Below are 144,179 nucleotides of genomic sequence, written 5' to 3'. Positions count from 1 at the left end.
CAGCTTCTTTCCAACTGTGAAACTGCTAAACGGATCCTGACCCGGATCTGGACCGTACCTTCCAAATATCCAGACCTGACTTGCACTACCTTATTTTCCCTTTTCTATTTTATAATTATGATTTATTTTTGTAATTTTTTTATTGAAGTTCATCATCAAACAAAGATTTCCATAGGATGTATTTCAGACATTGTACAAATATATCATATAATCATATATATCACAAATCTCCACAAAGTATTTATCTGAGGTATACACTTATAGAAAAGAGTGGAAAGAAAAGCAAGCAAAAGGAAAAAACTATGTACAAGTAGGGAGTGATCTTTTTTTTTGCAACATATTCATTGATTTGTGAGAATAAAATCAGGCCTATGAGGCATTATGTAGTTAAACCATTTTTCCCAGTATGAATCAAATTGTTCCAGCTTATGATTAACAGATGCTGTTATCTTCTCCATTTTGTAAATGTCCATTGTAATTTCCATCCATGCATTTAAAGTTGGGCTCTCCTGTGATAACCATTTCCTAGTAAGAGTCTTTTTACCAGCCACCAACAGTATATTCATTAAATACTTATCTCTTTTCAACCATTCTTGAAGTATATACCCAAAATATATGGTCTTACTCTCCAAGGGTATTTCACATTTAAAGATGTCTTGTAGGGCATTGTGTATCCCCTTCCAATAGCCTTTGATAACAGAGCAGTCCCAAAAAATATGATAATGATTTGCATTTTGATTTCCACAATTTCTCCAGCAAATAGGGAGGTTACTATCATAATGGGATTTCTGAGAGGGTGTAATAAAGTATCTTATCAAGTTTTTCCATCCAAACTCCCTCCACTTCTGTGAACTGGTACACTTCCATTGATACCTCCATATTGTTGTCCATTCTTCCTCAGATATAATTATCCCTCTTTCCTTCTCCCATTTTGTTTTAATATATAAAGTCGAATGTGTCTTAAAATTTGACAAACCCTTATACATGCTTGAAATGATTCTACTACCGTTATCTGAATTATATGCTTTTCTAAATAGCTTTATCAAGCATGTAACACGAGTGAATCTGCAGATGCTGGAAATAAATAAAAAATACAAAATGCTGGCAGAACTCAGCAGGCCAGACAGCATCTATGGGAGGAGGTAATAACGACGTTTCAGGCCGAAACCCTTCATCAGGAGTGAAGTAACATGGGATGGTCAAGGTGGGGATAAGAAGTGGGGGGAGGGATATAGTAGAGAGCTGGGAAGTGATAGGCTGGAGGGAAATGGGCTAGTGGGAAGGTGGAGAATTATGGGAGATAAAAGAGAAAGAAAGGTAGGGCTGGGGAGAGATTATAGTGAGTGGGGTAAAAGAGAGAGAAAGAGAACCAGACTAAAATAATAGATAGGGATGGGGGTAAGGGTGGGGGGCAGGGGTATCAACGTAGGTCAGTGAGTTGGATGTTCATGATGGCAGGAAGGAGGCTACCTAGGCGCGAGATAAGGTATTGCTCCATCGACCTGCGTGTGGCCTCATCTTGATGGTAGAGGAGGCCATGGACAGACATGTCAGAGTGGGAGTGGTCTGTGGAATTGAAGTGTGTGGCCACAGGGAGATCCCACCACTGCTGGAGGACCGAGCGCCGGTGTTCGGTGAAATGGTCTCCCAGTCTGTGGCGGGTCTCCCCAATGTACAAATGGCCACATCGGGAGCACCGGATACAGTATATCACCCCAGTTGACTCGCAGGTGAAGTGGTGCCTCACCTGAAAGGACTGTCTGGGGCCTGGGATGTTGGTGAGGGAAGAAGTGTGGGGGCAGGTGTAGCACTTCTTCCGTTTGCAGGGATGAGTGCCCGGAGGGAGGTCCGTGGGGAGGGATGGGAAGGATGAATGGACAAGGGACTCCTGATGAAGGGTTTTGGCCTGAAACATCGTTATTACCTCCTCCCATAGATGCTGTCTGGCCCGCTGAGTTCTGCCAGCATTTTGTGTTTTTTATCAAGCATGTACTTGCCTTGGTTACATTTTTAAGCATCTTTTTAAAGTATTGTCACATCTCTAAATACCGATAAAAATCTTGTTTTTCTAATAAGTTTTTCTCTTTAAGCATTTCAAAACTGAACAGTGTTCCTTCTTTCATTATGTTGCAAAGAACTGTTATTCCTTTAGCTATCCAGTCCTTAAATCTAACATCCAGTTTATTTGGTGTAAAATCTGAGTCATATGCACATTATTTAAGAATTGCAATATCTTCCTCTAGATTATATTCTTTTATAGTAGTTTTCCATATTTTAAGAGTCAATTTCACCCATGGGTTATCAATAGTATTTATGTACCTTTGCAGGTTGTTATCAGCCAAAATTGCTTGTATGGGGATGGGAAGTACCCGCTCCTCAATGTTTTTCCATTGAGCGCCGTATGATGGGTTGCACCAACATATCACAGCTCTCAACTGTGCTGCAAAATAATAATCTCTAAGAGAAGGCAAGCCCCATCCCCCCTTTTCCTTTGCTAATTGCAAAGTTTTGAGACAAACTCTAGGCCTTTTACCTTGCCAAATATACCTTGATAACATTTTGTTCCATTCATTGAATTGATTTTGATTAATCTCTATTGGTAGGGTCTGAAAGGGATATAACAGCCTGGGCAGTATATTCATTTTAATAGACTCAGTCCTTGAACTGAGACTAAAAAAAAGGAATCAGGTTCCATCTTGCCATATTTTCCTTAATTTTTTATATAAAGGCTGATAATTGCATTCTGATAACTTTTTATCAGATATAAATATTGGCATATTTATGCCCAAATATTTGAAAGACTCTGTTTGCCATGCCCAGGAATATCTGCTTCCAATTTCTCTTGGTGGGCTATAGTTATATGAAAGTAATTGGGTTTTATCTATGTTGATCTTGTATCCTGATAATTGACCATATTGTTCAAAGGATTGCATCAATTTAGGTAAAGAGTATGTTGTTTGCCCTAGATAGATCAAAATGTCATCTGCGTAACAAGCCAATTTATGCTCTGGCCCTTTAATAGCAATTCCCCTGACATCTTCATTTTGTCTGATGTATTGAGCTAATGGTTCCAGATATAATGTGAAGAGTAGCAGTGACCATGTACATCCCTGTCTCGAACTCCTTTCCAGGGTAAGACTATTTGATAAATATCCATTGATTTTAATTCTAGCAGTAGGGTTGTCATATGGTGTCTATATAGTTTTAATAATTGTGTCTTGGAAACCAAATCTATGTAAAACTCTGTAAAGAAAATTCCAATTAACCAAATGAAATGCTTTTTCAGCATCCACGCTTATCACTATTGCTTCAATTTTATTTTTTTGTATATGATCCATAATGTGAAGTGTCCTTCGTATACAGTCTCGTGTTTGGCGTTGTCGTATAAAACCTGTCTGATCGTTACGTATCAGTATGAGTAGAAACTCCTCTAGTCGTTTGGCCATGATGGAGGTAAATAATCTATAATCTACATTAAGAATGGATATTGGTCTAAATGACCCGCATTCCATTCTATCCTTGCCTTCTTTCGGTATAGCTGAGATTATCGCTTCCTTCCAACTGGGTGGCATTTGTGCCTTTTTTAGAGCCCAGTTCAATGTGGGGAGTAAAACAGGAATTAACTCATTTTTAAATTCTTTGTACCACTCTGCCGTATACCCATCTGATCCTGGTGACTTGCTTAATTTAACCCTACTAATTGCAGCTTTTAATTCAACTTCAGTTATGTCAGCAGTCATCCTTCTACTTTGTTCTTCGCTTAAAGTGGGTAACTCTAGAGAATTCAGGAAGGTGTCAATTAGGGTTATGCTTCCCCCTGGAACTTTGGAATATAGAGTTTTGTAAAACACTTCAAAAGCTTCTTGAATTTCACTTAGCTTATTTTTTATCATTTTTGTTCTTGGATCCCTAATTCTATGAATTGTATTTTCTGCTATCTTTTTTTTCAGTTTCCACACCAATATTTTCAAAGACTTAGATCCACTTTTATAATGCTTCTGTTTCAGAAACATTAAATTTTTCTTGATTTCTTGCATAGCCAAACTATTAATTTCATTCCTATTTTTTTAAATTTCCTGTAATGTATCCTGTGCCAAATTCAATTTGTGATTTTCTCTAGTTCCTTCAGCCTATTTTGTAATTCCTCTAATGTTTTATTCCTTATTTTTTTCTTATATGAAGATATCACTATAATTTTCCATCTTAAGACCGCCTTCAGAGTATCCCATAGAATGGGAGGTGAAACCTCTCCATTATTATTGAATTCTAAGTAGAAACCAATTTCTTTTTTAATTTGTTCCTTAAAGTACAGATCATTGAGTAGACTTGAATTTAGTTTCCAAATAGTATTCTTTGGTTGTAGGTCAAAATCAACAGATAAATATATAAGTGCATGGTCACTTACATCTGTTGTCCCAATTCCACAGGTGTTTATTTTGTCTTTATCTTGTTACGAATGTGAAGCTACTCTGAGGGACCGAAGGGTACAAAGTCGCCCCCTCCTTTTTGAGAATCGCAAGATCGCTATTAATTCAGGTCTGGGACCCAGGAAATGAGAGAGAGAGACACTCAGAATACACAAGGTTTGGAATGTGTCCTGACCTCAGCGGAACAGAACCACTGATAACGGCCATTATCTCTTGGAGACAGAATTGTGTATTGAGCACTGTACTATTCATTGAAACCCCTCAGGGGACAACCAGAGTGGTCTGGTTGAGGGATTGCATCATCCCAACCTGATTGACATCTGAGACCCCATGAGTAAGGATAAAAGAGAGGTCTGAGGAACAACCCCTTTAGATGCACCAGGAGAAACGCTAGAAATCCCGTGACAGAAATTTGACTTCGGACAAAGTTTTATCTCTTGGATCAAATTGCTGTATTTGCGTCCTACTGCCTCTGTTTTAACTAATTTTCAGAAATCCCAGTTATTTAACCTCAAACGTGGCACCTGTCAGGGATGCCCTTTAAGTCCCTTTCTCTTTGATTTGGCTATAGAACCTTTGGCGATAGCATTTCGAAATTGTCCTGAATTGACCGGGATTTGGAGAAGGAGTGTTGAGCATAAAGTTTCTCTTTATGCTGATGACTTATTACTTTTTCTTTCAAATCCGTCTACATCCTTACCTCCAATGTTTTCATTTCTTGATCAGTTTAGCCAGTTCTCTGGCTATAAACTTAATTTAACTTAATTTAAGAGCGAACTTTTCCCAATTAATAAAGAAGAACGAGAATTAACATTTCATGATCTCCCTTTTAAAGTAGTGTATAATCAATTTACTTATCTTGGGATTCCAGTCACAAGGAAGTTTAAAGATATCTTTCATGAAAATTTTGCCAATCTTTCATATACCATAAAACAGAGTCTGTTACAATGGTCACCTCTATCTATGTCTTTGGTAGGTCATATTAATGTTGTTAAAATGTATGTTCTCCCTAAACTTTTAGATTTATTTCAATCAATCCCAATTTTTATTCCTAAATCTTTTTTTGATTCCTTATACTCTATTATTTTGTCATATCTGTGGAAGAATAAGCGCTCTAGAATTAATAAAGTCTATCTCCAAAAACCTAAAAAAGAGGGTGGCATGGCTTTACCTAACTTTTGTTTATATTATTGGGCAGCCAATATACGTTGTGCTACCTTTTGGTCTTTTTTCCATGGCCAACCCGAGTGCCCTAATTGGGTGGCAATGGAGTTGAGCTCCACTAAAGAATTATCTATCTCTGCACTTCTTGGCTCTGTACTCCCTAGTAGCTTGTCCAGATTAATTGTTAATCCTCTTGTTAGACACACTTTGCGTATATGGGCTCAGTTTAGGAAATTTTATGGTTTCCATGGTTTTTCCGTTTCTAGCCCTATCTTACATAATCACCTTTTTTTACCTACTACGTATGACTCAGCAGTCCATGATTGGTATAGGAAGGGCATTAGACATTTTGAAGATCTTTTTATTGATAATCGCTTCGCATCTTTTCAACAGCTCTCTGCTAAGTTCAATCTGCCCAATGCTCATTTTTTTTAGATATCTCCAAATTAGACACTTTATTGTTCCTTTAATTCCTAACTTCCCTGAAATGCCTGATAAAAATGTTATGAACTTATTTCTTTCCATTAATCCACTAGGTTAAGGTTTAATATCACTTATTCAAGATAAATTAAAATGGCATGGGAGCAGGATTTAAATACCTCCTTATCTGATGAGACTTGGGACTCGATTCTCAAATCGGTTAATTCAACCTCTCTTTGTGCTCGCCATTGCCTTTTACAGTTTAAGATTGTTCATAGAGCCCATATGTCTAAATCTAAATTATCTCAATTTTACCCTAACATTAGTCCGCTTTGTGATAAATGCAAAAGGGCCAAGGCCTCTCTCATTCATATGTACTGGTTTTGTCCTAGCTTGGAGAAATTTTGGAAAGATGTCTTCATAACGTTATCGTATATTCTGAATCACCACCTAGAACCAAACCCTTTAATTGCTTTGTTCGTTTTCTGGGGTGAGACAGATTTACGTCTGAGTTCGACTAAGTGTCGAATATTATCTTTTGCCTCTCTCCTAGCTAGATGTTTAATCCTCCTCAGATGGAGAGATGTTGCCCCGCCCACGCGTACTCAATGGCTTAATGATATTATGGCCTGCTTGGACCTTGAAAAAATTAATTATTCAGTTCTTAATTCGGATTTAAAGTTCCATAAGGTCTGGGGACCTTTTATTGAGTACTCTCATAACCTTCCTCTTAACTAAGGTCCCTTGCTTTCAGCTCCTTTTTCTTTTGGTAGTAGGCATTAATATCTTCTGTTGCTAAGTGTATTTACAGCTTTGGGGGTTTGATTGTCCTGATTTATATTCTCTATATTGTGTTGCGGTTGGTCTGGAGTTTTTTTTGTGTTGCGGGGCTTGGGGAGGATACTAATTTTACTTGTCTTCAATTTGGTGCTTTCTCAATTATCTTTCTTTGTATCAGATTGTTATTGTATGTTTATTTTTGCACTGTATCAATGTTCTTCATTTTGATCTGGGGTTTTTTTATCTGTAGCTATGTAGAAAATGTATTAAAAAACTAATAAAAAAAAAGAAATCCCGTGACAGCGTTTGATAGCGAAAGCCGGTGAGGGCTTGTGTGCGTCCTCCCTTGCCTGGGTGGCGGGCTCATCACGGAAGAACGGTTTAGCTAAAGGAGAGGTCACAATTGAACGGCCACGGCAACGAGACACCTGACAGATCGAAATCATAAAGGAAGGTTGGAACAAAACCCGTAGCGGTAACTGTTCCCATCCTATCTCTCCCTCTCTCTCTCCAACAATTGCAACACAGCGGTTCCCAATGGCTGCAGCCTGCATGAACTGAGTGAACTTTATATTTCCATCAGACAATACATTATCCCCTAGATAACGATAGAGCTTAATTCTTATTGATTATAATTATACCCGCACTTTTAGATTTAGTATTGATGACGTATATTATCTGTATATTTGCATTGATATTATTTTTGTGTATTTTTACTAATAAATACTGTTAAAATAGTATCATCAGACTTCAATGGATGTCTCTATCTTTGCTGGTAAGTGACCCAGTTAAAGGGTTCGTAACAAACTTTTCCAAAAGTTATGAAATAGTCTATTCTTGTATCTACAAAATGGGAAGCAGAATAATGAGTGTAATCCCTTCTGTCGGGGAGAAGGTCCCTCCATATATCAATTAAACCAACATCCTCAAAAAGTGTATTAACTTTCTTACGCAAGGATTTTGTTTCATAGGTTTTTCTATTGGAAGAGTCTAACTTTGGTTGTAATTGTAAATTTAAGTCTCCCCCACATATCAGGAGACATTTTGTTTCCACTACCATAATATCAGTAATTTTCTGAAAGAAACCAATATCACTTCCTGGGGGGTACATATATTTTCAATAGAGTAACTGAATTTCCATCTATATTCCCCCTTACCAGAATATATCTGCCCTCCTTATCTCCCATTTCGAATACTTTTTCAAAATTTAGTTTACTTGAGATAAGAATAGCAATTCCTCTCCTATGTCCTGATTTATATGAGGAGAGAAACAGATTAATGAAGCCCATTCTCTTTAGTTTTCTGTGCTCATTATCACTTAAGTGAGTTTCCTGTAAGTATTCTACATGGGCTTGTTCTTTTCTCACTTTGGATAGAATTCAATTACGTTTGATTGGATTTAATAGCCCATTGACATTAAAAGAAATGAATTTTACTTTGTCTTTAGCCATCTGTATTTATCTGTCAATGTATCATTGAAATTAGAATAAAACTTAATTGATCTATTCCCTGAACAAGTAAGAACCAAGAAATCCAAATAATAACAAAAAAGGCAACAAACGTGTGATTCCAAGGCTGAGGTCTCTAGTAGATGACCCTCGGTTGAGCTGGAGGAAATGTCTAGCCCCTCCTACCTGTGAGTTGAGGGCCCCCATTGCAGTATCCATAAAAGTCAGTGAACAAATCCATTACACAGAAAAGATTTTGCCGTGTACTCCTCCTATCTATAGAAATACACTCACACACACACACATATAAAATCCACATTATAAGTATTTCTCGAGATAGGTATATCACCGTCTATTTTTGCATCCGTTTAGCTTCTCAACATTTTTAAAGTTAGCCAAACCTTATGGCTCTTCTGGAGGGAGTGATGGTTGTCTTTGGAAAACTCCCAGTCTCTTCCTGATGTATTTCTCTCGCCCTCCTCCTGCCTCCTGCTTTCTTGATTCTCGCATTATTTCCCAAGCAGAGTGGGATAATTCCTCTGCCAGGCTTTCCCATGGTTTAATCATGCTGACAGGCAACCCTCTGGCCTTCATGTCTGTAGTCGCTTCTTCCACTGTCTGATACAGTTGGATCCCATCTTGATAAAACACTGGAAGTTTAGCAGACTACGGAGTTTGAAATCTAATCCTTTCTTGCTTTGGTATTCGCTTTACTTCAAAGTATTCTCTACGTTTCTACAGGACCACGGGGGGGGGGGTAATCTTGATCAAAATATATTAATTTACTATCTAAAAACACCCTCTTCTTACCCTAGCCCCTTCGTAGAATCTCCACCCTGGTACTGTATCGAAGGAATTTAATTATTATTGAGCGTGGCTTACCTACTCTGTCTCGGGTAGGCCGCGGAACGATTGCAAGATGCGCCCTCTCAATTTCCAGCTCCATAGTCAAGGGAAGCTCCAGCGCGTCCCGCAGCAACTTTCATACAAACGCCATCATCGACAGACGCTCTGTTCCTTTGGGAACATTGTATATCCTAATATTTTTCTGCCGTGATCTTCCCTCCAGGTCAAGCAATTTATTTTCTTGTTGATTTAATATTTTTATCATCTTAATTAGCATCTGTTCCACATTCTGCACGTGATCTTCCACCTTCTCAATTCAAGTCTCTGCCACTGCTATTTTTTGATTGACATTGGCAAGCTCTGACTTAATACCACATAGCTGCTGTTTGATATCTTTTTGGAACTCCTGTATCTCTTTCAAAATTTAGATCATATTTGCCACTTAGTCTGAACAAGGCCCATCGTCAGTCTTGCTAGCATGCGGTCGGGTAGGAGAGCCGCTCGCTGCACCCCTCTCATCCACAGGCCTTTTTTATTTCCATTCCTTTTCCCCATTCTTGCCCCTCTTGTCAGTTCAAATACTTCTGAAAAATCCTATATTTGATGGGTTAACGGGGCAAAATATGCGTTTTTCCGGAGGAGCTATTGACGTAAGCTGCCATTCGGGACGATGACATCACCGGAACCTCTAATTATGATCTATAACTTAAATTTTTATTATATTTACTTTGATTTGTACTTCAGGGAGCGCAAAGCACAGAATCAAATATCACTGTGATGGTTGTACACTCTAGTATCAATTGTTTGGTGACAATAAAGTAAAGTAAAGTAGTTCTTAAAGATGACCACTAGATGATGTTACTACCATTACAACACATCTTCATTTGGGTACCTCAACATCACTGGGTGTTTCAGCCTTTTATCACAAGACACCCTCAGCCAAGGCAGGCCCACCACATGCTGATCAGACCTGGGTGCGTGTCACATGGTTAGTCTCTTCCAGACAGAATCCCTTCTTTTCAGCCACAGCCAGTGACTGCTCATTTCGGGGGCATTAGCAAGTGCTTTAAGTGTACAAAGATACATACACTTTTTTGACCCAGTGGGAAATGGACGGATCAAGTTACACCTTCATTTTACATCCTATTTTCAACTTTACTCCAGATCAGAAGGGGTGTAAAACTTGCATTCAACCTGAGCCCAGCAGACTGGTTGGAAAAGAAAAGATTCCTCTTGATTTCATAACTTCCAGTCAAGGTGGGCTACCGAACGCGTGCGACAGCTCATGGGTAGTTAAGGAGTTAAGAAATCTGACTAAAAACATCACTAAACCACTTTTTCTGAAGTAAATTGAGTTAAATTATCGCCGCAGATAGTGAGATGGTGAGCGATGTCAAGGCGAATTTGAGGGTTGAGCCGAGATGCTGTGTTGCAGAATCAGTGCTGATGGAGTGAGCCATTCAGAGAGGAGGGATCGGGGCAGTGGAGTTCCGATGCCCGTACAACTGGCCCAGGTGCAAGGTTGGATTGCTCTTGGTGCCGAGAGACGTCGGGGCAGAGGATATTCAATGTTTGTACAACTGGCCTGGGTGCAAGGTTGGATCATTTGGGACCCTAAGCTGATTTGAAGAGCTTGAGAGCAGCTTTGGTCTGGATGGCAAGATCTGGGCCCGAAGTGAGTTGCTGGACAGTGTGGTCCTGGCCCTGACCTCTTCGCAGTAGATGGGTCCTAGTGCAAGGTATGATCCACTGTTTAGACAGTTTAAATACTGGCCCAGATCGGAGGCAAGAGCTGATTTCACTCGCACTCCACAGTGTTCACATCTCTCTCCTGGGCACTGGTGCCTTGTGTTGTTCTGTTGTTTGGTCAATTTAAACACTGGCCCAGATAGACTGAAAAGAAAGTGTATTGGGATCTGAGGCAAGAGCTGCTATCTCTCACTCTCCACAATGGTCACTCCTCTCTCCATGGCAGTGAGGCTATGAAGACTGCCCTGGCAGCTGTGCTCTGTGCGAACTAATACAAGTGAGGCTTTGGGCCTACTCTGGCTGCTCTAGGGTTTGCATCCGAGGACTCAATTTGGTCTGAAATGTTGTTGTCACTTCAATTGTTTGCACGATTTGTGCTTTTTATCCTCTCTCGTACATCGAGTGTTGGTCTTGTATTTTCTTTCTTTAATTGGGTTCTTTCAGATTTCTTGCTTTGTGGCTACCTATAAGCAAACATATTTCAAGGTTGTATAATTTTATACATTCTTTGATAATAAATGTACTTTGAATCTTTAACTATTTTCACTATTGATCACCCAGATGTTTCCTATCTGGACAGTTAGGTGTATATGAGTCCTTCCAGGTCTAGGTAAAAATGAGTATATTTACGGTCCAGTGTCAAACACAATGCAAGTCCAGTATTTCACTTCTTCTTAAAAGTTAGTTGTATTTGCCTTTGGGACATGGTAGAAAAGTAAATATACTTAGGGGATTGTAATTAATTTCACACCAGGATTTCACTATGTCCATAACAAACCATGTCGAAGAGCTTTTCTAGGTAGTGGTCCAGAAACATGGTGTGAAAAGCGGTGAAGAATTCAGGATTCCCAGACACAATGAAAGAGATTTTGCAGGAACTCCTCAGGATACTTTACCTTAAGTACAGAAGCCACTGGCAATTTCCTGCTTCTCCATGAAGTGTGCTGTGCAAATTTCACAAAGGCAGTCAATAAAGAATGAGTGGATTGACAAGAACCCCTACCTTTTCTGAACTATCCTCACTGTGAAAAGTATTAGAGAAGTCTTATCTTATATAAATAGTGTGCTCATACTGTTTCCATGCAGCGTCTCTGGCCCAGGGAAACCAGCTTGTGTCGACTATTGGAGACATAGGAGAGGCTGCAGATGCTGGAAATCTGGAGCAATGCACACAGAATGCTGGAGAACTCAGTGGGTCAGACAGTATCTGTAGAGGGAGATGAACAGTTGACACTTCAGACCAAAATCTTCCATCAGCATGGGAAAGGAAGAGAGCAGAAGCTAGAATAAACAGCTGCGGGAAGGGGAAGGAGCACAAGCTGATGGACGATCACCAGGAGAGATGATGGCCCTGGTGTGGCCTCTTCTATATCAATAAGGCAGGACACAGACTGGGTGCATCTTCAAGCACATTCACGCCATCTGCTGTAACAACCAGAATCCCCTAGCGGACAGCCATTTTAACTCTTCTTCCCATTCCCACAATGACGTTTCAGCCCATGACTTCCACTACTGCTAAACTAAAGCTAGCTGCAGAGCAGAGGAATAACACCTCATGTTCTGTCTTCCTAGTCTCCAACCAAAAGGCATCAATATTAATTTCTCTAACTTCCAGTAAACACTTCCCATTGTTCCCACCCCTCTTCTTTTGTTTTCCCTCATCCCTCTAGCCCCTTTACCCCTTCTTTTCCCCTCTCCTGCTCTCATGATCTGCCCATCACCCTTACCATTCTCCCTGTGGTTCAGCACATCCTTTAATCCATCATCTACCGCGTCCTGTCAGATTCTATTTTCATAGAACATAGAACAATACAGCACAGTACGGGCCCTTCAGCCCACAATGTTGTGCTGACCCTTAAACCCTGCCTCCCATATAACCCTCCCACCTTAAATTCCTCCATATACCTGTCTAGTAGTCTCTTAAATTTCACTAGTGTATCTGCCTCCACCACTGACTCAGGCAGTGCATTCCACACCCCAACCACTCTCTGAGTAAAAAACCTTCCTCTAATATCCCCCTTGAACTTTCCACCCCCTACCTTAAAGCCATGTCCTCATATATTGAGCAGTCATGCCCTGGGGAAGAGGCACTGGCCGTCCACTCTATCTATTCCTCTTAATATCTTGTATACCTCTATCATATCTCCTCTCATCCTCCTTCTCTCCAGAGAGTAAAGCCCTAGCTCCCTTAATCTCTGATCATAATCCATACTCTCTAAACCAGGCAGCATCCTGGTAAATCTCCTCTGTACCCTTTCCAATGCTTCCACATCCTTCCTATAGTGAGGCGACCAGAACTGGACACAGCTCTTTTTCTCTTCCACCTATCACCTCCCAACATCTCACATCATTCCCACAACCACCACCCCCCCCCCCACTGAACTCTCACCTGGATTCATCTGTCCCTTGTGCTTGTGCTTCTCCCCTTTCTACTACTTTTTTTTACTTTGGCTTCTGCCCTCTTTCTGTCCAGTCTTAATGAAGGGTCTCAACCTGAAATGTCAACTGCTCACTTCTCTCTATAAATGCTGCAAGTCCTGAGTTCCTTAAGCATTCTGTGTGTGTATTCTGTTAGTTATTGTTTCTTCAGACAGTATTTTCAGAATTCCATCAAGTAATTTTATTTTTTTAAGTTTTCGCAAGTTATTTCGGCTGCTCGCTTACATGGGTGTATCTCAATCACTCTCTGTGAAATATTTTTTGAAAAGAATAGATCATTCTCTTTTCTGAACAATAAGAGTAAATGCTGGAGGAACTCAGCAGGCCAGGCAGCATCTATGGAGAGGAGAGAAATAAGCAGTCGATGTTTCGGGCTGAGCCCCTTTATCGGGACCTGCTTTGCTATTTCTCAGGATCCTTCAATCTGATTTGCTGCTCGGTGAGCTTGATGACCTACTTTTGTGAGACACCAAACTCGCCACTGCAGCTGTGTAATTGTCAAGAAAAGAGGAATGAAGGGCTCATTGTAATGGAGCATTTTGTGCAAGTTTATTTAAGGCCAGAAGCAATTTCTGTGACTTCACAACACAGCATATTTGGTATTCTGGCCCGTTCCTCCAACTGAACAAAAATTAGAAATGTACTCCTTTCAAAAGTATTCCCTTTCCAGATTTTCCATAGTAATATGCCTGACAAACAACCGGGGAGGAATGGAGCCATAAAAAATATTTCATCAAGATTGTTTATCTGGAATCAGTGAAGGGAACATTACATTCCTGGCAAAAAAAAAGAAATAAAAAGTGAAAGTTCAAGGGATATTGAACAAACCAGGTAACACTTGGGGGGAAAGGACAAAAAGAGACTTTCACAGCTTACATGATGAAATTTCTTGACCCGAAGTTTTAGCTCATTATCTCACTCTCCTCAGACTCTGTCTACTCTGCTGGGAATTTCCTGCATTTGATTGAAAGCTTGGCAGTAATTGTGTGATGGCATACTTTCTGATCTCCTTTTAAATCACAATCATCTGGTAAATGGAATTAATTGTTTAAATAAACTATATCCTTTAACATTTCATATTTACTCTTAGCAAACTAATGGCACTGTATTTCCATCACATCTATAAATAATCTTTATCCAGGAGGTATGGGACATTTTCCTTTGAAATACCAATTCCTATTAGTAATTTCTCTAAGGCATTGCTGTGTACTTTTAAACAATACAAATGATCTACAGAGCACAGTTTAACAAGGTTGGTTTTGCAATTACCTGAATAGAATAAAAATGAGTAACAGCAAGGTTAATGATGGCTAAGTGTATTCATAAGTAACTCAAATGTTAAAGTTTAACTTAGTTAAAGATATCTATAATTTACAAAATAAAAATAATCATTACTACTGTGTATGGATTAACATCTTCATTAAAATAAAAAAAAGAACAATCTATCATACTAAAATAAAATACTATTTAGCATATTTTCCTTGAATAAATTCAGAATATAATAATAAAGTCCATTTTGCAAATACAATTAAAAGTGAGAATTATACGTTTAGACCATTTGCATCAAATAGTCTCATTACAGAGTGTGGAAGCTACAAAAATAGCTTTAATAGGCCTTTGAAAATGGACATCTAGTTTCCACATTTTAAAAGGCAATTAAGTTAAAATAAAGTGAACATTACAGAAATCTAGAGCTAATTAATTTGATTTCTGTGGTCCTTAATTTTTGTTATTATTCAAAACAATTTTTAAGTTCTTATATTTCGTTCAATACATCAGCCTTAATTTCTGATTAGAAATTCAATAAAATGAATATAATAGTGAATATATTAATGATTGACCTCTTGATATATTTCACACCTTCTGTCATGATTTAATAGGTTGTTTATTACAGTTGGATAAATTTTCAAGTTTTAATTCTGATCAACTCAAATCATTCTACTTTAGAAGCAAAGTAAATAAACTAGAAATAATTTTCATATCAGATTTGTTCTCTTTTCTGCCTCCGCCGCCCCCCCCCCACTAATGATCAATAGAGGCTATTCGAACCAGATAGTAAATCACCTCCAACAGTATTACTGTTGTTCCATAAGAGCTTGAACAGAGTATGTTGAATGATGATGTGCAGCGTGAAGTACTGACAAAGCAAAAATTCCCCTCTTACACGCCAAAATTTTGAGCTCTGCTAAGACTGCCCTTCTGTAAGTTAGAAGAGGTTATCTGATAGGATATCAGCAGGTTGTAATTATTGAAAGAAACATTCTCCTTCAGCTATTAAGTTAGAATCGATGTGGGTGATCTATGTCCTTTTTCATTTGGAACTCTGAAGACTGGGTAGCCCATGGGTACAATTGCCCTCCTTTATCATGGGAAAACATAGGTCAATGAACCAAGAATCTTCTTTGCATCTCAATTCATATGCAACTAAAAATACCTGAACCTTACTTACAAAACCACTAACAGTAGGTGTAAATTAGAGAGGAAAAACAGATAATGTCAGAATATAACATCATGTGTTTTATTCATATGTGGAGTTAAAGAATCCTATTGGTACATTGAGTTTTCTGAATGAAGTTTCTGGCTTGTATCCAGGAACTTCATTCCAACCTTTTAACTGTAAGAAAGTCAATTTAAATAATATATACGGTATATAATATAAAGTCATATATTAAAATCTTATTCAACTGACAAGATAACAATGAAAAGTTAAATCATGATCCATTTTGACCCATAAATTATAATCAATGTTGTTAAATATCAAAATATTCACAAACTCTATGAGAACTACTATAACATCAACAAAAAGATCTAATCATTAAAAATACAAATTAATATTCTAAGCCCATCATTAATTAAGTTGTAGGTTAAAAAAATCTCTAATGTAGAGCCAGACTTCTTGGTTATACAAGCCATATTACGATATAGAATTTCCCTGAAGCATCCATTTTGACTTCTCCCAAACTATGTTTCCAAACCTGCCCCTAACAGGTTTTTGTCAGGACGTTTACCATCACAAACATGGACTTCAGAACATTTTCTGCTATAAATTCTGGTCACAGCCATAGAATAAAATCCGTTATAACTTGTAACAGGATCCAGAAATAAGCTGCCTCCCTTGACGTTTTCAGACAATGATCTGGAATGTAATATTGACATGTGCAGTTCATGTCATCAAAATGAGATTGCATGCGATTCCTCCACAAACATGAACCCAATCTCCTTAATTTATTCTGCTTATTAAATTATCCGTTCTGCCTGTAGCAAAATGATTTTATTCTTAGCAGTAAGATCCTCAAAATCTAAAAAGACCATGAGGATGCAACTCAGGAGGAGTAGAATGTGGTTTGCATAAAATGCTGATTTGAGGCATTAACAGTGGAAAAAAAATACAGCAGCTGCATAATATAATGACTTTGAACAAACAAATGAAACAATTCAGCATTAATGAAGAAACAGAATGTCAGCAGAAGCTATTATAAAACTTGGGGAAAATTTGGAAAATTGGCAGAAGGAAGACAATGATGAAATGAAGTAATTGTGTATAACTGAATGCAGAGATGGACTCCTACCAAAAGCGTGTAGTGCTGTCTTCATGACCAAGGACAGAACAGTTCTCAGAGTAGACAGAAGAAACTCATCTTAAGCATCAAGAGGGCAAAGGCACCCGGCGCACAAAGAATTCAGGAACACTAGACCATTAACAAACCCCGGCTTATGTGGTTTGGCATCAAGGGCATTAGTGACTACATTAGGAAACTCAGCATTGACTGTATCAATAGCACCTCACTCTCTGATATTCCAAGCAACTTTTGTGTTTTCTAAGAGGTATGCAACACAATGCCAGGCATAAAAGCAATCCCCCACTGCCTCCTGCCAATGTTTGCAACAGCAGCTGGTGTGAGAGGCACTCTGCATAGAATCAACACCCGTAAGGTGGACAGGCTAGACAACTTTTCAGGCTGGTTACTCAGGGAGTGTGCACACTAGCTCACTGACGTCTTTGCGGACATCCTCAACACTTCGCTCATCCTGACTGCTGTTACCACATGCTTCAAATCAGCCACCATCATCCCTGTTCCAAAGAACTCTACACCTTCAGAACTAAACACATGTCACCTGGTGGCATTGACACCAATCATCATGAAGTGCTTTGAATGGCTGGAATCACAAATTCCATTTCTACTACAGTGGACACTCACCAACATGCTTACTGACAGAAACGCTCTCCATGTATCTGGGCCTGACACACCTGGAAAACAAGGACACTTATGTCAGAATGCTGTTTCTGGATTTCAGTTTGGCACTGTCCCTCAGACCTTGGTGAACAAACTCCTACTCCTTGGTCTAGATACACTGCTGTGCAACTGGGTGTTAAACTTCCTAGCAAACAGACCTCAGATAGTCAGGATGCACAACCACATTTCCCTCCCTATCATCCTCGACACAGCTATTCCCCCAGGGCTGTGTGCTGAGCCCATTGCTGGACACGTGACTACACGGTCAGACATCTAAGCAATCACATCGTTAAGTTCACCGATGACACGACAGGGGTGGGGCTCGTCGCCAATATTGACACGACCTACAGAGGGGAGGTGGAAGAGCTCAAAGCCTGGTGCCAGGCCAATAATCTCTTCCTCAATGTCAGCAAGACACAGGAGATGGTTATCAACATCAGGAGAGCTCGCATCACTCAGACCCCTCTTTACATTGACAGCATGGCAGTGGAAACTACAAGCAGTTTCAAACGCCTGGGAGTGCACATCACACACAACCTCTCATGGTCCCAGAACACATCCTACACAGTCTAGAAAGCTCACCAATGCCCCTACTTTCTGAGGAGGCTGAAGAGAGCTGGAATTTGCACATCTATACTCACATCACTCTACAGATGTGCAGTAGAGCGCATCCTAATAAGTTGTATCACTGCTTGGTACAGAAACTGCACTGTAGTGAACAGAAAGGCTCTAAAACATGTAGTGAAAACTGCCCAACACATCACTGGCACCAGCCTACCTGCCATCAAGGATATATATACAGAAAGGTGCCAGGAAAGGGCCAATAAGATCATGAAGGAATTCACCCCCTCTGCTCATGGACTTTGTCCCACTCCCATCAGGAAGGAGGTTATGCAGCATTCATGCCAGGAGCATCAGGTTCAAAAACAGTTACTTCCCCCAAGCAGTAAAACTGATCAATACCTCCACCGACTAACTCCACCACTACGGCATTATTTCCTGAAAGTTATTTCATGTACAGCCCAGCATCACTTTATGAATATAATCTATCTTATATATTAATATATTTTGTTTTCTACAGCGTTTGTATTTTTTATGCTGCAACAGATCTGGAGTAACAACTATTTCATTCTCCTTTACACTTGTATATTGGAAATGACATTAAACAGTCTCGAACCTTGAATCTTGATTGTTTTGATATTGAGGAGATCATCAAAAATCTATTGTGAAATGACTGCAGGATTTAAACGATCAGCCTTTTATGATTCTAGGACGCCACAATCAGTCAGGTGATTATAATTCAGACATAGTTTATTGGAGTAAATTAGGATGGTACTCATTATATGCTATATAGGTAGATATGTATATATATATATATATATATATATTACTTGTATGATGGAGAGGAAAGTGACCCATCAGATCACAAGCAATGCAAGTTAAGAAGGTCCCAGTAGTAATTTTTAAACTGAACTCTATTCCAGAGTCAATTTTCATGATGACATTCAGCAGCGCTCCATAATGGTTTTCTTAAGATTTCATCACCATAATTCATGCCCCCCACTCACCACCACAAACAACCCCTCATACCCATTCCCCACATTATTCACAATCTAAGGATTCTCCACTTTATCTTAACAATGCTTGGGTCGTGAGGGTCAGCATATTTCGAGTCCAGCTATCTGTCTGGTTTACCACGCAAGTAAGTTTGTGTGTGTGTGTGTGTGTGTGTGTGTGTGTGTGTGTGTGTTTTCTGATCTTTTTTGGCGATTGGGCATCTGAAATCTGGCGGAGCCCATCCCTCTTCAGGTTTTACGAGTTCAACTTGCTAGCTTGCTAGCACTCAACCCACGCACAGAAGGCACAGAGAGCGTGCAAGGGAGCCAGCCGGATTCAAACTTGGGACCTCTCACCCTGAAGTCCAGCTGATGCCACTGCACCATCTGAAATGTATGGGATTCCAAACAGTTTTGTAAGATAAAACACAAGACTGTAGATGCTGGAAATCCAGAGCAACACACACAAAATGCAGGTCTTGAAGAAGGATCTCAGCCTGGAATGGTATTCCTCACCACAGATACTGCCTGACTACCACAGACCTGCTGAGTTCCTCCAGTCTTTTCTGTAGCGTTGGTAGATAAAACTCATTTTCCTTTGCAAGATTGTACTTGAACTGATTGAGAGCTGAGTGCTGTTGATGCAGCAGAGGGTATATTCCATCACGGGGATTAAGTGATAATGTTGAAATTGAGCAGAGTCAGTCACTAATCCTGTGGTATAAGTGACGCAGGGGTGTGCAAATGCTTAAAACAGATTCTTAAAATGGAAAATGGCCTGTTCCCTATAATGGTGTAAGTTATTGTCATTTTCACAAAAAAAATCAAATTCTGTGCACTGATCTTGTTGTTGTTTATTTTATGTGTAAACAATTCCAAATTAACAATGGCAACAACAGTCAGGATGCTGAATGCATATTGCATTTAACCAAAAATATATCATTAAATCAGCAATACACAAATATGATTTTATAACTTCTGTGATAATTACTTTTGTTTTTCTATGAATCACATCAGTGAAGCATTTTAAAAAGTTAACATGTCAAAGCAGATGTCAAGATTATTTCAAACTTTGATTAAAGTTGGAGCTATGAAATTTGAAGCAATTTTCAGTACTACCAGGTGATTCTACAAGAACTGATATTTAATATTCAATAGGACACACTCCCATTTCATCAACCACTATTTCTATGAATTGACTATTTCACATATTATGATAAAAGTATATTAGCTGGTTTGTCCAAATATTGCTCCTTTATTATTGCTGTAATAAAATGCCAGTAAGTTTGACCAAAAGTCAGAAGGTTTAGAAATAGCACCTCCCCATTCATAAATCCCTCATGCAACTTATAAAACTGAAAACAAAAATCAAAACAAAACTGAAGGAGAAAGAAAAATAGAAAATGCTGGAGACACTCAACAGGTCAGGCAGCTTCTGCAGAAAGAGAAAAACAGAGTCAAGGTTTCAGGTTGATGAAATTGAGAAAACTAGTTAGTTTTAAAGTTGCGAGTAACATGGAGAGGATGGATATGACAAAAGAATGGTGATGGTGTCTCTTCATTGTAAAAACTGAAGTGTTTTCTCACATTCCCAGTCCTGACAAAAGGCCCTCAACTTGAAACTTTAATTCTGTTTCCCTTTCTACAGATCCAGTCTGACCAGCTGAGGAGTATTGGAGACATCTGCCTTTAATTCTAAAGCGGCAGACATTCTCACTAAGGAAGAATTCAATTAAGAAAGGCAGGAGAAGAATGTAAATAGTTAGCAAGGTTGCACAAAATAACTACCTGCATGAATTCCGTAAAATGGACAGCAACTCATAATAACACTTAACTCCATTATGTTCCCTTGGCTAATTGAAATTTTTAAAACTGCAGGTGATAAGAAGTCTGAAGTAAAAACATGAAGTGCTAGAAATACTTAGCAGATCCCAGTGCTAAGATCTACTGTGCATCACTGCAGATGTTGCTTGATCTGTTGAGTATCCCCTGTGTTTTCTGTTTTTATTTCTCTTTGCTTTTAGCCGACACAGCCAGGTCACTGACAGTCGATGAGGGTCTGGGAGCTAAAATCTCCCTGCTCTCTTAAACGATCAATGGGCTATGGAATGCCATTGTTTGTCATTGCTTTGAATTTCATAGCTTTATCCCTACCTCTCAGATAAAGTAATTTTTAAAGCATGGGCTCATTTGTTACTGTTGCACAAGTGCAGATCTATGGGTCAAAATAATTGAATAGTCACAACAGATCTCATGGAGAATGAGAGGCATGTTCAGAATGTTATGTTATGGGAATGTTCAGAATTATGAGAGGCATAGATAGTGACAGCCTTTTCCCCAGGGTAGGGAAACTAAAATCAGAGGGTATAGATTTAGGGTGAGGTGGGAAAGAATTAAAAGGGATCTGATGGGAACTATTTCACACAGAGGGTGGTGAGTATATGGAACAAGTGCCAGTGGAGTGGTTGAGGGAGCAGAATAGTATCATTCAAGAAGCACCTTTAGATGCGTATAATGAGGAATATGACTTAGAGAGATTTGTGCCGAATGCAGGGATTTGGTACTAGCTTGGTGGGAGCCACAGTTGGTATGTATCCTTTGTGTATTACTTTATGACTCTATGACCCAAACATTTTTCTTAAACAAAAGCTGAACTTATAGAAAAACAGACAAATAGAAAAGAAATCAACCTAATTAAACTGCATGTGCCTTAGACAAAAACAGATTGCTCATCTTAGCTTCATGTTCTGTTCTACTTCCAACATCATTAATTTCAGTAGAACTGAATTTCATAGCGAGAGTAAAATGCTGTGCTCCTACTCTGAAAACTATTTAGTCCATGTCCAGGCAGCCAGCTGAAATTTTTCCCTTCCAGATAACCACAGAGTGGAGGCTTTTCTGTAATTTTTGATATCTTGTCTCAAATTCTTCTGCAATATAACTCAGACATTTCTGAACTATAGTTTACAACTTCAAAACCTGTTTCACACCTTGGCAGTGCAATGCCAATTGTACAAGCACATTTTATGAAAGCAGATTGATTGAGTGAATGCAGTGGAATATCACAGCACTTATCTTAAAACACATAATATCAGATATAGGAAAGTGAGTGTTTGTGACATTAAATGGAAGGCATGGAACTTCTTGAAGGAAAATATGGGGAAACAAATCAGATAAGAACAAACAATATTACTTTAGCGAGGATAGCTGAATGCTATTAAACATTGAGATTAAACAGTGTTTACAAAATAACCAAGATGATTTTACTCATTGCAAATCAAGAAAAAAGATTTTTTTTAATCTTTTAAAGCAGATACCTGTAGTTTTTATGTTTTTTTGTAACTGTCCATCAGACGTCCTGTTAGTTCTCACTGCTTGCTTTTATCAGGAAACCATTAAAGGTGATATAGGTATCAAACCCATCACTGAAAATGGCATTCTCTCGATCTCCTTTGAACAAGCGAACCCAGACTTCATCATCGTGTTCCAGATCTATCATAACACTTTGACTTTGCATGATGCTGCGATCACTGGGTTGTGCATACAGGATAACAACCTCCTCGTCATTTTTCATGATGTGCATGTAGGTTTCTTTCTGATTCCAGGTGTGTACATTTAGGCTAAAGTGATAAACACCTGGGATGGAGCAATAAAACTTCCCAGTGAACATATTAAACTGATCATACAGATTGACATAGACAGTATCAAACACCAATATCTGATAGTAATTATTACTGTGTAGTTCCTTCTTTCGGCCCACTGAGAAAGCAGCATAGTATAATTTGCAAGGATCTCCAAACTTCCCTGCATTTCCCTTTGCACCCTTTAAACCCGCTGGCCCTGGCGGTCCGGGAATTCCAGTTCTTCCATTCTTTCCATAACTACCTCGCACCCCTCTTTCACCCTTATCACCTAAAAGAGAACAAAGCAGCATGTTAATAATCAGTTCATTGATGTTGATCTCCACCTTACTGAAGTCTTGTTTGCAAGTCTGATTGCTTGAATTAAAAGTTGTGTAAAATTCAAGCCCTTCGCTTTCCTTCACTTAAAACTTTGACGATCTTCTACAGACTCCAGCATTTACAGTTATTTGCTTTCAATTACTAGTATGGCTTCTTTTCCTGGCTGGCTACAATTCAGCAATGTAGAATGTAACAAAGCAGGGACCGCTACACAATTGGAACACCTGAGAAAAGCTATTGGAGCAATGCTTTCAAACCCAATTTAAAGCTGTATCTAGGCAATGAAGAGTTCAAAGAACTCAATTGCATTTTTGATCACAGCACACACAGGCAGACAACAGAAATGGGCTAAAATCCAAAAATAACTGAGGACAACAAATTCCAATTAAGAATCCACTAAAGACGTGATAAGTGCATACATCAGATCACATCTGTAGTGTCTCAGGTCATGTTATTTTGCAGCTTTCTCACTATAAAGCGCAAGGACTTTGAGCTCCAGGATTGAGGATATAATCTTTACTGACATACTAGCATATTACTGAGGTTTTAGAGCCGTTACCTTTTGAATGAGATTTTAAATCAAAATCCTCTCCTCCAGTGGTTTAATTGGAGGTCGGGACAGTTATGAGTCAACCATACCGGTGGCTCTGGGATCCCATAATGGTCTACCAGAAGGATGGCAGCTTTCCAATATATATATATACTATCATCTGCAACATTCTGGTAAACCAAATGGGTTTTTAAGATAACCCAATGAATCAAATCAGTATCTTTATGGTCACTGTTATTGAGGCTAGCTTGTTAAAACAAATCCATATTTATTTATTGCTTGTATTCCCCAGCTGCCATGGTAGGAATTAAGCTCATTTCTCTGGATCAAAGGTCCAGGCAGCCTGACAGTACTTCAGTAACAACCATTAATGAAACTCAATGTAGTCATTGTACCTTAAAAGCACCTCTCAACTCTTATATCCAAAATAGATGAAAATGATAACCTGGAAACATTCACATCAAATCATATGCCATGCCTACTTGGAGAAATAATGTAATTCACTCAAGATTAGTCCTCACTGACATTGTTATGCCAGACTTTGGGATCCCAAGAAGATCCACACCACAGTTTTCTCAGGGCAACTTGGAGAGAGAGAAAATAACTGCTTCAATTCATCAATTCAGTCCAATCATCAATTAAATCATCAAATCAATATTTTTATTTCAGAAAATGATTGAGTATGGCAAATCTCTGAAATTCTCTGCCCCAGAATGCTGTGTGGTTATATCATTGGGGTTATTTAAGGGAAGGTGTTTGAAAGAATGAATTGGTAGCTATGGTAGACTAGTACAGAAAAGGAAATGAAACAATAGCAGGTAGAAGGAAATGCAACTAATTTTATTGTTGTGATTTTTTTCCCTTCAAGGTCACTTTAAGGAGTTGGGAAAATTTCTGAAGCAACGCAGTTAAATCAAAATAATCCTCATGAATGTGGAGATATAAAACAGCTCAATAGGCATTCCATTTCTTTATAGCACAAGGATAAATTGGCTGAAGGTTGTGGAAACTAGATCAACTAGATCAACACACACAAAATGCTGGTTGAACTCTGCAGGCCAGGCAGCATCTAAGGAAAAGTGTACAGTATGGGCCTGGACTCTTTTCCTTAGATGCTGCCTGGCCTGATGAGTTCCTCCAGCATTTTGCATGTGTTGGTCAGATTTCCAGCATCTGCAGATTTTCTCTTGTTTGTGAGTCATCTAGATCAACTAAATTTCAGCCTGTAAAAAGAACGTAAATTCCTCCCAAATTCTGTTCCTCCTGCTCCTACTACTTTATGTTCTTTGACAGGTAAAGTAAAATACAGTGAACAATCTCCTTTATAACTTGAGGGAAACAGGGTTTGGAAGGGATTTACATTATTTTTACAAGCTGAAATTTAATTGATCTAGTTGAACTAGTTTCCACAACTATCAACCAATTATCCTTGTGTTATAAAGAACTGAAATGCCCATTATCATCTCTGATTTGAGATATTTTTTATCTGCTCATTCACGAAGATGGTTAAAGTTTATTTTGACTGAACTAGGTTGCGTCAGAAGTTTGCACAACTCCTTAAAGTGACCTTGACAGGAAAAAAAATCACAAAAGTAAAATTAATTACATTTCTTACTTCCTGCTATTGTTTCTTCAAGCTTTATTGGAAGGAGAAGAATTCTAAGAACTTTGCTAAGCACAAAGGCTAATATCTGTGCATGCTTATTATCCATATTTTACCATTTTCATCTTCAGCAATGCTACGTGAAAGAAGAAGGGTCTCCTTTCCTGCTTAAAAGTGAGCAAGTAAGTGAAGCTTAAGTGATCCAATTCTTTCCAATGATCAGACACAGGGCTTAAGCAACAGGCTGGAAATAAAACACTGAAATATGTAGCACTGGAAAAACACTTTCTGCCAACACGTATCAACTTCATAAAAGAAGCCTGGCACTTAAGTTAAAGTGCATTTCCCAACTCTTTGGGGGAAAAAAATGTTAAGTCTGAAAGAAAGTGAACACAACTGTCTGCCTTTTGAACTGTGAGAAATCAAAATCGCCTCTGATCCTGTGTGCCAATGAAATATAAAATAGCATCTAGGTCAATCGTTAAATATGAAACAATAAAACGGCAGATCAACATTGTGCTTCTTCAGACAAAATTGAGAAACATTTAGTAAAGAGTACTTTTTAACTTGTTTTTCTGGGTGGTTAATATTCTTGCGAAAAGGGGAAAGAAATTCACCTTGATTGGTTGCTCTAAATGCACAATATGCAGTAGATGCAACTGTGTTTTGTTCTGCTAAAACTGAGTTCTACTGCATTCAAAAATGAAATACAGCACAAAATGGAATACAGTACTGAATTTAAAACAGAGTATAATATGCTGCAATTACTTAATTGTGCATTTATTAAAACTTTCCTCAACCAAATAACTTCTTTATTCACTCATTGTTACAGCCAAAAAGCTGAATACTAATTCTACATTTCGCAAAACATTTAAATAAAGCCTCACAGAGTAGTGAACTAAACACTGGTGCAGCCCTCACCCTCAACCTCAATATCTTACTCTTTTTAATCTGACTGGCTTGGCACTTAAGTCAGCTCTTGGTGCCAGGCCCTGCCACTTCAATCCTGCCCAAAGTTTCATGAGAACAAGTTAGTCCTTATACAATTATGCCACTGTTTTACTTTCAGGATCTGGTCAAGAATCGAAAGTTGTACCTCTCTGGAGAGGCAGTACAAGTACTTTATTCCATTTGTTCTCTCCAGATGTATATTATTGATTGTCCAGAAAAGAGTCATATTTCTAAATTTGGATGCTAGCTTTCAGCCTGTATTTTTATTGGCAAGCTAAGCTAAAGAATAAGTGATGTAAGGGGAGACCCTGGCAAAAGTGAGGGTTGAGTTCATTTTTCACTTTCCAAATTATTTTGTAGCTGGTGCATTACTTCTGAAGCGTAAAAACACCTAGATGCTGAACGTCTGATGGAGGTGGTTTATGAAAGATTGGTCAGATACATTAAGTCTGTTTCTCTCTACGCGGACGCTGACTGTTCTGCTGAGTATCACCAGCAATTTCAGTTTCTCATTCAGGACTTTTGGAATGCTGTCACTACACTCTGTGACCTCTTCTTAGCTAACTCATATACCTAATAAAATCAGCACAGAGTGTATGTTTTGTGGATGTAGCCTATTGACTTCAAAGTTCAACATATTGTCCATTCAGAGATGCTGTTCTGTATATCACTGTTGTAACATGTGGTTATTTGAGTTTATTGTTTATTTATTTATCGAGCTACAGTGCAGAACAGGCCCTTCCAGCCTTTCGAGCCTCACCGCCAGGCAATCTCCTGATTTAATCCCAGCCTAATCACGGGACAATTTACAATGACTAATTAACCTACCAACCAGTACATCTTTGGACTGTGGGAGGAAACCGGAGCACCCAGAGGAAACCTGCACAGTTACAAGGAGAACGTACAAACTCTTTACAGGCGATAATTCAACCTGGGTCACCTAAACTGTAAAACATTGTGCTAACCACTACGCTGCCATGCTGCCTTTAAGTCTGCTTTGTCATTATTTCATTTTATCCTACTAAATACCTTTGTATCCCTTTCCCCCTTGGGCACCACAGAACTGCCACTCACTGGATACTTCCTGTCTCTCACACCATTCTCTGTAGACTCCAGAGGCTGTTGTGCATGAATCAGCAGTTGCTGAAATACTAAAATATCCCATCTGGCAAAACAATTATTCCACAGTCAAAGTCACTTAGATCACACTTCTTCTCAATTCTGATGTTCGGTCTGAACAACAGTTGAACATCTTGACTATGTCTAAATGCTTTAATGCATTGTGTTGCAACTACATAATTGACTAATTATACATTTACATTAACAAACAGGTGTACAGATGCACATAAGAAAGAACCAATGAGTGTATATCAAAGACAGTCCCAACAAAGAAAAAGGTGATAGGTTGGTTACTTTGCTAACTGTGCCAGGATATGTTGCCTACATTCTTTCTTCTTCTGCAAAGGAATACCATTTCCAGAGTACAACACAGAAATCAAATGTCATACCAGCATAAATTGTGTGCTGAAGACAGGAACTAGCCAAGCAGTTGCCAAGGTGTTTAAAACAAAACAGTTCCCCTCTGCTCCCTTTCTTTGAAACCCATATTAACCTGCCCTTTAGAGCAGAGAAGCTTCAACAAACTTGCAGTCTGAAGTACCCACTTGCTTCAATCAGGCATCAATCATACCAGAGCCCCAGAAGAGGATGGCAACGTGACTCAGTGGCTATTTGCCAATAGCAGCTGCAACCACCATGATGAAGTGCTTCAAGAGGTTGGTTTTGAAGCATTTCAGCACCTGCCTTTAGAGCAACCTGGGTCTGCTCCAATTGACCTACCATGACAACAGGTCAACAACAGACACCATTTCATTGGTTCTTCGCTCAGTTCTGGTACAGTTGGATCATGCATACATCAGGGTGTTCTTCATTGACTACAACTCAGCATCCAACCTCCTGAAACTCAATAAACTGGTCCTCAGTACCACACTCTACAACTTGCTCTTAGTTTCTTCACTGTCAGATAGTACCTGGAACTATCTTTTCCACAGTCACCACAGTACAGTAGTATCACAGGGATATGCATTTACGTCACTGCTGTGTTCACTTTATACTTAAGATTGTGTGGCTAAATACAGCCCCAAATTTCCTATTTTAGTTTATTGATGGCACTGCTGTTGTTGGCCGAGTCAACATATAGGAGAGCAATACAACTACAACCTCTCAGTCAACATCAGCAAAACAAAAGAGCTGGTTATCAATCACTGGAGGAAGAAAGCAGAGGTCCATAGCCAGTCCTCGTTAGGAGAACAGAGGTGGAGAGGGACAGTAGCCTTAAGTTCTTTGGTGTCAACATATCAGAAGATCTGTCCTGGGACTAGCACATTAGTGCCATCGCAAAAAAAGGCACAATAGCACCTCTACTTGCTTAGAAGTTTGTGTAGATTTGGCATGTCATTGAAAACTTTGACAAACTTCTAGAGATGCACAGTGGAGAGTATCCTTACTGACTGCATCACAGCCTAGTATGGAAACACCAGTTCCCAGGCATGGAAAAGACAGCAGGAAGTGGAGGATGCAGCCCAGTCCATCACAGGTGAAACCCTCCCCTCTACTGAGAACATTTACATGGAGCGCTGCAACAAGAAAGCAGCATCCACCATCAAAGACCCCCACATCCAGGCCACACTCTCCATGCTGTCTCCTTGCTCCTACCATCAGGCAGGAGGTACAGAAGCCGTAGGTCCAATCCACCAGGTTGAGGAACATCTATTACCCTACAACCATGAAGCTCCTAAACTGGTGTGGATAACTTCATTTTCCACTACTCTGAATTGATTCTATGACCTGCCGGCTCATTTACAACTTATGTTCTCTGCAACAAACACAAAATGCTGGTGGAACACAGCAAGTCAGGCAGCATCTATAGGGAGAAGTACAGTCGATTTTTCAGGTCGAGACTCTTCGTCAGGACTAACTGAAAGAAGAGATAGTAAGAAATTTGAAAGTGGAAGGGGGAGAGGGAGACTCGAAATGATAGGGGAAGACAGGAGGGGGAGGGATGAAGCTAGGAGCTGGGAAGTTGATTGGCAAAAGGGATACAAGGCTAGAGAAGGGGAAATATCATCGGACAAAAGGACTTGGAAGAAAGAAAGGGGGTGGGGAGCACCAGAGGAAGATGGAGAACAGGAAAGGAGTTATTGTCAGAGGAAAAGAGAGAAAAAAATTAGGGATGGGGTAAGAAGGGGAGGAGGGCCATTAACAGAAGTTAGAGAAATCAATGTTCTTCCTATAGATGCTGCCTGGCCTGCTATGTTCCACCAGCATTTTGTGTGTGTTGTTTGAATGTCCAGCATCTGCAGATTTTCTCGTGTTTGCATTCATGTTCTCTGTCTTATTTCAGTTGCACACTGGCATTTGTCAGTTTTTGTTTATGTGTAGTTTTTCATAAAATTCTATAGTACTTTTTTTCTGTAATGCCTGCAAGAAAATGAATCTTAAAGTAGTATATGTTAACACATACAGACCTTGACAATGAAAGTTTCTTGAACTTTTAACTGGGAAGCTGCAAGTGAAGCTTGACTTTAAATAATTTGATCAACTCCAGTATCAAAGGGGGGGGGGGGGGTCGATCGTTCTACCACAGCCTCCAGTTTGTCCAGTTTGACAGCTATAACAGAGCCAGCCTTTCTAGTCAGTTTAAATGAATCTGTTGGCATCACCCCTGTTCATAATGTTTTATGGGGATATCTGGTTCCTTGCGTAGAACATAGAACAGTTTAACATATAACAAGCCTTTCAAATCATGATATCAGTTCCGATATGATACAAATTCAAATTGTACATCAGTCGTTTATATCCATCCATGTTCTACCAGACTATGGCTGCCAATACAATCTTCTCTGCGGTGGTGTGCTGGGGCAATGGCATCAACAGGGGTGATGCCAACAGATTCATTTAAACTGACTAGAAAGGCTGGCTCTGTTATAGCTGTCAAACTGGACAAACTGGAGGCTGTGGTAGAACGATCAACACCCCCCCCAAAAATCCTCACAATTCTGGACAAACTTTCTCACCCTCTGCATGCCACCTTGGCTAAACAGAGGAGTACTTTCAGTAACAGACTATGACAACTGTAGTGCTCCAGAGAGTGCTTTATGAGGCTATTCTTACCCTCAGCCATCAGGCTCTATAAAGAGTCAACCTATAGCCGGGGAAGTGATTATGTAATCTTACACTTCTAAATCTTGTACATCTTATTTTTAAGGTAACTTATTTTTATCCTTTCTTACTTCTGTTCTAATATTTGTATATCTGTGCGCTTGTAAAGCTACAATGGCACTGTAATTTCCTTTGGGATCAATAAAGTATCTATCTCTCTATCTATCTCTCTTTACTACCTGTGCATGAGGCTGTCTAAATGCCTCCTAAAACTCACTCTCATATCTGGTTCCAATACTTCCCCTGGCAATGCATCCAGGCACTTAGTCCTGCCCCTGTAAAACAATATTCCCCTGCAAAGCTCCTTTAAACTTTTCCTTTCTTGCCTTAAAGCTACACGCACTAACGCTTAATGTTTTTCACACTGGGGAAAGAAAACTCTGACTACCTACACTGGCTCTGCTTCTCATAATTTTATATACTCCGTTTTTGTCACTCAGAGAAGATAATCCAAGTTTGTCCAACCTCCCCTTATGACGAATACTCTCTAATCCAGACAATATCCTGCTGACACAAGACGCTGGAATCTGGAGCAGCACAGAGGGTGATACGGTAGAATAAAAGTGTAATGCCTTACGACACCAATGATCGGGGTTCAATTCCTAATGCTGTCTGCACATTCTCCCTGTGATCATGTTGGTTTCCTCCGAGTGCTCTGGTTTCTTCCCACATTCCCAAATTAGGATTAGTAAATTGGGTCTGCTCCGTTAGTGCTGGAAACATGCTAACACTCCTAGCATATCCTCGGACTACACTGCTCATTGACGCGTTGATGCATTTCACTGTATGTTCCAATGTTTCAGGATAAAGCTATTCTTTCAAATCTTTTAAATGGTGGAGGAACTCAGGCAGCATCAATGCAGGCAAGTTTGCAATTGATATTTCTGGTCAAGTCCTTGTTGAACTTTTTCTGCCATTTCTCCAGAGCCTCACTGTAAAGCAGCAGCAAGAACTGCAGCAAGTATTCTGAATGTGGCCTAATCAAAGCCTCATACAGCTGCACCATGACTTCACTGTTTTTTTATACTCAAAGCCCCAACCAATGGCTGCAAGCGTCCCTTCTAGGGGTAGGGCTGGGAAGAAGAAAGTGCTTAGTCGAGGGTACAATAGTACGTTTTCTGGCTTTACAATGAAACATGATGACTTCCGGACAGAAGCTAACACCTCCTACGCTCCCCATCTCCCCCGAGACATGAAGCTCAACTCTTGCCTCAGGCACAATCATGACATGGGAATGCAGCCTTCGCATTTTCACAACCAATACAAGACACACTACAACTATAAGACTTCCCCTTGGCACTGACGTAAGCACTGAACTTTCAGTTTTACCTCCTACACCCTCTGTCATCATTACTGAACCCCAGACCCAAAAGCCCAACTCTCTCCCTATGTTATCATTTGCACTCTGGTCAGCCCTTCTACCAATCTACATCAAGCCCTCTATTTTCACTTAAATCCAAGCCAATTATTAAGTTTTCTTTAATCATTGTCAGTAAAGTTTGTAGAAGCCTCATGATTATTGTTGTTGCTGCTGTTCCTTTTTGTGCTCGGGGGTGGGGCTGAGTTGCTAGCCTGATGCTCAACCCAGCACGGATAGAAAGTGTGCAAGGAGCCAGCTGGATTCGAACTCGGGACCATTCGCCTCAAAGTTGGGTGCTGATGCCACTACACCACCGGCCGTCTCCATTAATATTGGGGCCTCTGAATATCAAGTAATACTAAATCAAATTATAATGAAATTAAAGTGCACAATTGAAGCTGTTAACTTGTCGTTTCTTTTCCATTTCAGACACAGATGAACAGTCTTAAATATTCAGCAATTCCTGCTCTATTTCAATCACTTCATTTTTGGCCAGAGATCAACCAGGAGGCTGTAAAAACTGTTTTTTTTTAGTACAACTGTCTGGTTCTTATTTCTTTCCTTAACTCCTGATTTTGCATTATCCATTTCATTTCCTTTTTTGGTAGTTCATTTTTCCATGTAACCTCCCATAAGCCCAGTTGACCTACTTAGGAACAGAAAACGAGCTGTTAATTCCACTTTGCCTACAGGATGGCTTCACTGTAATTCCTTCCTTCTACCCCAAGGCTGGAAGACTCAGTACACTGACATTCATGTGGGATTTTTAATCTTACCTTTGAGAATAGTAAGGTTGATCTGAGGAACTACTTCAAACTTCAGCGGTTCGCCATTAAGGTAACGGTAACGATGCCTGCGGTGTGTGGAAGAGTCGATACGATCACAACACTGGACGCAGTGGCCAGTGCTGGCTTCCGCTGCCTTGCTCAGTGGCTGATTTGCATCTGTTTGAGCGAAGTCATGCTTCGGTCTGTATGGACTTGCATAGGTGTCTTCTTCCCTTTGTTGATGTCCGGGCAGATGAGCATATGGGTGCCTACTTATGAATCCATCCACACACATTGGGAATGCACAAACTTCAATGATGAGGAAGAAAGTAAAAGGGAGATTCATGTTCAACCACCTATCATTAATAAACAAAAACAACTATGATTATATAAAGAAAATAGGAAAATTGAAAATAAACACTCAATTCAGTCTAGAAAAGGGGTCCCCAACCTGGGATCCACGGACCCCTTGCTTAATGGCATTGGTCCAGGGCATAAAACAGGTTTGGAACCCCTGGTCTAGAAGGAAAACAACAGATATTATATTCAATAGATAACAGAGGTGAGAGAGGTGGAACTGGGAGCTGGGGTGTATCTAGACACACACTTCATGACTTTGGATGATGTCAGGAATGACATTATACAGATGAGTAAGGAGGGACCTTTCTCATGGGCTGGATGGCCTACTATTGCATTTTGTTGCCGCTGGGATGGGAATGATTTTTGGTCAAAGGGTGCTGAAGGGATGGAGATGGAGTTCAAACCAGATAAGTGTGAAGTGGTTCATTTTGTTAGGTCAAATATGATGGCAGAATATAATATTAATGGTAAGACTCTTGGCAGTGTGGAGGATCAGAGGGATCTTGGGGTCCAAGTCCATAGGACACTCAAAGCTGCTACGCAGGTTGACTCTGTGGTTAAGAAGGCATACGGTGTATTGGCCTTCATCCATCATGGAATTGTATTTAGGAGCTGAGAGGTAATGTTGCAGCTACATAGGACCCTGGTCAGACCCCACTTGGAGTACTGTGCTCAATTCTGGTCACCTCACTACAGGAAGGATGTGGAAGCCATAGAAAGGGTGCAGAGGAGATTTACAAGGATGTTGCCTGGATTGGGGAGCATGCCTTATGAGAATAGGTTGAGTGAACTCAGCCTTTTCTCATTGGATGGCAGAGAATGCGAGGTGACCTGTTGGAGGTGTATAAGATAATGAGAGGCATTGATTGTGTGGATAGTCAGAGGCTTTTTTCCCAGGGCTGAAATAGCTAGCACATGAGGGCATATTTTTTAAGGTACTGGGGAGTAGGTACAGGGGAGATGTCAGGGATAAGTTTTTACACAGAGAATGGTGAGTGTGTGGAATGGGCTGCTGACAGCAGTGGTGGAGATGGAAACGAAAGAGTATTTTAAGAGACTCCTGGATGGATACATGGATCTTAGAAAAATACAGGGCGATGGGTAAACCTCGGTAGCTCTAAGGTAAAGACATGTTCAGCACAGCTTTGTGGGCTGAAGGGCCTGTATTGTGCTGTAGATTTTCTACGTTTCTATATTTTAAAATCAGGATGGTGTGTGACCTAAAGGGACACTCAAATGTGCCTGTGTCCTTGTCCATTTTTTGATGAAGGAAAGGCTTCAGAGAAAGATGGTAAGGACATGTTAATGATATTTGAAGTCGGAGATGACAATTCCTATAGTCACAGCCATACAGCAGTTCTCGCTTGATAAAGCTAATATGGAGCACAGGTATAGTTTAATTCACATTTTATCATGAATTAACCAGTTTCGGTTGAAAAAGCAGAAACAATAATACACAGTCACAGGATTGTGGAGTAAAAAATATGTCAGGAACATCACTCCTGTTCTTATCACCACAAGTTAATAGACAATAGACAATAGACAGTAGGTGCAGGAGTAGGCCATTCAGCCCTTCTAGACAGCACCACCATTCACTGTGATCATGGCTGATCATACACAATCAGTACCCCGTTCCTGCCCTGTCCCCATATCCCTTGACCCCACTATCTAAAAGAGCTCTATCTAACTCTCTCTTGAATGCATCCAGAGACTTGGCCTCCACTGCCTTCTGGGGCAGAGCATTCCACATATCCACCACTCTCTGGGTGAAAAAGTTTTTCCACATCTCTGTTCTAAATGGCCTACCCCTTATTCTTAAACTGTGGCCCCTAGTTCTGGACTCACCCATCAGCAGGAACATGCGTCCTGCCTCTAGCGTGTCCAATCCCTTAATAATCTTATATGTTTCAATCAGTTCCCCTCTCATCCTTATAAATTCCAGTGTATACAAGCCCAGTCACTCCAATCTTTCAACATATGACAGTCCCGCCATTCCGGGAATTAACCTTGTGAACCTACGCTGCACTCCCTCAATAGCAAGAATGTCCTTCCTCAAATTTGGAGACCAAAACTGCACACAATACTCCTGGTGGGGTCTCACCAGGGCCCTGTACAGCTGCAGAAGGACCTCTTTACTCCTATACTCAATTCCTCTTGTTATAAAGGCCAGCATGCCATTAGCTTTCTTCACTGCCTGCTGTACCTGCATGCTTGCTTTCATTGACTGATGTACAAGAACACCTAGATCTCGTTGTACTTCCCCTTTTCCTAACTTGACTCCATTTAGATAGTAATCTGCCTTCCTGTTCTTGCTACTAAAGTGGATAACCTCACATTTATCCACATTAAACTGCATCTGCCATACATTTGCCCACTCACCCAACCTGTCCGTCACCCTGCATTCTCATAACATCCTCCTGACATTTCACACTGCCACCCAGCTTTGTGTCATCAGCAAATTTGCTAATGTTACTTTTAATCCCTTCATCTAAATCATTAATGTATATTGTAAACAGCTGCAGTTCCAGCACCGAACCTTGCGGTACCCCACTGGTCACAGCCTGCCATTCCGAAAGGGACCCGTTAATCGCTACTCTTTGTTTCCTGTCAGCCAGCCAATTTTCAATCCATGTCAGTCCTCTGCCCCCAATACCATGTGCCCTAATTTTGCCCACTAATCTCCTATGTGGGACTTTATCAAAAGCTTTCTGAAAGTCCAAGTACACTACATCCACTGGATCTCCCTTGTCCATTTTCATAATTACATCCTCAAAAAACTCCAGAAGATTAGTCAGGCATGATTTTCCCTTCATAAATCCATGCTGACTCGGACTGATCCTTCCACTGCTATCCAAATGTGTCGTAATTTCCTCTTTTATAATTGACTCCAGCATCTTTCCCACCACTGACGTCAGACTAACCTGTCTATAATTCCCTGTTTTCTCTCTCCCTCCTTTCTTGAAAAGTGGGACAACATTAGCCACCTTCCAATCAGCAGGAACTGTTCCTGAATCTATAGAACATTGGAAAATGATTACCAATGTGTCCACGATTTCTAGAGCCACCTCTTTAAGTACCCTGGGATGCAGACCATCAGGTCCCGGGGACTTATCAGCCTTCAGACTCAACAGTCTATCCAACACCATTTCTTGCCTAATATAAATTTCCTTCAGTTCATCCTTTACCCTAGTTCCTTTGGCCACTGTTACATCTGGGAGATTGTTTGTGTCTTCCCTAGTGAAGACAGATCCAAAGTACATGTTCAACTCGTCTGCCATTTCCTTGTTCCCCATAATAAATTCACCTGTTTCTGTCTTCAATGGCCCAGTTTTGGTCTTAACTATTTTCTTGCTATACATATACCTAAAGAAGCTTTTACTATCCTCCTTTATATTCTTGGCTAGTTTACCTTCGTACCTCATTTTTTTTTTGGCATATTGCCTTTTTTATTATCTTCTGTTGCTCTTTAAAAGCTTCCCAGTCCCCTGGTTTCCCACTCATCTTTGCTATGTTATACTTCTCTTTTATTTTTATACTGCCCTTTACTTCCCTCATCAGCCACGGCTGCCCCTTACTCCCCTTAGAATCTTTCTTCCTCTTTGGAATGAACTAATGATGATGCACTAATGTGGAGAATTGGTGAAGGGAAAATTGGGCAGAACTGGGAAGCATCCACTTTTAAATGGTCCATTAGTACTCTTTGCCTAGAGCCACACTCAAAGTTCTCTCTGATGAGCAATCTGCAGGTGCCTGAAGCCCCTGGTAACTTTCCTTAACATGGCTGGAGAGGCAACTGGCAGGCCAAATTGATTTTATGATTAAAAATTCCACCTGTTGTATGCATGATGCCATTTTCCAGTATTGGTGTTCCTACAGGGAAAGAGATTTAATAACTTTATCATTGAAATGTGACAGTAGCATAAAAACCATGAGACAACTTGCTCATTATTATTCTCGCTGGAGAAACATTCACACAGTACTGGATTTTTGCTTAGGGAAAAAAGCAGGTAAATTATGATCATTTCAAGAGTTTGATTTTCTCTATATTTCATTCTGGGTCAGTATCATAAAGCTCATTTGGGACACATCACATACACATCTCTGTTATTGTTTATCAAAGTGATTTGATTCATTATTGGATTTATAGGCTTCCTTGTTTATTCCACAAGATCAACAACCACGGCCTCTATTCAAGGAAAAAGGAGAAGGTCCTCAGATTATCTTGGCATTGTCCCATTATTTTAGCCTACACCTGCTCCACTAAACTTATTCCTTTCTACCTTGACTCCATTCTTTCTTCTGCAGCTCAGCCCCTTCTTACTTATATCCATGATACCTCTGAAATCTACTAATCAACAGTTTTCCACTTCCCTGGTCCTAAGCAGCTCACATTTACCATGGGTGCACTCTACACCTCTGTCCTATGCCAGGATAATCTGAAGGCCCTTTATTTTTACTTCCAACATCACAATAAGACTAAACCCAGACTATCCATTCCAGGCAATATCCTGGTGAATCTCTTCTGCACTCTCTCTATTACCAGCACATCCTCTTGCAATGTGGTGAGCTGAACTGTACACCGAACCCTTAAGTGGATCTAATGATGTTTCGTTCAACTTCAACATGATGCCCCTACTCTTGTTCTCAATGCCTTGGCCCATGAAGGCGAGCATACCAAATGTTTTCTTTTCAGTGCCCTATCCACCTGTGTCACCAATTTTCAGGCAGCTCTGGACTTGCTCCCTAAGCTCCTCCTCTGTTCATCAATCCCCCAAGGTTCCTGCCTTATACTCCCTATGTTCTACCAGAATTTATTTCCCCTAAGTGCATTACTTCAAACTTTCTTGGATTAAATCCTCAGTCATGTGCCCACCAACTCCACCCTGAATAATCTATCAACCATATAAATTACTTTATAATACCGTAGGTGGCTGATCGGAAATTCATTCTCTTTGAGATGCAGGAGGAAACCATAGTTCCCAAGGTGAACCAGTGTAGTAAATACATGAAATACTGTAGGTCATTAACAGAGTACAGTGGATTAGTTGCCAGGTCTTCAAACTGGATTGATGGTGCAGTAACGGTGGAAAGGAGATCATTATAGAAATCAATCATTTGCAATATTTGTTTAGAATTAGAGTGGAGTATATGACGAGCAGGGCAAAAAAATTACAGCAAAAAATATTAGGGACCTCTAGCTGAGTTGAAAGCTAACTGCAAAAGACACACGGCAGTGAAGCAAAAACTTTTGTTTTCAAAGTTAATATAAACTGATTCCACAAGAGCCATAAACAATCATCCTGCAGAACCATATGGTCTGTGAGCAACAACCAAATGTCATTGTGAAGATGGCAGCCTCCAACTGTGAAAATTTTCATTATATTTACAACAGCATAAGGAAAAATGGATGGTGTAGGAGGGAACCAAGTCTGCTATGATAAATAAATTGTGGGTAAGCTTGTTTATTATTTTGGAGGAAATCCTTAGAAAAACATTCTTCACTAAGTTCTCTGACAGTGAATTTTAAAATAGAATTGCTGGTTAAAATTCTGTAGAAGATATAAACACAGGTTAGCAATATAATAGCTTGATTTGATGCTAGGTATGTTGTATGTTGCTTTAAAAATTGTTGACTCTGCTCTGACCAATTTCAACAGCAGTCAAACCCAGAGCCACTATTTCTGTGATGTGTTTGAATAGTGAATTCAAACACACACAGTTCAGAGGGAGGCTACAAATCCCCTCAGATACCCTGTCTAATGCACATACAGGTTGTATTAGCTGTGGCTCGGTGGGAACATTCTCATCTCAGTCAGAAGTAGAACTGCATGTTGTACCATTGTATCATTGGGCTAATGAACCATGGCACCTACTCATTGTTGTCAAAAGACTCAAGTGCTGGTCAAAGAGCCCGCCATTGCCTAGAGGCAATGCAACCTTAGCCTTCTAGAGAGGAGTACTGTATATACATATGTGTCAAATGTATTAATAAGGCTTTTAAATAGAATTGCTGGGCTTCATGCCTCATTAGAGTATCTCTAGCAAGATGGCACTGATAATATAGGGCAACATTTTGTGGACAGCTCACAGAACTACTGGATATACTTTCTCTGAACTACTATTTCTGCTATCTGCAGCCAGTGATTTTCCTTTTTTCTGGGAAGATTCCCTTTCATATTGCCTAAGAAACTATCACTAAATAATGCCTAGATTAGAGAGGCAGCGATTATTTCAAGAATATTTCCAGACGCTGCTGGAAGAATGAAGATGCTCGATTGTAACGTAGTCCATCATTTGCACTGGATATCCACAGACACAATCAGGCATTTGTCTCATTCCACACCACAGCTCTCCCATGAAATGTTCTAACCTCCTTCTGATCCTATCAAAAGGGCTGATATCTTTGTGCTCCTGCAAATTAATATCATTAACCAGCCCCAGGCCTCATGTGTAAATATAACAGAATAAAATGTAGATTTATCATCCTATAATCACAAATGCACTAGCCTTTTTTTAATTTGACAGGAATATGCACAGTGGGTTCTACAATTAATTTTTCTAGCAGTGATGTCAAAGAGCCCTGATCAAGCATGTTTCACATAACTAGTTGTTGTATCTGACAGAAGGATTGCAGTAGTCCATCAGGATAGCTGTTTGGGTTGGGCTGGCCACTCATTCTATTCATGTGAGATTTAGGTCCCAAGTTCATACTAGCCTTTTCATTTAAGGCTGTCTAAAATTTAGAATATAATACCCCTACTTACAGCTAAAAGAATCAGTGTGATGATGATATTTAAATAATGTTAGTAAATAGCTCGCTTTCTGGAATAATCAATTGCTTTATCCTACCACCATGTTCAACTAGAACAATACAGTATACATGTGTGACACATGAAGCTCCCATTTCCCACGGCCTTACTGCTTACATGTACTGTATTGGAAGAGACTTTCTATTTATGTCAGAGCAAAGTTAAAATGATGCAAGCCCTTTTTGAGCAATCATCACTGCTTACAACAGAGAATATTTTCATTTTATTGCCAGCAATAACCAGCTGACAATTTCACCATGAGTCAGAGTTCTAATGTACTGCAAAAGCAGCAACAGATAGAAAATTAATGATTTCACCAATAAGTTTCAGACTTCCTCAGGCGAGAATGGTGAAAAGCATCCTCTTTCCAATAGAATGTATACAGATATTTTCTAATTAACCTAATTTCTATGGACTTTAACCCAAGTCATTAAAATAATTTGCCAGTGACATCTCTGTCAAAGTTTGCTGAGATTTCATTGCTGTTCAAAACATGGTTCCAACAGAGCACTGGAGATGCTGCAGGCTGTGTGGGAAATGGTCAAGTGCATTTTCTGACATTTTGAGAAAATTGCTCACTGATAATTTGCTTGTGAGTTAGAGAAGAGCTTCCTCTTGCCAAAATAACATGAATCCCCCGGGAAGAAATAGTCAGTTATCTTTCTAATTGGTTCCTGGAAACAGAAACACCCATACTGTGCAAGGCTAACAACTTACAACAAACAGCTGCAACAGATTTCCAAGAATGTTATTTTAAGAGGACAATCTCAGAACATAGAACGTGGAAGAGTACAGCATAGTTGAGGCCCTTCATCCCACGACATTGTGCTAACATTTTAACTTAATACAAAATCAAACTAACCCTTCCCTTCTACATCGGTCGCCATTTTTCTTTCATCCATCTGCCTGTCTTAAGGGTTAAGGGTGAAGGTTAAAAGTTGAAGGGGAACATGAGAGGAATCTTCTTCAGTCAGAGGGTCATGAGAGTATGGAACGAGCTGCCAGCACAAGTGGTGCATGTGAGCTCGATTTCAATGTTTAAGCAAAGTTTGGATAGGAAAATACTTTGAGAGGCTAGTTAAAGACTACACCTGAAGCATGCTATCACACACACTGAACCCCCTAGCAACCGAACTAGTCTACCGACGACGCCATAGCCACAGCACTACACACTGCCCTCACTCACCTGAAGAAGAGGGATGCATACATTAGCATGCTGTTCCTGGGCTACAGTTCAGCATTCAACACTATACTATAATTCTGTCCAGCCTTGACAGGAAGCTCAGAGACCTTGGCTTGCACCCCACCTTGGGCAACTGGATCCTGGACTTCCTATTGGATCGCTAATAGTTGGTAATGATGGGCTCCCTCACCTCTGCACCTCTGACCCTCAACATAGGTGCCCCCAAGGATGTGTCCTGAGTCTCCTCCTCTACTCCCTTTACACCCACGACTATGCTGCCACACGCAACTCTAATCTGCTGATCAAATTCGCAGATGACACGACATTGTTCAGCCTTATTTCTAGCAGTGACGAGACAGGCTACACAGTGGTGCCAAGATAACAACCTCTCCCTCAATGTCCAAAAAACAAAAGAGCTGATCGTGGAAATACAGGAAGAACAGAGACAGGCTCACCCCCGATCAACACCAATGGGACCGCAGTTGAGAGGGTGAGTAGCTTCAAATTCCTCAGTATACACGTCACTGAAGATCCCACCTGGACTGTTACGCACCGACAGTATGACAGAAAAAGCACGACAGTGTCTCTTCCACCTCAGGCGACTGAAGAAGTTTGGCATGAACTCCCAAATCCTCAAGACCTTTTACACAGGCACCATTGAGTCATCCTGTCTGGCTGTATCACTGCCTGGTACAGGAACAGCACCAATCTTGATCGCTGGGCACTGCAGAGAGTGGTATGGATAGCCAAGTGCATCTGTGGATGTGAACTGCCCTCCACTGAAGACATTTATAACAACAAGTGCATAAAGAAGGCCTCGAAGATCATCAGGGACACCAGTCACCTCAACCATTAACTATTTCAGCTGCTTCCATCTGGGAAATGCTACAGCAGCATTAAAACCAGGACCAACAGGCTATAGGACAGCTTCTTTCTACAAGCCATTAGATGTTTAAATTCACACGTCTGTACATTACGATGGAGTCATAAAGCAAAGATTTTTATTCCTTCATGTTGTGGGATTGATGTAAGGCTTAAATAAACTCAAATTCAAACACATGAATGGTATGGGAATGGAGAGCAGGTTGATGGGAATAGGCAGGTTAAATAGCTTTGGCATGGATTAGATGGGCCTAAGGGCCTGTTTATTTACTGCACTTTTCTATGACTCTATCTAAGACTCTCTTAAAAGTCCCTAATGTATCTACCTCTACATTAGCCCCTGACAGTAGGTTCCACGCACACACAACTCTCTCAGTAAAAACCCTACCTCTGATAACTCCTCTACACTTTCCTCCACTCATTTTAAAATTCTGCCTTCTTAGGGGTTTCCATCCTGGGAAAAAGTGCTGACTACCCACTTTTCTGTGCCTTCTATCAAGTGACCTTGCATCCTCCTTCACTTCAAAGAGAAAAGTTCTAGCTCATTCAATCTTTCACATAAGATATGCTCTCTAATCCAGGCAGCATCCTGGTAAATCTCCTCTTCACTCTCTCCAAATCTTCCAGATCCTTCCTATAATGAGGAAACCAGAAATGAACTAAAGCTCTAACCAAAGTTTTATAGAGGTAAAATATTACACTGCCGTTCTTGAGCCCAATTGCCAACTATTAAAAGGCCACACCATATGCCTTCTTAACCACCCTACCAATGTGTACAATAACTTTGAGAAATCTATGGACCTGGACCCAAGTCTTCTGAATACTTCTGAGCCAAACTCTGAGATCAACAATGCATGCTGTGCAACAAATGTGAGGAGCCCAGGTTTTGGGTTTTGGCTAGGTCACCAATTTTTTCTTCCGAAGTGGAGCTTATAGGCTTTCTTAATAAGAGGAGTCATACTCCATCTCTGAGATTTAAGCGTAGATGCACCACAAGTATAACACAAAGTCATTCTACTGTTGCAACATTGATGAGACATTTTTTGCTATCACAAATACTCCTGAAAATCCAAATACTTCATTATAATGAGTATACACAATATGCTACCTGTGTGAAGCATGCATGTCAACATGATTGCAAACCAAAATACATGTAAACACAATGCAAAAAAATGGTGTGTGTGCATGATGCTTTTATAACCTGTCCTGCCATGCAGCATCCATCCTCTCTAAGCATGCTCCAGCATGCCTGGACAAGATAGAAAACATTTCAGCTTACGTTGTGGAAACTTTTTCATTGACGAATTATGAATTGAAATAACAAATATAGGTGATTACAAAAAAAATGGTGATTGATAGGAAAATTTCATGGTGATTTTCACAATTAGCAGCCGAAAATCGATAAGATACATCCAAATGTATTCAGAAAGCAAAATCTTTGTTGTCCAGTGTAATCATTACATGTTATATGTAAAAGTACGTGAATGGCATACATCATCACGCCACCACGTCATGTACGCGTGCCTCACTTGAAGTAAAATAAAACTAAGACACACGTTCCCAGCTCTGTGTTTCCTTTCAAATAGCTTTATGTTTTAGAGTGACAAAAGATAGTCTGTCACTTAAATGTTTATTTTCCTCTTTCTATGGCTTCTCTGAGAATTTTCCATATATAGTGTTCTCCTATTTTTCCCTCAGTCGGCCTGCAATGGAAAAAAATACATTCTTGATAGTGAAGGAGTGTTGATACTTAATTTCCTTTTCCTCATTGTACTTCATGTTATTGGCACTTTCTCATATCTGTCAAACAAAAGTACACTTCAGAGAAATGTTATGCAATTAAAGAAGAATGCACTTGAACCAGACACAGCAAAATCCTTAGAGGCAGATGGCATAAATCACACTACATTAGAACACCCCTAGCTACTGGTCAATGTTGTCATTTAAAAAATGTATTTATACTAGTCAAAGCAAGTCCCTACACTCCCTTCTGGAAACATTTCAAAGATTCTTTACCAAGAACAGCAACAGAATACACTGAAAAGTTAATCAACACCAAAACAGTCTCTATATCCAAGTTAGTTATTTCTATTTTTAAACATTTTGAAAATGTTGAGAATTGTAAAATATGTATTCAAAATATATAGAGTATGTAAAAATTGGAATGTCAATATATCCATTAAAGGTTGTGAAATATTTACTGTTCATTTATTAATAATGAACTGCAAATATGAACATTAATTTATTTTATATAATGTATACATTCTATAGGCTGCCATTTGTTCATGTCTTAAATATAACTTCAGAATCTCTAATTTTGGTCTAATTTTGCAGGATTTGCCATTTTCTTACAGGTACAATACAAATAAATTACAATTAGTACAATTATTTAAATATTTTGAATTTCAAGCATCATTCAGTCCCTAATTGTCTTAATATAAATAAAACCAGAAAACTGAGTACAGCTTTAAAGAGTTTAACTGTAAGTCTCCTGTAAGAAAAGCAACTGAACTGACTGCCCACACACTTGTATCAAGTGAACTAGTACAAACAAAACTTCTGTATTCTGTCCTACATATTTCTATGCAGCCCAGTATGTTCTGATATTTACAGACAGTGCTTACCTCAATCTGAATACTCAACACAGCAAAAAAAAATCTTTGCTTCTTCCTCCGGTATGAGTGCTTGTTCAGAATACTTTGCAACTCCTTCTCATCTCTACTGGCTCCATTTCCTGATTTCTGAGTCAGAGTCCAGATTGCAGAGGCTGAAGCTGTGTCTTAGATTTCCTTCAAAACATAACATCTGTCTGAGCTCTCCAGAATGTCAACAAGGAGGCGGAAACCATCAGAAAACAGAATGATCAACACATGGGACGAGATAGCAGAGACAGAGAGAGTGAAACAATGAGACGAAAGAAAGCAGAAGCACTAAGGAACATCGGAAGTGAGCAGAAAGTAAGGGCATGTAACGTAAACAGAAAAAGGTAAAAAAGAACTTTTGAGTTGGAGAAGGTGCCAAAGAAGAAAAGGGATAAAATATGAAGAGGGAAACTAAATGTTTGGAGATCGTATAGTGCAAGTTAAAGCAAGATAAGCATTCCGGGTTTAAGAAGCAACTATGGCAAGTGAAGTAATTTGAAATGAGCATCGACCTATTTAGCTCAGCTGAACTGACTTCCAACCACAATGAAGTAGGAACTTAGGCCATCTATCCTGTGTGGTCCATGATGGAATACTGTGCTACATAATCCAAACCCACTGTGTCACATGGTGGTTTAAAAGAACCCAGCACACCCACTGGACCTTCTGCATTAGTCAAAACTGTTCTTAAAAGTTAGTCAATTTTAGGACGGTGCAAATGCTGCTGCCCAGTCTCTTGTAACAATTAAAGCTGGCCAGGAAAGTCCTGGAAATTCACAAGACAGGAAAAAACAAAAACGTTTCACATCCAAGTCCTTCTTTGGAATTAGAAAGTAAGTGAAATAATCACAAACACAAGGGTTTCTACAGATACTGAAAGCATTTTGCAACACACACAAAATGCTGGAGGAACTCAACAAGTCAGGTAGCATCAATGGACAGGAGTATACGTATTGGCAAGACACATTTATCCCTAATGATGTTAGCCTGCATTGCTATTTTATAACTTGAGTTTTATCAACTGCACAACTGAGTCCTAATGAAGGGTCTTGGCATGAAATGTCACCTGTCTATTCCCTTCCACAGATGCTGCCTGTTTTTCTGAGTTCCTCCAGCATGTTTTGTGTGTTGCTCAAGTCAAGTTTTCTGTTATTATATCAGATTATATAAGAAGCCACTAGTGATAGCAGTAGTAGTAGTAGTACAATGACTTGAGTAAGCTGTTTCCCTAAAGAGCTGTCTGTTAATAGGTCCTCAGGTTGCTGGGGAGGACAATCTGGAATCCACACATCCTGGTGCAGTGTGGACATGAGTAAATGGTGGCTGTGGTTAGTGTTTAGGTCATTTGTTGTTCGTCCTCTCCTTTGGCAGCTGCTGCTTTTTTTCTGCGGTACAGCGGAGGCCCCTCTTGAACAGATTTCCTCTGGATGTATCTATTCAGTGCAATGTCTTCTCGGTTTTTAGATGTAAGGTTGAATTTCTTCAAGGTGATTTGGGTGCTATCTTTGAAACGTTTCCTTCACCCACCAGAGGTTTGTTGACCCTCTTTCAACTGGGAGTAAAGAAACTGTTTAGGGAACACGTGACCTAGGCCTCCAAATGACATAAGGCATCCATCGGAGTTGCTTTATTGTGGTGGGGATGCTGTTCATGTTGGTCTCCTCCAGTACACTGGTGTTAGTGCAACTGTCCTTCCACCTGATCCTCTGAATCTTTCACAAGGGTCTTTTTGGTGATATTGCTACAGGGTTTTCAGGGGTCAATTGTAGGCGGTCCATCATCCAGCTCCATACAGTAATGTAGGAAGTATAACTGCACTAAAGACCGAAAGTTTTGTTTGGATCTATAGTTTGCAGTCTTCAAAGATTCTTTTCCTTAATCTTGCAGAGGCTCCATTAGCATTACTCAGGCAGTGGCTGATCTTCGAGTCAATGTCTGCTTTTGAAGAGGGAATGCTTCCATGGTAGGGAAGGTGGATTACTTTTTCAATGGTGATATTGTCAACTTTTATAGAGGGCTAGATAAATGGCTAGTTGGATGGTGGCTAGTATAGGACCAGTGTCTTTTTTATATTCAAAACAAGACCTAGGGCTCTATGTGCCTTAAAAAAGGCATTCAGGATACATTGGAGGTCTTCTTCAGGGCCACATTTGGAAGACTGGAGCACCATTCACCTCTTCAAAGGTGCAAAGCTCAATGCAAGAGCTTTAAGTGGCCACTTTATTAGATACAGGAGGTTCGACATGTTGTGTATTCATAGATGCCCTATTGCACACCACTGCTGTAATGCATGGTTATTTAAGTTACTGTTGCCCTCCTGTCAACTTGAACAAATCTGCCATTCTTCTCTGTCCTCTTTCATTATCAAGGCATGTTCACCCACAGAACTGCTGCTCACTGGATTTTCTCACAGAATTCCCTGTAAACTCAAGAGACTGCCGTGTGTGAAAATCCCAAGAGATCAGCATGTTTTGATATACTCAAGTCACCCCATCTGGCACCACCAGTCATTCTACAGTCAAAGTCACTTTGATCCCATTTCTTCCCCATTCTGATGTTTGGTCTGAGCAACAACTGAACCTCATGACCATGTCTGCATGCTCTTATGCATCGAGGTACTGCCACATGATTGGCTGATTCGATATTTTCATTAACGGGCAGGCAGCAGGTGTACCTAATAAATTGGCCACGGAGTGTAAAGCCATATAGCACAGAGCTGAAAGTTAAGTCTTGTGTTTGATATGTGACAACTTGAGACTGGCATTGAATCTACAGAAAAGCTGTGTGTGTTTTGAAGACAAACTGTGAGCATTGCATTCTAATTTCCTACAGAATTACTCCATCCCATTTTCTTTCCTAGAAAAGCGACATTCAAAAAAGATAAGGATTTTACTGACAACAAAAAAATTCTTCCTGTTAGAAATGCAATGCACACCATCTGTCATGCCTGTTTTTAAATATAACTTACAATCAACTTCCTGCAATCTGCAAAGACTCTTGTTTGATTTTTCAGAAGTGAGGAAGCTGCTTGGGATTTGGGAACTTACTGATCTCCAGAGACAGCTGGAGGAAACAATAATAAAGCAAGCCAAAATTATTTGAGTTAACATGTGCAGCTAAACAGGATGCAAAAATTCTGTTTTATTTAACTTGAATGTTTTTTTTAAATTCATGGATAGCATTGTGCCTCCCTTAACCTAATGTTTTGTGCAATCGTCTCTCTGGATTGCAGTCACAATGTTACTAGGTTTGGCAGAGAACTTTCTACTGTGCTAAATGAGATATCCCTTCTCTCTGTTCATTGTGCAGTCTATCATACTTGAATGATAAAATAGCATTAAAGGCAAACATAACAGGAGATAAATCTGTACTGTCAATGTTTAGCCACAGAAGAGTGCTTGTTCTTTAATTCTAATTTCTGAATGGCACCTCTATCTGTTTTAGGAAAAAGAATGTTGATATAGTTTATTCATACACTAAACATTGATTCAATGTCACGGTTGTGTTCTGAAAGGATCTGGTGAATTACACACTTTTGCCACTAGAGGACTCCACGTCATCATGGTACAGTCTTGCTCCAAAACTTTCAACAGGAAGTGTGATGAATCTTAAATCCTCCCACACTCCTTCAGCTCAGTGGGAATTTAACAGTATCCTTGTGATTCATTTTTAAAAACTTCCAAAAGACTATTGCTTGAGTATCAGCATTGTTATGTTTCATAATTCCAAAACATAACAACTAATTGAAACAAAAATAAGAGAGCCAGGAATGCAAGTCTAACTTTGTTTCTTACTTTATGTGAGATGTGCAAGTATCATGATGTATACAATTCACATATTTTACATGTACTGTAACCCATAATGTATTATTTAAATGAACAAGAGTGATTATTCAAACAAAATATTTACAATATTACTCAAATACTAGTGAAAAATTAAATACACAACGCTCCCCCGCTTAGCTATAAACTCCAACTCAACATGGAATGCATCTCAGTTATATACACAGTATATTATATAAATAAACTACTCTATACAGACATCCACTGAATAGTCACTTTTTAAATTGGTCTAATGATTTAATCATCAGGGAGGCTTCCTTACACTGTGGGATAACATCTTTCCTGACCGGGGGGTTCACTCTGCTTGGTAGGTGAGACTTGTGGCTGTGAAATAATCTCAGTTCTCCTCTGTGGCAATTGTAGGAGTTGACTCTGATACTGTAGGAAGTGGTTCTGACCGCTCAGGAACCCTTTCTTCTCTTTTTCTTAGCTTCTCTCTCTGATCTACTTTGATCCTTTTCTTTTTCTTTCTCATGTTCCTTTCTTTCACACCTGATGCACCATCAATAACTCACTCTGAGACGTGAAGGCGAGATATCGGCTTTTATTGACTGGAAGAAGGAACAAGCAGTGAGTGACCACCATACGACATCCTGGAGACTGAGAGGCCGGGCTCGGGCCTCGATTGCCTTTATACTGGGGTCTGTGGGAGGAGCCACAGGAGCAGTCAGCAGGGGGAGTGTCCAGACAGGTATATGTAGTTCACCACAACGCCTTTCTATTTCTTGCTAACAGTCTTTCTATCTCTTCTTTCATTTTCAAATTCATGTCTTTCTTGTTGTCTTCTTCCTTTTTCTTCTTTCCAGGAGGTGTATCTTGATCTGAAGAAGGTGCATTTAGTTCAATGGAGTATTCACTTATTAATCCTACTATTTGTCCCTTTACGATCTGATCTTTCCTATTGGTTTCCTCATCTACAACATCATCTGATGATCCTCTGTTTTTGTATCTCCATTGACTCCTTTCTTTTTGGTCTTCCATTCATCCAGCTGGACTTTGGGCTTGTGATCTATTTTTACAAGCAGCTTTTGTCTCCCACTTGAAGTTTTTGCAGTAATCTTAATGCATGCAGAGTAGATTTTGTTCCTTTATACTCACAAAAACCGAATTCTTGCAACTTTCCTGAAGTTCCTTGAACTCTCTACCTGCTAAAGACCAAGCCACATTTCAGAAGCAACTGTCTGATTATCGTATCAGAGGTGATATCATAATCTACAGAAACTGTTGTATTCGGACCATTGCTTTTGTCACTTTCACACTCCCTCTAAGCAGCATAGTCTCTCCTTGGTCCAATATGCTTTCCAAGAAGAGGCACAAAGACACCTGTTTCCCCTCTGTTGGGCAACGATTCATGGTGTACAGCTTGGAGACTGTTGTGGCATCATCCAGCATCTTTATTGATTTGTTTTCAGTTGACTGTGTTATGTTTGTTCTTAATAAAGTCAAACTTAGCATGGGCAAATGCTAGAAGACTTTATTTACAGAATGGCTTCAGCCCAACACTGAGACTGCATAAGCAGATCACTATTGAAGCTTCCAGTTTCAGGGTGAACCACCCACATTGCCCACTGGGAACTGAAGTTCTTTATTATGTACACACATCTTCCCCCTTTAAAGAAAAAAAAACAAACACAATACTATGTTTTCATAAACCTGCAAGGAACAATAATCCTTTTTATCAAAGATATGTCCTTGAACTTCAATTGTAATGAGCAAATACAGGCCCTTATTCACTCTCACTTTCAATCAGTCTCTGAGGTGGTTTGATGAGCCTTGATCTGCTCCTTGTCTCCATAGATGTATTGCTTTCACTTGCTGCATTAATAGTGTCTCTCTGAGAACTCTGAACAACGTGTTCATTTTTTACATCTGCTGGTCCTTTTGATGTACTGACAGGTGAAGTGCCACAGCTATGGATTGGAAATTGTGATCATAAATCTACACGGTTCCTTCTCAGAAGTGTCCCTCGCTTCATCTGGACCTGGTAAGAATGTGGAGTTACTTCTTCTTACACATATCCCTGCGTAGACCATGTGCTGAAACCGTGATCTCAGAGTTACAGCAGATCCCCAGGCTTCAGGACTGGTAGGTTCTTCACAGTCTTATTGTGATACCGTTTGTTATTCTTTTCCTTTCACCTTAGCCAATGTGACCTTGTCTGCTGCTTTAGGTGTCAACAGGTTTTTGCGCATTAGAAGGTTAGTGCATACGTGTCAGCCCATCAACACTTGGGCTGGGGAACGGCCATTCTGCGGTGGCACACTTCTGTAAATCATTAGACTTTTGTGGAAATCCTCTCATCCATCTTGTGCTTTCTTCACGAGCCCCTTCACTGCCTTGACCGAACTCTCTGCTAGGCCATTAGATTTTGGGTGACTCAATTAAGTCTCAGTCTTCAGGTAACTCTCCCCTCACCTTTTAATTTTTCTTTAAAACTACCTCTCTTCCCAACCATTCTTTATTATTTGTCCCATTATATTATTATGTGGCTTCAAGCCACATTTCATTTGATTAAAATATTCATGAAATGTCTTGAAACATTTTACCATGTAAAGGGCACTACGAAAATGCACTGATTGCTGCTGCTGTTTATGGTAGATCCACTTTCTATCTCTATACTTTTATTGCATGAGAGCTGAGCATGTGATCATAGGTAGAATGCGATGACAAAATATTGAAAGTATGGTCGCCCTGCCCTCTTCCTGCAGATTAGTAGTGAAAAGCACATTTGGGCTGGTTTAATTCTATCCCTGGGTCCATTTTGAAATGATCCTTTCTGGAAAGATAATACCAAGCTCTGGGCAGTGCTGAGATGGGGAAGGAGTGAGACAGAAAGTTTATGGGCAGGAGTCATCCCATCAGCTTTCCGTTCTCCATCATAAGCTTTGAACCAGGTGGGCAGAACCACAGTCTATGTCAGTTCCAGAACTGAGCAGAAGAAAGTCTGTTCGGGGACAAATTGAGAGAGGGGGCTGATGTGAACTATACAATTAACTTGCTTCCTACTCTGACCTGTAGCTCCTGTTGAAATTGTGCCGTGATCTATTTAAATAACAACAGAATTCAATGCTTCCTGAAGTTGAGTAGCCATTGATAGTGAAGCCTGGGACCTTTCTACACCATTTAGCTCAGCTTTCCATTGCTTAGTACTCTGAGCTGTCATGGCGGTGTAAGGTACTGTGTTCAAAGTTCTGAATAAGGATAAATACGTAGGAAGTCAATCAGCAGCCCCCTATTCTCAATGAAACCTGGAATCAATTGTTTCTCATGTCCGAACCAAGGAAACAGCTTTAATATTGCACTTTGCAGCCTGATGTCAAATGCAGTTGATAACACTGGTGTTTTGAAACATGCTGTTGTACTTCCCCTTCATTTTGTGAGGCAGAGCATGGGAAAGGGTTGAGTAAGTTAGTAAGCTAACCTCACATTAATGATATGATCACTGAAAACAAAAAATTAAGGCCCATCGGTTTGAAAATGACCATGGGGAAAGGTATCAAAATATTCAATTGAAATTTTCACTTTCCTTCTTTTTGGTAAACAGAATAATATTCTTCAAAATCTGTTGCTTTTCCTCATGCCATTTTTAATATTCACATCTAATTCTTGCCTCCTTTGACTCTGAAGTTTGAGTTGTTAAGCCACTGCTGGTTTAAATGAAGAACAAAGTGTAATTTTCCATAAGACAAAGAAGCAGAATTAGGCCATTCAGCCCATCAAGTCTGCCCTGCTATGTTATCATGGCTGATCTATTCCCTCTAACCCCCAGAATTTTTCATACCTCATAATTTTCATTTCCCCAATATTAGGAGCAAGTTTGTGCATTTTGCATTTTTTACAATATATTCATCTTTGTAAAAAGACTGAAGAATACAAGCATTTGCAAACAATGATTTTCTTTTGTGGGTTAAACTGGGCTTTGTGTGCTTAACAGCACTTCCTCTTTTTACCTAAAAGAAACAACAATGAATTTATATTAGTCTTTTACCATGGCTGTTAGGTAAAATGTAACACGAAGTCATATAGGAAATTATTTGTGCAGATAGCCAAAAGTTTGGTTAGGAAGATAAGAATGTATAGAGAATTTGGAGAGAGAATCCCAGAGCTACAAACATACAGCTCGTGACATAAGGATTGAATTTGGAAACGCTCATGAAGCCAAAAGAGGAAGAGGACAGACATCTTAGAGCATAAGAGTACTGATTTGATGTATAACAGCAGCCTCCCAACATCTCTACAAAGTGGTCATAGTTTGCATGAGAATCTTTACAAAAGTTTGCACTTCAGGTCTAAACCTGTTTCTATTCTCACGCCAATCCACATGAATCCCAGGATTGTAATTAAAAGCAATAATTCACTCATCTGCTTCAAGACTCGGAGACAAATCATTGACCTGAATTTTGTGGTAGTGGAGAGCTAAACCATCCATGTTCATTGCAATTACTCAGTGAAGCGGACAGCAACTTCATAAATTGCTTTGAAAATGATTTTTTGAAAGGGCCTCAGTTTCATTTGCACAGTTACTCAAGAGAACTGACACTGTGCAGATTTCTTAAGTGATTTTGTGAATGCTTCTAATTTCATGTCACCTATTAATCGGATAAAGATGCTTTGACACTGCCCTCCATTTACTGTTTCACATTGGCAATCTTTCCAGCAAAATCTTGACCTTCAAGGTCGATTTACATCTTTTGCCTCCACAGATGGAGATTGGCCACCAAGTTCTGTTTATAAAGTCCATCAACTTTTGGTGCAAGAATGCCATGGACCCTAACTCTGACATCTTACCCATCCAAATGTCGCTAACAATTGTGCAACACTCCAAATTGTCTTCCGGTGATACGTTTAACCTCATTGGTGTAAATAATGACTAATGTTGTTCACTTATAGAGGAATCAACTTCAAATAACAATGAAGACTCACAATGAATGATATTTAAGGGGGCAGGCACAGTTTGTTGGATCTATGACAAATAAACACGTGGAAGAATTTTAATGGGGGTTGGGAGGTGGTGGTGGTGTGGGATTACATGAGGTGACTGGCACAGTTAACAAGACTGAAGAAATCGGTCCGATTGTGCTGGAGGGCTCGTCGCTATGGCTTACTGCTATTGTAAACCATTAAACTACTTTAAAATATTCGTGATGATCAACTGAATTTGGATAGTTAAAAAGAAGAATATTTAATCATCAGTAATTTTAAGACATTTTTGGAGTACGTTTAGTTGCCAGAGACAAATTAAGAACAATAAGATCAAGCAAAGTAAATAAAAACACTTATCTATGCTTAACCTTTCTATCATGATTGGTAACTTGATTCATGTGAACAGGACCACATCACACAAATTGGTTGCCATAAAGCTGGGGACCCAGATATGAAAGACGTCCATCTCCTGTACGCAGCAATTGACCTCCACCTCATCTCTGACATTCATATGGGTATGGATAACTGGGACAAGCTGACCTACACTCTCCTCTTAGATGGTGGATCACTACAGAACTGCCAACTAAAAATAAGTTAGTCCCAACCGATTGGTTTGACAAATATCAGACAATCTTTGAAGATGAGGAAATTCAGACCCTATGTTTCATTACTGGCAAACAATGGAAAGCAGGAAATAAAACTGGCCTGTTTTTATCGCATTATTTCATAGCAAACAGACTTGGTGCACTACATGCTACAGTACAGTAGGTGGTGATATCTTTCCGCACATGGAAGTTTTCTTGTTATTTGAATTTTTAGCACATAAGAGCAAATTAAGTCCCTCAGACTAAAATAACACTAAAAATGAAACACAGTTCACAACTTTGAGATTTACAACTTCTAGATCTGCTTTTCATAACTAAATATGACGAAATACCAATCAATCAAATGCAAAACAGGACTAGCAGGTTCACAATTGGCATTGAAACCACTGTTTCCTGAACAATAAATCACTCCAGAACACAAAATGCACGTTGGTTGCATATACAAAATGTATCAAATTTACTCTGACAACATTTCGAAAGTCCATAAGACCATAAGACATGGGAGCAGAATTAGGCCAATTGGCCCAATAAGTCTGCTTCTCCATTCCATCATGGCTGATTTATTATCCTTCTCAACTCTATTCTCCCTCTTTCTCACTGTAACCTTTGATGCCCTGACTAATCAAGAACCCACCCAGTCCTGATGAAGGGTCTCAACCCGAAACATCAACTATTTACTCTTTTCCATAGATGCTGCTGAGTTCCTGCAGATTTTCGCTTGTTTGTGTAAGAACCTACCAAACTCTGTTTTAGATGTACCCAGTGACTTAGCCTCCACAACATTCTGTGGCAATGGATTCCAGATTCTAATGCCAGCCAATGGTGTAGTGGAATCCGCACCAGACTTCGAGGTGAGTGATCCCGACTAACCCCTTTCACTCTTTCATCTGTGCTAGGTTGAGCAATGAGCTAGCAACTCAGCCTGGCAAAACAAAACAGACAAAACTGCTAAAGAAACAGCTAGGTTGCTGCCAGATGCACCACAAGGCATGGAAGAGAACAACAATCCTCTGACTAAAAGAATTCCTCTTCATCTCTTTTCTAAAGGAAAGTCCTTTTATTCTGAGGCTCTGCCCTTTGACCCTAGACTCCCTGACTACTGTAAACATGCTCACTACAACCACTCTATCCAGGCTATCAATATTCAGTGGGGTTTAATGAGATCACACCTTCATTCTTCTAAAACAGTAAATAAAGGCCCAGAGCCATCAAGAGTGCCTCATATGTTAACCCTTTCATCCCTGGAATCATTCCCATAAACCTTCCCTAGACACCTCCAATTCCAGCACCTCTTTCCTGAGATAAAGGGCTCAAAACTGCTCACAATACTCTAAGCAACACACACAAAATGCTGGTGGAACACAGCAGGCCAGGCAGCATCTATAGGGAGAAGCACTGTCGACGTTTCGGGGTGAGACCCTTCATCAGGACTAACTGAAAGGAAAGATAGTAAGAGATTTGAAAGTAGTGGGGGGAGGGGGAAATGCGAAATGATAGGAGAAGACCGGAGGGGGTGAGATGAAGCTAAGAGCTGGAAAGGTGATTGGTGAAAGTGATACAGAGCTGGAGAAGGGAAAGGATCATGGGACGGGAGGCCTCGGGAGAAAGAAAGGGTGAGGGGAGCACCAGAGGGAGATGGAAAACAGGAGGGGCATTAACAGAAGTTAGAGAAGTCAATGTTCATGCCATCAGGTTGGAGGCTACCCACTACTTTCAAATCTCTTACTATCTTTCCTTACAGTTAGTCCTGACGAAGGGTCTCGGCTCGAAACGTCGACAGTGCTTCTCCTTATAGATGCTGCCTGGCCTGCTGTGTTCCACCAGCATTTTTTGTGCATTGTTTGAACTTCCAGCATCCGCAGATTTCCTCGTGCTTGCTCAGCGTTGTATCTTGCTTTTATCTCCAAGTTCCTTGCCTCTATCTGTGAAGGCAAGCGGGGAAAGATTATTGAAATATGCAATCTGCAGATTCTCTTTCAAATCGCAAGCCATCCTAATTTGAAAATACATCACCATCCTAGATTACTGGATCTCAATCTTCAAACTCCCTCCCTAACAATGCTGTTCTTCACAAAAGGATTGCAGCAGCTCAAGAAAGCAGAGCCCGTCCACCATTTTTTCCCAAGTGCAATCGTGAACAATAGCCAGATCAGAAGTGCTGATCAAGTCAACTAATTCCCAAAGAGAACTCTGATAGGCCACTCAGGTGGTTCACTGCCGCTCAGTGATAGAACACAAAAAAAATCATATGTACTATTAAGAAATATTTTTAAAATAGTAGAAATGCTAGAGTCATGATGATCATGATGAAGTCTGCTGGAGAGAGACATTTATACACATGCTCTCCCCCATAATTCAGAGAGGTTGAAGGATAAGTTTACAGGGTGACAAAACGTGACAGGAGCACTTGGAACTAAAAACTAATCCCTACCAGGAGAAACCAGCACCTGATCTTCCGCACTGTTCTCCAGCAGTTTAAGGACTAAGTCCAACCGGAACATAACTCACAAGTACTCTTGAAAGTCAGGTACTAACGCTCCCTGCCAACAACCAAGCATTGCCATCCTGGTCCGCTTCATGATGGCTTATGAAGAAGCATGTGACTTCCCTCCCAGAGATGATAGGTGTTTGTGCACTCAACTCTTGAAGGCTTGGCCCTCATTGTCGCAGATGTTTCCATCCACTGCATCTGGAAGGCTGTTCCAAATTCTGATAGCACAGTGAAGGAAGCTTCTATCCAGTGTGTTTAGTTTCTCACATTGGGCATAGAGACAGCATGAGCAGGCATAAATAAACTAGATTGTGTGGTGCGATGTCTCTCATAAGATGACGGCAACATGGTGTGAAGGTCCGCAGGGCTGTGGTTGGTGTGCATTTTGTATGGCACAGTAGCTGCAGCAACCTGTCATCGGTGGTGTAAGCTACTGATGGCTAGCTACTCATGAGCTGTGGCTTCATCTCCACCTATAATCCTGAGAGCCTTTCTTTGAATGGCTGAGGACACTCTGTGAGGCATTCATCCATGATAATCAGGCATACTCCATGATACTTCGTACCATCACCCTCCCAAGACGATCACGGATGACTTTGGTAGTAAATTACAAACACGAGATTCTCCAGACGCTATAAAGTGCTGGAGGAACTCAGAAAGTCAGGCAGCATCTCTGGAGGGGACTAATCAGTTGATGTTTTGTGCCAAGGTGCCTCCTCAGGATTGGGAAATAAAAGAGGGTGGAAGGTGGAGGGAGGGGAAGGAGTACAAGCTGGAAAATGATAGGTGAAACCAGGTGGGAGGGAAGTCGGTTGGGTGGGGGAGGCGATAGACTGAGATCTTGGGAATGATAGGCAGAAGAGATAAAGGGTTGAAAAAGAAGGTATCTGATAGGAGAGGACAGTGGACCATGGAGGGGGCACCAGGGAGAGGTGATGTACAGGTGACGAAGAGGGAGGGGTGAGAGGAGCACCAGAATGGGGAATGAAAAAAGAGAGAATGGGGATTGGGAGAAATTACCAGAACTTTGAGAAGTCAATGTTCATGCCATCGGGCTAGAGCAGGCATGGGCAAACTACGGCCCGGGGGCCATATGCGTTTTTTCCCCGCAATTCTGGCGTTTTCCCAATAGATGACGCACTCTATATACATTGACCTTTGTTGAGGTGCAGCGTATTACTCCACATTTGCGCTTTACTCTTTGTTCGGCTCGACCTATTTGTGTGAACAGGCGTTCAGCGTCATGAACATCAACAAAGCCAGCCACAGATCCAAGTTAACTGACCAACACCTCAGATCCATCCTGAGAATCGCCACAACTAAACTAAATCCAGACTTTGATGCGCTGGCTAAAAAGGGAGACCAACAACACTGTTCCCACTGAAATTAAAAATAAGTTTCTTCATTGTGTTATGTAAAAATGCATTTGAAAATATTTTTTTCAATAAGCCTTACATGTTACATGTCATTTCTGTTACGTGATGGACATGAGTAGTGCGCAGGTGCACGTACATTCTCAAAATAAAAAATGCGCTCCAGATCAAATAACGCGCTCCGCATACTGGCGCGCTGTCACTGTTCTGTCCTTGTGCTGGTCGTTGTTGAGTTTTGGCACAGGGGACAATTGAATAAGAAGGAGCAGGACAAGTAGTCCTGCATCTCTTACCGTTTTTGAAATAAAGACAGTCAGGAGGAGAGTGATGATGATAATATCTTGAAGGATAACAGAATTTTCAGTGCTTTAAAATAATAACTGTTACTATTAAAAAAAGCTGTATTTTATTCATTTAATTTTCAGTGTTTTAAAAGTCATTTCAATAAATAGCTAAATACCATGGGACTTCAAAGACAGATATTTTGTTGTAATGCATTTGTTCATTTTCAATTGAAATTAAAGCACATGTTTTCTACATATCCCATGATATTTTATTTTCTCTTATGAGGTATATTACCAAAACACTCAGTCCATCTGCTCCTGGTCCGGCCCCCCTGTCAAATTTTAGAACCCTTTGTGGCCCACAAGTCAAAAAGTTTGCCCACCCCTGGGCTAGAGATTACCTAGTCTAAATATGAGGTGTTGCTCCTCCAACTTAAGTGTGCCCTCATCATGGTAATAGAGCAGGCCATGGACCTCAGCAGGGGTGCCCACATCCCAGGAAAATGTTGAAAAAAACTATATACCTTGCAACATTGGAGGGGGGGGGACATAAAACTTTATTAAGCTGATCGCAAATATTCGAGACCTTTCTCTGCCCATTAACCAAAAAAATGTATCTCACAACCAGATGCCTCAACCCATCAATCTACTTCTTTTTTGCTGGGAAGTCTAATTCATGGGAAGTGTTTCAGCATGAGCAGTTGCTATTTCAAGCCGAGATAAGGTAAAATTTCTTTATGTAGGCAGTTGCAAGTCTTGGGAATTCTCTACATTAACTGTCTGAATTGACTATATTCAAGAGGGAGAATGATAATTTTTTTGACAGTAGAGGGATCCGAGGTCATGTGCGTTTTCTGAAGTAATCCCTCTGGATGGAGATAACTTGTTTCTACTCTGGTTTTGTGAGAGCTAGGTGACCAATGATCTCAAAGTGAAACCCAATATGAAAGGATATAGGGATCAAGTAACTTGAAGCATAAGGTCTGTCGTGACCCCATCATGTGGCAGTATAGGTCCAAGGAGCCAAATATCCAACTCTTGCTTCTTATGTTTTAATGCCCCCATTGACTAGTATCCTAATTGCTCCTGTCAGGATGCAGAGTGGCTTCATAACTATGTATAGGAGTGAACAACCTCAAGCAATCTGGATGATCATACATGCAAATATATAATGACTTCACATACTTAGACTCACGTAACTTTAATCATGCAAAAGCTGCACGAAAAGTCTTGTGAATTTATGTCTACGTTTATGAAAGTTTCCCATAATGTGCAAAACGGTGGCGTAGCGATTAGCACAACGCTTCTACAGCTTGAGGTTCAGAGTTCGGAGTTCAGTACCGGCACCTTCTGTAAGGATGTTTGCACGTTTCTTCCTATGTGCACGTAGGTTTCCCCCAGGTGTTCCGCTTTCGTACCACAGTCCAAAGACATAGAAACATAGAAAATAGGTGCAGGAGTAGGCCATTCAGCCCTTCGAGCCTGCACCGCCATTCAGTACGATCATAGCTGATCATCCAACTCAAAACCCTATACCTGCTTTCTCTCCATACCCCCGATCCCTTTAGCCACAAGGGCCATATCTAACTTCCTCTTAAATATAGCCAATGAACCATCCTCAACTGTTTCCTGTGGCAGAGAATTCCACAGATTCACCACTCTCTGTGTGAAGAAGCTTTCCCTCATCTCGGTCTTAAAAGGCTTCCCCTTTATCCTTAAACTGTGACCCCTCATTCTGGACTTCCCCAACATCGGAAACAATCTTCCTGCATCTAACCTGTCCAATCCATTTAGAATTTTATACGTTTCAATAAGATCCCCCCTCAATCTTTTAAATTCCAGTGAGTATAAGCCTAGTCGATCCAGTCTTTCTTCATATGAAAGTCCTGCCATCCCAGGAATCAATCTGGTGAACCTTCTCTGTACTCCCTCTATGGCAAGAATGTCTTTCCTCAGAGTATGGGACCAAAACTGCACACAATACTCTAGGTGCGGTCTCACCAAGGCCTTGTACAACTGCAGTAGAACCTCCCTGCTCCTATACTCGAATCCTTTTGCTATGAATGCCAACATACCCCTTGGACCATTTTTCAAGCCACGTATTCATCTGAAATATCGTCCTGGCTAGTAGGCTAAACGGCAATTGTAAATTGTCCTGTGATTAGGCTGGGGCTAAAACAATGAGCTGCTGGGCAGCACAGCTCGATGGGCCAGAAGAGAAAAAAAATAAAAAGCAGATTAAAAAGTATTGTATTAAAAAGAGTAATACTGTATTATCTCAACAGACATGAGAGATCTTCTTTTTCTGTCTCCTGTGCTTTTTCTGTTCTTTGTAAATTGCTATCACAGTCAAAGATCCCACACAAACACTGTGGTTTGCAATTGTGTGAAATAGCGCCAAGCTTCCATGGGATAAATGATTTAATGGATACATTTACCACTGTTTAAGTGTAAAACCACTGCATAAAGCATCATGCTGAATTCCATCAAGAAACTGTTTGGAAGGTTTTGGCCTGTTGCTGGATTGCTACACACACCAAGTCGATCTATGTCACTGCAGAGATAGAAGAACACAACATGGCTATCCCAGTTACTTATATCTGGAACTTTGGCATTTATGACTGAGTACAAGAACTATTCTATTCATTTCAATGTAAAATATCAACACCTTTACTAGAAAGTCTGTGTGTTGTGTTATGTTTTGCATACATATAACTGATAGTGGGTTATTTAAATGATCAAGAATTCTTAATCAAACAATACATATACAAGATTACATATTCAAATATTACTGAAATATTAAATACATATGTTGGATAGCATTACTGCCTGCATCATAAGTATAACAAATCTGCAAGTGTCATTGGCTGTTTAGATAATTGCAGAAGCTGGAAACTTGAAATATGGCAGAAAATACTGAAGACACTCAGGAAGCATCTATAGTAAGAGGAATGGAGTTAACATTCATTCTGTTTCTCTTTCCTCAGCTGCTCCCTAATTTTTTATATCTATAACAGCTCGCTATTATCTGAATGAACTTTTGAACTACAAATAATCGTTTCAAATTTCTACTATGATTGTTTTTGTCGCTTGTCTTTGATATGCAGGTAATCAAAAGGTGACCTCTCCTTTGGCAACAGAAAATTAATTTTTTACCCAATATCTTCCAGGACAATTTGTTAAAACCCTGCAAGGAAGAGACCATTGTTCTCTAATCAAGAGAACCCAGAAAAAGAATATAGATTTTTTTGGGGGGAAGTTTTCAGGAGATTACCTGAGCACAATGTGAAATTGAAGCAAATCAAATTGATATTTTTTAAAATGGGAAGTGCAGTCCCTTGATATGAAAACTGAAGCTGGTGACCGAACGATAGAATTCATTGCCAATGTGCCAAAGCTTGAAAATATATCAATGTTAAGACCATTCTTGAGGACGTGGAGCAAGAAACGCATTTTCTTCTTGTACTTATGAGAGCACTCAGACTATTCTACCACTTGTTGAAAATGGATGTAAAGCAAAAAGTAGCAAAGCACATGTGTTTTGGGCCAAGACCCTTCGGCAGGACTGGAAAAAAAGAGATGCAGTAAATTTAGGAGGTGGGGGGAGGGGAGAAAGAAACAGAGATGATAGGTAAAACTGGGAGGAGGAGGGATGAAATAAGGAGCTGGGAAGTTGGTTGATGAAAGAGATACAGGGCTGGTGAAGGGGGAGTCTGATAGGTGAGAATAGAAGGCCATGGAAGAAAGAAAAGGGGGGGAGGAGCACCAGATTGAGGCGATGGGCAGGCAAGAAGATAAAGTAAGATAGGGAAAAGGGGTTGGGGACTGGTGAAGGAGAGAGCTGGTGGGGGAGGGGGGCATTACCAGAAGTTTGAGAAATCGATGTTCGTGCCATCAGGTTGGAGGCTACCCAGACAGAATATAAGGTGTTATTCCTACAACCTGAGTGTTGCCTCATCGTGAAAGTAGAGGAGGCCATGGATTGACGATTCGGAATGGGAATGGGAAGCAGAATTCAAATGGGTGGCCACTGGGAGATCCCACTTTTTCTGGCAGATGGAGTGCAAGTGCTCGGCAGGTGAAGTGTCGCCTCATCTGGAAGGACATGTCTGGAGCCCTGAATGGTAGTGAGGGAGGAGTTGTAGCACTTGTTGCAATTGCAAGGATAAGTGCCAGGAGGGAGAACAGTAGGGAGGGACAAATGGACAAACAAGTCACGTAGGGAGCAATCCCTGTGGAAAGCAGAAAATGGAGGGGTGGGAAAGATGTGCTTAGTGGTGGGATCCCATTGGAGATGGTAGAAGTTCAGGAGAATTACGTACTGGAATGAAAAGCCTCATCCTGAGGACAGATGCGGTGGAGATGAGGGAATTGAGAGAAGGGGATGGCGTTTTTACAAGTAGCAGGGTGGGAAAAGCAAAAATCTGGTGCTCCTCCCCCCCTTTTCTTTCTTCCATGGCCTTCTATTCTCACCTATCAGACTCCCCCTTCACCAGCCCTGTATCTCTTTCATCAACCAACTTCCCAGCTCCTTATTTCATCCCTCCTCCTCCCAGTTTCACCTATCATCTCTGTTTCTTTCTCCCCTCCCCCCACCTCCTAAATTTACAGCATCTCTTTTTTTCCAGTCCTGCCGAAGGGTCTTGGCCCAAAACACATGTGCTTTGCTACTTTTTGCTCTTCCAGGTAGCTGTGATAGCCCATGTGTTTATAATCAACATCAGGAGATAAGCTGCCTCCAGAGATAGAAACAGTGAGATTGAGAAAGGGGAGGGAGGTGTCGGAAATGGACTAGGTAAATTTGGGGGCAGGGTGGAAGCTGAGGCAAAGTTAATGAAGTCGACGAGATCCACAGGGGTGCAGAAAGCAGCACCAATGTAGTCCTCGATGTAGCGAAGGAAAAGTGGGGGACAGGCACCAGTATAGGCTTGGAACACGGGCTGTTCTATATAGCTGACAAAAAGTTATGCACGGCTGGGACCTATGCGAGTGCCCGTGGCTACACCCTTTGTTTGAAGGAAGTGGGAGGAGCCAAAGGTGAAATGATTGAGTGAGGACAAGTCCCACTTGATGGAGGAGATTGGTGGTGGAGGCCTAATTCTGCTCTGATGTGTTATGGTGTTGTAAACTGCGGGAGGGGGAAGAGGACCAACAAGGTACACATTGACATGGTCAAACCATCGTTTGGGGACCTCAAAAGGTGCCGAAGGCACCTGAACATGATGGCTAATTTTTGCCCTCTGGCACTCCACACAGGCAGCAGTCCAATCACACACATCCTTACAAAGGCTACGTCACACAAACTTTAGTGCAGCAAGTTCCTGAGGGGCCTTCCGGCCCAAATACTAGAGGCCATGTATGGAATCAAAAACAGTCTGCCTCCAGTTTGCACATACTATAGGGCAAACAACTGGTTGAGAGAAACGCCAGCTTCCCGGAACTTAATCTCAGCCAACCACAGGCCTGTGACTGCTGTTCAGTAAACCTGGACCTCTAGGTCGGTAACCCTGGGCCAGCTGCCATAATCAATCCCTATGTGTATGGCCTCAATGGCTGGCCAAGAGAGGCAATCAGCCAAAGAAATATTCTTCCCCTCCCTATGCTGTATATCAGTTGTGAACCCTGATATGTAGGCCATTTGGCATTGCTGATGTGCAGACTAAGGGTCTGATATTTTGATCGTCATGTGCACGAGGGGGTTTGTTGTCAATGAACACCATACAGGGGAAGCATAAGCTCAGAGCTCATGGAGTGATGCAGTGATAAAAATTCACCATGCCTGAAAATTCCTGCAGTTTTTTAATAGTGTGGGGTAGTGGGAAATCCATAATACTGGCTACTTATGATGGAAGGGGTTTCACACCTTCTGTGGATGAGAAAGTCAACAGTTGACAACCCAAACTGGCAATTAACAGGGTCAATAATCAAAACATGTTGGCTGAAGTGCTGGAAAAGTGTGCGGAGATGAGAAATGTGTTTGGATTTTGGCACACTGGTGGCAAGTTATGACGTCCAGGTAAGCAAAAAGTCTGTTAATACAGTGTACTTCAGGTGTCAGAGGCTAAGCTTCATTTTTCAGCCCATGAACAGAAATTCAAAGAGTCCAGATGAGTTATCACAGCCATTTTGGAATGTCCTCCAAGCACACAGGCCGCTGATGGGAACCCCTAACTTCAGACAAAAAATTAACTTTCCAGCTGAGCGTGCAGAAAAGTTTTGGATGTATGGGACCAGGTAATAATTGCGGTTAGTGAACGTGTTAAGGTATCAGTAATCGCCACATGGATGGCAAAAAATATTGGACTTGGGAAATTATGGAAGGATGAAACCCAAGGCTATTTAACCAGCACACAATGCCAAGTCTTTCTATGTAGGCAAACTCAGCCTTTGCAGGTTCCAGCTATTCTGGGTCCAGTCTACGCGCACAGGCACAGACTGGTGGGCCAATTGTAGAAATTAGACCGTAGTGGAGAACGTGGGGTTACTGAGGTTTAGGAATTTGCCTAGCAGTCTAGGAAACTCATGTGCAGCGGTGCATGCACTTGACGGAGTCATTATGGGGAACTTACTGGGGGAGCAGTGTATCGACCCAAAGTCCTTGACATTCACAAGTCAGCAGTTCCTAAGATCGACTAATAGTCCTTGGGCACACAGGAAATCTGCAGCAAGCAGAGGTCTAGCCACTTTAGCCAGGATGAAGTCTCATGTGTAAAGTCACCCACTGAAGCAGCATGTCACCTGTCATGTCCTGAAAGTCTAGATCCTGCTGCCGTTGGTGGTCTCCAGTGAGGTTTTGTCACTCTTTGTCTTCTCATCAATAGGCAATGCTGGCAGCACACTCACTTGAGCACCCGCGTCACAGAGGAAGCCCTGAAAGGGTGTCTGCAATGAACATAGACAACCCTGGCAGCTGGAACCCACAGTGTTCACAGGCTTCTGATGTCCCGATGCTCTAGCACTGTTGAAGATACAAGGCAGTCGGCACTTCCTAGCATTCGTACCGAAACAAGTGCAGCAAAAACACAGGCCTGGCATTGTTTGTGTTGTAACTGTGGACAGCCTTAAGTTGAGGACCTTGAGGACTGGGCTTATTGAGGTAGAGAATGAAGGAGGAATTATGCACCTCTGACTGAATGAGTGCAGACTATCATCCAGTTTAGCAAGCTGCCCGCTGTCCTTCACGGGTGCACTAGCGAGGGCTATGCGAACTTGATCAAGTATTTGCTACAGAAAGAGTTCTTTAAAAATAAAACAAGGATGGTGATTTTCCAGGAGACACAGCATGATGTCCATTACCCCCATTGGCTTAGCATTGCCAAGGCCAAGCAAGGCAAGCAACTGTTTCGTGTGCTCAGACTCCAATAGTCCAAAAACCTGCAAAAGGTGAGCTTTCTGCGATCAGTATTTATCATGTTCAAGTGGCTGTTCTAGTAGACTCATCATTCTCACAGAGTCGCTGAGAAATATCTGGTGTTGTCGGCAGTGATTTCTTACAGCTCTAATTGGACCTCAGCCTGTTCAAGCCAAGCTATACAGCATTTTGCTCCCCAAACTCTGGCAGTTTCAAAGCAACTACGTTGGTCGACATGTTCAATAACACTGGAATCATCCTGGACCATCGGGGTCACCAGCGTAGGTTTCCGCAAATAAAAATGGTGGATGTATTTCTCATTCATTGTATTCTATAATATGAACATAAAGCACAGTGACAGTATTTTATATAATTACATCATCAGGTCAGACCAGCCTCATAAAGTGAAACCCCAACTCAATGTCGTTGGTTGTGAATTAGGTAAATTTCTACCAATTACATTACCCTACAAGAGAACTTCAACTTCCTCGGTGGAAGGATTCAAGAACGCAGCTCACCACCACCCTCTCATAGCCAATCAGAGATGGGCAATAAATACTGGCCTGTCAGCCAATGTCAGCATCTGTAAATTATTAAAAGAAAGAATATTTCGATCAGAGCTAATTTTGGATGAAATCCAAAAGGATAGCAGAGTATAGTTCGTGGAAAATAGCAATTAATCCTCACTAGATAGCAAATGCTGATAGGAAAAACTAGAGTTAAATTACAACTTCTGGCATATTCAGCATAAAATAAACCAGTTAAATCAGCAGTTCAAGTTTGAACTAGCCATCAATGAACCCATTCTAGGGAACTTGGAACTGGATTCTACTATTTACGGTAAAATAACAACTCTGAATCAATAATGCACTTCAACCTGAAACACCAATCTGAATGTTCCAGAACAATGATTTAAATCCAGTGGAACCCATGCAGGGTAAAGGGAAAAAAGAAAGTTTAAAGGAGGTGCAAAGAGTGATAAGAAGCAAATGGAACGGGTGAGGCAAGGGAGAGAATGCGAGGGGGAAGTAGAGAAAGGGGGAGAATAGAAAGCTGTTTCAGCAAAGTGAACTTGGCCTGAATGCAACCTGTAGCTGGCCAATAGTGCTCAAGAAGTCAGGACCAGAACCAGCCTATCCAGGAATCTCAAAAAGCAGGAAAAGGAGGCTGAGGCGGGAGATTGTGGAGGATTTTGGCCAGCTGAGTGGGGTCAAGTAAATACCTTCGCGAGACTATAAATTATATGTTTGTATTGCTTAATGTCGGGATCAGCAGAAAGTCGTGGAGCCTACTTTTGTAGACATAACACTACGTGTCCTCTAGACTATACTTGTACACCCCAAGGCTAAGGTGTTTTTCCCCTTAACTTGCTTAGAATAGTACCAAATATGGAAATGTTGAACAAACCATACCCATTAGAATCAACCACAAAGAGGGTGCGTGTACTGATTGTAAGCAGAGTCATTGCTCTATGGAGGGACGGCTCGTCATGTCAAGTAAATAAAGAGTCTCCTAATGAATACTTGGGTCTGAGTCTTGTGTGGAAAAGGAAATTCCCTAACAGAGGTCAACTAGGATCTGGTGGAGAAGGCTCAAGGAGCCAAATGGACTACTCTTTTCCTTATTTCTTTCAACTTCTATAAAATAAATCATATTAATGATGAGGCGAGGTGCAGAAGAGCTCCACCAAGATCCAACTTAAAGCCAGTGAAGACCCATTCATTGGTTCCTTCTCTCCTCCCCCCCCCCCCCACTTAGGTTTATTCACTTTCCATTAGCTCAATCCACCCTGTCATTGCGTAAGTCTGTGCTGAAGGCCATAGCCGGAAAGAGTATATGATGTATGCAGTGTGACACGTCCTGTAATTATTCATTCATCCCGCCCTGTGGGGGAGTAAACTTGTCTCTGTCAACAGCGGCCTACAACCTTGGTCAGCTTGTAGTTTTGGCATGTCAGTACAGAGCAACTTGATCTGCTGAGGCAGTTAAAAGACTTCTTATGGAGCATGGACTGAATAACAACTAGTGACACAACATGATACTGTTTAGAATAACCCTCTCATGCATTGTAGATTAGTTCAACTGCTATAGAAGTGTGCTCACATTTTTCAATAGGATTTCAAGATTAGAGCTAAGCCATGAAACTTCAACTGTTGATGAAAGAAAGGAAAAAGCAATTCCAACAGCATCTCATTTTCAATTTGACTCTCACATTGTGGCTTCGTCCAACAAAGAAAACAATCTGACCAATTTTTCACTCCCAAGCAACACACTCAGAATGCCGGAGGAACTCAGCAAACCAGGCAGCTTCTATGGAAAAGATTACAGTCAACATTTCAGAGCAAGACCTTTCAGCAGGACTGGAAAAAAGGAGGGGTAGAGTTAAAAGGTGCATGAGAGGGGAGGGAGACCTATCAAGGTGATAGGTGAACACAGGAGCGGGATAGGTGAAGTAAAAAGCTGGGAAGTTGATTGGTGAAAGAGATAGAGGGCTGGAGTTTGATATAAGAGGACAGAAGGCCATGGAAGAAAGAAAAGGGGGAAGGAGCACCAAGGGAGGTGATGGGCAGGCAAGGAGATAAGGTAATGAGGGAAAAAGGGATAGGGAATCGTGAAGCAGAGAAGGGGTTTTACCGGAAATTCGAGACTCCCTGTCACTGTGTGTGTGTGTGTGTGTGTGTGTGTGTGTGTGTGTGTGTGTGTGTGTGTGTGTGTGTGTGTATACAAGCACCTACACGCCTATCCACGCCTGAGACACAAACGAACATATTGATCATGAACCACAACATTTCAAATGACAGAACTTTGGGGATTTTTGGAGGCTGAAAGTTTGCCACTGGGAATGAGACGGAGATAAGCGAGTGTAGTGGTGGGCCAGTGGTCACGATTAGGCAAGGTGGGCAAGGGAAGATTTGGTGAGGATCAATCAAAACCTTTGATCAAGATGTGGTGGGAGATGGGTAAGGGGATAGTGGTGAACATCATCTGGATGTGGTCAGATGTGGGTTGGAAAACTGCAAAAATCGGGAAGTGTGTTTGAAAGCAAGTAGAGGGAACCTTGAAGGATTATGGTCTACAAATAGAAATATCAGAGTTGTACAAGAATTGGATAATTGTGAGAGTAGAGCCTTTAAGTCTTACACTTCTGGAAGTGGGATCCATAGGTCATGGGACAGAGTTTATGCCATTTTTTGTTCAGCAACAACTGAAAGAGGAAAGGTTATAAGTAACCCACAATGCAAATTTCACAATCCAGCTCTGTTCTACTAAAACTTGGTTATCCCAGAAGCGCCCAACAATTGTCCCACACAGGAAAAATGAAGTTGAGTTTCCTCACAATAATCAGAGCATGGCATGATCCCAAGAACAACCTAATTAAATCTGCGTTGCAGTTCCAAGATTGACCTATGCATCCTGGCATCCAATTATCTTCTGAAATAATGCAAAATGAACCAGAAATCGTTATTTCTTCCAGGAATTATTGACTTGTAACTGCATGATGATAATAAAAACATTGGGATAAATTGGGTTGGACTCAACCTGTTGCCCAGAACCACAATGTATTTCCTGCCTATCTGCACTTCCCTTTCCAGGAGTTACAGGTTTGAATGGCCTGATGTTCCATAGGTAGCAGATCTCACCACAATTCCCTTGCAGCCAAAATGTCTAGTTGGTTGAGTCAAGCTTAACTACTACAAATTAGCATTGTGTTTAGCCATTAAAGGGAGAAGATCCAAGGATGGCACTCACTGTGGTACTGAAGGAGTGCCACACTATCAGAAGTGCCCTCTTTTGGGTGAGGGAGATTTTCTTTCCGCCTGCATCACTGCCTGGTATGGAGCTCTAAAGCACAAGATCATAAGAGGCTTCAGAGGATTGTAGACTTAACCAGCCCCGTCATGATCTTAAGCCGCCCCACCAATGAGGACATCTTCAAAAGGTGGCATCCATCATCAAGGACCCCCACCACCCATGGCATGCCCTCTTCTCATCAGAGAGGAGGTACAGAAGCCCTAAAGACACACTCTCGATGTTTTGGGAACAATTTCTTCCCCTCCATCATCAGGTTTCTGAACAGACAATGAACACTATCAAACTATTAGAGTTCAAAAAGCTGAAAAGGTAAAAAGTCCCTGATCAGAGTTATATACAGGCCTCCAAACAGTGGCCAGAATATGGGATAAATTACAGTGGGAGATAGAAAAGGAACATAGCAAGGACAATGTTGTGATAGTCATGGGGGATTTTAATCTGTAGGTAGATTGGGAGAATCAGGTTGGCACTGGATCCCAAGAGGGAATTTGTAGAATGCCTACAAAATGGCTGCTTAGAGAAGCTTGTAGTTGAGTCTACTGGGGGGGGGGGGGGGGGGGTGTTGATGCTCCATCAATAACTCTCGGAGACGTGAGGCGAGATATAGGCTTTTATTCGCTGGAAGAGAGCAGTCAGCAGCAAGAGATCCCCACACGACATCCTGGAGACTGAGGGAGGAGCCATGCCTCCAATCGCCTTTATACAGGGGTCTGTGGGAGGAGCCACAGGAGCAGTCAGCAGGGAGGGGGTGTCCAGACAGGTATATGTAGTTCACCATGGGGGGGGGGGTGGGGGGAAGCAGTTCTGGATTGAGTGTTGTGTAAAGAATCTGATTTGAGTAGAGAGCTTGAGGAAAAAGAACTTTTAGCAGACAGTAATCATCAGATGATAGAATTCACCCTGCAGTATGAGAGAAAGAAGATAAAATCAGATGTATCGATATTACAGTGGTGTAAAGAGAATTACAGAGGCATGACAGAGGAGCTGGCCAAAATGGATTGGAAAGGAATATGTATTAGCAGGGATGGCAACAATGGCTGGAGTTTTTGGGTGCAATGTGGAAGGCATAGGATAGATACATCCCAAAGATGAAGAAACATTCTGAAGAGAAGACAAGGCAACTATGGTTGACAAGGGAACTCAAAGACAGCATAAAAGCAAAACAGAGGGCATATAATATAGCAAAAATCAGTGGAAAGTTAGAGGATTGGATAGCCTTTATAAACCAACAGAGGGCAACTAAAAAGACTTAAGGAGAGAAAAGATTAAATACAAAATTTACCTATCCAATAATATAAGATATTAGAGTCAGAATCAGGTTTATTATCACCGGCACTTGTCATGCAATTTGTTAACTTAGCAACAGTTGTTCAATGCAATACATAATATAAAGAAAAAAAGTAATATTAAATAAATAAGTAAATCAATTACAGTATATGTATATTGAATAGATTAAAAATCATGCTGAAAACAGAAATAATATATATTAAGTAAGTGAGGTAATGTTCAGGGGTTCAATGTCTGCTTTGGAATCAGATGGCAGAGGGGAAGAAGCTGTTCCTGAATCGCTGAGTGTGGGCCTTCAGGTTTCTGTACCTCCTACCTGATGGTAACAGTGAGAAAAGGGCATGCCCTGGGTGCTGGAGGTCCTTAATAATGGACAGTGTCTTTCTGAGTCATTGTTCCTTGAAGACATCCTGGGTACTTTGTAGGCTCATACCCAAGATGGAACCGACTAAATTTACAATCTTCTGCAGGTCTGAAGGTAGAGAACTCACCTGAACCAGATGAACTACACCCCAGGCAGAGTCTATTATTAAGGATAAGGTTTTGGGGTACTTGGATGCACAAAATAAAATAGGCCAAAGTGTTCCAAGTCCTAGTGTGAGGTAAAATGCTCTGTTAAGACAATTTAAATGTCGGCCCAGATCGGAGGCGAGAGCCGATTTCGCTTGTTCTCCATGATGTTCAGTCCTCTCTCCAGGGCACCAGGACCTTTTGCTGTTCCGTCTTTGAGTCAACATAAATGCTGGCCCAGATAGACTGAAAAGACAGGGTGTCATTGGGACTGAGAGCCAATTTTGCTTGTTCTCCGCGATAGTCATCTCCATGGTGCTGAGGTTATGAAGACTGCCCCAGCTGCAGTGCTCCATGCCAGCTAATATGATAAACTGATACAGGAGGCTTTGGGCCTACTGCAGGCTGTTCCGGGGTTCAGATCTAAAGACTCATTTTTGGTTCAAAATGCTATTGTCCGCTTCAATTGTTTGCATGACTTGTATTTTTTACTTTTTCTTGCACATCGAGTGTTGATAATTTATTTTGATATTTTATTCTTTTTTCTTTAATTGGATTCTTTCAGGTTTCTTGCTTTGTGGCTACCTGTGAGCAAGCAAATCTCAAGGTTGTGTAATTTATATATTCTTTGATAGTAAATGTACTTGAATCTTGAATTTTGAGTTATGAATAATGAAATAGGCATGGTTTCCTTAAGGGGAAAACTTGCCTGACAAATCTTTTGCAAATCTTTGAAGAAAATACAGGCATGACAGAGAAAGGAGAGTCAATGGATGTTGTTTACTTGGATTTTCAGAAGGCTATTAATGAATTGTCACACATGAGGCTGCTTACCAAGTTAACAGCCCGTGGTATTACCTGAAAGATAACAGCATGATGGAAGATTGGCTGACCGGCAGGAACCAAAGACTGGGAATAAAGGAGGTCTTTTCTGGTTGGCTGCTGGTGACTAGTGGTGTTCCACAGGGGATCAGTATTGGGACCACATCTTTTTACACTATATGGTAATGATTTGGATGATGGAGTTGATGGTTTTATGGCCAATTTTGTGAAAAATATGAAGAGAGGTGGAGGGGCAGGTAGTATTGAGGAAGCAGGAAAACAATCAGATTGGGAGAATGGGCAAAGAAGTGACAGATAGTATATAATGTTGGGAAGTGTATAGTCATGCTCTTTGGTATAAGGAATAATGGCATAGACTTCTTTCTAAATGGAGAGGAAATTCAAAAATCAGAGGTGCAAAGGGACTTGGGAGTCCCTATAGGTTATCTTGCAGGTTGCAATGGTAGTAAGGAAGGCAAATGTAATGTTGGCATTCATTTCAAGAGAATTAGAATATAAGAGCAAGAATGTAATGCTGCAGCTTTCTAAGGCACTGGTCAGACTACTCTTGGAGCATTGCGAGCAGTGTTGGGCCCCTTATCTAAGAAAAGATATGCTGGCATTGTAGAGGGTCTGGAGGATATTCACAATAATCATTCTGGGATGAAAGTGTTAATATATGAGGAGCCCTGTACCCGCTGGAATTTAGAAAAATAAGGAGAATTCTAATTGAATCCTATTGAATATTGAACAGCCTAGAAAAAGTGGCTGTTTCCTTCAGTGGGTTAGACTAGGACCACTGGACACAGCCTCAAAATAGAGTTGAGGACGAATTTCTTTAGCCAGACCGTGGAAAATTTGTGGAATTCATTGCCGCAGATGGTTGTGGAGGCCCAATCAGTGAATATATTTGAATCATAGGTTCTGAGAAACACACAGCAAATGCAGGAAGAACTCTGCAGATCAGGCAGCATCTATGGAAAAGAGAAAACAGGACCTGAAGAAGGATCTCAATCTAAAACATTGGCTATTCATTCATTTCTATAGATGCTGCCTATCCTGCTGAGTTCCTCCAGTATTGCACACGTGTGGCATTGGATTTCCAGCTTCTGCAGATTTTCTTGTGATGTTGACAGGTTCTTGATTAATCAAAGGGTCAAAGGCACAAAGAGTAGGAAGAGAATGAGGTTGAGAGGGATAATAAATCAGCCATGATGGAATGGTGGAGCAGGCTCAATGGGCTGGTTGGCCCAATTCTGCTTCTATGTCTCTTAGTCTTATTTTGCTCTCTTTTTGTACTACAGTGGATTCCAGTTAAATAGGCACTGGCTAATTGGGGGCAATTGCTTATTTGGGCCAACTCTTAAACAACAAAAATAAATTGAGAAAGTAGCTGGGATTCCCTTCATTTATTTGAGAGACTATGCCACTTAATTGGGGCAAGAGCTGATGACAAACATTTTTTTACTAGTGTTAGTCACATGCACGTCGTGTGGCTGTCAGACACTACACCGTGCATAGAGTGAACAGTTTTTAAATAGCTTCACTTGCATGTTCATGTTCAAAAAGCAGTGATTTTTGTCACTGGTCATTAGCAAGTAATAAACAGTAAGACAATTCAGAACTGTTTTGCTCTCTGCAGTTTCAAGCAGTCAGACTTGGAGATGCCAGAAATTACCGTAAGTAAAAATTAAATGATTTCACTACTTCAGCAATAAACAAAGAATTTGAAGGTATGGACAATGATCTCCCAAGTTATAATGAAAATGAAGATTTGAAGGATGCAATTGTCAACAGCATTGTCTGAAGGCAGTCCGTTATCTGCACAAGGTGTCTGTGCGAATTTTGCTCATGTATAGTCATTCAAAACAACATGACTGCATACACAAATTGAATTCCTGTATAGAGAACTTTTAGGAACTAATACAATTTTTTTAGTATTGTAGTAGTATTGATAATGTAATAAGTTGTGTAACTTACTTAAACACATAATTTGCTACTCAGTTAAACTGTAGTTTGTTTTCTTTCAGAATCAGAATCAGGTTTATTATCACCGGCATGTGACGTGAAATTTGTTAACTTAGCAGCAGCAGTTCAAAGCAATACATAATAAGAAAAATAATAAATAAATAAATCTTATTCAGTATACTTTATACAGTATACATATATTGAATAGATTAAAAATTGTTCAGAAAATAGAAATACTATATATTTTTTAAAAATGAGGTAGTGTCCAATGGTTCAATGTCCATTTAGGAATTGGATGGCAGAGGGGAAGAAGCTGTTCCTGAATCGCTGAGTGTGTGTCTTCAGGCTTCTGTACCTCCTACCTGATGGTAACAGTGAGAAAAGGGCATGCCCTGGGTGCTGGAGGTCCTTAATAATGGACACTGCCTTTCTGAGACATCGCTCCCCAAAGATGTCCTGGATACTTTGGAGGCCAGTACCCAAGATGGAGCTGACTAGATTTACAACCTCCTGCAGCTTCTTTCGGTCCTGTGCAGTAACCCATCCCCCACCCTCCATACCAGACAGCGATACGGCCTGTCAGAATGCTCTCCATGGTACATCTATAGAAGTTTTTGAGTGCATTTGTTGGCATACCAAATCTCTTCAAACTCCTAATAAAGTATAGCCACTGTCTTGCCTTCTTTATTACTGCATCAATATTTTGGGACCAGGTTAGATCCTCAGAGATCTTGATACCCAAGAACTTGAAACTGCTCACTCTCTCCACTTCTGATCCCTCTATGAGGACTGGTATGTGTTCCTTTGTCTTACCCTTCCTGAAGTCCACAATCAGCTCTACATCTTACTGACATTGAGTGCCAGGTTGTTGCTGCACCACCATTCCACTAGCTGGCATATCTTACCCCTGTACCCCTGTCACCACCTGAGATTCTACCACCAATGGTTATATTGTCAGCAAGTTTATAGACAGTGTTTGAGCTAGGCCTAGCCACACAGTTGTGCATACAGAGAGTACAGCAATGGGCTAAGCACACACCCCTGAGGTGCACCAGTGTTGATAGTCAACAAGTAAGAGATGTTATTTAATACATTTTTAACTATTTCCATGTAACTTTGGCTAATTGGGGCAGACACTTAATTGAGCCAAAATGTACTGGTCCTAATGTGTTTTGTGTATATATATATATATATTTCATAGTTCTTACTATAATTTATAGTATATTTTATGCATTACACTGTACTGCTGCCACAAAATAACAAATTTTGCGACATATATCAGAGATAATAAATTTGATTCTGGGGATTAACTTTGTCTGCTCTCCAATGTGAACAAAAGTATCCAAAATAACACACAGAATATGCTGGAGTAGCTCAGCAAGTCAGGCAGGATTTATAGAAAGGAATAAAGAATCAGTGTCTCAGGCCATAGGAAGAGTGAAGAAGCCAGAAAAGAATTCAAAAAATACTCTTTCCAAGTACAGAGGAGTTGTCCCCAGTATTACTCTGTAGGAGCTGACAGTAACACAAGGGCCTAGTGGCCTCAGTCTATGCTGTAACAATCACATATAATAATGGCCTGTTTATTTTTCGTCCTGTGACCAATTGCACAAAAATACAACGCCTGGCAATCATCACATTGCTGGTTCTGTGATCTTGCTCTGCACAAATTAATTGCCATATTTCTCACATTACAACAGTGCCTACATTTCAAAATACACTTTATTGATTGAAAATGACATGAAGATAACTGTATAAATGCAATTTGTTTTCTCTTTTAAGCCACAACTTTTTTAAAAAGTTGACTAATTTGTATTGAGCAGCGTTGCATCTTTCACATCAATGTTGAAATATTGCAAATCAAGAAACTTGGTATAAAGAAATGGGTCCGGCAGCATTTCTAGCAAGAAAAACAATTTAGCATTTCAAGTCAATGATCTTTCGTCAGCAGTAATCACTGATGTGGACAACATGTGTGCAAGAGCTCTGATGAAAGGTCACTAGATTGCAACGTTAACCCAGTCTCTTTCTCTAGCATTAGTCCCAGACCTCTTACGTACCAGTACTTCCCTCCCAATTGTCATAAATAAATAAATATTTGTTCAATTTGAAGTTTATGGTCATCTGACCGTGCGTATATACAACCAAACGAAACTATGCTCTTCCAGGCCACAGAGCACCCACAAAACGTATATCACACACAGAACATATTGCCACAAATAAACTAATAAAATATAATTAAATGTATGTACTACACAGCACAGGTGAACAGTATAGTAAATAGTGAACAGGTTACTGTCTTAGTGACAAGACCCCAGTGATGTCAGTTTGTTGGAAGAAACTGTTAAGTCTGGCAGTCCTGGTCCCGATGCTTCTGTACTTCCTCCTGACAGTAGTGGTTCAGAGATTGTGGGATGTGCGGTAGGGATCTTCAGCAATGCTTTTGGCTCTTGGCCTGCAATACTCCTGGTAAATGTCACAAGTAGTGGGGAGGGAAAGCCTGAAGGTCCTCTCAGCAGTTTTTACTATTCTCTGTATGATCTTGTGGTCTAATACCTTGCAGTTCCTGTACCACAGCTGGGCAGGACACTCTCGATGGTACTCGTGTGGAAAGCTGTTAGAACTGGGACAGTGAGCCTTGCACACCTCAATCTCCTCAGAAAGTATAGATGCTGCTCTACCTTCTTGACTACTGTGGAGCTGTTGTGGGTCTGGGTTACATTATCCCTTATGTGAACACCAAGCAACCTTCACTCTTCACTCTCTCCACAGCAGAGCCATTGGTGTACAATAGAGAGAGGTCAACCTGTGCCTTCCTGAAGTTCACAGTCATCCTCAGGCTGTTGTTCTCACAGAACTTGACTTAAACTACCTTCTCTCTGTATGCTGGCCCACCATTGTTGCTGATGAGTGCAAACACTGTTATATCATCAGTGAACTTGATGCAGTTTGAGCTGAATCTGGCAGTGGAGTCATGGGCCAGCAGCGGGCTGAGCACACGGCCCTGGGGGGTGTGGGGGGGAGCACCAGTGCTCAGAATGATGGAGCTTGAAATGTTTGCTGCCAAATCAGACTGACTGAGGTCTCTCCATCAAGAAGTCCAAGATCCAGTTACAGAGAGGGGTGCTGAGTCCCAACAAGGACAGTTACCCTTCAGTTTCTGAGGGATGATTGTGTTAACGGAAGCTGAAGTCAATGATTGACATCCTGGCATATGAGGCATAATTTTCTTGGTGGGACAGGAGGGACTGGAAGGCCGATCATCAGTGGACCTTTTGGAGTGGTAGGCAAACTGGGAAGAGTTCAATGTAGCTGGAAGGTGGGATTTTACAAGATCCATTACCAGCTGCTCAAAGCACTTCATGATTGTTGAAGTCAGTGCCACTGGGTGGTAATTATTTAGGCCAGCTCCCATTGCTCTCTTGGGCATGAGAGTTATGATGGCTGCCCTGAAACCTACAGGAATATTTCAGAGAGATAATAAAAAATGGCCATCATTCCAACCTGCATACCTTAATATTACAATCCCAATAACTCATGAGCTGGTCATACAATCCTATGGGTTTCTAGCTCAGTCCTCATACCCAGCAAGAGAGAAAAAATAAGTTATATTCGGTAGGATATTTCATATCCTTAGATCAGTTTGCGTACCACAATTACTCTGTTTTTCTTACAACTGGTACTTATGACTGTCCAATCTGAAAAATTGTGACACATTTTGATATAGAAACAAAACCTGAAGATGCTGGGGAAACTCAGCCAGTCATGGAACAAGTGTGGAAAGAGAAACAGGTCCTTCAGGTTTGAAGGCCAGTGACGTGGACACGGTTGGATGTCAAGCCTGTAGACCAGTGAGGAAGAGGGGTGGTGACCGCTGTCAGACTCATTGGGGTGTTTCGGATTGAAGTTCCATGTGGGCAGGAGGCAAGAGGACCAGTAGCCCCCTAGGTATGCAAGGAGGCAAGACCAGGGATCAAGGCCTAGTGTTTGGCGTCTCATCATCAGCAAGTCTGAAGCTTGACCCCTGACGTTTGGGTCCTCATTCATCGCCATTAGTGAGTCCTGGGTTGCTACTGAATATCAAAGGCTGAAAGTCAATTGGAAGTCCAAAAGTCAAAGTCTGATGGCAAGAAGCCCTAACCTGCGAATCTCTGCAGATCCGCTGGGGAAGTTCAAGTCCCAAAGTCTGCGAATCCACAAAGCTGGGGATGGCCTGTCCTGGGATGAGAGGACTGCGTGTGCGCGTGATGGGAGATAGGATTCTTTTGCTTTTGCTTTTGCTCTGTTGCTCAGTATCTTGCCCTCTGTTTCGTTCTGTGTTGTTCCGCTGAGCACGATGGGCATGCTATGCCGGCGGAGGAGCGTGCGGCAACACTAGCGGGCAGCCCCGAGCGCGTCCTTGGGTGTGTTGTTTGTTAGTGTGAGTGATGCATTTCAGTGCACACATGATGAATAAATCTGAATCTGAATCAGCTACCAGTGTACTTTGAATCCAGTGCCAAGAACAATATCTTCTCCTGAGTACCTGATGTGGCTGTAGAATAGTTCAAACCATTAAATCAACCAAGTGGAGGACCTTCTTTCTGCAGATCACTTGCCAGGCAGGCAGCTCTGTGACTATTTCAGTAGCTGCTGAATGCCTCTGTCATCCACCAATGAAAAACGTCCATTCCCTTTTAGGGGCTTTATGATGCCTTTAAGTAGCAGTCACTTCCCCATATTTATCACCCTCCCAATTAGCCAGTTACCTGTCAGTGTGTGAGTGGATTGGGGTGAGGAGCTCAAATGTAATTTGTAGTGGCAGCCAACTGATTAACACTTACAGGAGGTATCACCTAAAACTTGGCTTTATCTTCCCACCAACTGCACTGACCAATGTCTGCCCATCTATTAATAGTGGGGCATGTGGTTCCTACCAACGTTAACCCATCAGTCTCGGCCCGAAGCGTCGACTGTACTTTTTCCCATGGATGCTGCCGGGCCTGCTGAGTTCCTCCAGCATTTTGTGTGTGTGTGTGTTGCTTGGATTTCCAGCATCTGCAGATTTTCTCTTGTTTGTGATTAACACATCACATTGGGGAAAAAACAAAAAGTTGTTGAGCATTTAAAGACAGAGGTCTACGTGATAATTTCTTCTTAGAATTGCCAGTTTGGATACAAAGTGCAATGTTTATGCAACTGATTAGAACCTCCCCTTTCCAGCGTTGATTGATTTCCTCTATGTTTCTGGTCTTGCCCTTTGTTTACACACTGATTTACATTTCTGGACCAATTATGCAGCGCCCATTAGATGTATTTAATAGGATTACTATCATACCAAATATGAAAATAGCTTCTGAAAGGTTCGTTAAAACCTTCCTGACAGAAACAGTTAGCAGCTGTTCAATTGCATTCAAACCCAACTCACAATGCACAGCACCTTCTCTGGCTGCTGTCATGGCAACAGCTGAACATCCAGAAAGCATACCACATCCAATCCACAATCAGATCATCAGACAATAAACACCACCACCACAGAAAAGCACAAACAGATAGCAAAAGACATACACAGGGAAAATAAATTGGATTTACCTAAAAGATTCAAGTGCCCTTGGACAGAAGACACTTCTTTAATGAAACGTCACTTTTAAGAGTCACTATAAACAAAAATCTACACTTAACAGTAAAACTCCACTGGTTAAAAAAAAACTTAACAATGAGGTAAACACAAGAGATTCTGCAGAAGCTGGATATCGAGAGTAACACATATAAAATGTTGTAGGACTCAGCCGATCAGGCAGTGTCTATGGAGAGGAATATTATGCCAAATTAGGGGTCTCAGCCCAAAATGTCGACTGCTTATTCCTCTTCATAGATGCTGCCTGACCCACTGAGTTAACAATGAGATGTATAAAGAGAGATCTAAAACAAGCTTCTTGTACTGAAAATAATAGAGCCTTTACCAAAAGGGGGAAAAAAGAAAACCAGGCCAACAAAGGAACATGAGACAACATTTAATGATGACTACAGGACTAAATAAACAAATAACAGAGGAAATGAGCAAGACGTAGAAAAAGAGGCCTGGATATTTAAAACAGGCCTGGATGTCAGCAGGGCTGGTCATGTCTGTGAGAAAAGAAACAGATTCAGCAGTTCAAATCAGAGACCTGAAATGTTGATGATCTTTCACTTCCCACATATGAAATTGACGTGAGTGTTTTAAACATTTTCCATTTTTGTTTCATTTTCATTTGCATTTTCATTACTGTGAACTTTTGTGTAGTTCATACTAAAGCAGGCTTCCTCTAACTCACAACGCATGTAATTTATTGCTTTATCCATTTAAAAAAAATTGTCAAGGAAGAGTGCCCAGTGTACTTTTAAAGTTTTACAACCCTATGGGCTTCAAAGTATCTCCACCACTTTCTGCCCTTGTTCTAGGTTTTCAGCATCAGCCGTTTTCTGATTGTCAGAAGCGGACTAGAATCAGTTGGAGACACTAAGTGAGACTAGCAACAGAACTAAGACAACTCAGTCCTCCAGCTTCTTTACCATGGTTGCTGTAAGACCAGTCTTGACCCAGAAGCATAATCTTAGCGGTTGTCCAGCAGCAGTGATAGGGGAGTATTGGTTGGTCCGATGCATATCTTCATTGCACAGTCAACAGGAGTATCCCTGCTCTTCTCAAGTGCTTAAGAAACATTACTTTTAAACCCAGTTGGCTCATTTCTTTAAAAATGTAGCTGAGTGGTCTGCATGTAAACTAGGAGCTCCCAGAAAGCAGCAAGCCCAATGACTATTATAATCAGTGTAACCAAATTCTACACCATATCCTAAAGCAATCTTGCTTCATTAATATATGTCATGCCGTATGAGCCTGGTGACCATGATTGCTCTTGGCAAATTCTTCAGCGGAAGTGGTTTGCCATCACCTTCGTTCTGGGCAGTGTCTTTACAAGATGGGTAACCCCAGCTACTGTCAATACTCTTCAGAGATCGTTCGTCTGGCGTCAGTGGTCGCATAACCAGGACTTGTGATATGCAGCAGCTGCTCATGTAACCACCAACAACCTGCCCCTATGGCTTCATGTCACCCTGATCGGGGTGATAAGCAGCTGACCTGCAGACTAGTGGAGGAGAGGAGTGCCTTTCTCCTCCTTTGGTAGAGATGTATCTTCACCCCACCACCCCAAAATCTTTAGGCTTCTTATCAACATATTCAGGAGAATGTATGAAGGGTCCCAGCACCAAACCATCAACTGTTATTCTTCTCCATAGATGCTCCCTGACCTGCTGAGTTCTGCAAGCATCTTGTGAATTGAGAGTTGTTGGGTCTGCACTTTGAAGAAAAAGGATACAACCTCTGAACTTGAAAGCAGTAAATTAAGGTCCTGAATGCACCTAAGTCTGTATCCATTATTAATGCATTCTGTAATAAAACAGAAACAACGGGAAATACTCAGCAGGTCAGCAATATCTATGGAGAGACAAACAATCAATGTTTCAGATCAAAGATCTTTCAGTAGAAAAGATTTTAATGCATTATAATGTATGTTCAGCTTCTGCAATTTGGTTCTTAGTTCGTTCTCTCTTCTAAGATTTTCTTGGGCTGTCTTATGTTCAAATGTATAAACACAGACTGTAGCACAAAGGAAGTGTATCTCTTGTGGGTTTCTTCTTAATAATGACAAAACCAATAAACTGTAGCTTTACAGTTATAGGATTCCTCTACACATTTCATCATTTGCAAAAGATCTTAAATTCTGGGAAAATAAATGACTCAGCTCTATTGCATAATATTTGCAGAAGTCTTTTGAGAAAAATAATGTTCTAACATCATCTACTTTTTTCTTGAAAAGCTACATATACATCAAATCCCAAACCAGATAAAAACAACATAAATGTAATTAACTTGGACAAATAGTTAAAATTATGAGCAGGGTGCAATTTGAATACAAACACGAGAATGGATAAAACTTCACGAGCACTAATAAAATTTCAGAGGAAGAAAGTTATGGAACAGCCAATTTGCAGATTGAGTCAACTGAAGCAGTGAAGGCAGTGCTATTTAATATCTAAACAAGCTGAATGATTAACTGTTTGAAAATGGAAGACAGGATTTTAATAATCAGTAGATAAAGACTAACTCTGAGAAAGCAACTGTTCAAAGATGATTCAGATGAATTGAATGGTAAGATATTATTAAATTTGCTTGATTCCTCTATAGAAGCTAAACAAGAAAAAAAACCTTAACCTTTGGCGGGAAAGCACCCTTGCAGAACCTGAAATGATACTTAGGGACCCTGATAAAGTAGGAATGAATTGCCAGCTCATATGTTAGTCTTTTAAATATATTTATACTGATAGCTTTTTCGTATGGTTGATGATTTCTCCCTTTATTGGTAAGACAAGGTGTGAGATCAGCTGAGCAGAGAATAAAATTTTAATTAACAAAATTTGCATCTACAGTTCTTGTATTTGCACGATGGACCAAATATGCATCTAATATACCGAGAAATGTGTACATCTGCTTTGCTAGGACAAATGGTTCATGTGTCATACTGGGGATAATCACGTCTTGGAAACTGTAATCTGTTAAGGTTAGTCAGTGGGGAACATTGCACAAACAGTTCCCACATTCAACAGCTTCTCTCTCGAAGTAACAATCACAGAGACTTGTGACGTCAACGCCGTTGGCTTCGCCCTACCCAGTGGCGTCAGACGGCGGATATGACGTCAGTCGGTTGTCTCAGTACAGTAATGGCGAAGTAGAGCCTGAGAGGGAGAGGGAGAGCTAGTGATTAGAATCCGATGCAATCCTGCGTGCAGGCGGACAGAATGACATTAAAACTTGGTGGAGCATAATCTGCAGTTTCTAACGTATCGTTTGGTACAGATATTGTCGGGGCGTATTGGAAAAGGAGCGAGAAAAGTGATGGTGAAAATCCTTCTTTGAGAAAGACAGGGAGAGAAATAAGAGTTTCCCACAGTAACCGGGTTAAAATCAAAAACATTCATTGGGTACCAGGAGAAACCCCAACCATGGAGCTGAGAGTGGGAAACAGGTACCGGCTCGGCAGGAAAATCGGCAGCGGGTCCTTCGGAGACATTTACCTGGGTAAGAACTGAGTGGATATTGGAAGGAAGACAAGAGAGAGAATAGTGGTCATAATAACCCAGTTAAAAAACAATGTGTATTATATCTCGACATGTGTCACTGGCCCAGAGTGGAATGAATGTGGCAACAATTTAGAAAGATGAACTGTCATTCCCACAGTCAATCTCCCTATCAGTAAATGTGCATCTGGGAAGATTGAATGCCGGTGATCAACATATGGAAAGAACTGATTGAGTCCACATCAGATAACCTGTTTCAATAATCGACCCGTCAAAGAATAGAGTATCAGATAGATTTTTGCTGGAACAACAAATTACTTATGGGAGTGTAACGAAAATAGCTGCTTTATTTTAAAAAAAAAGCTCAGCTGATCTCTGAAGTAATAATACTGCTGGGGATAGAAGCTGTGTGAATTTGAGTGGATGGGGTTGAACTAATCTTTCGCAAATTGCAGAAGTCGCGATCAAGGCTTTGCTGTTTTCTAAAGAAGTGTTTCAAAGTAATTGTTTGTGTAGAAGAATTGGATTATGGGAGCTCAGTAAATAATAAAATTTGTTTCCTGGTGCAGCAACAACATAACCCCGTAAGCCAGGAGTATCGGTTGTTTTGCATTGGTAATTGCTATAGTGGTCACAGATTGTTTCAGGTCTAAGCATATTATTTATCCAAATACACTCAATGAATGGTCTATTATTTGAATATTGAGCCTGTAATAGGCGTTATCTGGACACGAGCCAGAAAACTTCTCCAATTGCTTGATGTTGGGGGCTAGTGCGTTGCTGCCAATGTCATGTATAAATTTTGACAGAATCTCGCCTTTACAGGATAAAACATGGGGCCAACCCAGGTATTGGTTGAACAGTAAGGCCTGGAAGCATTGAAGCAAATACATTTTTTCTTAGAAGGATGCTTATTCCTGTTTAGATCTGGATGACCACTGAGTGGGCATGTTATAGCACTGGACTAGAGTACAGAGAAAGGAGCGTGTAAGGGCAAGAGAAGTGGAAGATATTTTATTTTGTTTAAACTAATAACTTCATACAGTATAAAAGACCAACCTTTGTGTTGATTTGATCAGCTGTATCTGGCATAAAATAATTGTAGCCAGTAGGCCTTCACACCCAGAATGCTGAAGAAACTCCATCTATGGAGGGGAATAAAAAGCCAACATTTTAGGACAAGACCTTTCATCAATACTGAATCCGAGCTGTCAGCTGTTTATTCCTCTCCGTGGACACCTGAATTGCATGGATGCCACCTGAATTGCTGAGTTCCTCCAGCATTTTGTGTGTTGCTCAAGATTTCCAGCATCTGCACAATCTGTCTTTAGTAGGCCTTCTGTTGTAATTAAGGCATGTGTTTGGGATCTCCTTGGTGTGGAATGAATAATGATGCATGCCAGTTCTTAAGTTTGACATGTTTTTGTGCAGTTCATATTCTGCAGAATTTATATTAAACTTTGAATGGGGAGAGACATTGCAAATTGTTATCCTAAAATGGAGAAACTTGTTGATAGAAGCATCTCCTCCTGTGCCATTCCCAATGACTAGTGCTGCTGTGTGAATCTATCCAACTGATTTGCCTTGCCTCAAGAACAACCTCAGATGCAGATCTCTGAATAGACCATGAATGTCTTTGTATTCTTGTTTGTGTGATTTTTGAATGCTGCCCGATTTACCTATTGCGGTCGTCTAAAATTTGCTATGTAAATCAAAATTTGCTAGTTTGAAAACACCAGAATTGTTACTGCAGTTGATATTTTACTGTCTATCACTTTTGACTTAATCATTGGAAGCTTCTAAATTCTGGTTTGCGTTTATGAACAATATAAACGTTAAGGTGTGCATTGTTTCAGGAAATGAGTCACACACGTGCTCCAGGTCAGAATGTGTTTGGTGGACAGACAAAATTAAATTGCAGAAGCCATTTGTTTCTTAACCATCAAGGTGGCCCCAACATTTTATTACAGTTGTAAGTAGGGATATTTGATATACTGTGTAACTTTTTTAAAATATTAAGGATTTAATTCTAGTTTTTCTTTAGTCATTTATGGCCTAATTATGACATCTCTGGATATTGGGTTTAGCCAGTTCTTGTCCATTTTCTTTACAGAGCTAATCTTGGAAACTTTTCCTCTATTTCTGAGTGGCAGGCTGGGTGCTGGCAAGGAGACTGCACTGCAATAGGGAAATATCCCTCCCTTCAAACAGCAGAAAAAAACTCATTTCAAGTCTTTTTCAAAATTACGTGGTGAAATCGATCAAAACCAATGCATATTTAAAAAAGTACAGATTTAGGAATTAATTTTCAATATGTGTTTGTCAGGGTCTTTTTGTTGTGACTTGTGCTCTCCCTGCTATTTCCCCTCCCCCTCAAGGCCTTGATTCCTTTGTTTCTTTGTCCTGGAGCTGTATTGTGTAATTTGTTGTATAAAACATTCAAAATGGCTTCAGATGATTTACAAGAATATAGCAGTGTTGGACAGAAAGTTTTTATTAAAACTGGTTTTCTCTATTATTTGATTTATAACTGAGAATTCCATTATCATTGTAATTTATTCTATTTCCATTGTTTTTAAGAACAAAAAATGTTGCATTCGGTGAATTGACCTTAAAAGCAGAAGTATCCTGAAAGTTTTATTTAAATACTGATACCAGCCTAGCTGATGCCACGGAGTATTCTAATACCACCAGTCTCTATCAGCTGGCCATTCCCCGGTTTTTACAAATGTTATGCGTTCTTCAGATTAAATGTGTCTTTTATGTCCATCAAGAAAAGGAATAGGCAGCTAAAGCACAAAAGAATAAAAGCAAGCTTTCGTCATATTTGGTTGTAGCATCTTGGAAAATGAAGGTTAATGAACATCTACAGGATTCAGTCTGGTCAGGAAAGGGGCCACCTTCATGGTTCTAAAATTTCTTGACTGATTTTTAAGTATTGAATTGAAATCCAGTAACCTCCAAATTAGATTTTTGCAAGGTTTGTGATCTGCTTTGGGAATGAAGATGTTTCAATACACCTGTCCACTTTTGTTTCACGGTATATAATTATGTGTTATGTGACTTCCCTAAGTTCAGGTTTGTGTTGGGAGATTTCCTAAGTCTTAGTTTTATCTGGAAAACAGGATGAATTTCAGTCTCGCTTCCTCATTTAGGAAGGTTTTGGTTTCTGGTAATTATTCTTAGATATTTTCTTGCAGTCACTTAGAGCTTTACCAATCTGTTTTGATGCAACATCTGTCGTGTAAAACTGGATGAGATAGTTTTCATTTTGCAGTTGCACCAGTATATGAATTTCCATTTTGAGATTGATATTTTCTCTGCAATTGTAATTTTGGAGGTTATGGATTTCAATTCACTAGAATCCAAAAATTAACATTCATACCATTTCTTTAAAATCCTTCATGGTCCTGCCTTTTGCTAATCTCTAGCCTTCTGAATCATCCAATTCTCTAACTCTTCAGGTCAGAAATGGGTATTGGGTGTAAACAATGATTCCTTCTAGGAGAAAAAGGTAGTGTTTTTTTTGTCTGTTTGATTATATGCTCTATGAAGGTAATTTGTTAACTGTTTACATTTGGTTACTTTTAGGCAGATGTGGCTGTTTGCCCTCATCTGAACTGTGTTTTAATGTGAGACCCTTAAATCTCTCATTTGGAGAGTTATGCAGAATTATTTGCTGAAGACATTTGACATGGACCCAAAGTAGGATTCGCTATTAGGAACACAATTCTGTGAATGTATTGTGCAGGTGGGCAAAACAACAAGTACTGAGGTCAACGTTAAAACACTTTCAAATAAGTGCTGTACTATAACTTGGGAATGAAGTTGAGGGGATGTGTCATTGTTTACCACTGATTTTTTTGGGGGGGGAAGTAGAGGATGCATCTTGCTTTAAAATTGTTTCTTAAATGCAACAGTTTCATATTTGAGAAACTAGCATGTGGTTCAAGAGGTAACCATAATGCTCTCCAGAAATAAATTATAAAATATAAGAAATTTTAAGGCTGCAAAGGGATCAGAATTATTATGTTAAAGCAACTTCCTGGTTGTAATTTGACATCTGAATGCTAACTAAAGCCACTACTGCTGTCCTCCTGATTATTTAAATTAAAAAAAGTCTAGATCCCCAGTAACATAAATCATCATCAAGATATGCTAGGTGCTGTAAATCTGAAATAAAAATGGAAATTTTTGGAAATACTCATCAGGTAGTACCTGTGCAAAGAGAAATGGAGTTAATGTTTTGAATCCACAGATTTGTGTATGCCAGCATTTTGTAATCTTGGGTAAAGTCATGGTTAAAACAACAGTCGAGCCAAATTCTACATTCCACATTTCCTTTTAAGCTATTGTTTATTGACTACAATCCAGTTTAGTGCATTTAATACTTTCTCCATGTTGTGTTTTCATTGATTGCTTTAAAGACTGTGTTAACAGTACAATGTAAGATGATTTATTCTAATAATACGCATTCAGTACACCTATGGGATATAGCAAGTTAGTTTTAACAATTTTAGATTAGTTTTTTCCTTACAGAGGAAATGATGGTGAGAATGTGTTTCATGTCTGTATTCTTGCCCAATACACACTTTGTTATGGGAACAGGAAGTGATATATGTTAATTCTCTTTGCTGATGATGAACTTTAAATTACTGCTTTGGGCACCAATTGAGGAAGAATAATGTGAATGTGTTTGTATTTAATTGTATTTCAGTAGGATAGTTGACTGCAGTTTACTCAAAAAATTAAATACTAATATGCTTTAGAATTATTTGTGAGATACACCAACTAAAATTAGTTCTTTTTTAGCACCAGTGTTAAAACTCAGGAAGCAGTTGGAGTGTCTGTTTTTGGAAATGGTTTAATTACCAAATAGATGTCTTGCAATGTTTGGGAGGAGGGGAAGTGGATAGGCACATGGGCCTTTCCAACCAAATATAGTGACTAAGTCTGGTGTTCAGTATTGCTATCTTTAGTTAGTTGGTTGATATGTGAGTAGCCCCAGATAACTGCTTCTTTTGTTATTAAGGAGAGAAAAATGACTGGTTTCCTTTCTTTCCCTGAAAAAGATAAAATTTGAAAGTTATGTATCTGTCTTATCTATTTCTTGAAATAGGAATTTTTACTAGTTAAAGTACACACAGTACTTTTAATAAAGCACAGAAGCTGATTTATAAAATACTTTAAAAATTATTTTGTTATTTTTTTTGTCAGTAGCTAGTGTAATTTGAAAACCTTCACTTGGCAGCCAGTGTTTTTTCCAATTTGATTAGATAAGTAGACAATAGAACAAGTGTGAAAGCAGAAATTCTTGGCATCTGTTACTGAAAATAATGTGTGGTAATCAGCATTTTTGTGCTATAGTGATTGTTATCTCCAAAATGCTTACAGGTAAATAAATAGAATTCTGGACTTGTTGGTGAAATTAGGCCTAGCAAAAGATGAGACACTTCATTTAGTTATTTGGCAATGCATGATTCTGTGAATTTATATAATCTGGCACAGATATTTGCTGAATAATGTCAGAAAGAAGGGAAGATGTGATTTTTCACAATGGCTGATGTGAGGCAGATGAGGGCAAGCACAGATTTGTCTTTAACATTTTTTATCTTTTGGTCCCTCCATTATAGACAGCACTTTGATCACTTTTTTGTTTCAGAGTACTGGTGGCGTTTACAAAGTAATACATCATCGTAAACCTTCCAGGACACCAAATAACTCTTGAAGTCCACCAGCAATTGAAACAATTAAAATTGACAAATTTGGTTCATCTGTCAAACATTTACCCTCTGCAAAGGTAGCTCACTGTGTGCAAATTTCAGCATTTGCTCTCGCTACTTAGCATATGGATATATAGATATGCTGATGTCATTCATATTCTGTCTTATATTACAACTCACACTGCTTGTAATTTATTTTGAGTAATCATTGGCATTATGCCACATCTTTTCCAATTGTAGATGTAACCTGACCTGTCCATCTGCTTTCAGAGGTTAAGGGCCCACAATCCCATAATGTTTTCTTTTAAAGCCATGATTTACAAAATCAATGCGACATACTTAATGGATCCTCATTTTCCGCTGCATTACCCTTGGGCTTGCAGCCGCCACCTCTTCTCTGTACAATAGTACATTTTTTAATCTGCCCTGCAGTCTTCACAGAATCATTATTTTCATTTGAAATTCTAAGAGTTTTATTCTTAAAGGGCTAAAGTAGTACACAACATCAGACAATACAGTGGATTCTGGTTCATTGGGACTGGTACATTTTGGCCTAAATTGGGGCGGCTGCCCCAATTAGCTGATTTCATTGAAGTAGTTAAAAAATGATAAACTACCATTTAACTGAGTAACAAATTATGTATTTAAATGAAATACAGAAAAAATTAGAACACCACCAATAATGCAACAGTACTATAAAACTGTAGATTAGTTCCTAATAACTAACAACAGACAAATTTATCTAATGTATGCTACCATGTTCTTTTGATTGACTAAATGAACAAATTCATCGCAGATAGCTGGTGTAGATAATGGAATGCCTTCCTGTAATAGTTTCGACAATTGTATCCTCCAAATCTTCATTTTCATTGTGACATTCAAGATGATTGTTGAGAAATACTTTAATTCTTCGTAACGCCTAACTTGTTGAAGTACTGAAATCATTTTGTTTTCACTTCCAGCAGTTTCTGGCATCACCAAGCCTGAATGTTTGAAACCACAGTGAGCAAAACACTTTGAAATGTCTTGGTGCTTATTACTCGCCAACTTATCAGTGACACACACACACACCAGTAACACTATTTAAAAACTTCATTCTAAGCACAGTGTAACTGTCACACAAATGTGCATGACTGATGCTAGTTAGAACCTTTTTGGCAAGTCATCTGTCCAACTTAAGTGACATAGTGTCCTAATTAATAAAGGGCATCCTGGCTATTTTCTTGATTAGTTTTTCTTTAAGAGTTGTCTCAAATAAGCAGCTCTCCAATTAACCAATGGCCCAATTAATTGGAATCCACTCTATTTCAATGCCTCAGCCTAATTTTTCTTGGCGTAGCACTGAAATAGTAGTGCTAAGCTAAAGCTTTTATTAATAGTAAATGTTAAAAAGTAAACATGAAATGTTTCTAAATAATGCTAAACCCATGCTATATAGTTCATTCATTTATGTATAGTTTGATTTTATTTTAGAAAATGCTTTTTGTCCTTGAGTCCCATATAATTTAAAATTGGTTTTATGGAGGCTTCAAAAAAGTTTTTTTTGTGCAATATTATGTCTGATGATACTTTATTTTAGCTGTAGTAAGCCCAGACAGAGGACAGAATTGTGACACCACAAGAGAGAAGTCACGTATGAGGATGTGGCATTTTTGTTATCATTAATGTATCCAGAATAACCTGTTATTTACGCTTCTTGGGCGTGTTTAACTATTTGTTATCCAGACAGACTGATGTCAGCCAAAGCCTTAAAGTATCTTGGCAATGGAACAGATAATTCTGCCCATCATGTTTTCTTGCTTTCGCACTTTCTTTGCCTTTTTCAAGAATCTCCTTTCAATGGAAATTTCTGAGCTACGATTTTTTGGGAGAATTCCATTTCTTTGTAACCACTTTGAATTCTATCTTTATCTTTTTAATTCTTCAGTATAGTACCTTCTCATTACTACCTTGGTGACCGGAAAAATCTCATTGTAACTAATTCTTTGTCATTATGAAGCCCTTTAGTTCAACTGCAAATACATTAGCCCAAATGGAAATAAAATAATTCTGGAGAATTATTGCTGCCCATTTGCTGTTCCTTCCCCGTTTTTGCCTAAAATAGCATCTGGTATTCCAGCTCAGTTATGCATTTTGAGTATTTTTTCTTTTTATTTAACCCCAGACATTCTGCTCTCTTTTTCTTAAGCAGCAAATACAATCTTTCTTCCTGTTTTTATCATCTTATACATTGCTTCCAGTTTTCATCCCAATTTGTAAGGCTATTTGTTGTGCTGGAGTTAATTTTGTTACCATCAGCAGTTTTCATGTGTCTTTTTATTCTACAGGCTAATTAGTCATTAATGAGCCATATTTCCTGTATGATTTCTGTTTGGATATTTCCAGTGTATCTATGTTTCAATATTCTAGTCTATAAGACAAGCTGTGTTTTGATAAAGTAAGTCACAGAGGGCTTGAAAGTATTAGAACAACTTAAACCTTTTGATGATCCTTTTGACTTTTGTCTGCTTATCATTTGCACCTAATTACATTCAGCATAGAATTAATTCCAAAAATAATGTTTTGATAATTACAGGCTCACTGGAGACTAGGTCATGAAATCCATAAGAATGCGTAGTTGTTTCTCAAGAAACATGAGGTTTTATAATGCAATGACTAGTTATGGAGCACACTTAGAAACATTGGATTGGATTTAACAAGCCATAGTTTTAATACAAGATTATAATTAAATTGTTCATTACCTTTAAAATACTTTCTGGTGCATACTTTAGGAAAGGTGTGCAAAATGTTGAACTACAGTGGATTCGGGTTAATTGGGGCACAGCAGGAACAATGAATTTTGGTCTAATTAATTGACTGCTCCAATTAGCGGAAGTTAGATGGAAATAGTTAAAAAGGTATAAAAAAAGATGAACTGAGTAACAAACTGAGATACCAGTCAAATGAGAACGCTAGAAGCTCTGTTAATTCCAAATATTTATCGATGGAGGAATTTATCCAGTGTACACAAACAATATAATCACTGGCACCTAGTGCAGATAATTGAATGCCTTCATTACAGTGCGATCAATGATTGCATCCTCCAAATCTTCTGTTTCATTGTAACATTCAAGGTGATTATCAATAGATTGCTTAATTCTTTGTAGTGCCTAACTTGTCTAAATAGCGAAATCATTACATTTTCACTCCCAGTCGTTTCTGGCATCCCTAGGCCTGAATACTTGAAAGTGTATTGAGCAGAATAGTTTAGAGTTGTCTCCCTACATATTTTTTTACAAACTGTGTGACAAAAAATAACTTTCTTTTGAAGACAAATGCAACTAGCATTTTTTTTTAAATTTCGCATAATGACCACGCACATATGTGCAATTAATGCTAGTTGGAAGTCTCTTGCCCCAATTAAGCTGCAGTGTCCCAAGTAAATGGAGCTAGAAGGGCCAAATGGCCTACTCCTGCACCTACTATCTGTTGTCTATTGTCTAAACAAAGGGAATCCTGGCAATTTCTCAATTGTTCTTTAAGAGCTGTCTCAATTAAGCGGCTGCCCTGATTAACTGATGACCAATTAATTAGAATTAAGTAAATTAGTAAGACCATTTACAAATGTTAAAATAAAGTTGGTCTTCAAATTACAAGTTGAAAATTGCATGGATCGATATGCAGACAGTATGCAAAGTTTAAGCTTATGCATGTTTCCAGAAGCATGATGTTTAGTTAGAGTAGTTCATTATAGGAAAGATAATTTGTTTTATTACAGTATTTACTGTTCTGAATCAACTAGATTATTTAAATTGCTAGTTGGGAACTGACTCACACCTCTGAATTTATCTAAGGTATTTCCATATATGATTTATTCTCAGTTTGTTATCCCCCTTCTGGGACAATTTAAGTTTTGTGCTTTTGGCTCCTAATCATTTGGGAAAGCAACAACTGAGATTAGATAATATGCAATGTGACTTTCCCTGCAATTCCACCCCCCCCCCCCCCCCCCCCCCCAGAGCTGAGATTCCCAACCTTTTTATATGCTTTGGACTAATCCTATTAAGCAAGGGGTCCATAGACTCCAGGTTCGGAACCCCTGTTCCAGAGCATCTGCCCTCCAATCAGTGGCTTGCTGATTTCCCAATTTTGAATTCCTCTTAAGGCTTAGGTTATGACTTTGTAGGAATTTTGCTGCTGCTTACTTAATTGCAAATGATTTGGTAACTTTGACAAGCTAAAATAAAAGGTCTGTATGTTCTACTGGTTTATGGGAGATTGGATTTAAAACTGAACTTTATGCAAATAACTCCAACTCTGTTCTCGAGTTCAGTCCTTGAATCACTTCACCAAGATAGTTTAAAGCCCGTGTCTTTCCCAAGCTTTCCTCTAGATGAGATAAAACATTATGATCCCCAGGAAATCTCTTTTACTAAGTAATCTCTTTTACTAATAGATGTAGCACATTACATCTATTAGTTACATAGCAATTCTATTCCTTTTCAAAATGTTCTATGTTCAGACTTTGTTGTTTAACCACGTGTGTGTGCGCATATGTGTATATAGGTGTGTGTGTATTATTATGTGTGTTTATAGCTCTATCTCTGCGCATGCATACCTGTATGCGTGTGTTTGTGTTTATATATGTCTGTGTGTGTATACATCCACACGCACACACCCTATAAAAAGCATTCACCCTCCACTCCTTTTGGAAGTGTTCATATATAAATGTTTTACAACATTGAATCACAAATCACAATTTGGCTTTTTTGACACTGATCAACAGAAAAACTCTTTTGTGTCAAAGTGAAAACAGATCTCTACAAGGTGATCAGAATTAATTACAAATATAAAAATACAAAATAATTTATTGTATGTATTCACCTTTATTGTATGTATTCCTTTACTATGACACACCAAATCATTGGTTCAACCAAATGGTTTTAGAAGTCATGTGATTAGTTAAATGGGGATCTGCTTTTGGAGACCTGTGTGCAATCAAGGTGTTTCAATTGATTGTAGTAAAAATAAAAATGTATCTGAAAGGACCAACTGCTGGTGAGTTAGTGTCTTGGCAAAACCTATATCATGAAGACAAAAGAACACTCCAGGCAACTCCACGAAAAGGTTACTGAAAAGCACAAGTTGGGAGATGCATATAAGAAAATTTCTAAGTTACTGAATATCCTTTGGCGTACAGTTAAGTCAATCATCAAGAAATGGAAAGAATATGGCACAGCTGTAAACCTGTCTAGAGCAGACCAAACTGAGTAACTGTTCAAGAGGGGGATTAGTGAGGGAGGTCACCAAGAGACCTATGACAACTCTGGTGGAGTTACAAGCTTCAGTGGCTGAGACAGGAGAGACTGCACATACAACAACTGTTGGTGAAAAATTTGGTAAAAGTTTGTGGGATGGCATGTGAGAGACTCTGAAGTCAGCTGGAAGAAGGTTCTATGATCTGATGAATCCAAAATTAAGCTTTTTGGCCATCAGACTAAATGCTGTGTTTGGCATAAGCCAAACAACACACATCACCAAAACCACACCATCTCTACTGTTAAGCATGGTAGTGGCTGAATGCTTTACCGCAGCAGGCCCTGGAAGGGTTGTGAAGGCAGAGGGTAAAGTGAATGCAGCAAAATACAGGGAAATCCTGCAGGAAAACCTGATACAGTTGGAAAGAAAACTGAGACTTGGGAGAAGATTTGTTTTTCTAGCAAGACAGTGACCTCAAGCATAAAACCAAAGATACACCGGAATGGGTTTAAAAACATCAAAGTTAATATCTAGGAGTGGCCAGTTCAGAGTCCAGACCTCAGTCCAATTGAGAATTTGTGGCTGGACTTGAAAAGGGCTGACTGGACTTCAATTTTGTGATGAAAAATGAGGAAAAATAGCAATGTCCAGATGTGCAAAGCTGATAGAGACCTATCCACCCAAACTCAAGGCTGCCAAAGGTAGCCACCATTTCCAAACTCAAGTGCTGCCAAAGGTGCATCTACTAAATATTGACTTGAAATCTGTGCAATCAATTATTTTGTGTTTTATATTTCTAACTAATTTAGATAATTTTGAGGATCTGTTTTCACTTTGACTTGAAAGAGTCTTTTCTGTTTATCAGTGTCAAAGAAGGCAAATTAAATCTGCTGTGATTCAATATTGAAAAACAATAAGACATGAAAGCTTCCAAGGGGGGGTAAATACTTTTTATAGGCACTGTGTATGTGTATACCTATATAAAGATTCAACCTATTTAAATAATTCTTAAAGGTCACATTATCATGAATGTTAGTCATTTTTGTTGTTGCTTATTTAAACAAAAAAATTTCCTTTTCTGCTAACTCCACTTAAGCTGTTTACAGCTTTATTTTAGATTTTCATAAAATATTGTATCTTCAATGGGGCATATGAATCTGATTTTTTCTAATTTTTAATGTAATAAAGATATTTATGACATTAGTCCCATAGAAGGGATTTATTTATTAAGAAACCAAAGTACTCCTGACATTTAAATAGCAAGTTAAGTTCTTCCAGTCTCAGAAGATTGGCCCTTAGTTGCACCCATCTTCACAGTTTTCTGTTCATGTCTGATTACCATCACAAAATTAGAATTTTGACCTAAGAACTAAAATTAGAGATGGTCACCAAGATGATCTTGTCTCGGTGACAAGAGTTTGGTGAGTTGATGTGGTGAACCTGCAGGAGATACATAATGCGTCAATGTTTAGTTGGAGTAGCTACCCAACCTTCCGGACAAGTGTAATGAAGCTTTGGGAACAACATGTCCTCAGGCGGTGTACTGCTGAGACCGTATCCATTTCCCCTTCTCTCCCACTGCTATGCCTTTACTGGAACACACCCATGTGGTCTCTGGCAGGAGACAAAGTTGGGTGTTTTACACCTTGATTTGCAAACGGATTTGATATTGGAGATGGGGAGGAGGATTAAATAATTTGCTTTAAATAATTAGTAAATTACAGATTGTTGGGGGGATGGGGCAGATGCGTTCCAGTGTAATTTGAAATTAAGCTTGCCATTAGATTACATGGACTTCCATGATACTGCTACTTGTCATTCAGCACCCCTGAGCTTGCATCTGCTTTCACCCTTGCATAACTGGGAACAGTTGAATACTAGCAGTTGACTTTGGAAATGGTGGCTGCAGCAAAGTTGATATGGTGTAATGGGTGAAACAGTGAGCAGTTGAGCTTTGAGTATAGTTTCAGTTGCACTGTTAAGACGTGGTCAGTACTCCCATCACAATATTGACTTCAGAGTTACAAATGTGGAGCAGGGAGGTGAGCCATTTGTTGAACTTTTGGGAATTTTGATGGTAAGTAACTTAGTAATCATGCTCTTGAAGCTCAAATAAAGTGCTTAGAGTTTGTGAAAATGTCACTAATTGACATTGTATATTGTAGCTGGTAAGGTTTGCCATATTGAGGAAATTGGAATGGAGCTCTTGCCACTTGAATCGTCAGGCCCGTTAATAGAAACAAATAATGATTAGATTGGAGATACTTCTGGGGATTGTCCACACGAATAGTTAATGCCTTCGTTGAACATTTACAGACCATCCCCAGGTAATGGATAGGGTCTGTTTTCAAAGGTTCAATTTAATGTCAGAGAAACGTATAAAATATACATCGTGAAATGCTTTTTCTTCGCAAACATCTACGAAAACAGAAGTGCCCAAAGAATGTAGAACAGTTAAATGTGAGAACCCCAAGATCCTTTCCCCCCCCCCCCCCGGGCAAAAAGAAAGCAGTAAATGTCAGCACTGGCACCGAGCACTGAAGCATGAGCAAAGCAATAGCAAATACACATTATTGCAGTTACCCAAAGACTTTGCATTTCATCTGGCATTCGACATACCACAGGTTCTCTCTCTCCCTAATAAGGGAGAGGGAGGTGTCTCCATTTTCCCAGCGAGCGGGGAGACTTAACAACAACTTGCTGGTTTACAGTGTTAAAAGCCTGTTGCATTGCTTCTTTCAAGTTCTGTGCCTGAAGAACACAAAGATCTTGGGCCTTGGGGCCCACAGCAGTAGATTTTCCAACTCCCCTGATGACACCCAGGTCTTCTGGCATGACACCAACCCTCAATCCGCCCATCTCCAGAGCCCCAAGATCTTAGGCTTCCAAATATGAGCCTGACCCTCAGGCCAAACCTTTGGCATGCCAAACAGCAGCCAGTCCTGGAAGTGGAATGGGTCCCATTCCTGCAAAGAAACGAAGTCTGCATGTAACTCGAGGTCAGAGCCTTCAAACGAGCTCCGAAAGGGGAAAAATAAAGATGATAAAGATGGAAAAGAACTGTTTCTGAAGATGCAACTAAAGGAGTCGGCATTGAGTGCCATCTTAACTCTGCCTGCATCATCACAGAAATCTATAAGTCAATTTTGACTTATGTGAAAAAATTCAGGAATGTCATTTGATATGTTAATCATGTCTCCACAGTATTGTAATGAATGGTATCAAAAACAAGTGAGTCTGATAAGAAAAATAATTGCTGAAAAATGTGGTGGGGAGAAGGATAGAACTTGTTCTGCCATACATAAGAATTTAAAGTTCAAAGTAAATTTTATTTCCCAAGTACATATATGTCACCCATACAACCCTAAGGTTAATTTTCTTATTGACATACTCATCAAATCTATAGAATAATAACTAATATCGAACTCTTAACAGAGTCAATGAAAGACCACCCAGCTAAAGCATTCAGCTACAGTGCAGAAGACAACAAACTGCGCAGATGCAAAAAGAAGAAACAACTATATAAATAAATAAACACGTTTCTCAAACATGAGATACAGTCCTTGAAACTGTGTCCATTGGTCTTGGGATCATTTCAATGATCGAGTAAATGAATTTGAGTAAAATTAACCCTTTTGTTCAAGACCCTGATGGTCAAGGGGTAGTAACTGTTCCTAAACCTGGTGGTGTGAATCCTGAGGCTCCTGTACCTTTTTCTTGATGGCAACAGTGAGAAGAGAGCATTTCCTGGGTGGTGGGGGCCCCTGATGATGGATGCTGCTTTCTTCTGACAGCTTTTCAAGTAGATGTGTTCAGTGATTGGGAGTACTTTACCCTTGATGGGCTGGGCTGAATCCACTACACTTTGTACAATTTTCTGTTTAAGGGCTTTGGTGTTTCCATTCCAGGCTCTGATGCAGCCAGCCAATATACTCTTTGCTAATCACCTATAGAAATTTGGTCGAAGTTTCAGATGTCTTGTCAAATCTCCACAAAACTCCAAAGAATTAGAGACACCTCTGTGCTTTCTTTGTAATGGACTTGTGTATGGGGCCCAGGGCAGGACCTCTGAAATAATAGGAATTTAAAGTTACTAACCCTTTCCACCCTGATCTACCAGTGATTACTGGCTCTGATTTCCTTCTCCTGAAGTCTTACTGTTGTCTTCCTTGGTCTTGCTGTTATTGAGTGAGAGATTGTTGTTATGACGCCATTCAGCCAAATTTTCAATCTCCCTCCTATATGCTGATTAATCACCACCTTTGATTTGGCCTTTGACAATATTGTCAACAGCAAACTTGAATACAGCACTGGACCTGTGCTTAGTCTCAGTCATAAGTATAAAGCAAGTAGAGCAGAGGGCCAAGTGCACGTGCTGATGGATATTGTGGAGGAAATGTTGCTAATCTGAATTTACTGGGGTCTGCACAAAATGTTATGGAAGCTCATTCACATGTAGGCTTGTCCATAACTCGTGCGTTTCTAACCCAGTGATGAACGATTTTCCGAAGCTTGCACCATGGAAGACCATTCAAAAGAGGCAACAGTAAAGAAAAACCATTATGGGAATCATATATAAGCCTCCAGATAGTAGCCAAGATGGGGGCCGAGATTGCAAAGGGAGCAGGAAAGGACATGTAATAAGGATAATGTTACAATTGTAATGAGGGTCTTCAGTATGCAAGGTGATTAGGGCAAATCGGGTTGGTGTCAGATCACAATAGCGGGCATTTGTTGAATGACTATGAGATGGCTTTTTAGAGCAGCTTGTGCTTGAGCCTGCTTGGGGAAAGGCTATCTGAGATTAGGTGTTGTGTAATAAACCAGATTTTATTAGCTCAGTGTAAAGGAACCTTTAGGAGGCAGTGATCATAATATTGAATTTATACTGTAAATTGAGAGGGAGAGGCATTATGTATCACTGGAATAAAGGGAATTATAGAGGCATTATAGAGCTGGATTGGAGGGAGATACTGGTGGGATGACGGCAGAACAGAGGTGGCTGAGGTTTCTAGGATTAGATCACAAGCCGCAGAAGAAGCATTTCTCAAATGGCAGGGGTAGGCAACTGTGGCTGACCAAGGAAGTTAATACTGCATGAAAGCCAAGGAAAAGGCGTATAAGGTAGCAAAAGTGAAAGGGAAGTTGGGTGACTGGGAGGCTTTTAAAATCCCAACAGCAGGCAACTAAAGAGTAAGAGTGAGGTGAGAGTTGATATTGGACCACTGGAAAAGGATGCTGGTGAGTTAGTAATGGGGAACAAAGAAATGGCAGATGAACTTAAGTATTTTGCTTCATCTTTACTGTGGAAGACACTAGCCAGAGGTCCATTTGTGTCAGGGAATTGAAGTGAATGCCATTGCTATTACAAAGGGAAAAAGTGCAAGGCAAACTGAAAGGTCTTAGGCGATAAGTCACTGGACCAGATGGACTACATCCCAGAGTCCTGAAAGAGGTTGCCGAAGAGATGATAGATGCATTGGTCATGGTCTTATAAGAATCGCTTGATTCTGGCATGGTCCTGGAGGACTGGAAAATTCCAAATGTCACTCCACTCTTTAAGAGGAGAGGAAGACAAAAGAGGCCAAATTATAGGCCAATTAACCTTAACCTCAGTGGTTGAGCAAGTGTTGGAGTTCATTATTAAGAATGAGGTTTCGGGGTACTTGGAGACTAATGGTAAAATAAGTCAAAAGTCAGTATGGTTTCTGTAAAGGGAGTTCTTGCCTGACCGATCTGTTCGAGGAAGTAATGAGCAGGGTGGAGAAAGGAGAGGCAGTGAATGTTACTTACTTAGATTTCAGAAGTCAATTGATAAGGTTCCTCACATGATGCTGTCTAACAAGATAAAATCTTATGTTGTTTATAGGAGGTATGCTGGCATGGTTAGAGGAATGGCTGACAGGCCAGAGGCAGTGAGTGGGAATAAAAGGGGGCCTTTTCTGGTTGGCTGTCAGTGACAGGTGGTGTTCCCTGGATCAGTGTTGAGACCACTACTTTTCACATTGTTTGTCAGTGATTTAGAGAGTGGAATTTATAGCTTTGTGACAAAGTTTGAAGATGATGTGAAGACAGGCAGAGGGGTATGTTGTGCTGAGGAAGCAATGCTGTTGCAGCAAGACAAATAGAAAAAATGGGCAAAAAAGTGGCAGATAGAATACAGTATTGGGAAATGTATGATAATGCATTTTGGTAAAAGGATCAATAGTGCAGACTGTTATTTAAATGGGGAGAAAATTCAAACATCAGTAGTGCAAAGGGACTTGGAAGTCCTCATGCAAGACTCCCAGAAGGTTAATTCACAGGTTGAGTCTGGTAAAGAAGGCAAATGCAATGTGGGCATTTATTTCAGGGGGAATAGAATATAAAAACAGGGAAATAATGCTGAAGCTATATAAGACACTAGTCAGGCTGCACTTGGGAGTATTGTGAATAGTTTTGGACCCTTTATCTCGGAAAGGATGTATTGTCATTGGAGAGAGAGTCCAGAGGAGATTCATGAGGATGATTCCAGGAATGAAACAGTTAACATATGAGGAGCGTTTGGCAGCTTTGGGCCAGTATTCACTGGAACTTCAGAACAATGTGTGAAGTTCTCATTGAAATCTACTGAGTATTGAAAGGACTAGATGAGGAAGAAATGGAGAGGATGTTTCCTCTGGTGGGGATATCCAGAACTAGAGGGCACAGCCTCAAATTTAGTCGGGGGGGGCAGAGATGGTGGGTGACCTTCTGGAACACAGGTAAGAAGGAATTTTTTTAGCTAGAGAATAGTGAATCTGTGAAATACACTGCCAATAACTGTCGAGGCCAGTTCTGTGGATATATTTAAAGTGGAAGTTGATAGATTCTTGATTGGTTGAGACGTCAAGGGATATGGTGAGAGGGCAGGTCTATGGAGTTGAATGATATCCGGGATCAGCCATGATGAAATGGCAGATCAGGCTCGATGGGCCAAATGGCCTAAGTCCTATAGTCTAAGAGTAGAATTTTTCTGGACTTATTCAGGAATAGCTAAACAACTAAAATGTGTAATGCTGGTGTATTACTCATTCTGAGAGGATTAAAGTAGTTCCCCTCTTTGTAGTTCATTGTTTCACAAGTAATTTTTGTTTTTAGAAAATGCCTTCTCACCTTCTAATTTGACTTGAAATAAGATAAGCTTTGTTTAGTGATGTTGTTTGTGTTCTGTGAATATGATGGGCATGTTATGGTGGCGACACTTGCAGTCTTTCTGCCCCAGCACATCCTTGGGTTGTGTTGTGAACTCAAACAACACATTTCTTTGTATGTTTCTATGTTTATGAGATAAATCAATCTGAATGTGAATAGTGAAAGCACTACAGTCCCTACGCAGAAAACCATAGGAAACCACTGTGTAGTTGATCATATTGGCAGCCCAAATTGATCAGTGACAAACAATGTCTCTAGTCAGCTGACAGTGGAGCTATGAATTTTGGTGCCTCTGATTCTATTTGGACACAGCACTTTTTGCAACTCTGTGTTAGTTTCAGTTCTTCAGTTGGCTGGCCCTTCAAGACAAGTGTGCTGCGCTAGCCGGTTGCTTCACACTGGTGTATCAAGGACGTGCTTTTGTCTTCAAAGCAGTAACTGTGACTTCATGTGGTGTTCCTTGCTGAGATTGGTATGAGCCTTTCACTGATGGATTAAGGCTTTGTTTGTTTCTCACAGGAACCGACATTGCTGCAGGAGAGGAGGTAGCCATCAAGCTGGAATGTGTGAAAACCAAACACCCACAGTTGCACATTGAGAGCAAGATCTACAAGATGATGCAAGGAGGAGGTAAGTTTTTTTTCTTGCTCTTTCCATATATCTTGACTCTACATTCAGTTAAGTGGTTGTATTAAAATATGCTTATGTGGTTTTAATGGTGGCAGTGCAAGGTAAAGTACCAAACTGATAAAAAAAACTGACCCAGTTAATTGCATATGGCATTTTGATTCTTGCTTCCAAATCGTTTAGGACTTTGTGGTACTAAGCTTGATCAAACAAATGAGAAAGAATGTTAGATTTACAATCACGATATATTCTAATATTCCTTTCCAAGACCGTATTTTGGCAAATTTGACAGTTTGGGTGTACTCCTACTACTTGCATACAGAGCCTAAAAAGCAAGTCTCCAGTGATCAAGACAGCTACGAGGTGGTCGCAGGAGGCAGAGAAATGGTCACAGATTGCTTTAAGTCAAGTCTGGAGATGAAGAATGCTACAAGAGGTGCCTGTATGATCTCCAGAAAGCCATCTCAAGGGTGAAGTGGAGATTACAGACTAGACTGGAATCAACAAAGGATGCTCAATAGCTGTGGCGGGGTTTGAATGCCATAACCTCCTACAAAGTTGAATCTTTTGACATGGGGATGGCAGAGCTTTCCTTTCAGATGAGCTCAATACCTTCTATGCTTGCTTTGACCACCAGAATATGGAGGAACCATTGTGCACCCCCATGTATCCTGATCATATAGTCTGAGGAGACATGTGGACTGCCATCTAGCGAGTGAATCCAAGGAAAGCATCCGGTCCAGATGGAATATCTGGCTGAGTACTGAAGACCAGTGCTGACCGACTGACTGGTGTGTTCAGAGATATCTTCAGCCTCTCGCTCAAGCAGTATGTGGTACCCAGATGCTTCAGGCAGACGTTGATCATATCAATGCCAAGGAGAGTGTGATAATCTGCCTCAATGACTATCGCCCAGTGGAACTTATCTACAGTGATAAAGTGTTTTTGAGAGTCTGTTGTTGAAGCACATTAGCTCATGGAGGAGTAGCAACTCTGATACATTCTAATTTTCCTACCAAAGCAACAGGTCTACAGTGGATTGCATCTTGTTGCCTTCTCACACAACCCTGGAACAACTGAACAGCAAAGATGCATAATTCAGGATGCTCTTTATTGATTACAGCTCAGCATTTAATACCATCATCCCCTCAAAACTAATCCAATAAACTCCAAGACCTGGGCCTCAATAATCTCTTATGCAATTGGATCCTGGGTTTCCTCACTTGCAGACCCAAGTCAGTTCGGATTGGCAAAAACACCACCACCACAATCTCTGTCAACGCAGGAGCACCCAGGGATGTGTGCTTGGCCCCTTGCTCTACTTGCTGTACACTTATGACTGTGTGGCTGTGTAGCTGCAACATCAAGTACAAGTTTACTGATTACACCACTGCTGAGGGCTGCGTCAAAGGTAGTGATGAATCAGCATACCCAGAAAATTTGGCTGAGTGATCTAATAACTACAACCTCTCAAAGTCATTAAGACAAAGGAACTGCTTTGTAAACCTCAGAAGAGGGAAACCAGTGGTCCATGAGGCAGTGCTCATCGGAGGATCTGGGGTGGATTAACTTTAAATTCTTGGGTGTCATTATCTCAGAGGACCTGTCCTGGAATCATATAAATGCAGTTGCAAAGAGAGCATCACAGCACCTCTGCTTCCTCAGGAGTCTGTGGAGATTCAGCACATTACCAAAAACCTGGCAACCTTTTATAGATGTGTGATGGAAAGTGAGCTGACTGGTGGCATTACAGCCTGGTATGGGAACACCAATGCCTTTTGAGCAGAAAAGATGTAAAGCCTTCCCAACCATTAAGCACATCTGCATGAAACATTGCCATGGAAAAGCAGCATCCATCATCAAAGATCCTCACCACATAAGTCATGCCCTTTGCTTGGTGCTGCCATCAGGTACAAGTACCTCAGGACTTGCACCACCAGGTTCAAGAACAGTTACTACCCCTCAGCCATGAGACCCTTGAACAAAAGAGGACACTCATTCAATTTCTGGTGTTCTCATAATCAGTGGTCTCACTTTAAGGACTCTTTGTCTTTAAATTTTATGCTCCTTATTTATTGCTATTTATCTATATTTGCATTTGCACTGTTTATTGTTCACTGGTAAATATGAGGAAATCTGCAGATGCTGGAAATTCAAACAACACACACAAAATGCTGGTGGAACACAGCAGGCCAGGCAGCATCCATAAGGAGAAGCACCGTCGACATTTCGGGCTGAGACCTGACGAAGGGTCTTGGCCCGAAATGTCGACGATACTTCTCCTTATGGATGCTGCTTGGCCTGCTGTGTTCCACCAGCATTTTGTGTATTATTGTTCACTGGTCCTGTTTACAGTTATAGTTGTATAGATTTGCTGAGTCTGCCTGTAGGAAAAACAATTTCAGTGTTGTATTTGATGACACATATGTACTCTGATAATAAATTTTACTTTGAACTTTGAATCTACACACAGAGTTGCGAATGTATTTTGGTGCATCTAAGGTCACAGCTGTAGACAACAGCTGCCATTACGTTCCTTTCATTCCCAGCCTTAATGCATATCCACACTGCGATGTCTTTGGTCCATATGTTGTAAAAATGTGTTGGTCAAGTTCCAAGCCTGAGGTACCTACAAAGGATCCTCTTCCATCTTCGTATCCTCCTGTCCCATTTGAGTGCTGTGCCTGCAATCTAAGATTGATCGTTTAAATTGGGCTCTTATTTTTGACTACATTAATCAACAGGAGTTATATTTCAGAGGAGGAAACAGCTTACCCAAATTGTTTGCTCTGTTAAAGAATACATACGGCATTATCTGTTTATTGTTGGATATTGACATCTTGAATTCAAAAAAAGTCTTACATTTTTGTAAGGGAGCAAATGTTTCTTAAGTGGGTTGTAGTTATTTCAGAAATATTCCACACTAAGTATTTATCACTGATAATTATCTTGTATTCTACCATAGGGAAATCTTTTCTGAGGTATTGTTGCTTGGTAACCCACTGTTATTTGTGTATTGTTCATTGGCTGTCAGTCGCAGATAAATTTCAGTAGTGAATTTGAGAATCATGCCAAATTCTGATTAGGGAAGAGAGCTGTTAATCTATTTAATTGTTTTTGTTGCTATTTAATAAACCAGCCTTGCAGCCTGCAGTTGTGAAAAAGAAGTGATGTAACACTCACATTGGAAGGGGAGAATTTATGTTTCCTCTGTTAGAATTGTGTTCTTTCTTCAGGGAACTTTCCCTAAACACTATAGTGTTTGAACAGGTTGTGAACAAGGTAACCAAGTATAATATGGAGCAATTAACATCTCTGACTATAAACTTTGCATCATCAGCTTCAACAGTTATTGTAAGGCATTGCTCTTTTTAAATAGAACAAGTTGTTAAGGAATATCTGATGTGCTTGTCTATTTAGTGTGAATCTTATAACTTGAAAATTGGCAAAATCGCTAGTCCAACGCCTGAAACGCTTGGCCACGTGCCACATGGATAATTGTATGCATTAATTAAATTTCATGCATACACAAAGAAATTTAACAAAAACTTGAAACTCATGACTTAAAAGATTGGGTCATGATAAAGGCTGAATTTAGGATGGGAATTGCAATTAAACAAGATACAAATAAATGAGTGCGACCTTGCTTTCTGTTGGCAAGTGGTTTTCTCTGGTGAATTTAAGCAAACTATGGATTGATTTTTAACTAAAACACCCTTGTTATTTCAATGTTTTAACCACTCAGAATCTCAGGACTATATGTGGTAATGTGTATGTACTCTAATAGTAAGTTTTACTTTGAACTTCATACTGTGGAAGATCATTTACTAGGTTCATTTCTTTTCAACTGTTCTTCTCACTTTCCGCAAGCTTTCTATCTGAATGCAGCCTGATGTACAAGATCTCAATGCTAGAAGTTGACACAACTAACAGGTCTTCATACAATATAAAAACTTTTTAAGAGTGAAGCCTATTAATTTTACTACTCAGACTGTACTGTGGATCGTTGTGCAGATGGATTCATCAAAAGTTGAATTAATACAAATTTCATGTTTTCACAAGTCCATCTATATGTTTACTTTGTTCATACGCAATGATAAATTTAACTGGAAGCTGTCCTGTTCTGCCTATTGTTAAAATTGAGCTGGGTCAAAACAGTGGTACTTTATAAAAAATTTTGTTAGACCTTAATAGCATATATGCTCGAAGTATTTTATTATTTTGTCCAGCAAAGTTAAGAACTATTTTTAAAAATAATAAGGTTTCTTGGGAAAATGTAGTCTCGGCTCAGAAAATGGTAAATGTTTGTGGTCTGTAGAAATGGAGTTAATGCTGCTTTTTCTAAGACCACAGTATCAATTTGAGTCTTATGCAAAAGGTTAAGTTGCATTTTGAGGAGGTTAATTGTTAAATCATTCCATTTTTTTTCTTGTAAGTTGATGATGTAACTAGAAAACAGCAGAGCAGATGTCTGATGTCTGAACCATCAATCGATGGTTTAAAAATAAAAGCCAAATTTTCATAGAAATAAATGTAATTAATTGCTCTGCTTTGTTATTTTGAAATGCTGCAGTTAAGTTTATTTTCCAGCCAATTCTTGCAGAATGTGTGGCTGCCATTTCCCTTGACATTTGATTGGTTTTATCTGACAATCAGCAGCACTGTCAATAAACCTCATGGTCCATTCTAGAATGCTAATTTGCATGCCATCAGCATCAACTGACTTAATTGGAAACGCTCCTGCCTCTGAGTGGGATCATGCCTCAAGCGCAACTCCTGAGCAAAGCCATGACCGTTAGCTGGCATCAGAAATCATTGTAATGAATTGTTAACTAATTGCTGCAAAACATTAGTTCCTTTTGGTGTTTGGTGTCTTAACTTATCCCTTAGCTAAATTATCAAATCAAGTAGAATCTTAAGCCATTTCTTTTTTTTAAACATCCTTAGATCATTTAGTTAACAGAAATCAAGGAAACCAATAGAGTGAAATGACTAAGAAAATGTTTTTGAACCAATTTGAATAATCCTGTCTATCAACTACCTAAAAATTCAACCAACTTATAAATCTTGCTCAATAAAGTAAGGCTTCACAGTTAATAATAATGCAAGATTATAATTGCTTTGTGCTTTCTTTATACACAACTTTTTTCTTGTACAGTTGGGATCCCAACCATCAAGTGGTGTGGTGCTGAGGGAGATTACAATGTGATGGTGATGGAACTGCTTGGACCAAGTCTTGAGGACCTCTTTAACTTCTGTTCTCGTAAATTCAGCCTTAAGACAGTCCTCCTCCTTGCTGATCAGATGGTAAGAAATAATTCTACATGTAGCTTTTTGTGATTGTGGAATTGACAACAAAAAGACTGAAAGCATTATTTTTCCTTTCCAATTTGCACCCATTTTCAATATAATACATGATTTTTTTTCTTTCCAGCAACTGCATTATAAATTGAGTGAAAAGATTGTGGAAAAACAATGTAGTGTTGTAGGGTTTCAAGTAGTAAAAGATGGGTTTGTGATTGCTGTTTCCCATCTGTGTTCCTGGTTTCAGCTGTGGAAAAATGCTAAGTGGAAACTAGGTTGCTTCTCGACCAGAAAAGGAGCAAGAATGGAAGAACCCCTCTCCAAGAACCCCATCTGGCTCTTGATTGACTGCACAGGTGTAGTTATGTTACCACTTTTTGCATCAATGCAAATTGTTTTGGGTAAACATTGATGCAGAAGTGACAGGATATCTGGGGAGTCCAACACCAGTCTGATTCCCATGTAAATTTAAGATGTGCAGTTTGAGGTCCATTATCATGAGAAAGGAGGCACTTCCAGCTGTGCTCCCCAAACATCGAAAATTAGCAATGCAAGAACTTTGGTTACTTTCAAAATTCAGAGGGGCCATACTATTTGCATTTCCTCCTTTTGCATTTCATTTCATTGTTGTAGTCTACTGGTAAGCCAACATAATTGCAACATTATTTACCAATGAGCAAATCAAATGATTGGGGAAGCATGTTTGGGGAAGGTATAACATGATTAAGAGGGAAATTACTGTTGTAAGTGATGGATGAGGTGAAGGAAGTATGAGTCTTAATAAATGGGTTTCCAAGTGAATAACTTAAATTTAACACCATTCCTGTTCATATTAATAATAGCATTGGATTAGGAATTTTGTAACATGGCTCCTTTTAACAGCTGCGTAATTGGAGTTTTGTCTCCCAACTAGAATCCAGAGTTAATTTTTATTTTAAATCCCTACCTTGCCTTTCATAGGATAGGTTGATAGGGATTGGGGGAAGGTGAATGGAAGAGATGAGTAGTCCTGTGCCATTCAAAGAGTCTTCCTGTACTGCCAAAGCAGAAGCTTGAAGAATGACCTTCCCCATTTTGCCAGCTATGAGGGGGGTTTGGATGCAAAGGTTGGTTTAATTTTTTTTAAAGGTGCTGTTTGACATCTCTGTTACAAATCTCCTTTGTCTCTTTGTATTTAGATCAGCAGAATTGAATACATTCATTCAAAAAACTTCATCCATCGTGACGTGAAACCAGACAACTTTTTAATGGGACTGGGAAAGAAAGGCAACCTAGTCTACATTATTGACTTTGGGCTAGCAAAAAAATACCGGGATGCACGAACACATCAACATATACCATATCGTGAAAATAAGAACCTCACGGGAACAGCTCGATATGCTTCAATAAATACACATCTGGGAATAGGTATGTAAATCAGTGTTCCTCTGTTATCTAGTGCATTAGAAATGCTTGAATTTTTGGTGGTTGTTCTCTGCATGTCATGTGCATGTTTGAATGGTAACAAGATCTCAATTTATTTTTTGAGTCAGCAGAGAATTGATTTATCTCACTGCTCCACGATGCAAGGTTTTATGGCATTATGAAGCATGACAGGCTGTTTTTTGTTGCCAAGATGTTGTGGTTATGAGCAATTAATTTGTATGAAACATTTTGAAAATGCCCTGAAACATGTTACAGCATGATAGCAACATTGTTTTCAGTCTGACAAAATATATATTTACTAAACTTTAAGATGTACTGAACTTAATATTTTGCATTGTAACCTTTTCCAACAAAATCCAGTTTGTAAATACATGAATTTTTGGTGCAGGTATTAACAGTTAGTTTGATGTATATTATAATTATCATTTAATAACGTCCCAAACTGATGTTCGCATTTTTTTTCTAGAGCAAAGCCGGCGTGATGATCTGGAGTCTTTGGGCTATGTTTTGATGTACTTCAACTTGGGGTCATTACCTTGGCAAGGCCTAAAGGCAGCAACAAAAAGACAGAAGTATGAGCGCATCAGTGAAAAGAAAATGTCAACACCCATTGAAGTTCTCTGCAAAGGTTACTCATGTAAGTATAAATATTGAGGTCATAAAAAAGTGTCACTGTAAAAGCATAGTCTAATAGTGATGTGCATAGTGATCTGTGAGGGAAAGGCCATGTTGAAATGGACAGTTGAATTGTTTTTCTTTTTGTCAGATGATTCTGATTTGTTATAATAGTTTCTGGAAAGCAAGCCATAATTCATCATTGCAACATAGTAACTGGTTCAAATTTGATCAGTTCTAAAATCAGTGGTGGTGAAAGAAGTCCTCAGAATACTTATTAAGCATTACACATTTTAATTGTGAGCTGAATTTCTATTTGTGCTCGGCCAAATCCTGTGAGTTAATACTAATTTTTCTGTATATAACCATTATTTAAACTCCTATAAGACCAACATTTATTGCTCATTCCTAATTGCCCTTGAAGGAGGGGTTTGCGAACTACTCCCTCGATCCTCTACAATGCTTTTGATAAAGGTTCTCCCACTGCTTAGATGTGTGGTAATTTCCAGGATTTAGATCCAGTGCTGATGAAGGAACAGTAGTATGTTTCCCAACTATTGTACAATCTGGGGCCTTTGAGAGTGGTGTAGGTTACAAAGTCACAAAGCGCCGGTCATCAATGACACAAATGTTTAGAGGCTAAATAGAGAATTCATCAAAATAGTTTAGTTTTTCTGTTGAGCCTGTGTTGTTGAAACTTTGGTCTTGAAGGCAATGAGAAAATATTCCATCACACTCTTAGTGGAAAAGCTATGAGGTAACTGACGATGAATTACTTGCTTTTGATTATCAAAGGCAGATGATTATGCTATCTTGTGTCAAAGATGCTCATTGCCTGAAATTTTGGTGGTACGTAAAGTATTTCCATGTATCAATCATGATTGCTTACTGTCTCTATCTTGACAAAAGCAAGTGTAGATGCTTATTTTGTTGAAGGCAAGTTAAGTTGAACATTGTGCATCAGCCGGTGAACACCCACATATTCTTACGTTTCTACTAAAGCAGCAGAAGAAAGTTGGATTTGGGAAATGATTGCAAGGAGTGCCTGTGGATAGATTGCCAAAAACCACAATTGTTAACCTTTGAAGTGTGTACCCCTTTTATTTTGGTGTCAGCTTTACCAGGTCTCTGATGTCACACTCAGTTATATCCTGGGGTGAAGTCAGGAATTATGGTCCTGGCAAAACCTGAACTGATTATTGACCGTCACGTTTTTGATGAATCATAAGCAGTATAAGTCCCATCAGTTCCAGTCAGAATAACACCCCTCTATCGCTAACCTCTATATAACACAAAGGGTTTTAGAAAATTGACCTAAATCCTTTTGAAGGATTTAACAGCAAAAATGTGTACAATAGATGTTACATTGAAGCCAATGGAGAGAGGAACTCGTACAGATTTTCACTGGATTTTAAATTAGAGATCCTGTATTTTGTTATACTCTTACAAAAGTTTGTCTTTTATTTGAAATTTCTTTCTTTGCCAACCCCAACCCACTTTTCACCTTTTCCCACACCCCCCCCCCATCATATTGTCATTTCTTTGTTTAGGGAAAGGGTCTGATTCTTCAATGTTGGTTTTGTAAATAGGTAAAATTAAAATAATATTCCTACTAATCAGTTTTAAACATTAAGTGTAGCTCATGTTTCAGATTTGACAGTAACCATCTATATATATTTGATTGTCTTCCTCTTGTCAGATAATATTTGGTCAGTTAATTATGAGCCTATTCCATCAACAAGATATTAAATGAATGTAGAACGAAATTTGGGAAAATAACCAATTAATTGACTTTTTTCTCATTTCCACACAGCTGAGTTTGCCACATACTTGAACTTCTGCCGCTCCCTGCGTTTTGATGACAAACCAGACTACTCTTACTTAAGGCAGTTATTTCGAAACCTCTTCCACCGACAAGGCTTTTCGTATGACTATGTCTTTGACTGGAATATGCTTAAGTTTGTATGTGTAATTCTGTTTTGGGTAACTGTTCAATATGTTATATAAAAATTCGAAGTTTAGTTCTGATTTGGTATTAGAAATTTACTTCATATTGGTTGACAACCTGTTTATTAAATAACATAATCCTTCTTGGTCTTGAGTCCTTTAATTATTTTGATCAAGGTGGTTTACTATTAGACAGTAAGACATGCGATCAGAATTAGGCCATTTGGCCCATGAGTCTTCTCTGCCATTTCATCATGGCTGATCCATTTTTCCTCTCGGCTCTGATCTCCTGCCTTCTCCCCATATCCCTTCATGCCCTGACCAATCATGAATCTATCAACTTATGCCTTAAATATACACTTAGACTTAACTTCCACAGCTAATTGTGGCAGTAAATTACACAGATTCACCACTCTCGAGCTAAAGAAATTCCTCCTCATCTGCATTCTGAAAGGCCACCCCTTTATTTTGAGGCTGTGTCCTCTGGTCTTACACTCTTGTACCATATGAAACATTTCTCCACATCCACTCTCTCAAGGTCATTCACCATTCAATAGATTTCAGTGAAGTCACCCCCCGTTCTTCTGAATTCCAGTGAATACAGACCAAGAGCCATCAAACGCTCTTCATATGACTAGCCATTCAAACTGGAATCATTTTCATGAACCTCCTTTGAACCCTTTCCAGTTTCAACACATTCCTTCCAAGATAAGGGGCCCAAATCTGTTCACAATACTCTAAGTGAGGCCTCACCACTGCTTTGTGAATTTTGAACATTACATTCTTGCTTTTATATCTTAATCCTCTTGAAACAAATGCTGACATTACAATTGCCTTCCTCACCACAGACTCAAACCTAAAATTAACCTTTATGGAATCCTTTGTGCCTGTTTTTGTATTTTCTCTCCATTTAGAAAATAGTCAACTCTTTCATTTCTTCTACCAAAGTGCATGACCATACACTTCATGACACTGTATTCCATCTGTCACTTCTTTGCCCGTTCTAATCTGTCTTAGTCCTTCTGTAACCTCCCACTTCCTCAAAACTACCTGCCCCTCCCTCATCTTCATATTGTCAGCAAACTTTGCAACAAAGCCATTAATTCCATCATACAAATCGTTGACATATAAAATGAATCAGTCCCAACACAGACTCCTGTGAGAACATTAGTCACCAGCAGCCAAGAAGAAAAGGCTCCCTTTATTCCCAATCTTTGCCACCTGCCGTTCAGTCACTGCTTTATCCATGCTAGAATCTTTACTGTAATACCATGGGCTCATAGCTTGTTAAGCGGGCTCGTAGCTTGTTAAGCAGCCTCGTGTGGCAATTTGTCAAAGGCCTTCTGAAAATCCATATACAAAACATCAACTGATTCTCTGTCTATTCTGTTTGTTATTTCTCCAAAGAATTCCAATAGATTTGTCAGGCAAGGTTTTCCCTTGAGGAAACCCTGCTGACTACGGCCTATTTTATCATGTGCCTCCAAGTACCCTGAAGCCATATCCTTCACAATCAACTCTCATACCTTCCCAACCATTGAGGTCAGACTAATGGGCCTATAATTTCCTTTCTGTTATATGCCCTCTCTTTGGCTTTTATGTTGGCTTTGACTTCTCTTGTTAGTCACAGTTGTTTCATCTTGCATTTAGAATACTTATTCCTCTTTGAGATGTATATATCCCGAGCCTTCCGAATTGCTTCCAGAAATTCTAGCCATTACTACTATGCCGTCATCTCTACCAGTGTCCCCTTACAGTCAATTTTGGCTAACTCCTCTTTCAGGGTGAATTTAGACATATTATGATCACTTCGACCTTAAGGGTTCTTTTACCTTAAGCTCTCTAATCAATTCTGGTTCATTTCACAACACCCAATCTAGAGTAGCTGATCCTCTAGTGGGCTCAACCACAAGCTACTGTAAAAAGCCATCTCATAACCATTCTAGAAGTTCCACCTCTTGAAATCCTGCACCAATCTAATTTTTTTCCAATCTATCTGCATATTGAAATCCCCCATGACGATAATAACATTGCCCTTTGTAATCCTGATGTAATTTGTAGACCACATCCCTACTACGGTTTGGGAGTCTGTATATAATTCCCATCAAGGTAATCTTATCCTTGCAATTCCTGAGCTGTATCCATAATGATTCAACACCTCCGACCCTATGTCACCTCTTTCTAATGATTTATTTTCAATTTTTACCAACAGCAACACCACCCCCTCTACCTTCCAATTGACTGCAGTTTTGCCAGTCATCAGCCTCTCCTTCTTAGCAGTCTCAATACACATTGCCTCTTGTTTGTAAACCAACTACAACCACCTCATCTTCAACACTATCGCTCCAGTTCCCGTGTGTGTGCGGCCTTAACTCCTGGTGGAATCGTCGGGGTGTCGTCATGACAAGCTTTTTGCACCGATCTTTTTGGTGATTGCTCATCATACTTGGGCATCTGAAACCTGGCGAAGCCCATCCCTCTCCAGGTTTTTTGGAGCCGGCTGGATTCGAACTTGGGAGCCTTCACTCCGAAGTCTGGTGCTGATGCCGCTAAGCCACCAGTTTCCATCCCTCTGCTAAATTAGTTTAAACCCACCTGAACAACTCTAGCCAACTTGCCTGCAAGGATATTACACAGGTTCATGTATAATCCATCCCTTTTGTACAGGTCATATTTTCCCCAGAAGAGACCCCAGTGAATCCTAAACCTGAACCCTGGCCCCTGCAACAGTTCCTCAGCCAACAATTTACCTGCCAAGTCATTCTATTCTTACCTAACTAGCATGTGGCACAGGCAGTAATCCAGAGATTACTACCCTGGTGGTCCCATTTCTCAGCTTTTTACCTAGCTCCCTAAAACCTCTTCACCTTGTTTACCTATGTTATTGATGCCAATATACACCAAGACTTACGGCTGCTCACCCTCTCCCTTGAAAATGCCATGGACCCAGTCTGTGATATCCCTGATCCTGGAACCAGGAAGCAACATACCATCCGGATGTCTCCAATGCATCAACACTTTTCAATCTCTCATTAAGTGTCCAGATTGACTCTCACTACAGATTTTAAAAGTATGATCTCCAGTGCCACTTGGAATGCAAACTCGGGAAAAATTATATTCATCTGAACCCCTCAAGCTAAATTTTTTTTACTTTTTATTAAAGATCCTTTGCTAACACAGGAATGCAAATGGTTTCTTAGTTTGGATAAATGGACTTTTAACCAAAACCATGAAACTCTTAAGGTTATAGTGTAGAAGGCCATTAGCCCATTATTGTTTTTGCTAACTATATAACATCTACTGCAATCAGCTTTCTTCCTCCTGTTCAATTTTGTAATACTAGCTTACATCCACAATTATTTTTTTGGTAAGCTGTTCCTGCCTTTTATAGCCTGAAGTGGTGGTCGAGATCTGTTCATTTTCATCTTAGTCCTTCATGTCACTCCTGTTACACCTTCAACAATCTTTGGAAACCACATGTAGCTTCTCAAAACCATTATGCAGATTTTTGTCGCATTCATTTTGAATTTTTTGAGAGAGTCAGTTTTCCATTTTAAGAAATTCAAATCTACATTAACTTCAGCCATGTTTAATTTCCACTCTCCTAATGAATGTAGTTTAAGTTACAAGTCCACCCTGAAGCATTTATAATAATAAGTCTTTCTACTGAGGGCACAGGGCTTCAGTTAAAGAATACCTACTTGCCTATTAAGGAACTGGTAGCATGGTGGATGTTTAAGTAACAAGTGTTCTTTTCTTAGGGGTCCACTCTATTATTAGTCCTATAAAAGCAATGTGTTATGTAGATAATTTTGGAAATTTAGTTAAGCCGCTGGTTCTAAAAGATGGGAAATTGATTGACACATTTTTGCCTAAGGTTTCTTTCCTCATCATTTCAGGGGGCCAACAGAGCAGCAGATGAAGATCGGGAACGCAGGGAGCGTGAGGAAAGAATGAGACACAGTCGAAATCCAGCAGCTCGTGGATTACCCTCAACTGCCTCTGGAAGACTGAGAGGAAATCAGGAAGTGGCACCACAGACACCGCTTACACCCACGTCTCATACTGGTAAATCATTAACTGAATTCAGAAGCAGCTGCGAGAATGTCTGAGTCATCCGCTTTATTATGCGGATCATAACGTTGAAATCTTACTATGGATTGTTCTAAAAGCAAGGAGGCCTTGCATCTTTTAGCACATATTCATTCTTAAAGGTTCTATTGTCAGAAGAACAAATTCAGCTTTAGGGAAATTAGAGTGGTACAGAATGGAAGACTGGCACGAATTGGAAATGATTAATTGTGTGCACTATATAAATGAATAAATCAGGAAGTTGTAATTGAAGCAAATACTTAATTGGACACAAAGCACTTTGAGATGTGCTGAGATTGTGAATGCTATATAAATGCAAGTATTTGCTTTTCAGATAGGATCTAATTATGCATAATCTCACTTCTGTAGCTAAAACAGATTATCTCTGCTTGTATTTATGGTTATATAAATAATTGCTAAGAGCTTCAGTTTTGAAAACTAATAAGCACTTGTGTTTTGTTGATTAGTGAATATTGACATGCAGCTAAAAGAAAGGTAAGACAAGAATATTCAGGAATTATCTACAAGTTTTAAGTAAAATGTGCTGGAGAAATTGTTAGAATTTAGCTTTCCAACCTTTTACTTAGTCTGACCCTGTTTAAAATTAGTTTTCACATTGCGTTGCCTGTCAGATGTTTTGAAGGCAAAGTTGGGAATCCCTGCTTAGAAACACGTCAGTAATGCCATTTTGGGAATTCTATCTTGCAATTCACTGCAGACATAGCAGAGGTCTACCAGTGAAGCACATCTTGCACTGACTTGTCCTCCTCCCCACCCCTACCAACTTGAAACAAGCTTTATGCCTCCCTTTTACAGTCTTACGCATGATGAAAGGACAGTCATATTATCAATCTTTAGACTTACGGTAGTTGTTCTTTAGTATCCTTTTGTTGCATCTGACTCCAGAACCCACCCCCAGTTTTACGAAGTGGAGAACTGCACTGAAGTCCTTTCATCCGCTTGATGCCAAATGATTATTTACATTTGGAGCAAGTAGTCCAGCATTGTGTATTCACAATTGGCAGGAAAATATAATTATTATGTAAGTAGGAGATCTTGTACCATAGATGGAAATTGTGAATTCTAACTGAGAAAGATTCAGAGATTTTTTGGTAGAGATTATTAGGATGTTATTTTTCACAATTTTTGCACCTCAAAGATCATTGTGAAGAGCTTGCATTTTTTCAAGTGGATGCATTGTCTTGCTCTTGTTGCCTTCTGTTCTTTGTGGATTTGGAATCAGTATTTGCTTCACTTCATTTAACAAAAACCATAGCTGAAACCTTGTGCGACTTATAATCTTTGCACTTAATGTATTTCTCATTGTCTGTAATTCTTCTTGAGCATTTGACAGTGTTTACCAACTCAGTCTCCTTGGACATCTACTTTATAACCCATATTTGTGACTGCTCTTGCATTTTATATCGTTACAATACTATTTATATTACATTACGTTCAGTAGCTTCTCCTCTTGAATGCTTCCTTCCACTTAAGCTTATTCCTACTACACTCACACACATTTGGTTTCCTCGCTAGCCATCATGTTCTAGAATTCATACACTGTCTAGTGTTTGCCATCCTGAAGTTAAGCTTTTTACCTATGTGGGAAAAACCAGCAAAGATCTGGCATGGGATTTCAAACAGTAGTTCTGCTTCTCCATCACCTTATTTCAACCCCAAGATCATGATGGAATCTGTGCCTCCCAATTGTGATGCTTTTTAAGACGGGTTGTATATTGCCAAGAAGATAAAAGGTCTAATGAAATTTGTATCTAATAGCTGCCTAGATTATATAAATATGTAGATGATTACGGCTTTGCAAGATAGCAGCTAGTCATTTATGATTGAGAAAGGGAATTGCCATTGTGTAGTTAATTCACTGCTCTACGAACTTACTGCAGCTGCCTGAGATATGGCAATTTTTGATTTAAAAAAAAATTAAGTACAAAGTGAATGATAGAAAGATCTCTCATATTTCAGTTGCACATTTAAATTGTGACCAGTTAATTTGTAGATCTCCATTTTCAAAATGCTCCATCTATACTTTAGAAGAGACTAACATGTTAATCTTTTGAATGTTTTGTGCCTGTATTGTTAATTCACTCATATGGACTAATTATTGATATGGGCTTAGTTTGTCAAACCAGGTTAAATCCAACACTGGATTTTGAAATACTTGTGTCTAAAATATTATGTAATTAAATACATAGTTTATAACTGAACTTTTGACCATTTTTTTAATTGAATGTTTTAATTGAAATTTGATTCCTGTGGAAAACTGGAGGTTTCAAAATCATTCATGTGAATCTATAAGTTTGTAAATGAAGCATTTTGAACTGGGTTTTCGAAATAGGATCATCTACCATTTTCTGCACAACTAGAGAATGGGCTTGAAATTGATCTTTAAGATACCTCATTCCATAGAAATATTACTGGTGCTCAACTGTAACTACTTCAGCTTAACAAACTTGGACACTCCCACCAGTCAAACTTTTGCCTATGAAGTAGTTTGTAATTGATGTCCTGCTGTTTTTTCCTTCAGCTAATACATCTCCACGCCCTGTCTCTGGCATGGAACGGGAGCGGAAAGTGAGCATGAGGTTGCATCGTGGCGCAGCTGTTAATGTTTCCTCAACAGATTTGACTGGACGTCAGGACACATCACGAATGTCAACATCACAGGTACATTCCTTGCAAAGCTTTAACTTGAATATCATGCATTTTCTCGTTGCTTTAAGGGATGTTTGAAATTCTGTTGGCTTTAGATGATGCTTTGGCCAACAATGTAGAAGGAATTAGAAGACCAACTGTTGTCAATAAAGGTGATCAAGGATATGTAAAGATATTTGTAAATACCCAATTACTTCACCTCTGTCCTTTGGAGAAAGAGACATGCTGGTCTATGTGTGTCTCCCACAGCAGAAAGGTTATTTTTCAGGTAGCTTAATAAGCCACTTAATTGTACAGGGCAACCTGGATGGACAATAAAATGTAATCGCAACATTTTAAATTGAAGAAAATTTTCTGCAAATTTAGATGCAGACGGAATACTTATTTAGAATGTACAGCTGACCCTCCACTTGGCAGGGATTGGGGTTGCTTTATTCTAAATAAATTGCATTAAGAATATATTTGTATTCTCTATCCCGGATCTTTAGTAGTAACTTGTGAATTCGATTAGGGCAAATTGCCATCTAGTTTATTTTTCACATCTGTTGTCATGTTTGTTTTTGCATTCATTCATGAAAAGTTACACATAGTTATGCTTCACACATCATCTCTACATAAACAAATTTTTGTTAAAGTAAAATTACCTTTAAGCCAATTTTAACAAGTAAATCAAAGTGAAATATGTACACAACTTTCCCTGATATGTTCTGTCCCTGTTTTAAAGACTTGACTTGGATTTCTATTTGTCCTGATGGTCATTAGTTATCAAAGATATTTAAAAATACAGGAGGTGAAGTGAAAGGTTTCCTTTGGTTTAAGATGTAATGGCATTGAATGTTTCAATATCATAAACATAATTTGGATGTCAACTGAAGAGGATGATTCCTTAAGGTTATTGTTATGTTTAAGGCATGATAAGCTTTGGAATCCATACAGAACTTTGGAAAATGTTAGCTGAGATTGGGCTAAGAATATTAAATAAAATATAGCTATGTTTTGATCTATCCCACTCATAAAATATTACGATTCATATTTTTGTTTTCATGTTCTCGCACTGTGGAACTAAAGTCATAATTCTGCAGTTCTTGCCAGCAACTTAATATGGGACTGATACTTGAATCACATCTGTCCTGAAACAGGATATTCTCTGCTGTTAATAGGTTTCTCTGACCATCAGTAAAATACGTGCTCTTCCATATCTTGCCATTATTCTTCTGCAAGACATTTAGCTCAAATGTAGATTTTGTTGAAGTATGTATATGAAGGTGATCTTGCCCTCTCATTCCAAATATTGATCTCCCACGATTAAACCAATTGCAGCAGTTTATTTTGCCCGCGAATTATGCTCAAAGAATACCTTGATGTCACAGAAACACATGGTCAATGCAACAAAAGATAGTGAATTCAGCTACTAACATGCCAGGTGTATTTGTTCGGCTCTGTCATTTATTGGCATTGTCATGGTGCCTGAATAACTTGTTAATGAATAAAATATTGGATCTTAAGGAGGCTACAATTCATTATAAATTTGCAAAAATGAAATCTAGTTGCCCTGCATAGACAAATCTAGTTGACTACTGAAGCACAAACCATTCTCATTATTTCGCATTTATGAAGATCATTGAACATGAATTGTTGCATCATATACAGTGGGTTCCTGTTAATTGGGGCACATTTGGGACTAGTATATTTGCCCCAATAAAGCTGCTGTCCCAATTATATGGTTTTATGGGAATAGTTAGTTATAAGATAAACTACTATTTAACTGAGTAACAAATTATGTATTTCAATGAAATATTTAAAAATCAGAATGCTACCAATACATCGACAGTACTATGAAAACAGTATTAGTTCCTAATAGTTATCGACAGAGGAATTGTTCAAGTGTATGCTGCGGTGTTCTTTTGGTTGACTGTTAATAAACAAAATTGGTGCAGACAGCTAGTGCAGATAATGGACTGCCTTCATGCAAGGCTTTCAACAATTGTATCTTCCAAAACATTTTCATTCTAATATTCAAGATAATTTTGGGTACCTTCAGATGCTTCGTAGGTAATTGCCTTTTCCAAGCCTGAATGCTTGAAATGGCAGTGAGCAAAACAGTTGTGAATTGTCTTGCTACGTATTTCTCACCAACTATCAGTGACAAAATCACTGCTTTTTAAACACAAAACACATACAAGTGACACTATTTTAAAAACTGTTTGCTATACACACAGTGCAGTGTCCTTAACGGCCATGCAAGAGCACGTGACTGACACTAGTTAGAACCTGTTTGGTAACTTTCTGCTGTCCCAATTAAGTGATACAGTGTCCCAAATAAACAAAGGGATTTCTGGCTGTTTTCTCAATTACAGAGTTGTCCAGATAAGTGGCTGACAATTAACCAATGGCCAAATTAACTGTACTAAAAGTAAAAGAGAATCTCATAATAGCACATTGTTTTGGGAAAACATTGGGGAAAAAAGTGACTAATTGGAAGATCTTTGCTTTGCTTGTGTATCATGTATATATTACTCACTTGGGCTGTTTACATATATTTTATCAGAAATTTTAATTTACATGCTTTCTGCATTCAGTATTATTTTGTTTCCCTATAGACTCTCATAAGTACACAGATTTCTTTCAATTCTGTTGTGCTCACAGCCCTCAATGAATAATCAAATAATTTACCTCTGCATGTGCACAGTCACACTTGCATGGAAGCATGAGTGTGCACACAAGAAGACAACTATACCTCTGAGCATAATTTTACAAACTCGTACAAGGTGGAAGGTAGTGACAAATACCTGTAATGGTTGGCCAAAGTAGTCTATTGCAATTTGTGGCTGAAAGAATGAGACTTTGAGAGTCCAATATTTGAGTTCAACAATTTTAACATCTATTGATGTACATTCAAAAACAATATTTTGAAGGATTCCTATGAATTCAAGAGCATTTCTGGTGTGGTGTAGTTTATGCCCTTAATTTTTTTTTACTAAGCCTTTCTTTTAAATTGATCATATTTTAAATGCAATTATGAGACAAAAAGCAGTTTCAGGCCTTAATAGGAAAATAGTAGGCTGATTTTTAATATAGAATAATGGCTCTAGATGAGTTGGAATATTCTTGTGCTAAGTTTGTCATTGCTGTTCAGTTCCCTTTTCTATATTCCATTTGCAGCCAACCTTATTTAAATTTTTAAAACAAAGTAGGAAGTAGGTCACAAGAAAAATCTGTACTCTGATCAGATGGACCTCCAGGATAAAATTTTGCATTTCTGCAAAAGCCCTCATCTCATGTTTCAATCGTGGGTGTAATTTGAGAGTTCTACTACAATAAAAATAACATGTTGAAAGTTCATTTTGTGTAGCATTTGCTTGGAGAGGGGAATTGCTGCCTCAAATGAATTCAGAGTGGTGCATCAGAAATAGATTAACTCTGTTTGTTGCATTTCTGCACTCTGTAGCAACACTTCAAAAAAGGAATGAGTGACTTTGAGTATTGTTGAACTGAACCATGCAGCCTTTTCTTTGTTACTATGTGCGTGGATGAAAGTTAAAAGTCGTCAGTTCTGACATTTACACACAGCAAGTGGGTAGTTGTCAGCGGATATTGGTGAAATTGCGAATTTAGCTACATGCTTTAGAGGAAGTTGCACAGTGTCCTGATTGAGAGCCAAAAGTTATTTGCATCATCTGTGTTCTCTCCCTTTCCCACCCACCTCAAAACATCTCAAATATGACTTACCATTACACGTAGTGAAATAAATAGACATTGTATTATCTGATTTTTCCTTTACAGATGTTTCTGGATGAGTTACGTTGGAGGTTGTGAGGATGCATTTCTGGTAATTGTAAAGAGAACTTGCAGCCCATTGGTGCCAAAAACAAGAATCCTTATTTTAAAAAAAATAATCCATTCATTCAATGAAAGTTTTGTGTCCAGTGTGATATGTTACATTTCCAAATAATTTAAATTTTCAAATGATTGTTTAATTTTTATACAGATAGCTTCTTTTTCTTGAGTGCTTATTTATCAAACAGGCCCAAAAAAGTTTCGTTAAAAAAAACTTACATTAAAAACTTGAAAGTCACCAACTTTTTAATGAAATATTTATGAAGTAATTTTGCTCCTTTAAATCTTCCTTGAAGATTGTACATCTTCCTCATTTCCCTTTTCACTTCTGTACAGGCCACTAATATGGAGGTGATAATCATCTCTTAGCTACCAGTGTCTGGATTATTTTCATGAAAATGGAAAAGTGCATTGCAACAATTTTGGGTTTGCAGCAGCCATGCTGGTTTGGCTTGTGGTGAACTAGTGTGCTCTCTATGTGTGTAGGCTGGTGATCTGTGCTTCTCTGCTGGTGATTTGTGCTTCAATCAGAGTGAAGTCTGCTTGCATACTATGAAATACTGAAATGATTTCTGAATGTTCTTGTCACATAACTCAAAGCACAAAAAGAATGGGCATTCTCCATATTACAGATGTGCAAACTCAGGATTTGGGCAAGAGTAACAGTTTAGGATAAAGTGGGATTCATTTGTTGTCCTAAATCATTTGTTTGCATGTATAGGGATTTTTTTTTGTTTTCCATGGATTTTTGTATTAAAATACTTAACAGTTTGGATATTAATTACTAATTGTCATAATTTTACTAATTTAAAGTATTCTATTTTCTCTCATTCCCAACTTTTCAAATTTGAGCGCATCAGAGCTCAAAAGTTAAAACATTCACATCCTATATGATGTTTCAAATGTTGTAACATACAGGACCAAGGATTGGAAGGTGGTTTTAAATGTGACAGGCTGTGGTGGAGAGTAGGTCAAATTGCCTCGAGTTCTACGGTATTTTTAAGACGATTGTGAGAGCATCATAACAGTGAAGTATTAAATGGGTTAGAAATTGCTGTTATAGTACCTGGGAATATGTTCTCCACAGTGCCATGAAAAAAAATCACTTTTCCCGTGAAGAATGTCAACTTTGCTGTACAGATCTAAGGATGAACTTTTTTAGAATACATTCACAGACTTCTAACTGCAATATGGTCATAGAATATCAAAAAATAGATGATTCTATGATAAAGGCACATCTTGTAGTTGTGATCACAATAGTTTTTTCCCCCATTGCAGTATCTATCCTATAGCCCCCATTGAAGATGGGGTTAATTAATGATGTTTATTACAGCAAATTGTAATCTTGCTACGTCTCCAAATCTTTCTATTCTGTGTTACCAAATTATAAGTAATGCCTTTTAACTTCCTTTAATTTTCCATTTAACAACAAGCTTTCAACATTTTAAAATAAAATGGAGCACCTATTCAAATCATCTTGGATTGCTCTAGGTCACTGTTGTAACGTTCAGAATGTAAAATATCTTAATAACCTTCATGGCATTGTTATCAAATAAATAGAATAAAGACCAGAACACATTATGAATGATCAAAAACAAAACACAATCAAGGAAGTTTTTCTGCAGATACATATTAAAGTACAGTTGCAAGAAAAAGTTAACATTTTGCTATTACATGATTTTCTGCATTAATTACTCATAAAATGTGGTCTGATCTTCATTTAAGACACAATATTAGACAAACACAATCTGCCTAAACTGATAATTGTACTGTTCATGTCTTTAGTGAACACATTATTTAATCATTCACCATCCAGTCTGGAAAAAATGTGAACTCTTATATTTAATATCAGATGAAACCTCCTTTAGCAGCAATAACTTTCACCAAACATTTCCTGTAGCTGCTGATTATTTTGGACCATTCCTCCAAACTAAACTGCAATTCATAAACTTTTCTGCAATACCTTGCATAAACAGCACTCTTTAGGTCATGCCATGGGATCTCAATTGGGTTAAGGTCTGGGTTCTGACTTGACTATTCTAAAACAAGAATTTTCTTCTTTGTAAGCCATTCTATTGTTGATTTACTTGTGTTTTAGGTCATTGTCTTGTTGCATCATCCAACTCCTATTAAATTTCAGGTGACAGACTGCTACCCTGACTTTCTCCTTTAAAATGTCCTGCTACAATTTTGAATTCATTGTTCCCTTAATGATTGCAGATTGTCCAGGCCCTGAGGAAGCAAAGCAGCCCCCAAACCATGATGCTTCACAGTTGTGATGAGGCTTTGGTGTTGCATAGTGGTGTGCATCTCTTCCAAAAAGTCCAACTTTTGCCACATCTGTTCATAGAACATTGTCCCAGAAGTATTGTGGAACATCCAGGTGGTCTTTTGCAAGCTTGAGACTTGCAGCAGTGTTTGTTTTGGAGAGCAGTGGTTTCCTCTGTGGTGTCCTTCCATGAACACCATTCTTGTTCAGTGTTTTTCTTCCAGTGGACTTACGAACAGAGTCTTTAGCAAGTTCTAGAAATTTCTGCAGGTCTTTTGCTGTTACTGTTGGATTCTTTTTTTTACCTCCTTCAGCATTGCATGTTATGCTCTTGGTGTGATCTTTGCAGGATGCCCACTGCTAGGGAAAATAGCAACAGTACTGAATTTCCTCCATTTGTAAACAGTTTCTTACTGTAGACTGATGAACACTCAGGTTTTTAGAAATGCTTTTGTAGCCTTTTACAGCTTCATGCATCTCTAAATTCTTCTAATGCCCTCTGAAAATTGCTTTGATCAAAGCATGGCGCACGTAAACAGATCTTTCTTGAAGAGCAGGCTCTGTCAGTAACCTGACTTTGTGTGTCTCTTTTATAGGGCAGGGCACCTCTACAACCCACACTTCCAATCTCATCTCTCAGATTGGATCACCTGTCTCCAAATAGCTTTTGTAGAAGGCATTACCCCAGTGGTTCACATACCTTTTTGAACTTACAGACTGTGATTGTTTAAATGGAGTGCTCAGTACTAACGAGAAGGAGTACAATTGTTAGTGTGTTTAGGCAAATTATTTGTGACTTAAATGAAGATCAGCTCCATTTTATGAGTATTCAATGCTGAAAGGCAGGTAATTGCAAAGGGTTCACAAGCTTTTACTTGCAACTGTAGTTGAAGGTGGTTATGAGGCAGTAGGAAAGCTTTATTTCTAGAGTACATCCTCCCTGTGGAATGCATGGGTTTTCCCCAGATACTACTGTTTACTCCCACAGTCCATAGAAGGTTAGTCATTGTAAATTGTCCTGTAATTAGATTGGGGTTAATCAGGGTTGTTGGGCAGTGTAACTCGAAGGGCCTACTCCTTGCTGTATCACTAAATAAAATAAATAAATCAAGAAACTTAAATTTTAGCTAATGTCATTGATTTGACAAATATGGTGAAACTGATTACAAGCTGCAAAAATATGGTTATTCACATTCTTGTATCGTGAATTATTGGTGGCTAAGAAAGCAAGCAATAGCGGAAGCAATAGTCTTTTTTTTGTACCCCCGTGCATGATGGTTTAGATGACAAGAAGATCATAGACGTAGAAGTAGATGACCAATATTAATACGCAATGGATGATAGTGTGGATATTTTGTTAATGTTAATCTTAGACAGAGATGCCAATCTTGTATTTTAACTGGTTCAATCAGAGGTGATTGGGTTTGGCTAATATTAAAGAATTTGGGCAATGGCTTTATTCTTTTCCTGTGTTAACTGGGGGAAATTTCAGCTCTAAGGATATTTTGGGAGTTGTAGGAGATTGGTGATGTGGGAGTGGAACCTGCAGTGTTCCACATGATGTTGTTGGTGTGCAGCTGAGAAATGGAATAGGGGTGAATAAACTTTCAAAACTCATCATCTCTCTGGTTTGACAATCAATATGATTTGATCTGAACTTTGTTACATTGCAGTATGAGGAGTGTATTGTTTTCAACTCGTGGAGAATAAAAGATTCACACCAGATTATTGTCCTGTTCAGTTGGTTTATAAGTGTACAGAAGTTTATAAACTGCTTTGGAAAGCCATTTGTAAGATGTTGCTTGGGTTTGTGCTTTAGTGTTGATTAGGAATTGAAATCTGGATTTTTGTGCCTAGCATATATAACTAGAAATTGCCAAACAGTAGTTTATTAAGCTACTTTACCAAGAGACGTCCAAAGTTGGATAACCTTAATTTAAAGTTAACAATTATCTATTTTCTGCCTGTATTAGTTAAAATGCTGCCATTGCGTGTACCCTAATTTGTCCATTGGTGATACTGTCCTGGACATTATGAAGCAATTCGTTTATTGGTGTAGAATGGGACCTATTTTCTTTCAATAAATTCAGCATGGTCCCCATTTCCAAGCTCTGCAATATGTCCAAAATGCTAATTTAAATGAATACATGATTACTTGAGTATTACAACTCATTGTTTACGTTGGTTTTGTCTGGGTATGGCAAAGATTACAATTGGTTGTCTTTTCCCCCATATCAGAATAGCCTAACCTTCGAGCATCATGGCATGTAACTGGTCCACACGCATTGAAGGCAGCACTAGGTGAGTTTATCTCAATCCCATCTCTTTAAAGTAGAAGAGATTGAGGATGGAAGGCAAATTTTCCTAAGGATCAAATATAAATACTTTAAAGTGCCATGAGCTTTCCACTAATTACATTCTACATCCAAGATGCTTCCTCAGTTGTTTCAGGTAATTATTGATGAGTTCCTCTTTATGTAAAGGTTTGCAGGAAAAATGTGTAGAGTATGTGCTTTGTTCACACTCAACTAAACAGTGGATCAATACAAATTTGTATTTGATCCATGAAGGAAGAAGACACTGACAATCTTGGGAGTCTTCAGCTCTTATTGCAGTAAAGCTATATATTAAATATGGTTTCAGAATTCCCAACAATTTCAGAAGATTTCAAAACTAGCTCTGGGCAACTGGATGTTGATAGATGTGCAACTATCCATTCTGTGTTGCTTCCATGTGATAATACAGTGAGATGGCAAGGCTGGTCAAACTTGACCTTTTTAAATAAATGACGGGATATTGATGAGTATAGATTATCCAGCAAGTTGTTTAGCATGTCTTTATATCTGGTTCAGTCAGAGGAGGTGGAGTTGAGCTGAATTCAGATTTTTGTGAAGGATGTCAGACAGTGGCTTCAGTCTTTCTAAATGTTTGCCAGTATGAACAAAGCCGAGAACTAAATTTATATTTGTTGGACATTTGGGTTTATAAATATGCATGAACTTTTGAAGTAACATTAGTAGTAATAACATTTTTAAGGGTTAGGATGTAGGGCATCTTCTGCTTCATTTTTACATTGCAGGTCTGTTTATGAAAAAGCTTCAAGCATGGACATTGAAAGTATTTCAACATCTCCATGCTAAAAATGGAAGATCAGGTGGATTTTTTGACTGTATTGCTTGGTGCTTTACCCTAACCACTGCAGTTCTTTAACCTGCTTGTAATCTTGCACCCCTCCCAAAAATTGTGCTGTGGCTTCTCAAATATTTTGGCGTTTGCATTATCCGGTTTGAGTTGATGCAGACCACTTCTGAAACTTGATCTTTTGAAAGTTTTGGCTTGACCGGTTTGATCTGCTTGTGAAGTCTTGTTGCACAATGTCCTGCTCTGATCCACTGCATAGTTCAACACTGAACTTTCTGCATGAGGGAATGTTGCAGTGTTACTGTACTTTTGTGTTCAAAACAAATTTGATGGGAGAGAGATGTTACTTAAACTAAAATTTCTGTGTACATTTACACTGCTTGTGTGCTAATTTACATGTAATTGTCCATAAGTGAATGGACAATTAAAGGTAGCATTCTTTAATTATCAATGATTGCATAAAGTTTAAAGCAACTACTTTTTTTTTATTAAAGAAAAAAGTGGTAGCATTGAGTATTGATACAGACTTTCAGAGAAATAGCCAAAGCTGTTTCTTGAATGCATTAATTTAAATTTTAACTTGTCTTTAGTTCTTCCTTGTAAACTCTTCACCAATACTACAGAAGCAGCTTTCACGAAACAGTCACCGCTCTTTTTCACTTTTATAAATGCTTATAACTATCATTGCAATATTGGGAGTGTATTGAAATGAATATTAGCTGTTCAATTGCACACTGAGTTGCAAGCTACCAAGTGATGTGCAGAAATCTGTAAATTACTCTTAATTTGACGTCCATCCCCGTTTAGGACGGTGAAATTTTGACTATTTGGAATTTTGTGTAATCATTGCTAAAATACATTTAAATATGAATGTACATCTAAAGTTTAAATACTGGAGAAAATTAAAACCATGACTTTATCATTTAATCGTTATAAAATGAACATTAATGAATAGTCTGAAATCTTTAACCCTTTGCAGTAATGCAAATTAGTCAGTTGTTTGTCCCTTGCAGTAAACTATCATTTTGACACAGTTTTGTATAGTTTTCATTAAAATGATTGAAATTTTCTGATCATTATATTGTTATGGTTGTCACAAATTACCTTACAGAAGATGGTTAATATTCATTAAAGGCTGAAATACCTTTTCATCCAAGGTAAAGGGGTAAATGTCAATTCATTTTCCTGCAAATCTGCATTTACCTGTTCATCATGCTTCAAGGCTGAAGAATATTTTAAGTCTGTTAATGATTTTGCTATAGAATATTTTCCATGCACGTGTGTGAAGCCTGCAAATCCCCAAAGTTAATTTCAAAGTGATTATTACAAAGTTGTAAACAAATTTATTTTAAATGTATATATGTTTAATCATTTGGAAATTTCATGCTTTTACAACTAAGAAATGATTAGTACTGTATTTAAACACCTTTTTCTGTGTTCCCATTGTCACCTTTATATTTAAAATATACTTTGAAGAATTCCAATGGAAGTTCAAGAAGCAAGATTTTATTTTGTAATTTCAATGTCAAAGTATTGATGGTATTTCAGCTGAATCCCATATTCTGTATCTGAATGGTACTTAATCCGTACTTGCGACAAACAGACCTCTTAAGTGTACTATAGACCCAAAAAGGGATATACATATTGCCATACAAAATACCCAAAAATGACATTTCAACTGTCAGTTAAATTTTTGAAGTAAGTTAGGAAGATAACTTTATCAATAGGGAATTAGGATGAATATTTTTTATTTAAATTAGTTTTTTTAATAAAGTAGAGCTGCTTTGTCAATTGCCCAGGCTTTTGAGCAGCTGTCTGGTATTGTTTTGAACTGCCCTAATAGGCAAGGCCCATATGTGCTGGTCCAGGGTCAGCCAATGCATGCTTCCTGTAATCTTACAATTTCAGTATGTTTTTTTGAGTTCAAGATGTCAATGGCAAGGTCAACATTTATTGTTCATGTCTATTTATGGGGATTTTATGATTCTGTAGAATTTCCATTACTTGGCAGTTCAACTGTTGCATTTTAAGATTAACCCTAATGGACTTGGCATTTTGATTTTCACTCTTCGCTACTTCTGATTATACAGTGAAATAGATAGTTTACAGGTCCAGAGGTTTGTCTTCATTCAACTGTCTGGCGTTCCTGTGAATTTATTCCTTAATTGTATTCTTATGGTGTCTGGATTTGTTCACAATTTTTGTACAAATATTTGCAGAATTATCAGAATTTTTTTTGTGATGTCCACAAAAATTCGGGTTATGGTGGCCTTTTGTTTCCTAAACCATCTAGTATACCAACTAGCCTGTATTCTCTCACAGAGGTTGCCAGCTCTTTAATATATGTACCAAATATTTTTGAAGTTGATGTTTTGTTTGTGCTATGAAAATTTGGATGTCTGCTGGGCTTTAATCATTTCATGGAGAAAGTGTTGAGGGAAGTAGATACTTGGTTCAAATCCTGCTTTTTATGTATTTTATTTCACACATTGTTTTCTGTATTTCCCAATCAATATATATTGATAGTTACTCAGTACCACTGTGGGGAAAACTATTGGACCTTAATGCTTATGAGGAATTAATTTAGTTTCTGTTTGTTTCTTTGGATAGATCCCAGCCCGGGTGACTTCTAGCGGCATCCACTCCGCTGTTCCTCGATGAAAGTGACTCAACCATGGAGGGTGGACAATGCATGGCTGATGTCCCATTATAATCTTGAAACTCATGACCCCCTACAAAGCCAACCAACAAAGAAAAGCTCTTGATACCTTTAAAGTGCAGGAAGGAAACTTTAAAAGTTTTTTTTAGGAACATCTTCACAAGGAGACCTTTTGCCTGACTGCAGTATAAAATACAAATTAAAAAGATTGTTCCCACTGTCAACAGCAGGGGCTCTAAAGACGGTTTACAGAATTTACCGCAAATAGAATAGATATCGCCATCCCTTCTCCTTCCATGATTGGCGTTATGTAGCCTTTTATTACTCTACTGTACAACTGTAGACCTATACCTGGTTTAAATATTTTGTATCACCCTGCTAAAATTGAAAGCAGCATCTATGTAGATAAGTAGAATGTTGTCCTGCTTTTATGTCTGTGGTGCTCTATAGGTTTGAGAATCTGAAATGGAATTGACTGACTTGAAAAATCCTGTAATACATAGGGTTGGCAGTGAGTGTTTGTGAATTTAAAAAGCAGCTGATTTTATTTAAAGCTTTTTCCAGTCTTTTGTATTAAACTTGAGTTTAAAATGTTTTTGGTAGTACACTGTAACAATTAATGTTTTTTTGGTTTAGTATCTAGATTTGTTTGCACACTTTTAACTTCCACATTTTATTTTTGTCATAAAAAGCTGAATGATCATTGGTGCCAGTGGCCATTTAGTCTCTTGTGGAAGAGGCTGACAACTTAACTGGCAGAAGCAGTGTGGAGTAAAAAGGCAGTGCCAAGGCTTATCAAAAAATGTGACCTTAAAAATGAAAATGTGGAAGAATAAAGATTTTTTTTTAAAAAGTAAAGGTAAAGCTGTGTTTTGGTGAATTATTTTTTAAATTTCTGATTAGTGTTGGTACATAGTTTGTTCTCGGGAATACTTGTCCTAAGGACTTATAGCATCTCCATTAATCATTTAGGCATAGAGAAGTATTTTAAAAAGCTGTGAAGGATTTGTACAGTTAAAAATGTGAATTCTGCCATTAGCTTAAAGGGGGCTGATGAAATTTTACATTCCAGTGCGCATGCTTCAAAACTTGTATCTTGATTTTTGTTTTAATGTTTATACGTGACAATAGTGAATCCAGCTCAGTTTTTTATTAAGCTAACTGGGTTTCAGCCTAAAATAAAATTTTATAACATTCTTGCCATTGGTGTAGCTTCCAGGTGGCACACTGAAGGAATGGAGGAAGTAGAGCCTAACTCATGAGTGGGTGTGCGCTTCATCAAATGCACAGCTTGGTTCCTTTGTTCAGTTCTTTTTTTTTTCCGTTTGTAACAGTCACGTTTGTATTTCACTTCAGCCTCTTGGGAGGCGGCATGAAAGGATATCTGGCGAACAGTAAGAAATGCCTTACCATTTATGCATGCGCACTGACGTGTTAAACAGGAGCACAGCTAAGCTGGCATTGCTGCATTAAGATTCTTCCTTTCATTTCAGCAGTCCCATCATTTAATTTTGTATAAATGTGTGTGATTAAATTAATGTTTCCCATGAGAATCAATGTTTTCTTCCTAACTGGTGGTGCCTCCAAGACAACGGGCTCTTCCAATTTTTCTTTTGTGTGGATGGACCATCGTTATCTCAGGTGGCTGGCTTCCCCTCTGTAGAATGTCTGTGTATAACGTGTAATGGTAACAAAATACTGGTAACCTATTTGTATTGCAGCTGTATTTGTGTACTTTAAAAATGTAAATAAATTCATAATAACTTGTAATGGGTTCTCTGATTTGTTCTAAAATTTAAAGTTTGGAAATCTTACTTTACAGCTTTGAGCGTATTGGTATTCTATTCAACAATGAGCTAAACACCAACTTCCCTTCTCTAAGTTATGTGGTAAATATGTTTTTCTATTGGAACCATGGATATGTTTATAATTGAAATGAAAGCTTTGTTCCATCACATCAAAGAAAGAGGGTTGTTCAGTTACATTCAACATCAACAAGACTTGAGTGTTTTAACAAATTAACACTTCATCTTCAGGAGAATACAGATTGTTGAAGAATCTCTCCTGTGTTACCAAATGACTGTCACTGAACCACAATTTTTAACAAATTTCCACTTTTTCTAGGTATGGGGGGGCTGGGGTAGAATAGCTTTCTATGGTTAATAACCATCTGGTTATTGGTACATTTCCCTTGGCCAGTATATATCATGGCTGGGCTAAATTACCCTGCAGCATAGCTACCAGAATGATTATAATTGTTTCTGTTTTATAAGATTTTAGTATTATTGATAATTTAAATGGACTTTTTCTTTGGAAAGCAACCTTAGTGCACTTTAATTACTAATACACAGCAATACACTGTGTAATGACAGCCATTTGTATTGATTTAAAAATTCTTGTTAAATAATATCATGGATATCTGATAATCATGTATTATTAATCTGTTTAGAGCAGCTCTTATAGTAAGTATTGAATAGTTAAATATTTTAATTATTGCATGGACATAGACAGATTTTTGAAAAATCTAAAATCCTGTCCTAACTTTCTACCAACTGGAAAACATTCATTTAGAGTACTGGTTAGTTCCATTAACTTTTCTCAAAAATGGTGAATTGTAGATATAGGCTAACCACATAAAATTTCTTGAATCACTTTTTGTTAATTTGTTCCTATGGCTTTAAAAATTCATGGTAAATTTTGGCACTCATGGGAATTTGGATAGTCTTTTTTTTACCTTCATATCTAATAATTAACAATGGGCGCAAATATAGACTGCTTAAGGCTAAGAACAGTGGATCCTGGTTAATTGGGCCATTGTTTAATAAGGGCAGCTGCTATTTGTGACAATTCTTAAAAGAACAAACCAAATGGAGAATATAGCTGGAATTCCCTTACTTTATTTGGGGACCCTATGCTGCTTATTTGGGGCGGAAGACTCACTGAGCAATTTCTATCTTGTGTCAGTCACATGTGTTTGTCCATTAGACATTACACAATGTTAAGACCGAACAGCTTTTAAATAGAGCTAGTTGCATGAGCTCAAAAAGCAGTGATTTTGGTCACTGATAATTGGTGAGAAGCAAGCAGTAAGATAATTCAGAAATGTTTTCCTCAATGTGGTTTCAAACGTTCCAGCTTGGAAATGCCTGTAACAGCCAGGAGTGAAAATGAAACAATTTCACTACTTCAACAAGTTAGAAACTTTGAAGGTATCAGTAATCATCTTGAATGTTACCTTTGGTCCTCCATTGGACACTCAGCCCCTACCTGTGGCTCCAAGTAACTGCATGTGACAGCAGCCACACCCTAGTACAGTGCTTTGACAGGCGGGCTAAATCAGGTGAGGGAAGGCAGTGGATCTCGTATCACAAAGAGATAGGGACATAAACACAAGAAAATCTGCAAATGCTATTGGAACTCAGCCGGCCAGGTAGCATCTATTGGAAAAGAGTAAACAGTCGATGTATTGGGCCAAGATCCTTCACATGCCTGCCCTAGCACGTGAAGTCAGCTCTGGTGGACTGGATGAGTAACCACTTTGGCGAGACCCAATGGCCCTGGAAGTCAGTTCTGCAACATTACGAGAAAGTGAAAGGCATAACGAGGCACAGAAGTAGTCATGGTCGTCCACTGCAACCATGGAAGACCCCAGTTGTGATGTCTCATCCCACTGGACCTGGACTTGCAAGGTCAAGAGAGTGGAACTGCCCCAGTGTTTTCAGACTTTTCCTGTTTTAAAAACTCCCACACAGGTTTCCTGTCATCATCGGATATGACAGACAACTTGTTCAAATTTGTTCTGTATTTTATTCAAATACATAATTTCTTTCTCAGTTAAACAGTCGCTTGTCTTTTTTTTATATACCTTTCTTAACTATTTCCATGAAACTGGCTAATTGGACCCAAAAGTACTGGTCCCAATTAACACCATCTGCTGTATACCTGAGATATGCATCTCCTGGGGGACACTGCTCTTGATATATTAAAACTTGACACCTTTAACTTCATTAGTATAACCTTACACCTGATTGCTAATCTACATTTGGCAGAAATATTTAAATGTCTAAAAATATATAAATGTGTTGTAATCTCATTGCCTGGGTGGCCTGAGAGCACCGGAAGATATTCCCTACACTAATACTGAGTTGATTTTTTATTAATAATTTAGTAGAGAAGGCCAGGCATGCTGTGGAAGTTATTCAGTTTTTCTGTGTTCTTGAAGGACACCTTCAAGGCCACCCAGCAACACCCCAATTTAATCCCTGCCTGATCATGAGACAATTTACAATGACCAATTAATACGTCTTTTGGATTGTGGCAGGAAACCCACAGTTATGGAGAGAGTGTACAACTTCCTCACGGGCAGTGGCGGGAATTGAACCCTGGTCGCTGGTACTGTAAAGCATTGTGCTAACCACTCACTATGCCAAAATGCTGCTCATATGGAAGTGAGACTGGGTTATGTAGAGTCTAATAGCATTGTTGAAGCAAGCCTTGTTCTTTTATGTTTTAGTCTTTCTATTTGTAAAACTGGATTACAATCCTGACATGGTGACTGGTTTAAAGCACTGCTTGGAAGAAGGAAATAACTACAGAATGTCCACAAATTAATGTTAATACATTTGTCCCTCTTCTACATGGCTAGTGTTTCCTCTCAACAATCTCCTCTGATGTCCTCTCCTCCTTTGTGATGTTTCATCAGGATGGATGGAGAGACTGTGAATGTGCTGCGGTTCAGCGGTTAGTGGGAGGCTATTAGTGTCTGCTGGTTTAGAGCTTGGGCATTCTGGGATTCGGAGTTCAATTCAGTGCTGTCTGTAAGGAGATTGTACATTCTTCCTGTGAACCACATGACCATCCTCTGCGTGCTCTGGTTTCCTCCCACAGTCCAAAAAAACACCATTTAGTGGGTTAATTGGTCATTGTAAATTGTTCTGGCCTCTAGTTGAAATGGAAATGTGGAAGTTAATTTGCATATTTCAAGGTCCCATAACAGGAATGAAATAAATTATTAGATGAGATAATGGACGATCATTGCCTCAAAATATCTGTTTCTCTGCAGTTGTGGTTGAACTGATTAGTATTCCAAGCATTTTTGTTAATGGGAGTGGGTCTGGGGGAGCGTTGATTGGTTATTCTGGGGTTGAAACAAACCGCGGAATTTTTCACTTGTACACATGAAAAGCAGGGCCTTTAGCAGCAGGTAAATTGTTACCAGCTTTTACTACCTTTTATTGCTATGAAGCAGTCCATTCTTCTGACTGTAATTGCCTCCTATTCCTTTTTTGCAAAAGTATATTCTATTTCTTACAAAATTTATAAAAATCTGGTGATTTTTAAAAAATTTATCCATATGTTGGGTACATAATCTTAGTTTGTATAAAATTGCAAGAATAACAGTTTAAAAACATGGTTGATTTTAGAATTGTACATTATTGAACAATGGTCACTCAGTTAAGATTTACCATTCAAGGTTGTGTTTTCCATTGATTAAATCTATTCATGGCATTATTTGCAGCTGTTACTGCTAATTAACATGAACACGTACATGCTACAGTTATCTGAAATAAGGCTTTGCAAATTTAATCACATTCTTTAAAAGCTGTGGAAAATGCTGAAAAATATATCAAAAATGAAGGACATAATTGGGAGATCTGTGGGCACTAATGGTATCAGAGTTCTTCATATCCAATTCAGTGAATGTTTCATTGAATTATCGAAGGAAAATATCTTACAATTTGTTTAGCACAATATATTGAACATTAGTTCAGTCAATGAAGAACAGATGCATTAATCTGACTGTGGAAAGCAGATGTACAGAGCTTACTGAGAGATGGTTATTAGCAATGGGTCAATATTTTCATCTTGATATGCCCAATATGGCATCACTTATTGGAGCAGCAATCATCATTATGAACAAATATAGACAGTTTGCTCTTCAAATAATCAGTGGTATCTATGTTAAATAAATTTTAATTAAGAGAATCCCTATGCAGATTTGTTTGCTTTGATGATAAGCTGTGACATTTTATCTGTTCATGAAGATCCTTCCCTTTTCTCATGAATTGCAACCACAAGTATTTTATTTTCCTGTAGGGGTCGCTGTGTAACAATGGAGTGAAAGCTTAGGTAATGGTTTCCTCCCTCCTTACCCAAGGATGTCAAATGAGCTCTTTCAGTTGTTCAACTTTCGATCTACAGTGGATTCCGGTCAATTGGGACAACTGCATTTTGGCCTGATTAAGTGGCTACCCCAATTAGCTGGAGTTTCATGGAAATAGTCAAAAGGGTATTTTTAAAAAAAAGACAAACTGAGTAACAAATTATGTATTTAAATGAAATACAGAGCAAATTAGAACACTATCAATAGTACTGCAGTACTATAATACTGAGTATTAGTTACCAATGGAGGAATTTATCCAATATATGCAATAAATAAAATCATCACAGATTCCTAGTGCAGATAATGCACTGCCTTCATACAATGCTAGCGATGATTGCATCTTCCAAATCTTCATTTTCATTGTAATTGTTAATAGATACCTTCAAATCCTTCGTAGATCCTAATTTGTTAAAGTACTGATATCATTTCATTCTCACTCCTGCTGTTACTGGCAACGCCAAGCCTGAATGCTTGAAACGCAATGAGCAAATTGTCTTGCTGCTTATTTCTTGCCAACCATCAGAGACAAAACTTAGTTCTGTTTGAACACACACATGCAACTGATGCTACTTAAAAATAGTGGTTTTAAACATGGTGTAGTGTCTCATAGCCACGTAAGTGCACACAACTGATACTAGTTGGAACCTGTTTGGCAAGACACATGTTCCAATTAACTGACATAGGGTCCTAAATACACAGCTGTTCTAAATAACTGATGGCTCAATTAGTTCAAATTTGCTGTGAGTCCTGTGGTTTGACTCTACAAAAGGATTTCTTTAGACTACAGATCCTTGTGTGAGACAGCACATTTCTGTAAAGCTTAAATGGTGACATTGTCAGGTTTTATTTAGCCATTATGTTCACCTCTGCTGAATGCAAGAATTAGCAATTTGCTCAGGAAACTGCAGAGTACCAGGTGGTTAAACATTGCTGAAATTATCTAATGGAGTATAAGGCACAAAAATTTGTAAAAGCTTTTTTGATCTAAATTCATTTAAGCATGTACCATATTATCCTTGTGTCATTGACTTTGCATTTGACATTTAAGCTTGTTCAAAACAAATGAGGGAATAGTTATTACGTCTGTCTAACTTTGTCATGTATTACAGCTAGTTAAGTTGCTAACCAATTTAAAAAAGAGAAATTTTATTTACACAATGCTATTCAAGCTATTTCAAGATGTTTGTTTTATGTGTGTGTATGTATGTAAATATCTATACATATATGTGTGTATGATTTTGCTTTATAACAGCAATTGAATTTATTCACATTGGCAGTTTGCTTCTAGGACACATTCTGCTTTTGAAATTTATGAGGATATGAATAATCCTTTGATCATCAATGGCAGAGATTTGTTATTACATACAAAGAAATTTATATTCTGCATTATTTCCCCACACTTGAATGACATTCAGAAAAAGCTATCAACATATGGAAATGGTTGTGTGACACTGATAACGAAGCAAAAAAGCTAAGATGTTATCAACATTAATGGAGAACAGTTCAAACTGTGGGTTGGTTGGCTGGATCAGCAATCAATTATTGAAACAATACTCTGATGTCGACACAAACAGTGGATTAAATTTGTTTTAACTTTGGCCTTTTAAGACTTGAATCCCAACTAGATTAGAAGAAGGGTCTTTGTATCAATCACAGAAGTAAAATAGAGCTTAAAATGAAACAGAAAACAAAATGTTTTTGCCATGTATATACACTCTGTGTTCATTCAAAGAAGACAGTACTGATGATGAGCTGTGTCCTGATAAAATTTTGAAATTTCCCTGTAAAGATTATTTTCTAGTTTTGTTCTAAGCAATTGAATTTCCTGTTAATTTATTAATTGTGCTAATACAAATTAATGTTTGTATTCTCAGTATGATTTTATACATGGTTCCTCAACATAGGGGGATTAAATTTATGAATCTATTAATATAATAGGTTCAATGTAAAATATATTGTGTTTTATTAGCAGACGTTTTTTTGTTTTGATGATTTAACTTTTCGTGTAAGATTTTAAGAGGAACTGAGTGTTAGCTGCAGTTTCCTGTGGCTGGGCAGTTTATCATCAATGATCATCAATGTTTAGCCTCACCCAGTGAATCAACAAGAACTTCATACTCAGAAGTGCTACTGGATCACATTGGTTTGGTGTCTCTGACTGGAATTGCCTGGCCAAATGCATTTGCAATGTGACTTTTGCCTTGCAGAAACTGTTCACAACATTCTGGAGAACCTACCAGAAAAAAGCGATGGTGCCTTTAAACATGTTCATCACGGAACTGATCAAAGGCTAGAGTCCTCCTATTAGCAAGACCCAGTGCAAAGAAGCCTGCAATCTAATAAATAATCACTTGATTTTATTTTTTTAAAAAGAGAGAGTTCATTAACTGAGGATTTAATCTTGGGCATTCTTAGCTCTAGAGGACTCTCCATGTATTCGCAGTACATAAAAAATTACAGTACAGGGCCTTTACCCCCATGATATGTCGACTTTTTAACCAACTCTAAGATGAATCTAACCCAGGGGTGGCCAAACTTTTTGACTTGTGGGCTACAAAGTGTTCTAAAATTTGACAGGACCAGGAGCAGATGGACAGAGTGTTTTGGTAATACACCTCATAAGAGAAAATAAAATATCATGGGATATGTAGAAAACATGTGCTTTAATTTCAATTGAAAATGAACAAATGCATTACAACAAAATATGTCTTTGAAGTCCCATGGTATTTAGCTATTTATTGAAATGACTTTTAAAACACTGAAAATTAAATGAATAAAATACAGCTTTTTTTAATAGTAACAGTTATTATTTTAAAGCACTGAAAATTCTGTTATCCTTCAAGATATTATCATCATCACTCTCCTCCTGACTGTCTTTATTTCAAAAATGGTAGGAGATGCAGGTCTACTTGTCCTGCTCCTTCTTATTCAATTGTCCCCTGTACCAAAACTCAACAACGACCAGCACAAGGACAGAACAGTGACAGCGCGCCAGTATGCGGAGCGCGTTATTTGATCTGGAACGCATTTTTTATTTTGAGAACGTACGTGCACCTGCGCACTACTCATGTCCATCACTTAACAGAAATGACATGTAACATGTAAGGCTTATTGAAAAAAATATTTTCAAATGCATTTTTCACATAACACAACGAAGAAACTTATTTTTAATTTCAGTGGGAACAGTGTTGTTGGTCTCCCTTTTTAGCCAGCGCATCAAAGTCTGGATTTAGTTTTGTTGTGGCGATTCTCAGGAGGGATCTGAGGTGTTGGTCAGTTAACTTGGATCTGTGGCTGGCTTTGTTGATGTTCATGATGCTGAACGCCTGTTCACACAAATAGGTCGAGCCAAACAAAGAGTAAAGCGCAAATATGGAGTAATACGCTGCACCTCAACAAAGTTCAATGTGTAGTGGTGTGCTACATGAAGCGCTAAAATTACGACACGGAGTCGGTAACTGCAGTCGAAGAAAAAAAACTTTATACGAAATCCCCAGCCTCACTTTTAAGCCTCCCTCAAAGTGCCCCCCGTGGCGCAGAGGCTCAAAAGCTCTGTGCTCGCAAATCCCCGCAGGCTATCTCCCTTAGCCGGAATGCTGGCTAATTGTGAGCCGGTTCGGATGTGCCAGGAAATGGGTCGCCACAAATGTATATAGAGTGCGTCATCTATTGGGAAAACGCCAGAATTGCGGGGAAAAAATGTTAACAAGGTTTATTAATATAATTTCATCAAGTTCTGCGGGCTGGATTAAAAAGCTTAATGGGCCGCATATGGCCGTAAGGCCGTAGTTTGCCCATGCCTGATCTAACCCTTCCCTCCCACTCAGCCCTCCATTTTTCTATCATCCATGTGTCTAAAAGTATTTTAAATGTTCCTAATATGTCTCTTGTTACCATCGCCACTCACAACTCTGTTTTAAAAAAATTGCCTCTGACATACCCCCCCACCGCCCCCATACCTTTTCTCCAATCACCTTTTTAGCCACTTTCACCCAGAATGAGGGTTAGGATTCAAGATTTAGTTGTGACCTTAAGGATGAAGGAAAACTAGGGGAAAGATGGCTATTCCAGGATAATTAGTGGTAATCAAAGAGGGAAGTGCAATGTTATTCAGTGGCCATTTTCTATCTTGAGGATTAATGTCAAGTTAAGGTGAAGGCAGGGTTGATATCTCTTTAATCCCTATGAATCTCCGTTCTACATAGCCTGCAGCATGAATGTAGTTTCTATTTCTCATCACCCACTGTGAAGGCATTGAGTTTGCCGACTGCGTTCAGAACCAAATGAAGACCATACGCTTATCGGATATAAACAGTCAAGAGTATTCTCACTACATGTAGATTATACTGTAACTACCCAATCTTCAAAGACCAGCTTACGTCCTTGTTCATTTTGCATACTCAGTTTAGCAGCCTATAGCCACTCTGTGAGCAGTGAGCATCAAGGAGAAGATAATTCCAGGTAACAATGTAGTTTAAAACACAGTTCATTTATTTTAAATCCAACTACTTTTTTTAAATACATTAAAAATTCTCAGAGGATTTCTACCATAAGCATTTACAAATTTCAAACCATTTCTAAATTACAGAAGTGTTTCCTAACCAAAGCATAAAGCACAAGGGATTTTGTTTCCTAACCAAAGCATAAAGCACAAGGGATTTCCAAAACACAAATGAATTCTAGTTCACCCCATGTTTCTTCTTGATGTTCCTTATACCAACACTAACAGGCCTGACATGCTCTCTTACATTTATTCCCTTTCTCTTCCACAGGCGACTTCACAAGCGTATCATATTTCCTCAGGTATCCTTTTAACACATATGGTTTTAAAGCATCTTTTGGAGACATAGATCTTAGCTTAAAATTCACAGTTCATAATTAATATTGTAAAGCTAACTTCCAACTTTGAGCTTTCCAACTATAAACACATAGGTTACTGATATGCTAAATTATATTATCCATTTATCTGTTAGCTTTCTTGAACTAAGCAACTTAAGAGTCAGCTTGTCTGTTCAAAACAACCCAAAATAAACAACCTATTGCTTATACTTTACTCATAGCAGTAATTACTTCTCACAGAAAACATATCTGTGCCATAAACAGTGCTTGTTTGCAAAGCTGTGTTTTTAACTTCAAACTGATTACCACTTTTTACCTTTTAAGAATTGAAGGCTGACTTCCATTTACAATCAGAAACTAAACAAATTTACTTGAAAGTTTACTTGCATCTGTTTATGATCTTAGAAGTGGCAAATGCTATGTTCAGAAAGGCAAGATTAGTAAACAACCAAGAGGCCTACTAGCCAGGAGTGGATATCCATCGCAACACATCAGGCCCATCAGAGCAACAAGTTAGGGATAATTAATGCTGTGGTCCCAAAGAAAACTGGATTTAATACAAAAATCTCTTTCAGCAGCTATCACTGCTCCTACAGATTGATGGCGTTTCACCAGGGTTTCAAAATTAAAAAGTGCCCAGTTCACAGTTCTTGAGTTGTAAAAATAAAGAGCAAATGCTTTTTACTGAGGGAAGAAGAAGCTATCAAATAGCAGCAATTGGCAGTGCTGGAAGTTTTACATTCCACCTGTATTTTCTGTAAAATAAGAGATGGCATTGCTACTGTTAATGCAACTCGTATACCTAGTTCAATTGTGTTTTTTTCAGATTTCCAAAGCAATTTAGGATAAAAAATGTGCAAGAAATCAACAGCAGTCTTCATGATTTTTAAAAATTATTGATCCTCTATTCCTGAAAACAGTACTTAATCTTTAGTTGTTTAGCTCATCACAAGCACCATTCAACAATCAGTGTTGAAACAAACTGGATGACTGAGATCAAAATTAGTACCCATTCACACCACAAGCCAAATCTCAGCTCATGTAAGAATTCATCTGATAGGGAACAGAGTTGTTACGAATTCAACTCCATTGAATCTGGGTTGGTCCGTTCAACTCTGCAAATAATCTTCTCTTAAGTACCTATTCACTTACCTTTTGAAAGCCCTGATTTAACTGTTCCTTCCTCATTTTATGCACTGAGTTCCTGATCATAACTACTTTCAGAGTAAAAAAAAGGTTTAAGATCTTTTCACTGAAACATTCATAGGTGGTTCAAGGACACAGACAAAATGACAATACTGCTCTTTATTTCCCATATCTAAACCAGTCATTGCTTCATACAACTCCACCATTATCTCCACTTCAAATTGTTAATAAACAATGCATTATTTCATACTGTTTGAAATAATAAAATCTCCAATTTTCTTTTTCCTTTCTTTTCTGGGGTAAAGTTGTAGGTGTACTGGGTCTGTTTGGACCAATAAAGAGCAAACTTGAGACTTAAATGGAAACACTCGGAAAGTCTCCCCCCAACAGTTGAAAGAGACCTTTGACCTAAAACATTAACATTTGACCTAAAAAAAAATCAAAGTCTACATGGACTTTAGTAAGACTTTTGACAAGGAGGCTGATCAAGAAGGTTCAGCCACTTGGCATTCAGGATGAGGTAGTAATTTGGGTTCAACATTGGCTTCACAGGAGAAGCTAGAGAGTGGTAGTAGACAATTGGAGGCCTATATCTAGTGGTGTGTCATAGGTGCTGAGTCCATTGTTGGTTGTCATCTATATCAATGATCTAGATGAAAACGTGGTAAACTGGGTTAGTAAATTTACAGATAACACCAAGACTGAGGGCATAGTGGACACCACAGAAGGCTATCAAAGCTTGGAGTGGGACTTTGACCAGCTGAAAAAATAGGATGATAAATGGCAGGTGGAATTTAATGCAGACAAGTGTGAGGTGTTGCACTTTAGGAGGACAAGTAAGGGTAGGATTTACATAATGAATCATAGGACACTGAGGAGTGTGGTAGAATAGATCCATAATTTCTTGAAAGTGGCATCACAAATTATTGGGTCATAAAGAAAGCTTTTGGCACATTCGCCTTCATAAACCAAAGTATGAGTACAGGAGTTGGAAAGTTATGTTGAAGTTCTATATGATGCTGATGAGGCTTAATTTGAAGTATTGTATGCAGTTCTGGTCACCCACCCATCATAAGATTGAAAGAGTACAGAGAAATTTTACAAGGATGTTGCTGGGATTTGAGGACCTGAGTTAAAGGAAAAGGTTGAACAGATTAGGACCTTATTCCCTGAGGTATACAAAAATGAGAGGATATTTGATACAGTTATACAAAATTATGAGATGTATATATAGGGTAAATGCAAGCAGGCTTTTTCCATTGAGGTTGGGTGAGACTAAAACTAGAGGCCATGGGTTAAAGGTGAAAGGTGAGATGTTTAGGGGAACCTTCTTCACTCAGAGGGTGGTGAGAGTGTGGAATGAGCTGCCAGCAGAAGTGGTGGATGCAGGTTCAATTTCAGTATTTAGGAAATGTTTGGAAAGGTGTATGGATGGGAGGGCTATGGTCTTGGTGTAAGTCGATGTGACTACACAGAGTAATAGTTTGGCTCAGACTATGCTATGACATTGTTCCTATTTCTGCAGATACTAGCAGACTTGATGCTTGTGGCATTTTTAATTTCAGACTCCTAGTATCTGAAGTTTTCTGATTTTCTGGAAGTTTCTTGCCCGTGGATCTCAATTCCATGTTCAGAGCTATTAAGCATTTTGCTGTAAACACACAGATTAGAAATATAGTGAATACTAGAATCATGTTTTTTTTTCAAAAAAAGATCCTAATTTAGCAGACAGGCCCAGCAGATTCTGAAAATGTTTTCTGGATCATTTCACTGGGTTCAAATAAGTTCTTGCGGTTATGCATAGGTAGATAAACAGGGCGAAGGAGTGCCTGATTATGGTGATAATCAGCTTTCCCACTGATTGACCTTTCCACCACACACAGTGGTGCATTGTTGTAATTGATTTGATTTCCATGCACTGTTGAAGAGAATACGTTGTATCTCAACATTTTAAAAGGCAGGAGAAGAAATCCCACTCTCACCAACCGGCTTGGAATTGCACAGCTCTGAAATCCTCCACCTGCCCTTTGATGGCATTGATTTTGTGCCAGGCTGCAGCTGTGTATACTCCATGTCTCTCAGCCAAGACAAACTTCTGCAGATGCTGGAATGCTGAAGAATCAATAAAAAAATTGCCCAAAAATTAAGCAGAGATGCTGCCCAAAGTCACGAGGACGGGAGACTCAATAGACCAATACTTGCCCCTAGGAGCCCAATCGATTCCTCTGGCTGGAAAGATCTATCACTATCCTGTCAATACCTTTGGGTGAAGATCCTAACACTCTCCACAAGGATTACAATAGCTCATCAAGGCAGCTTCCCTACTGGTCTTGATAGTCACCTCAAATTCCACAAAACTGGTTTGAAAATGAGCCATCATTCTATCCAAAAGGTCTGCCTTAAGAGGCGTACAGAGGCTTCTAACTGGCTGCCTGGTATTGAAACACCAATGGCCAGGAATGGGGGATATAGGATACAAGAGTGGGGGGGGGGGTATAGTCCAGCCCATCACATGTAAAGCCCGCCCCACCATTGACCACAGTTGCATGTAGCACTGCCATAAGAAAGAAGCATCTGTCATTAAGTACCTTG

The 144,179-nt window shown here is 39.3% G+C and overlaps 2 protein-coding genes across 3 annotated transcripts; one reads left to right on the top strand and one right to left on the bottom strand.

The window, feature by feature from the left end:
* Window positions 1-19,287: 19,287 nt before the first annotated feature.
* On the bottom strand, window positions 19,288-44,952 carry c1qtnf1 (C1q and TNF related 1). The gene is made up of 3 exons (XM_059948611.1): window positions 44,337-44,952; window positions 32,488-32,834; window positions 19,288-22,976 (listed from the first exon to the last, which is right to left on the bottom strand). Exons 2-3 carry the CDS (start codon window positions 32,822-32,824, stop codon window positions 22,426-22,428), a joined length of 888 nt encoding a protein of 295 aa, XP_059804594.1. The 5' UTR covers window positions 32,825-32,834; window positions 44,337-44,952; the 3' UTR covers window positions 19,288-22,425.
* Window positions 44,953-82,339: 37,387 nt separating this feature from the next.
* Window positions 82,340-131,253, top strand: LOC132380076 (casein kinase I). 2 transcript variants are annotated; one of them, XM_059948608.1, is made up of 10 exons: window positions 82,340-82,720; window positions 101,373-101,483; window positions 106,639-106,787; window positions 107,963-108,191; window positions 108,676-108,846; window positions 110,638-110,786; window positions 114,671-114,839; window positions 117,406-117,545; window positions 125,878-125,940; window positions 129,391-131,253. In XM_059948608.1, exons 1-9 carry the CDS (start codon window positions 82,645-82,647, stop codon window positions 125,908-125,910), a joined length of 1,227 nt encoding a protein of 408 aa, XP_059804591.1. In that variant the 5' UTR covers window positions 82,340-82,644; the 3' UTR covers window positions 125,911-125,940; window positions 129,391-131,253. The 2 variants fall into 2 exon arrangements, with proteins under 2 accessions (XP_059804591.1, XP_059804590.1); XM_059948607.1 differs by lacking the exon at window positions 125,878-125,940.
* The last annotated feature ends 12,926 nt before the right edge of the window (window positions 131,254-144,179 follow it).

The sequence above is a fragment of the Hypanus sabinus genome, chromosome 23 (genome assembly GCF_030144855.1).
Source record: "Hypanus sabinus isolate sHypSab1 chromosome 23, sHypSab1.hap1, whole genome shotgun sequence".
NCBI lineage: Eukaryota > Metazoa > Chordata > Chondrichthyes > Myliobatiformes > Dasyatidae > Hypanus > Hypanus sabinus.
Note: the sequence above shows the minus strand (reverse complement) of the source record. Positions and strands in the feature narration are given on the sequence as shown.

Coding starts and splice junctions, on each gene's coding strand:
- c1qtnf1 (XM_059948611.1), bottom strand. CDS start 32,824: ATGAATCTCCCTTTTACTTTCTTCCTCATCATTGAAGTTTGTGCATTC. Junction 22,977..32,487: donor CAACCTTACTATTCTCAAAG/GTAAGATTAAAA, acceptor GTTCTCTTTTAG/GTGATAAGGGTGAAAGAGGG.
- LOC132380076 (XM_059948607.1), top strand. CDS start 82,645: ATGGAGCTGAGAGTGGGAAACAGGTACCGGCTCGGCAGGAAAATCGGC. Junction 101,484..106,638: donor CAAGATGATGCAAGGAGGAG/GTAAGTTTTTTT, acceptor TTTCTTGTACAG/TTGGGATCCCAACCATCAAG. Junction 117,546..129,390: donor CACGAATGTCAACATCACAG/GTACATTCCTTG, acceptor TTCTTTGGATAG/ATCCCAGCCCGGGTGACTTC.